At 45.1% G+C, this 106,058-nt stretch overlaps 1 protein-coding gene, 1 long non-coding RNA gene and 1 other non-coding gene across 5 annotated transcripts; 2 read left to right on the top strand and 1 right to left on the bottom strand.

Annotated features, from left to right (window-relative positions):
• The first annotated feature begins 46,324 nt into the window (after nt 1–46,324).
• Nucleotides 46,325–62,418, top strand: LOC108593716 (uncharacterized). 3 transcript variants are annotated; one of them, XR_008474968.2, is made up of 5 exons: nt 46,325–48,739; nt 49,257–49,530; nt 58,379–58,462; nt 60,889–61,161; nt 62,239–62,418. It is a non-coding gene; the product is annotated as an uncharacterized LOC108593716 (long non-coding RNA). The 3 variants fall into 3 exon arrangements; XR_013522802.1 differs by having other exon boundaries at nt 49,374–58,462; XR_013522801.1 differs by having other exon boundaries at nt 49,257–58,462.
• Nucleotides 62,419–64,470: 2,052 nt separating this feature from the next.
• Nucleotides 64,471–64,658, bottom strand: LOC118145839 (U2 spliceosomal RNA). Its single transcript, XR_004731344.1, has one exon. It is a non-coding gene; the product is annotated as a U2 spliceosomal RNA (small nuclear RNA).
• Nucleotides 64,659–69,191: 4,533 nt separating this feature from the next.
• Nucleotides 69,192–95,541, top strand: POU2AF1 (POU class 2 homeobox associating factor 1). The gene is made up of 5 exons (XM_035264486.3): nt 69,192–69,305; nt 89,361–89,491; nt 90,294–90,336; nt 90,420–90,685; nt 93,474–95,541. Exons 1-5 carry the CDS (start codon nt 69,290–69,292, stop codon nt 93,786–93,788), a joined length of 771 nt encoding a protein of 256 aa, XP_035120377.1. The 5' UTR covers nt 69,192–69,289; the 3' UTR covers nt 93,789–95,541.
• Nucleotides 95,542–106,058: the final 10,517 nt, after the last annotated feature.

The raw sequence follows: 106,058 nt of genomic DNA, 5'->3' as shown, positions 1-106,058 counted from the left end.
CGTGTTGGAGATTATTTAGTTCTCTTCTCCCAATTTATAGAGGAGAAGACTGGGGCCCAGAAAAACTGAAAATTCATGCCAACAGTCAACTGCTCTTAAAGAATATGCATACCCAGAAAAACTGGAAACTGTAAAACTGCCAGTGAATTTTGGATAACCACCATGTGATGTGTCGGATAAAGTGTTCAGCGGGTAGCGGCGAGAAAGGCTCCAGTCCTGGCCCTGCCATTAATTACTTTTCGAAATGGAATGATCAGTTGACTTCTCGTTTGTAAATGAGTGGTAATAAATAATACTATCTAGCTCTCTTTATAGCCCCTGTGAAAATCAATCAGGGAAACAGGCAAGAAACTGCTTGGAAAGCCGTTATGTGGTGGCATAAAGAAAGTGCTGATGGGGGGAGGTGTGGCCACAAGGAAGAGACCTGAGGCTCTGAGACCTTCAAGGCCACCCAGCTTATAGGTCAAACTTACAGCATGTAAATGGGACTGGTGTGGGAGAACCTTAAGAAAACATACTGTATTACTTTGTAATCAGGCCTCGATTTTGAAAATAAGAAATGGTGTATCTGGTTTGATTGGCCCCACGTGACTCACCAACCTTCCTTCTGAGTGACCTTTGACTTGGTTGCTTCTGAAAAGATACCCACCCACCAAGTATGAGGTGTCCTCCTACTGAGGGCACTTCATTCGCTGACTCATTTATTCATTCATTCTGCAGGTATTTACCATGCACTTGCTATGTACCAGGCTCTCTTCTGGAGCTGGCGATACCTGAAAGAATCGTGCTGCAGGCTTGGCAGGATTGTCGGATGCTGTTTGTAAAGCTGGACTGGAAGGAGAGTCCCTGGGCTGCAAAAGTAAAGCCTTCTCATAGAGGCATATGTTGGGGGGAAGAAATGAAGATCCCTGGGAACCCATATTCTGAAAAAACATAGCTTACTTTGGTGCTGTCCAGTTGAAATGGACAGTGTGAGCCACACATGTAATTTAAAATGTTCTAGTAGCCAGGTTGAACAAGCAAAAAGAAACAGGTGAAATTAATTTTAATAACCTATTTAACACAATGCGTTTAAATATTACTTTAACATATAATCAATATAAAAGCTAATAATGTGATATTCTTTTTTGTGCTAAGTCTTTTAAATCCAGAGTGCATTTGGATACGCAGCATGTCTCAACTTGTACTAGTCCCATTTCAAGTGCTCAGTAGCCATAGGTGGCTGGCGGTTACCGTAATGCTCAGCACTGGCTGGCGTCCTCCCACAAAGCCACATCTCTGCCGGGTCTTCTAGGCCCCTGAGTATTCCCTGCACGTCTCACTCATCTGCGTTTCCCTTGTTTGTCCAGGAGGTGGCACTGTGAGCTTGCAGGAAGTGGCGAGCAGGGCGCGGAGGAGTCCAAAGGAAAGAGGAGAGGAAATGCGGTTGCAGGGGGAGGGTGTGTGTGTGTGTGTGTGTGTGTGTGTGTGTGTGTGTGTGTGTGTGTGTGTGTGTGTGTGTGTGTGTGTGTGTGTGTGTGTGTGTGTGTGTGTGTGTGTGTGTGTGTGTGTGTGTATTGGTATGATCTTAATTATTTTTATAGGAAGTAAGATTAGCATCGGTGTAATGTTTTGCAACAATTCCAAAACGTTCCTGTCCCTGACAATCACCTGAGGATCTTTTAAAGACAGAGATTCTGATTCAACAGTATAGGTGATCTGGGGCCCGAGATTCTGCATTTCTGACAAGCTCTCAGTGAAGTCCACCTCAATGGACCATGTCTTCAGTAGCGAAGTGTTGTGAGGAACTTTGATACACACCGCACTTCTTGGTACTCACAGCTACCTTGGGAGATTGACATTGTCATGAACCCCATTTTATCGTGTTAAGACATGGAGGAGCAAAGGGATTAAATCACTTGCCTAAGATCCTACCTGGAGGCCAGGCCAGGGTAGAGCGCAGGTATTCTTGCTCCCAAGCCTGTTCTCTCCGTATCCGTCATTATATTTCCCAGCTAGTTGGAAGTAGGTTCATCTTGTCAACCTTCCTTCTGCTGTGAGTAGGTGGGTGGGAAAGCTTCCCACTTCTCTGAGGTCTTCTGTAACCTTGTGGTCTCTCCGTCCTGTTTCTATCATGGCCATTAGCTCTCTGCACTTCACCTCCCTTCTGTGAAATTGATCTCAAAGGTAGCTTCTGACTTGGTTGAGTGGGACAAGGACGTTGTGCTTGGGTGGTGTAAAGGTCCTGGGGTCCTAAATAGGTTCAGATTACTCCAGCCGAGTAGTAGAGCTGGCAGTAGTAGAGCTGGAAGGGACACTAGGAGCTATGTCCTTCAGCTCTTCTATTTTGTGGATGAAAAAACTCAGACCCAGAGGGAGGAAGAGTCTTGTCCTGAGTCAACACAAGACAAGATGGAAAATTCCCACAAGGTCAGGTCACTGGACAGGATTTCTAGGAATAGCAAGCCGGAAAAGGTTAAAATAGAATTCAGGTTGCTCTTCATGTTGAAGTTTAAGTTAAGACTCAGATCCTAATTGTTCTCCGCTTTGAAATGTGTGGCCTCAGAGTCTTTAGCTACTGGGGATATGTTGGGCCTAGAAGGTGGCAAACTATTTAAGGAACCTCTTTCCTAGGCTCAGTTCTGTGAAAATACAGAGGACGCCCAAGCCATGAATGGGCTGCCCTCATAAGGCCACATGTATAAGAAAGGAGGGCATGATGAAAGATGTGGAACTGAGCGTGTGACAGTCCACACAAGCTGAAAGGGCTCAGACGATCCCCGGACCCTGTTGGCTCGATACACCACGGGAGACGGGGTGGAGATACTGGATCCTCTGCTGTGAAACCAGCCTCAGGCAGGTAATGTGCCAGTCTTCCTTCCTTGGTGAACTCCCAGATGGCATTAACCGCTGGATTAGGGAAGGGAGCGTTTTCGGTTCCAAACTCTCATTTTAAAGATGAGGAAACCGAGGCTCAGAGAGGTTTAGGGATTTTCACAAGGTCACATAACTGGTTGATGGCAGAATGAGGGAAAGTCCCCAATACCTGTTAGTGCCTCCCTCACAGCACCGTACCAGGAGGAGACCTTAATCTCAGTGCTGTATTGCGAGGGTAACCGTTGTGCTTCCTCTCCCTTCTTTATCACTGCTTCCTCTATCCCCTCGCCGATATCTATTGTTGCTCTCCTCTAAGGCTTATGTCCTATTTGTCCTGTTTGGCAAGGAAGGTTATGGCTTTCAAAAACAAAATTTCTTGGTTGACAGTTCCCTTGGAGAGAGCCTGACCACTCCCCTGCCGCTCACAGAGGAATCCCCACTCCAGCTTTTCACTGCTGCTCTCTTCCCGCCATTCCCTTCTCTGTTGCCTTTCATCCAGTTCTGAGAAAAATCTCATCTGATTCTCTTACCTCTTCTATTTTTTAATTTTTGTGGGTACATAGTAGGTATTATATTTATGGGGTACATGAGATGTTTTGATATTTCTCATGTGTCAAAAAAAGTATCCTTTGGGTTACAAAGAATCCGAGAACACATTTTAAGTTAGTTTAAAATGTGCAATGAAGTTATTATTGACTATGGTCACTCTCTTGGGCTTTCAAATAGTAGGTCTTATTTATTTTCTCTGTTTGTTTGTTTTGGTACCCATTAACCATCCCCACCTTCCCTCCCAGCCTTTTACTACCCTTCCCAGCCTCTGGTCACCATCCTCCTACTCTCTATGTCAATGAATTCAATTGTTTTGGTTTTTAGATCCCCGAATAAGTGAGACATTGCCTCTTCGAACTCTCCTATTTCTTTTTCCTTTCTTTCCCCTCCCCATCTCCTCCCCTCCCCATCCTTCCCCTGCTTTCCCTCTCCTCTCCCCTCCCCTCTCACTTCCCTCCCCTCCCCTCCTCTTCTACCCTCTCCCTCTCTGTCTCTTTCTCAGTCACAAACACAAACTGTCTCTGCATGCATGCGCGCGCGCACACACACACACACACACACACACACACTCCTAAGGGTAGTGGTTTGAATTAATGACACTCGGTTCATGCAACATTGTCATTGCTGGTGTGGTGTGGGCAGGAAACTTCTTCTATTTTTTCCACTTATTCTTATTTCCATCTCCCCATAGACAATAATTCTATTAAACCAAATGTGTGTCTGTGAGTTCCTGCAAAGTGGGCATTGCTTAGGCACATGTCCGTTTTAAATGCTTGCGGAGGTGGCTGTGCTGTCTCACCCTGTTTCTTACTCCCCGCTCTGCACTGTTTTAAATACTCACCTGTATTGCTAAGGTTCCTCCAGTTGGAGGCTTCCAAGTGAGGCGTCCGCTTCATCTATGCCCGAACCTCAATACCACACTTTCAGATTGTGGCTCTACACTTGTTGCACCCCGGTCCTCATCCTGTTGCCCCCAGCTCTCTGACTCTCACATCCACTGTTTCCCCGAACTGCCTCACTCAGGACCCTGGCAGTGCCCCTGGGATGTCACTTTCAGTTCTGATTTTACCTGACCTAACTTCCATGATCCCCAAATCCCCTTGTTTTCTTAATTTTTTACCCCTCTGTTTTTAATAGTTATGTACGTTTTTCCTAGAACATGCTGATGTATTTTTTGATAAACTTCATTTTTTAAGAAGAGTTGTAGATTTACAGAACAATTTCAAAAGATAGTCCAGTGTTCTCATAGACCTCACATCCAGCTTCTATTATTAACTGCTCACATTAATATGGCACATTTGTTGTAATTAGTGAACCAATGCATTATTATTAACTAAAGCCCATACTTTGTTCTGATTTCCTTAGTTTTACGGTTGCCTTTTTCGGTTCCAGGATCACACACGACATCCAGTCATCATGTCTCCTTTGCCTACAGTTGAGAGAATTTCTCAAACCTTCCTCGCTTCTGATGACCTTGACAGTTTTGAGGAATGCCGGTCAGGTATTTTATAGACTGTTCCTCAGTTAGGATTTATCTGATGTTTTCCTAATGCTTGGACTGGAGGTGTGGGTTTTTGAGAGGAGGACCACAGAGGCAAGATGCCATTTCCATCAGGTCGTATGAAGGGTGCCTGCAGTCAACATGATGGATCACTGTTGGTGTTGACCTCGATCAGCTGGCTGACGTAGCGTTTGCCAGGTGTCCTCCACTCTAGAGGTTACTCGTTTTCCCTTTCCATAGTGTGCTCATTGGAAGAGAATCACTATGTACAGCCCACACTTAAGGAGGGGGCAATTGCATTACCCCTCCCCGAGGGTGCAATTAAGTTATTTGAAATTAACGTAAGTTAACTGAATGCAAGTTATTTGAGATTCTTCTGCATGTGAACTTTGTCTCTTCTTCATCTTTATTTATGCACTTGAACATTTATTTATACCAATTTGGGCTTATGGGCCAGGCATGGTGGCTCACACCTGTAATCCCAGCACTTTGGGAGGCCAAGGTGGGTGGATCACGAGGTCAGGAGATTGAGACCATCCTGGCTAACACGGCAAAACCCCATATCTGTTAAAAATACAAAAAATTAGCCGGGAGTGGTGGTGTGCACCTGTAGTCCCAGCTACTTGGAAAGCTGAGGCAGGAGAATCGCTTGAACCCGGGAGGCAGAGGTTGCAGTGAGCCAAGATAGTGCCATTGCACTCCAGCCTGGGGGACAGAGCAAGACTCTGTCTAAAAAAAATGGGCTGACTGATATTCATTTCATATTTTGATTTAGATAGAAAGTTGTTTTTTTTTCTCTGTCTCAAAATGACCCAGTGCTGGTCGTTGGGAGCTCTTCCAGTTGACTACTGCCTTTTGACATAGCTCATGATTGTGGTTTTTTTTTTTGAGTACTTCCTTATTTTTTTTGGCACTACAAGATGCCCCAGGCTCATCTTGTGTGTGTGTGTGTTCTTTTTTTTTTGAAACGGAATCTTACTCTGTTGCCCAGGCTGGAGTGCAGTGACTCAATCTCAGCTCACTGCAACCTCCACCTCCCTGGCTCAAGCGATTCTCTTGCCTCAGCCTCCTGAGTACCTGGGACTACAGCCTGGCTAACTTTTGTATTTTTAGTAGAGATGGGATTTCACCATGTTGGCCAGGCTGGTCTCAAACTCCTGACCTCAAGTGATCTGCCTGCGTCAGCCTCCCAAAGTGTTGAGATTACAGGCGTGGGCCACCGCACCTGGCCCAACTCACTTTTCTTTTCCCTTTCTGTTAATGCTTCTGTCCCCTGCGTGTTAATCATGGGGGTTTCCCAGGAATTAATCGCACTTGCAAGTCAATAACAAGGAGTTCTTACCCTGTACAAGAACTTCGTAAGATCAAAAGCGAGACAGAGTCATGGAGTTTACAGTCAGGCATGGGAGAGGGATGGATACAAACAGCACAAGAGCAGAGAGGGGACAGAGAAGCCAATCCGTGAGGCATCTCTGAGGAACTCACGACTAGTTCAAACGGTGGGATCTGTGAAGTCTCTGAGCTGAGAGTTGAAAGAAGAAGGGTGGCGCTTTCTCTGTGGTCTGTTTCCAAGCCTATAAAACCTTCCTTGACTGCGGTGCCCAAGCAGCCATCTCTCTCTTGGAGGAGTCAGTGCTGGTCCTGCCGTTTGCATCCCTCCTCCTCCTCAGTGCTCCTTCCTTTCTGTGCGAACATGAGCAGTCCCTGTTCTCTCCCCTACTCCCTGGAGCCCTGAGATATTACATTACGGGATATTTTGTGCTAATATTTATTTCTTAAGTTAGGTGTGGGTGCACGGGAGTTTATCACTGTATTCTTCATTCCTTTGTATATGGCTTGCATATTTCATAATAACATTTGAAAGGTGTTTATGAAAAAAACAAAAAAAAAAAAAAAGAAAAGAGACCTGTCTGTGGCCCTGGTCTGTGTGGCCTTGTGCCCTCACTCTGGGAACCACGGCTCTGCCAGATGACTGCCACTCCCAGCCTGCAGCCAGGGAAAGTGCGGCTGGTCTGGGCCAGATGGGTCTGCGGGCGCCTGTCTGACCAGGTGTTGCATGGATGTTGATATGACTCAGTACCTAAATGGTGTGGCAGAGAGATACCTATCCCCTCCCCACTCTCCTTGTCCCCCTCATCTCCATGACCCACCTCTGACTTCTGTAGAGCCTCAGAGCTGTGACATAGTGACCACCCTTCCCTACAGCAGGTGCTTGTTGCTAGTGCCATCCTGCAAGGACCGGGCCAGGACAAGTCTGAGGCATTAACCCCCTGTCTTGTGGCAGCATCTCTGCCTCTGTACTGACCTGACTCGAGCTTCCTTATCTCCCATCTAAAGCTATTTGTGAACGAAAACCTGAAAAGGGCAGATCTAGGTCTGGCAGCAATCGAGGAAAACCAAAGGTCCTGCCAGCAGCCAAGGTAGGTAAGAGGCCAAACGGCATCAACTGATGATGCTGCCCAGGGATAAGATAGAATGAGAAGGACGTCAGCCTCTAGTGCATGCACGCTGGTAACTGTCATGTTATATTTGCAAGGATAGGTTATTCAGCCACTGGTGCCGGGAAATTCTGTCTCTGAACTAGTTACAGGGGCTGGTGGCTCCTGAAAAGACCTCTTTAGATAGAGTGAGAGATTAAAGATGTCTATGGTTTCTTTTCTTTTGAATTGCTTGGCTGGTAGAACATAGCAGAAGTGAGATTCTGGGATTTCAGGTGAAGGCTTGAAGCTTCTGCACAGTTCTTTTGGTATACTCTCTCTGGGGGCCTTGATCTGCTATGCTGGGATTCTCACTATCCTGAGACTGCCATGCTGGAGAGGCTACATGCAGGCCCTTTGCTCATCAGGAGCAGCTAAGTCAAGCCTTTTAGCCACACCCACTGAGACACCAGCCATGAAAATGAAACCACCTTGGATCCCAGATCACAGAGCAACCCCAGCCAATGCCGACAGAGCAGAAGCCTTGCTCAGCTGAGCCGACAACACAGTGAGATAAAATAAAGCAACGGCTGTCTTAGGCTGCTAAGTTTTGAGATCGTTTGTTACACAAAAACAGATAACCAAGATGGCCAGGGCACCTCTATTCAGGCCACCAGCTCGACAACCAACTTCTAATTCCTGCATCAATACGAGAGATGGGGGATCACAGCTCATTCTCAAAACTACTGGACAGAGGGGCTGGAGCCACAATGGGAAGTGCTGAGCATGTCTTTGAAAGGGTGTTCCAGAGGCTTTTTTGCTTGGGATGGTTCTATGAGTCCTATCGGTGAAGTGCTTAAGTAAATAGGAAAACTGACCTAGGAATGGCCTCCAGATGACGAGGCAAAGTGTGCAGAAACTGAGAAGGGGTGTGAGTCTGGGAGGGGCAGTGCCAGGGGGCTGGACAGCGCCTGGAAGAGGAAGGTCCTTAGAGACACATAGGAGGGAGCTAGGTTTTGGGAGGAGGACATGGGGTGAATGCTGCCTTAAGGGAAGCAGAGGGCCGTGGGAGGCACGGAAAGGACAGGCAGCCTTGAGCTGGTGTCTGGCCAAGGGTTGTAGCAGTCTTTGGGCGGGCGTCTTCCCCCGCTCCACCCGCGGCTATGCTGGGCTCTTTAAAGAACTCTGCCGGGTATCCAGATGAGCTCACACAAACAGTGCAGGTGCAGGCCTGGCCCGTAAACCACAATGACTGGGGCCTGTGCTGCCACAATGCACCGGGCAAAGCCTCCAGAGGGGGAGAAAGGGCGATTATTTGTTAAGCATCATCAGCAAGAGTTCCAGAACCTGTCAAAAGCAAAGCAGAAACTTTTGTATTAAGGAGATTAAACTTTAAACTCAGCTGAGAAGGCTCTGCTGTTTGAGTGGCTTTGTTGTGCCCGGCATTGTGTGATTATATGCAAATCACCAGGAGGCCTCCCTGGGGTCCCGACCACAGAGGCTTAGCTGCCCATGGGTGGGTGTGAGGGACAGGGGGCAGCCCATGTGCCGGTCAGGTGGTACCCAGTAACCCCAGTCTGGGGCAGCCTGCTTTCCCTTAAGTTCAAGGAATTGGGGATTTGGAAATATGTTTAGTGTGTTGGCCAGAGGTTTCTGGTGGATGGGTAGGAGAGCGGGGACAGAGGTGCAGCTAGGAGGGTATTAGTGGAAATCGAAGGCAGTGTCCAGTTCGGACAGGGAGGTTCTCATATCCAGGGACCCTCTGACCACAGCAAGCCTTTTTCAGCATTCTCTTTTGGAGCTTAGGGTAATGTATGTGGTCACCAATGTATGATGGGGGCACATGTTGGTTTTTCTGTGGCCATTCAGAATAAGGACTTGTGGGGATTATCCTGGGTTTATTGATCCAGAAAATGTTTGATGTTTACTCTTGGCAAGGTGCAGTGCTAGGTGCTGGGGTGCTGGGGGTAGTGGGTGAGAACAGAGATGAACAGAATGTCTCTGTTGTTGAGGAGTTTACAGATAAGATATTTACCTGGATAACTAAAATACCTGGCAACATCTGGTAAACGCTGTGGGAAATGGCCCATGGGAGTGCCTGGCTTCAGATAGATGCTAATTGAAGGGGTCGAGGAAGGTTTCACAGAGGAAGAACAGAGCCAGGCCAGGGGCAGAGGCTGCATGAGCCAAGGAGTTCCTGCTGAGAGGGGCAGGGTACAGGCTGGCCGCGTGCCCTGGCTCACATGGTATCTCAGGGGCTGGGGAAGGCAGACTGAATCTTGAGGCCCGAGTTCTAGGCTAGAATTTGGCTCGCACAAATTGGAGTCAGACGTCTAACCCACAAAGTTAGGTCTAGGGACTCCAGGACCCCGTGTCAGCACCTGCAGAACTGCTATCAGGGTGACACTAGACACCTCTGTGTCCCGTCTGCTGATGCTGCTATGGCTGCCCTGGCATCCCCCTTCGCCTCTTCCTTTAAGCGGCGTCTGCAGCTGCTTCTCAGCCATTAATAAGAGGGTCAGCTTGGACATGTCCAAGGCCCTACTTCCTGGTGGATGTACAATGTTGTCTAATACAGGCAGAGTCATAGCTGCCAACTTCCCTCTGCTGGGGGGCTATGGGCCTGGCTGGCGTCCCATAGATCTGAGTCAAGCATGAGAGTGGAACGAGCTTGGTCCGTGGGCTAAGAGACATGTTGCGGATGCAGATCATCAAAGATATGACTAGGGCTGAAAAGAAAACCCAGGAAGGCTGAGTAGCTAAGCTATCATGAGAAACTGGACAAGTAAGAGACCCCAGGATGGAAACTGCAGAGTGTTGCCTGGGAGTGGAGGGAGGAGCCTGCTCCTGAGCTGCTGGGTAGTGGTGGGGATGTGATGGGATGCAGGTGGGGGGTCTAGGCACTCACTGCTGTAGCTCTAGCCTCGGGCAAGGTGGTGAGGACGCTCGGAGGCTCTCTGGCCCCTCAAGCCTGAAGTGTCTGGTTTACTGGCATCGGCCTAGCCTTCTTCCAGAGGGAGAGAAACCAACCCTCAAGCTGAGCACAGCTCTTGGGCCCAGACTGGAGCATGGGGGTTTGGGAATGAGAAACGATAGAAATGGAGAAACTCCATCCCCTTCCAGCCCCTCTACTCCAGTTCCTGGCAGGAGTCCCTGGACTCATCTGGGGCTTTCTGAAAGGTGGTAAAAGCTGAGGGTCATTTCTGCTGAGGAGGAGTTCTGAGCACTGGAGGAGGAGAATCATCTCCTACATTCCCCAGATCAATATGCTCCCCCGCTTTTGCAGGAAGTTTCTGGGAGGAGGGCGTCTCTGGGTGCTGAGGGGGCGTAGTGGACGGAAGCCAAAGAAAAAATTGCTCTTTGGAACACCGTGTCCTGTGCCCCGTCAGAGGAGCAGATGTTCTTCTGAGGGTGGGGGCGGCTGGGGGCTGCAGCAGGATGGAAGCCAGGCAGGAAGAGTTCCAGATGATGAGGGAGTTGAAAGAATTTTGTAAAGATATTGTCTGCGACTTGGGTTGGATAAAAGACTCTGCAGACAGGGCTGTTCACCTGCTAGGTTTTTGTTCTGCCCTGCAGCGTCTGCCTGCCACACAGCCCCAGGGCGGGGTGATGGTGGGGCGGGGTGATGGTGGGGAGGGCATGCTGTCTGCCATCTGCCGGAGAAATACAACAAACACCCACACGCGAGCCAACGGAAACTCTCAGCAAAACAAACAGCGTTCGAGGGCAACCTGCCTGGGTGTGTGGACTGGAGGGCGGGCGAGGGAAGGTGAAGGGGCACCTGCTGGGGGAGGGGTTGGGCCGGTCGCTTGCCCCTGGGCCAGCAAGTTCAGGTAAAGTCTGTATCCATGTTTGCCTGGACCTCTCAGGCCTGTTAGGTGAAAGCGCCTCATTTTTTTTGAGATGATGTTTTGAAGTTTTGTTCTTGTTTCCCAGGCTAGAGTGCAATGGCGTGATCTCGGCTCACTGCAACCTCTACCTCCAGGGTTCAAGAGATTTTCCTGCTTCAGTCTCTTGAGTAGCTGGGATTACAGGCACTGACCACCACACCTGGCTGATTTTTTGTATTTTTAGTAGAGACGAGGTTTCACCATGTTGGCCAGGCTGGTCTCAAACTCCTGACCTCAGGTTATCCTGGTCTCAAACTCCTGACCTCGGCCTCCCAAAGTGTTAGGCGCGAGCCACTGTGCCTGGCCGAAACCCCTCATTTATCCAGCTGCCAGGTCTGAAAAGCCGGGAGTTACAAAGCTAGAGGTGGTCATCACTGATTCTACTGGTCACCACATTCAGATGATCAGGGCGCTGAGTTTGCAGCTGCTGATCGAGGGCGAGATGAAGAGTGAGACAGCTTGGGCTCCAGACCTCACTTTGCCGTTTCTGTGGACACTTCTGCAAACCTCTTGCTTCCTTATGCTTAAAATGAGGTGATAATAATGGCTAACCTAGAAGGTTGTCATGGGGATGGAAATAATATCTTTCAAAAGCACTTTGCAAATTGCAAAAAAAAATAAAAAGCTTTGGTGGTTATTAACATTTTCTTTGCGGCTGGCCATTTGGGTCGCAGCAGTGGGGTCCGAGTATTGGCTTCCGGCTTTGTGACATGGAGAACACGTATATTCATGGGGGAGGTCCTCAGCTTGGGCGAATAGCATTTGGGAAGTCCTGCAGCTTGCGGGGCTTGGGAGGAAGAAATGTTGGACTCACAGCTGGGTCAGTGAGAAAAGTGGAAACTGAAATGGCTTAGGGCAGGCGGGGCAAAGTTGTGTCTGATTGCATGGCAGCACTAAATATCTGGCTCTGGCCTCACTTGGGGGGCTGAAGGCTGGGCTGTAGATCTTCTATAACATCTCTGCTCCCCTTGGGGACCGACATTTCCCCCTTCCCCAGCATCCACAGTGAGTGGCAGTGAATGGCAGCGGGCACGAGTGTCCACAAACCTGTTGGGACAGGACGGGCAGCTTGTTTGCTCTTCCCATGGCCAAGCTTGGTGGGCTGCACCCAGAAGTATTGTGTTTCGCAGCCAAAGAATTCCTTTCCTTGCCTGCCTCCATTTATAAAGGGGAAACAAAACCCTGAGCGATATGCTCTCTTGGCACCAAGCCAGGTCCTCAAGTGTCATCTCTGGGGAGCTGCTTCCTCCCCAGGGCAGGGTGCAGCCTCCTGGGGAAACAAGAGCCCTTCTTTCTCCTTCCCATCCGTGGTGGTGTTGGTGGTGCTGTCCCCACTTACCCTCAAGAGACTTTGGATTCTCTGTCACTACCCCTGAGTGCTTTCCTTATTCCAGGTCCAAGCCCTTGAGAATGGAGCAGGGCTTGTGGCTTCTCTTGGCCCGGTGGAGAACGGGACAGGGTTGCTGGGTGTCTGTCTCAGCCCCGGCTGGTGCTGGTGCACTCTGGCCAACAGAACCACCAAACACGTCTTCTGTTTGCTTTGAGAACTTGAGATAGACTTTAGATCCTCTAGGGCAGGAACTGCTACACTTCAGAGTTCTGGCCAGAACCGGGCAGCCCCGGGGAAGCCTGTCCAGTGCTGGGCCGGCCCTTCTGAGTAGTGTCTTGCTGGAAAGTCCCAGGGCCAGCTGAGGTCTGAATTTTAGAGACGTGTCAGGTGAGATCTTATTCTGCAGCCAGTGTTGGGATGGCTGATGGAATGAGGGTAGGGCAGGGTGACAGGTGAGAGGGGTCAGTGAAGGAAGGCACTGCTCAGGGCTTGGGCTGGGAGGGACCACAGAGATTCCCTGCCCTGCTCACTTCTTCCTGGATGGGTGGTCCTCTTTCTATCTATAGGAAGAGGGATTGCCAGGAAACTTGGATTTGAGTCTGCCAGTGCTACTAATTCACTATGAATAAACCATTTCATGCCCCCACACCTCAGCTGCTTCATTTATAAAATAAGAAAACCAGACTGGAGGATCTTCAAGGTCTCTTCCATCTTTGTTGTACATTTTATGACTGTTGTTTAATATATTCTATATTGTGCTCATTGCAAACAATAGATGCTGGTTTACTAATGAATTCCAAGACAAGAAGGCCATTATCTCCTTCTTATCTTACCTCCAAAGCAGAATCTGCCTGGCTTGGCCCCGCTAAGATGGCAAGGGCTTCCACAGCTACTTCTAGACAGATATGTTACTTGAGGCCAGGCATGGTGGCTCTTGCCTGTAATACCAGCACTTTGGGAGGCTGAGGTGGAAGGATTGCTTGAGCTCAGGAGTTTGAGACCAGCCTGGGCAACATAGTGAGACGTCTCTACAAAAAAGAAAAAAAAAATGATATATTACTTGAGGAGTAGAAGTGGTAAAATCTGGCTTCTGAAGAAGACAAAGGTTTAATTTTTTCACACAGTATAAAGCAATCTAAAAAATTTTGTTAGCACTCTTCTGTGCCACCCCTTCTGTTTGTTTCTCTTCTATCTGGCAGAACAGAACACAACTCTGAATCAAATGTCCAAGGAGTGAATAGTAGAGAGAACATGAGAGAAATATGCTAGCTTCTCTCATGTTTGTTATTTAATTAATTTATGTATTTGAGATGGAGTTTTGCTCTGTCGCCCAGGCTGGAGAGCAATGGCGTGGTCTCAGCTCACTGCAACCTCTGCCGCCCAGCTTCTAGCAATTCTCCTGTCTCAGCCTCCCAAGTAGCTGGGATTACAGGTGCCTGCCACCATGCCCAGCTATTTGTTGTGTTTTTAGTACATGAGGTTTCACTATGTTTGCCAGGCTGGTCTTGAACTCCTGACCTCAGGTGATCCACCTGCATCGACTTCCCAAAGTGCTGGGATTACAGGCATGAGTCACTGTGCCTGGCCTATTATTTTCTTTAAATATTACTTAACTATTGGGTTGCAATTCAGCTTGCTGTGTGTTTGTTTGGTACCCACAGCCCAGGTTTAAGTGATCTGGGAGGCAGGGAGCAGGATCCAACTCCTTCACGTGGCTCCACAATGCAATGCCCTGCTTATCGGCATTCTCCCAGAGTGTCAGCTCCCTGAGGCCAGGGCTCTACCTGTGCTTTCACCTCTCTCTCTAGCTCCAGGAACACACCTTAAGACTCAGTAAATATTTGTTGAACGAGTCAAATGTCAAAGGAATGAACAGTACTCCTAAGTGCTTACTGATTTGCGCTGACGTGCTGGTGCACTCTATCTTTTTGTAATTCTGCTTCCCACCTTCCTGAGAGTCTCCTTGGCTCTAGCTCCGTTTCCTTGTATTTAGTTCTCTGGCTTCTACTCTGATCCATGTCTGTATCCTCTGCTAGGAATCCCAACCATGTTTTGTGGCAGCATCTACTACTTTCATTTTGGAGGCTGTCAGGTATTTGTCCCCAGCTGTGCATGTGGCTAGAGTTCAGTTCTTACATCTCTGATTGGGTGTTGGAAGAAAATGTGAAGGTCATCTAATGAGATCCCTTACCTAAGATCCCCATGCTTGTCCTCCACTCTGATCATTTCCCACACAGGGATAGCCCATTTCACTGTGGCCCAGCCCCCCGGGTTGTCCTCCATCCCTTCTCTAGTCTACATGCTAAGCCTCTTGACGGCAGGGGCTGTATCTTATGCGAATCAGTTAACTTCTGTTGATTATACAGTGAATATTTGAGAATATGGAAAGCTTGAAAATTGAACTTAGGTGGGAGGTATTATTCCCTAAGTAGATTTTGGAGGGCCCTTCTGGTTGGAATCAGAATGCTCTGTGTTCAATTCTAGCATTTACCAGCTCTGCCGCTTTAGGAAAGTTACTTCTCTGAGTTTCGACTCCCTCACCCATGAAGCAGTGATAATGGCAGTGCCTACATCATAGGCTTGTTATGAGGACTCATGAGATACTCTAAATTCAGTGCTTACCACAGTGCCTAACACACCAGGGGTTCCAAAAATGGGAGTTTTTGTTATATTTATTAGGCTGACATTAATACTGAGCCTGGGATTCTAGACCCGCTACATAGCAATGTATTGACCTGAACTCCCCATCCTTCAATTCACCTCTCAATACAATACTGAAAAACATAGCCCTCCTTTACTGCCTGGGCCAAGATATGCTAATGTGTTCTGCCTTCAGATAAATCCATTAATTTCTGCTTCTGAATATCAAACCCATTTGTCAGTAACTTAGGCACTATGGGGGCCTAGAAGAGAATGAAACTGATCACTCTATGTGAGACTATGCTGAGCTGCTTTTGCATACATGGTGACTGCCTTCTTGTAATCTGGTAAAAGGAAAAGGCTGCTATGTCTAAATAAATTAGAAAGCAATATTAGCTCCATATGATGAAGGGCTACATTGTGATGTGAAAATTCTATTGAGAGGCACTTTAGTCTGGGGTTAAGAGGTTCTGGCCTCAAAACAACCAAGATCCTAACCTCAATTCTGCCACTTAGTGGCTGTGTGACTTTGAGGAAGTTATTCAACCTCTCTGGGTCTCAGTTTCCTCATCTGAAATGATCTGGGTTCTTTTGGTGAAGACAAAATGAAGTCAGGCTTTAAAATTGTTTGACACAGGAAAATAACAGGACCCCCCAAATCACTAAGCCAAGGGGAAAGTCAAGATGGGAACCATGTCGGCAAAACTGCTTCCCATTTCATTCCTAAATAAGATGGCTACAAAGATAAGAAGCCACTTACCTCCCTTACAGTTTGCCAGCTGAACGGTATAGGGATACCCATGACTAAAGATTTCCATGCAGGGCGAGGTGCAATGAGCAGTCAGCAATGCATTCCCTGAGCAGAAGACCATGAACCACCACTTGGTTATAACTACTAAGAGGTTGTGAAGGTCTTCAGGTATAAACAAAGAATCCCTTAATAAATTGGAGACTTAATAAAAAAAAAAAACAATTTGCCCACCAGGAAATAACTTATGGATAAAGGAGAGACAGAATTCAGTCATCCTTCCGAGGCTCACCTGAGACAACTGCATATCTGATTGCTTCCTCTGCCCTGGTGTTTATGTAACAATGCAGATTCACCAGCCAAACTGAATTGTGTATTCAGTGGAAGGCTAATCCAGGACTCAAAAGAATGCAACCTTTTGTCTTTTGTCTGCTTCTAACCAGGTAGCCCCCACTTTGAGTTGTCCCACCTTACTGGACAGAACCGACGTACAGCTTACACATATCGACTGATGTCTCATGTCTCCCTAAAATGTGTAAAAGCAAGCTGTGCCCTGACCACCTTGGGCACATCAGGACTTCCTGAGGCTGTGTCATGGATGTGTCCTTAACTTTGGCGAAACAAACTTTCTGAATTGACTGAGACCTGTCTCAGATATTCTGGGCTAACAACACATGCTGAGGGCACCGTAAGCGTTTACTACTGTGATGTGCTTGCTGTGTCCCGCAGAAAGAGCTCATTGAGGCCTGTGCTAATCAGAAGGGATGGGATTTAGGTAAACCAAGACAAGGGAAAAACAAAACAAAACAGCAACAATAACGCAGACTCAAGAAAGCCTGTGGAGTGTTAAGGATGTTGGGATATACATCAGGACTTGAAGAACGTGAATAACCTTGGGAGACATGAGAAAGTAGGCGGGATCAGTAGCAGAAGAATTGAAATTGGAGGGTTGCTCCTTATTGTTCTCCCTTGTGTCTAGGAGGGTGCGTTGCTCAATAAGTGCTTAGCAGTTGCTACAGAACTTCTTGGCCTAATTGTGTGGCTGCGTGTCTCTTATAGCTAATGAGGTTTTGGAGGTTTACTACTTTTGAATCCGTTTTAGCAAAATCAGTGAAAGAATTTCCTAAAACTGATTCAAAGCTCCAGAAATGTCCCTGTTCCTATAAGCTTTAGATCTGGTCAACAAGTCCAGGGACACCTCGTCTATTTCCCAATTATAAACCCATGTTTATGCCTGAGAAGACTCAAAGCATCTTTCTTCTTGGCCTTTACCTTTACCTTCTAGATACAAATATCTGCCTCATTTTGGAATCAGCCTGATTTCATCAGTTGCTACGTGACCGTGAGCAGATTGCATAACCTCTCGGGTTCCATTTCCTCATGTGTCAAATTTGAGTAACGTGCCAGTTATTGCCTCTCACTTCCAAGTTCATCTTCGGGACCTGCCCTGCAATACCGACTCTCAAGCGGTCTCCTTTCCAACGAGCGTGATGTTAAGCTTTGTCAGTAGGGGGCGCCTCTCTCAAAAGTAGGTTTTAGTGAGTGACTGCTTCATGGCTACTGGGTTTCAGTTTTGAGGGCGATAGAAATGTCCTAGAATTAGATAGTGGTGATGGTTGCACAACGCTGGGACTGTCTTGGAAACCACTCAAATTGTACACTTTAAAAATGGTTAAAATGGCAAATTTTAAGTTATATGGATTTTACCTCAATTTAAGAAAAGTAGGCAGGGAACGATGGCTCACGCCCGTAATCCTGGCACTTTGGGAGGACGAGGCGGGTGGATTACTTGAGGTCGGCAGTTCGATACCAGCCTGACCACCATGGAGACATGGAGGAATCCTGTCTCTACGAAAAATATAGAATTAGCCTGGTGTGGTGGTGCATGCCTGTAATCCCAGCTATTTGGGAGGCTGAGGCAGGAGAAACACTTGAACCTGGGAGGCAGAGCTTGCAGTGAGCTGAGACCGCGCCATTGCACTCCAGCCTGGGCAACAAGAGCGAAACTCTGTCTCAAAAAAAAATGTTAAGTTGTGAGGATGGGACAAATTTGTGAAGGGGGAGAGCTCAAATTCGTGAATGGGTAGAGCTCAGAATGATTCTTGAAGCACAGCGAGTGGTCTGTAAATGCTGCTGGTGATTGCGTGTTCCCTTACTCATTTAGCGGCCTGTCACTGGCCTTCCTCTTCCTTGAGCTAATAAGACTCCCACGCTGTATTTCTGCTTACCACGAACCTGAAGCAGCCACGAAGCTGAAGAGCCTTATAGCAATGCCTGCCTCTCACACTGGTGGACCCTGGTAGCCTGTTCCAGGAGTGGGAGTGGAATGAATGCCTGCACTCCCACTTCCCCTGAATGGCTCCAAACAGCAGATAGTCAGAGGCTGAGTAACTCACATAGAGAAGTTCAGAGAGGACCTAACATTGGGCTTTGTGTCCTAGGGCTCTGGGCCTCTGGACTAGGATCTAATTTGGATGATGAAGAGAGAGCCTGATGATACCTGACTGTTTTTCTCCCCAGGTTCCCTGCCAGTCTGCTCTCCTGGAAGGATGACCGTGTGGCCCAATGCCACAGTCCCCAGGCATTGGTAGAGGTCCCTGACGGGTGGCTCTGCACAACTCTGAAGGTCAGCAGGGGCTGCCGAGGCTTGTAGGGCAGAGATGCAGGAAAAGCAGCAGACACAATATGGTGGGGTTTGAAGAAACCTGGAGGGACTGGGTTGAGGGACTTTTCTTTGTGATGTCATCTTAGGTATGATGGAGACAGGTGTAGAGGTCTTAAAAAGGAGCTCAGTTCCTTCATCTTCTTCCTCTCCCCTTCCATCTTTGTGACAATCCTCGTCACCTCGGACTAGACGACCAGTGTTTCCATTCTATACTCTATCAAATCCCAGATACTTCAGGACAGGCCTGACTCAGAAATTTTCTGTCCTGACATCTCCACACTCACCTATGCACTTTATGGAGCATTTGTCCTAGCCCTTGGCGAGGAAAATATGCCCACTGGTCAAATCCTTCTCCCTTTAACTTTATCCTGCTTTGCCACAGCTGCTTGGTGGGGGCTTGTCAGCGAGTAGGAGGGGAGAATGCCACCACCTTGGGGTGCCTCCCCGCAGAGCTGTAAGTGTCCTCAGCCTAATGTTCTGGGTGGGGGACACCTCTGTCACTCTATTGCCATATTCTATGAAGTCAACCCAGGAAGGCTTAGGTAGCAAATGCCTGTGCGAAAAGTCAGGGGAACCAGCTGCCTGCTTTCAGGACCCACATCTGACTGACTGACCCCTCCCCTTAGGGTAGCCGCAGCTTCTGGGTGGCATTGGTCTCGGGGGTCCCCGAGCTGCCAGACTATTCTTCTGAGGACTCCCCTGAGACCTCCCCTCAGACACAGTTACCAAACATATTTTTCATCTTTATTAATCTGCTCCTCTTCTCACATTTCTCAGCTCACAGCTGCACTGTTATCTGATGGGCTCGCTGCCAGCCTCATGAAGCCTGACAGTTATAAAGGGTGGATTAGCTGCAGAAGAATATTTATTAGGAAAACAATCTCTTTTCATTCTTTTGTTGTTTTATATGGAGTTGGCCACATATTGCCTGGGTGAGATCAGAGCGGTCCATTGAGAGCTGTGAGCAGAGGTTCTGTATCTGGGTGAGCGGCCATGATTATTCTTGACCGCCATGGGCCCCTCTCTCTAGGCCTCTCCCAAAGGGTCCTGCTGAATTTCACAGGTCAGAGGGGTCTGTGATATGGGTGTCTTTTTCCAGAAAGAAGAGCATCTTATTTGAAGGGATCACACCCTTCCTCCAGTCTCTAGAGTTGAGATGAGTAGAGAACTGACCCTTTCTTAATGATTTCGGTTTAGTATCTCCACTTGGCTGGGGTGTATTTAATGGCATTATGAGAGAAAAGAGATGCTCCAATAGGAAATGGAGGGAGGTAGGGGCTTTTTCTTACCCACGTATGAAGAGTTACGAAGAAACGTGGGTAAGAGTTTTTAGTACAGATGGCGTATCACTATGTTATCCAGGCTAGTCTCAATCTCCTGAGCTTAATTGGTTTTTCCACCTTGGCATCCCAAGGATCTGGGATTATAGGTGTGAGCCACTGCGCCCGGCCTCAGGTCCATTTCGATGCCTTTCTTGCCCTTGCTACTTCCCAGATTGAGTGCAGTCTGCTTGGTTAGTACTGAGATAATTCTAGGTCTCTTCAAGGAGAGTTGATTTTCATTGCCTTTGTGGGGAGTTGATTTTCATTGCCTTTGTGACTTTGGTGGTGGGATTGCAAATCAATTGTGTTTGCCAAGGCTGGGAAATGTTCTGATGGCATCGGCGAGCTCCCAGTGAAGCCCAGAAAACATGCCCTGTTAAGGCACACACTTTGAGTAAACTCTGGGGCAATGTCAACTTTCCCACACCAACCTGGGAGCTGGCTGTGCCAAACCTGCCCGGGCCTGCCTGCCTCTGATGCAGCGTGACACAGGGGAATGGTGGGGAGAGCGTGGGCGAAGAGGGTAACTTCTGATCTGGTCTTTCTGACCCAGCGGTGGTCATCATCTGGAATTCAGGCCGGTCTGGGCTCTGGTAGTAATGGGAAAACTGAAGAGTCAGGGTCTCTGGAGCATGAAGGGAGAGTCACTGTGAGCAGAGAACCCAAGATGTATTCGAGCTACAAGGGAACTGAGACCCTGTCTGCCCTAGAATTCAAACCCCTTTCCCTACCCCTGCCACATTTGCCATGCCTGTTTCTACAGTATATTCTCTCTATTGTGTGTTCTCCTGGAGGAGAAGCTCTGGCTTTTGCAAAAGGAAGTGTCTTTCCAAAGACCTTTGGACACATGGAGAGAGAACAATGGGTTCTAGGGTCTTCTGCCAGGAGGATCTATACAATGTGTAGACACAACCCCTCTCAATCCAGCCCCGCTTTCCATTTTTTTCATTTCCTTTCCCCTCCCCCCATCACTGCTTTCGTGGTTTCTTGGTGATTCTCACCTCTCTGGCTGGGCCACCTGCTGCCTTGTCGTGGGAAGACATTAGGCATACCCCAGGTGACCTCATCACCCCCTTCCTTGTCGCTGTGCTCCTCTTGACACCCCGGTTTTTGGATAATGACACCAACGTTCTGTAAGTCACCTAGTCACTAGAGCTCAGGGCAATTTCTCCTTTTTTTCTTTTCTTTTTTTGAGACAAGTTCTGGCTCTGTCATCTAGATTGCAGTTCAGTAGCACGATCTCAGCTCACTGCAGCCTCAACTTCCAGGGCTCACGTGATCCTCCCACCTCAGCCTCCTGAGTAGCTGGGACTGCAGGTGTGTGCCACCACGCCCAGCTATTTTTAAATTTTTTGTAGATATGGGATTTCACTATGTTATCCAGGCTAGTCTCTATCTCCTGAGCTCAAGCGATATTCCCACCTTGGCCTCCCAAAGATCTGGGATTTTAGGTGTGAGCCACTGCGCCCGGCCTCAGGTCCATTTCGATGCCTTTTGTGCCCTCGCTGGTTCCCAGACTGAGTGCAGGCTGCTTGGTTAGGACCTCCTGCATTCACACCCCATTTTTCGTCCTACCTACTGCTCTGATTTTGGTAATTTTCTCTCATCTGGGTTAATACCATACTTTCCTAACTGAACTTTCAATATTTTTCCTCTTTCTTTTTAAGTTTTTCTTCTACCGTGGGGCCAGATTAATCTCCTAAAAGGCTCTAATCATAACCTTGCAGTATTAAAAACTGTCGCCAACTCTCCATTGCCAACCCCCAAGTCCCCAGGCCACTTACATGGACAGCACTGGGGGCTCTCCAGTCTTCTTTTCAACCGCATCCTCGGAGGGACTATGACGTCCCTGAGGCCAGAGCTCTTGTGCGTTTTGTGTGTGCACTTATAGTCGTGATTGGCACAGAGCCTGCCTGCAACAGAGTGCCTGGCAATGAGCCCCCTACCCAGAAATGCTGCTCCTGTCTTCCGGGAATCCTGACTGCTTCTAAAAAATACCCTCCATTTTTCCTACCTCCTCCTTTGCACACGTTCTGCCTGGAACGCATGCCCTACCGTAAGTGTCTGTTCCACGCCTACCCATTTTCCCAGGCCCAGCCCAAATGGCCCCTTCCTTCACATAGCCCTCTGTGATTCCACAGAAGGACCCGCTCACCCCCTTTCTAAAGTGCCACGGTGGTTTTTACCCTCTCATGGCCCTTGACATCGCTTGCACTTATTTGGGTACTTCTCATCTCTTGTCCAGTACGGTTTGAGCTACTTGGGGACCGGGCTCGTTTTTATTAATCTTTTAAAGCACCTAATACAGTGTCTTCCTCTGGAAGGTATTTGTTCAGTTTTATTGAATTGATAAACACACGCTTGAGTCACCAGGAAATCTTTTATCTGCAGACTGAGTTTATCCATAACCATGGCATCTTACCGCTTAATGATGATGAATGACTTTGAGGTCAGTTAGCATTCAGTGTACTGGCCTCACATAAATGAATTATGTGGGTGGATCGACCAACTCTAATAAATGTGAACAAATTAGCACTCGTCGTCTTACAGCAAAAATTATATTGAGGTGAATTCTGTGCCAAGTTGTGGGGCAAGACGCTGGGTGTACCCCCATCAGCACATCATGTCCTTTCTCACTCCACTGCGTTCCTCTTGACTTCTTGGTTTTTAGACGACGGCATTTTGTAAGTCATCCGGGCTCTAGAGCCCAGGCCCGTTTCCTTGCTTTCCTTGCTGCTTTCCAAATTGAGCACAGTCTATCTGTGCTGCTCTCAGTATCCTGAGGCACAGGATTGTTTGAACTTGGGCTGTGGGTGGGAGATGCCATAAAGATGGGCCCACGAGGGCCTTTAGCGTTTCTCTAGCTAAGAGCTCTCCTGGATCCTTCTGAGGAACCGGTTTCCTGTGATGGTCACGATGGGAGAGGCTGGTCAAGCCTCTGAGCCTGTGCTCATTCCCTTCTCCTATTTTGCGCCTCCGTGAAACTTCTGGAGCCACTGGTGGAGGTGGTTCTAAGGCTGTGGGGAGGGTCTCTGTGGTGACTCAGCACGGCAGAGGGAGAGGTCTGGCTTTCTCGGCTTCCTCTTCCGGCAGGGCCCTGAGAGGAGCTCAGGCCTCAGAGATTTCCCAGTTCCAATGTCCTGTCTTCTTAACAGCCCTCAGCTCACAGCTCCCCCAGAAAGTGGCCTTTATGTGTAAGGAGCTGAGTTTTCATCCCGGCACGTCATTCATCTTTCAATGCCTTAATTTCCTCATCTAATGGTGACATCTATTTTTGGGGGTGGTGGCATTGTTTTTGTGGATTAAATGAATGTCATACACTTTGAGAACCAAGTGTGTTGCTGCCTGTGTTGTAAGGGTGGGCGAGGTGTCTAAGAATTCCTTTGGGGAGGGTTAGGCCAGCTCTCTCAATTAAGTCAGTGGCAACACTTAATTGAATGGTTTGGTGCACATGATGCTTTGAGCTCCGTGCAGTGGGGATCCTGGAACACATGTCATTAGTCTGGCCCAGGCTGGGCTGAGGGCCTATCCTGGGTGTTATTTCAAGTTCAGTGTTGTCCATGGAGCTGTGGCACTGATGTAAAATGATTTGATTCTTAAGATCTTCCAGATAATGCTGCCCTTCCTTGGGAGCAGTGGATTGAGGGAGAGTTGGAAGGTATTCCCGGAATCTAACATCTAGGGCAGAGAGTGCCTCATTTCCTGTCTCCCGGGCCCTTCACCACAGCGAGCTGTCAGTAGGGGGAGCTCTGTTGCTGCTGTGCTGTGGCAGAGCTTCTTGCTGACTTGGGGTGGAGGGGCTATCTAGGGGCCTGAGGAGGGCTTAGGAGTGGCCAACAGGGGTCTCTTCTGCAGGAGGAACCTGAGGTGTCTGCTGAAGAGCAGCCAGGTCAGGAGTCAAGGGCTACAGGGTCCCCAGCTGGATAAGAAATGAAAACGTTGTGCCCAGTGCACCCATGTCTGACATAGGGAGTCTCACTAAGGTGGGGAAAAGAGAGAGGCGTGCAGCCTCACTAAGACCAGAGCTGCCGCAGCACCTGCTTGCTAGCTGATAGAATCCAAAATTGCCCTCCCTCTCCACCCAGGGCTGCTTTTGGGGACTGGCTGCCGGTTGGGGATGGGGGAGGCCAAGACAGAACTTGGAGTTCCTGCGTGTGTCCCATGGATGTCTCGTGCCCATTCTTATTGGCAGGGGAGGCACCCTGTCTTGAGTCTGGCCTTGGGAGGCGTCCTGTCCTGTCCCTGGCTGATCTGCTGCACCTGAGGCACAAAGGTTCTAAATGGGAGTGTCTCCATGTGGTGATTCAGGTTAACTGTCTTCTTGTGCACTTCATGCCCTGGCTCAGACTGGGAAGAGAGGACAAAATGGTCAAGGGACATATCCTTGTATTCTAGCCTGTGCTTGGTGGCCATGCGAGCGTTAGGGCGATAGATGCCTGTGTGTGCATGCATTTCTTAGACTCTTGGGGTGGCAGGGTGGGGTGAGCACTACGGATGTCCATCTTGAATATTCAGCAGGAGAGCACCTGGGTGGTCTCAGAAATGGCCCAGCAGTCATTTCTCATGAGCACGAGAGGAAGTCCAGCAGAAGTGGGTCGGTGTGGTCTTGTTCAGAACCTCTCTGCCCTTACTGGGGACCTCCAAGTTCAGTTTTTGTGCCCTGAATATTTAGGTTGAGATTGAGCTTGGTGCAGGTTGGCTCAGAGATGGAGGAAGGATTTGCTGGGACTCTCTTATGAAGGTCTCTGAGACCAGAAGACCATCCCCTGCATCCTTCGGTTTTGGGATAAAACAACAGGCTGACTTGAAGCAGTTTAGGAGAATCCTGCTGGGATGATGATAGATTAGAGATTCTCTCTGGGTGCATAGAGAAGGGACTGTTTTCCTGTTTGTAGTGGAATTTGCACCAAACATCTGAGTTTCAGAGATGGAGAGAGGCCGACTTGCTTTTCAGCAGCATCTGGGTTCTTTTAATTCCCATGAGCTTGGTCTCAATAGTATCATGAAAAATTGCTGTGACCTGCTATGCCTACTACCTTTTGTAAGCCTTAGTTTATAGTGTTGCTGGGGAAGTTAGCCCCATTTTCTCTTTCCTGCAAGCTGGGTGGGTCTACACCTCTAAGGTGCAGACATCAGTTAATTGGTAGCCAGATGGGAGCCCACAGAGACATCCTGCCCTTCTGGAAACACACGTGCAAACCTAAATTTTGTCTTTGCAAATCGGTTGACTAACTCTGCTTGCTAGAAGCAAAGTAGCTCTCACGGATTCTCCAGTGTGGAGATTTTCAGATCATGATGAATCAGACACAAGGCCAGGCCTCCTCCTCTGTATGGAGGCAACATTAGGTAAAGGGGAAGGCTGAGTGCTCAGGTCAGCATACCTAACAATGCCATCTTCTCCTCCCCCAAGCCCTTCTATGGCTCTGGCTGCTATTAGGTAGAGAGAAAAACCCTTTGGAAAGTCTACAAGGCCCTGCATGAGGTGCCTTCTCTGAGAGCCAGGCTCTTTAGACCCATCCCACACCCATCTCTGGACTCCAGCCACTTGGGACCTTGGTTCATTGATTCTTTCCAGACTTAAGGCCTTTGCATAAGTTGCTCCTTTTTTTTTGGCATGTTCTTTTCTATCCCCATCCCATCCTTTTTTCTAGGTGATTCCCAGTCATTCTTTAGGGCCTAGCCTAGGTGGCGCTTTCCCAAGGAAGCCTTCTGGGACCTCCAAGATTGCATTCCATCATGTACTCTCAAAGGCCTTGGTAGCACTTATTACAATTATTAGTGTCTTGAATTGTATAATTGTTTCTTTTCTCTTTTCTCTGCTAGAATGTAAGCTTCAAGAGGGAAAGGCCTGTTAGTTTAGTTTTTATCCTGTTAGTCTCTCAGCCCAATGCTTGGCACAATTTAGGTGCTCAGTAAAAATGTGTTGAATGAATGAATGAATGAATGGGGTCACCAGGTTGCCACTGTAATCCCTCTGGTCTTCTAGTAGACAAACTCCTGTCCCAAATTGTGTCAATGCTGTTACTTGTTCTCACTCAGTATGGGGGAGAACCACAGGTGGGCAAACTAGCTCTACATACAGCTCCTATGACTTTCGATGCTTAACTCTTGTGAGGTGATTATAGTCTCATCTCCCCCTGTTTTATCCCCCCCCAGAGTCTCTGCTGAGGCAGAGTCCACACCCTACTATGACCACTGATTTCTTCCTTCTGATCCTTAGATTTTTGGTTTTTGTGTGAAAATGTGGCTTTCTCCAGGCAAAGCCCAGAATGCCACCTGGTCCAAGGATGATTGTTGGCTATGATCTCCTCAGTTACACTTCCCGAGTTGGCTTCTCAGGCTGGTCTACCCTGCTGGATGCAATTTCAGGATGAGACTGAGGAGCAGGTCGTCTAGACTGCTGGGTTGATTTTAAAGGAAACTTTAATATCTCCTGGATAAGCCAGCAATTGGTTTCTGCAAGTCCTCCAGGACTTTGCCCTTGAGACTTGGGTTCAGAGACAGCTGAGAAGACAGACTGTGAACTTCCCTTTGCCTGGAGAACTGGACTACAGCTTAATGGCTGGGCCCTAAGCAACTCTAGAACACCACAGTTGTCAGTTGTAGATATCCTTTACTCGAAGCCACTTCTGGACCTGCCTGTCCTTGGGGTCCTGGTGCTGAGTCAGCAGCACCTCCCTGCTGTCTTGGCACTGTGTGGCCAAACTAAGCCAAGTCTGACTATAATGAGTCGGTTCATCTAGAAGCTCACATCCTGTACCGTTTTCCAATAAGACACTCAGCCAACTGGCACCCAATAGTGAAGAGCGACTCTGAGAACCGAGGCTGCTTAGGACTCATGACCCTGCAGGAGCCAACAGCAAAATCTCTGTGGAGGGGGAAGCCATCCCACTGCCAGGCCTCTCTCTCTGCTCCATGTCAGTTCCTGTCTGGCAGTGCCATGGCCCTGGTTGGCAGTCAGAGATCCACTGCCGGTGCTTGCTGGTGGCTTGGCTCTCTTCCATCTAGCCAGGGCATTTGGACCTTTTTTCTATGTTCTGCTAACGGGCTTGGGAAGTGAGCCAGTGGTTCTCCTTGGAAGTTGCCTCCATCCATGTCATTTCCCATCCTAGTCTCAAGGGAGACATGTTTCTTTATCTCTTTCGAATTGACACCTTCTCTTGCCTTTGGATCAAATACAGATACCTCCAGCGGTACCAGTGCTGTGGGGAGGCCAAGGGGCAATGGGGTATGTAAAGGAAGTAGTAGTAGCAACATAGAGTTAAATTCAGTTGCCAGTGTTGGATGAAGCTTTGACTCTCTGGGGCTGTAAGTTAGCTAAGATAGAAGGCGGTTACAGGCCTCGTTCTTGCCTCCTGAACTGATTGGCTGTGGCTTTTATCAGGAATTCACTGGCACTTCTCTGAGCATCAGTGTTAACTTCTATCATGGGCTGAATTGTGCGCCCTCCTCCTCCTCTTCTAAGTTTACAGGTTGACTTCCTAATCCCCAGTATCTCAGGATGTGACTCTATTCGGAGGTAGGGTCTCTAAGGAGATTATTTAGGTAAAATGAGGTCATATGAGTAGGGCCTAATCCAATATGACTGGTGTCCTTATAAGAAGAGATTAGGATACGGATAGGTATAGAGAGAAGACCATGTGAAGACAAAGAGAGAGAGCGGCCATCTGGAAACCAAGGAGAGGGGGTCTCAGAAGAAACAACCCCGCCGACACCTTGATCTTGGATTTCCAGTCTCCACAATGGTGAGGAAGCAAATTTCTGTTATTTAAGCCACCCAGTCGGTATTTTGTTTTGGCAGCCCTAACAAACTAAAACACTCTTCCAGATGTGGCAGAGAGAATGTGCAGAGGGGCCAAGAGAACAGTGTCTTAGATGCTTCCAGTTTTCCCAGCTTCTTCATGAACTCTCAAGGTTGGTGGTATCCCTTTGGCATCTCTAGTTCTTTTTGCTTCAGGTAGCTACCAACCTCATCTGCTTTTGGTGGTTAGCCTGAGTAGCTAGTAAATAGAGTGTTTCTACTCTTTTTTTTTTTTTTTTTTTTGAGACGGAGTTTCACTCGTTACCCAGGCTGGAGTGCAATGGCACAATCTCGGCTCACAGCAACCTCCACCTCCTGGGTTCAGGCAATTCTCCTGCCTCAGCCTCCCCAGTAGCTGGGATTACAGGCACGCGCCACCACGCCCAGCTAATTTTTTGTATTTTTAGTAGAGATGGGGTTTCACCATGTTGACCAGGATGGTCTCGATCTCTTGACCTCGTGATCCACCCACCTCGGCCTCCCGAGTGTTTCTACTCTTAATCTTATTCCCCCCTTTATGAAAACCTCATGATAGAGCTGCAGAATCTTGCCATCACCCAGTGTGGCTGATCCCACCCTCTGGAAGCTCACATTCTATATGGAAGAAAGACACACGGACCACCTCACTGCAGCATGGTGGGTGCTGTGATAGTGGTCAGCAGGGGGCATGAACTAAGGAGGACACCCTAAGCCCACCTGAAAAAGAAAGTCACAGAAGGCTTTGTGGAGATGATGGCCAAGCCTAAAGTCTGTTGGTTCTTTGAGGGTAGAGGCTGGGTCTTGTTCACCTTTCTTCACCCGTGGAAACTAGCACAGCACTTTGCATAAAGCAAGTGCTCATCTAGTGTGTTGGGCGAATGAGTCTTTGAAAATCCCTTCCAGCTTTATGATGCCATAATTCTGTGTCCTCAGAGGTCCCATAGCACTCAGATGGCTGAAGGTGCTGAGTGCTGACGTGAAGGTGGACAGACATGGGGTTTTATGAAATGCAAAATCATTTATTAACAATTAAACTGGAAACCAGGGAGGAGAGCATAATGAGCTTCCCTCCTTAGCCCAGATTTCTGGGAAAATCCTCAGGTGTAACAGCAAGAACACAGCCAGTGCAGCTGCCCCAAGTGGATGACCAGAGGCGACATCTTACTCTCCACAAAACCAGGGTTGGTCAGGCTCCTTGCAGCTGTTTCCCACAGAGAGGAAATCCCCTAAGTTCCCAGGTAGTGTAAACTGACCGTGTGTTTATAAAATACACGCCATGGCCCAAGAACATGAAAACAGTTCAGATGCATGAACCTGCAATGCAGCAGGGATTCAAGACACTTGGGAGTAGGGAGGAGAACGTGGGTGAGAGAACGCTTCAGCGCCAAGGCAGAGAGGCTGTCCTCTGCAGAACACCCACATGGATCTAAAGCTGAAGTTCAAAAAAGAACAAACATGCAAACCTTTCGAAAAGAAATTGTGCCTAGAATTTGAAAGCTGAGTGGTCAACCCTCAGACAGTGCTATGAGGGAGTGATTGCAGACCACCCCGCACCCAAGGAAATCAGGGGCAGCTCATGCTCCCGTGTGTCCAAGGGCTCTGAGAGCTCAGATTAAAATTCTTTCTGCCTGGGTTTTGCAAGATGGAGCCCAAAGAGCCCACCTGTGAGAAGGCAGGGGATTGAGGTAGGATCCCCTCCTCCCAGTACAGACTGTGTGGTGCCTTCAGATGAGCTGTTTTGTTTCACACTGAGCTGAGCTCACCTAGGCGATGACAAGAATACCAGGCTTAGTCCAGATCAGCAGAGGGGACAGGAAGAGGAAGAGGAAGCAAGTGTAGCCATGCGAAGCTGTGACTGACCGAAGCCTCGTCAGAACTGCTGGTTAGCATCATTTTTAATCCTTCATTCGGGTTGGTAAAACGTTGACAAGGGAGAATCCTTGTAGTGAATCTCTCAGTGTGTTAAGAAAGCTGTTTCAGACCTGGGGACATAAGGCAGGAGTGTTGGAGTCATCAGACTGTCTGCAAAATATTAGTCATCAGACTCTGCAAAGACCCTTAGGCTGCACTGGGTGTGAGTCCCTCCAGGTTGAACTAAACACGGCAAACTGGGTGCACACAGACATCCTTAATATCTTCTGGGGACTCTGGAAAATGCTCGGTACCGGCTCCCTCAAAAATTGACTCTAAGAGAATTCACTGCAGGCTGCTGACCTGGAGGCTAACAGTGATTATGGCAGTGCTGATAAAAATAAGAATGACTGTGAGTTGTTGAGTTACGGAGTTTCTGATCTGCTCAGGCACCGTGCTGGGCCTACATAGTATCTCATTCAGTCTTACTAAAGACCGTTATTGTCCCTTTCCCACCTAGGGGAAAAGGAGACTTAGAGCAGTCAAACTGCTTTCTCACGGTGACAGGTAGGTGGTGGAGCCAGAATACAAATGCAGAGGCTCCAGCCCCAAAGCCCGTGCTCTCTGCTCACACTGGCCCGCCCAGGGCAGGCACTGTCGGAACTTCCTGGGGGTTTCAGGCTGTTCCGGGAGGGAGCCCAGATACCGAATAGGAGCCAAGGCGTGCTCAGGATCTATCTGAAGCACCCAACTCACTCCATTCCGTGGTGTGACTAACGGCATTTCAGATCTGTTCGTCTTCTGACCTGACCTCAGGAAGCCAAAGTCCCCTGAGGTCTAGGGTGTGTATGCTTGGGGACCTGAAATTAGAGGCACACCTACCTAGGATTGAATGTAACAATCCAACCAAGAAAAGGTGTGTGTGTGTGAGAGTGAGAAAAGCGGGAGAGAGAGGGAGGAAGAGGAGAAAGAGAGGGAGACGGAGAAAGAGAGGCCTGGTTTGTTATCCAGGGGCCAGGAAAGGAGCTGAGAAGTCCCTGAAGATGCAGTCCAGGCCACCTCATCCCCCACCAGGCTCAACCCTCAGTACTTCAGCTTTCCCTGCTCCACATCCTCCCCTCTTTCCCCTTAACAGCTAGAGACACCCTAGACTGCCCAGAATGAAAAATATCCTGGAACTTACAGCAAAGAAGCTGCCATGTTCCACTGTATTCCTTTCTTTCTTTTTTTTCAGACAAGGTCTCCCTGTGTTGCCCAGGCTAGTGTGAAGTGGTGTGATCTTGGCTCCCTGCAGCCTCGACCTCCCAAGCTCAAGTGATCCTCCTGCCTCAGCCTTCTGAGTACTTGCCTCAGACTCCCAAGTACCTGGGACTCAGCTATTGTTTTTCCTTGAGTTTTAGTAGAGACAGAGGCTTGCTCTATTGCCCAGGCCAATGTCAAACTCTTGAGCTCAAAGGATCCTTCCGTCTCCACCTTGTAAAGTGCTGGGATTACAGGCGTGAGCCACCTCCGCTGTATTTCTCAACAACTGTGGGCCTGGCCCCTCCACTGTATTTCTCAACTGTGGGCCTCTGCCTCCTCTATTTTTCCCCCACCCTGTAGCCCCAGCTCCCAGGGCTGCCACATCTTCCCCTCCCAGCTCTGCTCTGGAGGCCGGATTCTCTGACTGGAAGGCTGTTAGGCTCACCGTTGGGAAAGGCCGTCCTTAGGTCACGTGGAGCCATAAGCAATTAGCATCCTCCTTCTGCCATTTTGCACATCGGGAACCTCAGTGTCTCTCTTTCTCTCTCTAGCCTGGTCTTTGGGACCTAGGTCAGGAGAGCACGATGCTTTTAAATAGAAGAAGAAATCTCCAGTTCTTTACCTTCTATCTTTGCAAGCCCTGTCTTTTTTTTTTTTTTTTTTTTGAGATGGAGTTTCACTCTTGTTACCCAGGCTGGAGTGCAATGGGGCGATCTCGGCTCACCGAAACCTCCGCCTCCTGGGTTCAGGCAATTCGCCTGCCTCAGCCTCCCAAGTAGCTGGGATTACAGGCACGCGCCACCATGCCCAGCTAATTTTTTATATTTTTAGTAGAGACGGGGTTTCACCATGTTGACCAGGATGGTCTCGATCTCTTGACCTCGTGATCCACCCGCCTCAGCCTCCCAAAGTGCTCGGATTACAGGCTTGAGCCATCCTGCCCGGCCAAGTCCTTTTATAGGCACTTCCTCTGACCTCTCAGTAAACATCGGTTTGAAAGTGAATGGTATTATCAGCGGCCAGTTTACAATATAAGGGGGTCTGAAGAGGAATGAAGGAGAAGCAGCTTTGAAGGAAGGAAGAGTGATCAAAATTAGGTTTCCGTCCTTCTGGGTTGCAGGGGAGGGAGGGTCACTGGTGGTAGCAAGCCAGTCACAGGGCTTTGCCGCGCAGGACTAATTCTGTGTTCGGCACTGGGTGAGGCAGGTGCAGTTGCCATCTGGGCTACAGTCTGGGTCCCAGAGGAGTTAGTTCATATCTTGGGGCCATCGTGCAATTGCAATCCCATTTTGAAGCCAGGTAGCAGAGTTTGTGCTCATAACCATTTATTCTTTTTAGCTGTTTCTGTCTTTTATTCTCCTCCTTTGTTTTCTGGAGCAGTCTTCTCCCCTCTCCCCAGCTCCCCAAAGACCTGCCAAGTTTGTTTTTTGTTAAATGCTCATCTCTCCAACCCCCCTGCCGCTGGGGAAGGTGTTGGTGTCTCCAGCGACCTCAGGCTTCAAGTCTCCATCTGGGAGGTACCGGTTAGCTGCCCATGCAAATCAGTTTTGCCTAGAGATCTTGTGAGAAGAAAGGGAAGCTCAGAGGAGGCACTGATCTTGCCCTGTGTTTTAGGGAAGCCGCTTTCGCTGCTGCTTTCAAGTGACCTGGATCTCATTAAAGATACTGATGTGGGGTGTGCTTCTGTGAAAGTGCCTGAGAAATGAACGTGACTTGCTTGTTGCCTTTGAGGGTCCGTGGGAGAGAATCACAATCCGGTCCAGATCTTATCTTCTCAGGAAGGGGCACAAAACAACACAGCAAAACAGCTGCCCGGACGAGAATACCACCTAGCGTCTTCACACCACACACCCACATGCGGTGAAGTTTCTGTTTCCCATGAAGATGAAAGAGGAGGGGTGAGGCGTGTCAGGAATTCCCTGAGCCCTGATAGGAGGGCTCAACTGGGAGAAGCAGGGATTATCAGGCCAACCCACGTAGACGGACCCACTCAGCTCTCAGGACTCGTCTCCCCCACCTGGACTGCTCTCCCTGGTGCGGCACTGAGGGACTGAGGGCTCTGATTTTGTTTTCCAGAAGAGGCGATCCACAGATAAAAACCTATGAAACATGTGCTCTGCATCCACCTTGTATTCTGGGGAATCCAGTTAGATACAAGACCACCCGGGCCCATGTGCAGCTTCATGAAACCAATCACCAATAAAGGAAATGTTAAGTAACAGATAACGCACGTGCTCAAATCACACATGTGAGTGGTTAAGTGGTACATGACTCATTGGCAAATGAAAGACACATTCACTCTCAGTTTGCTCCTATACTGACATTTCGCTGAACGAACGGAACAGTCAGAAGGGTAACACATCACTGCAGCTAGCTGAGGTGGGGGCGGGAAGGGGAGGGTCTTAGGGCAGCATGGCATGGCTGCCGCTACCTCTACATGTCCCCAGTTGTAATATGAAGGACTTGTTTTCTGGATGGATTCAGGGCCAGTTTTGCCATGCTCCCGGAAGGCTCTGTTTGTACCTTCCTGCAAGACATCAGTCCTACCTGCTTACATCTGTTCCCTTCTCTTCAATCGGAACCTACTGCTGAGCCTTCCTCCATTGTTTGCTGTAACACACTGATATAGGCCCCTGCTTCTACCCTTCAGAATGATGCCAGCAGCAGCTTCTCTGCTATTGCCTTGGCCAGGATAAATTCTCACTGAAATGCTAGTAGAAGTGAATTGAATGGAATGGAAGGTAATTGGTTTGGGCAAGTCCCAGCTCTGTTTCTCACTAGGTATGTGACTGTGAGCCTCAATTTCCTCATCTGTAAAATGAGTACAAAAAGGATATCTTTATTATTATTATTATTACTGTTAATTACTATTAATATTTTTATTAATTTTTTTTGAGATGGAGTTTCACTCTTGTTGCCCAGGCTGGAGTGCAACAGCACGATCTAGGCTCACTGCAACCTCTGCCTCCTGGGTTCAAGCGATTCTCCTGCCTCAGCCTCCTGAGTAGCTGGGATTACAGGTGCCCACCACCACACCTGGTGAATTTTTTGGTAAAGATGAGGTTTCACCATGTTGGTCAGGCTGGTCGCAAACTCCAGACCTCAGTGATCAACCTGCCTCCACCTCCCAAAGTGCTGGGATTACAGGCCATCACGCCCAGCCAAAAACGGATATCTTTATTGTATGATTGTTATGAGGATCCCAGGAGATAATGAATGTGAGGGCACCTATCACAGTGCCCGGTGTGTGTTCAGAGTCTACTGCCGTGTGGGCATCACCAAAGCCCACACCAAAGCAGTGCTTCTCAAACCGCCCTGTGCACCCCGATCACCTGAGGGGCTTGTGAAACATGGATTCTGATTCTGTGGAACGGGATGGGGCCTGAAATTCTATATTTCTAGTAAGTTCCTGAGCTGGTTCAAGGGCCACACTTTAAGTAACAAGGTATAAAAGGACTTTGTGATTGGAACTCTGCATTTCCATGATTCGCTCGGGTGCTGACCCTCCCCTGCGTTCATGGTTTACACTGACTCTTGCCTTCTCTGTGTTTGGAGCCTTTTCCGCCTCCTCTAGTCTTTATTTCCCTCTGCCTCTGTTGCTGGCCTTTTTAGTACCTCAGTGTACTTTCCCCAGTGGCCTCTGACTCCACACTTCTCTCCAGCTCTGCCTTCTAGAGTGGCCGTGCTCACACTGACTACCCGTTTTTAATACTTCTGGTTTAGTGTCACAAGACTCTCTTAAAATTTGCCCAAGGTAACCTTTGGATAAAGCCCAATCCATTTTTCTTCTCTCCTGGGCTGCCAGGAAACTGACAATGAAGTTTTGTTCTGAGTTATAACATTCTCTCCCCAAGTTTTAGGATAAAACTAGTTTCTTCCCACTTGCCCTTCTTTTATGACTTGGTTCTTAACAGATTTTATTTTTTATTGTATTGTAGGTGTTGCCATTTGCCAGCTGAGTGAGCCTGGGCAAGTCAGTTAACCTCTTTGGGATTCTGTTTTCTTTCCTATAAAGTGGAGATAGTGAAGGTACTTACCTTGTAAGACTGTTGGAAAGATTAAATGAGCGAATATCTGTAAAGTCCTTAGAACAGTGTTTGGCACGAGGTAAGCACCACGTGAATGTTACTCATTGTTGTCGTTACTATTTTATAAACAGCCTCAAACCCTTTGGAAAGTGAAAATGGGTATCGTCATCATCAGAAAAACCGTGTCAGCATCAAAGTGGAATATAATACACCATGAAATTATTATATTACTCTGAAATGCATAAGTTATGGGACATCTTTCAAGCTATTAAGAAAGAGATTTAGGACAAATTAAATCAAATACAGTAGATAGTAAACTTTAAGAAATTCGTTTCTTGTATCCTAAAATCAAGTAGTTCCAAGATGGATTGAAATAAAATAGAATTTGTCCTGTCTGACTGTGTGCCTTGAACCACAGCAGTCTACTGAGAGGCCATATCATCTCCACGCCACGAAGTGGGCTTTGAGCATTGTAGTCTTGACTCAAACAATTCTTTTGAAGCTGCTTCTTTTGAACTTCTTTTCTGCCCTGTTCTGGCTTTTGGATCTCTTCTAGCCCCTGACACGTGGGCCTTGTCTCTCATTTCTGGTCCAACTAATTTCTTAAACCTAATCATTGGATTCAGCTGACTGGATTTGACACTGTTGCCTTCTCTGTCTTGTCACATTTCTGTTTGTTTCAGGACACAATCTCACTGGATTTTGCTGTAGCTCCTAGGACTTTACTAGATAACCTGGGGTTCTCATGTATCTGTCTCACACCTTCATGATTCCCTCAGTGAAATTTATTTTATGTCTGTTCTGTGTCAAACACTGATATAAATGCTAAGGAATATAGAAGTTAAAAAAAAAACCAACAAAAAACAAAGTTTTGGCTACCATAGAGGTTACATTTTTGCTGGAGGAGACAGACATAAACAAATCAACAAATGCTATATACTCTACATTCTTAAAGTGTGATCCGTGGGTCAGCAGCAATGGGATCATCTGAAAGCTTGTTACCAGTGCAGAACAACCCAGCAGAGTCATGTGCAGTTAACAAGATCCACAGTTGATCTGTGTGCACATTACAATTCGAGACATGCTGCTCGTCCATGCTATGAAGGAAAAGAAAGCAGGTTCAGGGATTAGAAAGTGCAGGTGGGTGGAGTGTGCATGAGTGTTGTTTTCTATGGGATGGCCAGGGAAGGCTGCCTTGGTAAGACAGCACCTGCTCAGCAACCTGAAGAAGGGAGGAGCATGCCTGGTAAATCCTTTCCCAGCAGAGGAAACGGCGAGTGCAAAGTTCCCTAAACAGGAACGTGGTGGACCTCTTCAAGGAGCAGCAAGGGGGTCAGTGTGCCTGGAGCAGAGTGAACAGGAGGAGAGTAGAAGGAGACAGGGGCAGGAGGGTGCCAGATCATTAGAGCGTGGGTCAGATTGAGAACCCTCTGCCCAAGTGGGATGGGAAGCCTTTGGAGGGTGTTAGAGAAAGTGGAGACATAGTTATGCCTTAAAAGGATCACTGGCTGCTGTGACTGTGGAAGAACAAAGTTAGAGGCAGTGAGACCAGCTAGAGAAGGGTCATATTAATCTAGGGGAGAAATGGCAATAGCTTAGGCTAGTGTGGTAATGTTGGTGGAGGTGCTGAGTAGTGGTATATGAGACATATTCTGAAGGTAAAATTAATAGGATTTTCTGATGGGCTGGGCGCAGAGGATGAAGAAAGGAGGGAAGCCAAGGACGACCCCAACGTTTTTGTTCGAGAAACTTAGATAGGATTGCCATTGGCAAGAGGAGCTGATTTGATGGGGAAAATTGTGGATTTTGTTTTAGACATGTTAAGTTAGAAATGGTTACTGGAAAATCAGGTAGACAGGTTGAGGATGCGTTTGCTTACGCGAGTTAAGGTTTGTGGGAGACATTTAAAGTAGGATGGATTTTAAGGACCTTCTACTTACGTCACAGCTGAATACACTGAGCCTGAATGAGGTGAGGTGGCCTTGACCAAGGGCATACAGTGAGTTGGTCACTGTGCTCACTTTTGGCCTTTTGTACTCATTGCATACATTCTGATTATTTCTTCTCCTTTGGATGGTTGTGGCATATGAAATGCTACGTGCTTTAGTAGGAAACAAAGCAATTCCCTGAAACATTCTCTGTAAGTTATCTCATTTGATTAACTCTGCTTTACAAATGAATAAGCTAATGTATTGGAGTGATAAGTAACTTGCACAGTATCACATACTTAAAGCAAAAACCCAGAGAAGGCGAGAGACTCGTTCTTCCTGCTTTAGGCTCGTGGAAACGATGGAAGTTGAAGGCCTTTTGCTTTCCTTGCATGGAGAGATGGCAACAAATCAGGTCAACATATTACTAAAGTAAATTTGTTTATTGGAATTCCCTAACTTTATAGAGTTGTGGAAATGAAAGAAAACCCATCTTTGATATTTCCTGCCAAAGCCTCATTCCTAGGCTAAAAGGCTCATGGGTTGGATTCTAGGTGGCCACTCTTGAATCTCTAGCTACATCAGGAGTGTCACTTGAGCCCAGGAGTTTGAAACCAGCATAGGCAACATTGCCAGAGCCCTGTCTCTACAAAAAAGTTAAAAAATTAGCCGGTGTTCTGCCATGCACCTATAGTCCCAGCTACTTGGGAGTCTGAGGTGGCAGGGCCAAAACCTTGTCTAAAAAAAAAGTTTCAAAGAGACTCACAGATTCATTTTACAAATGAGGAAGTTGAGGCTTAGAGCAGCTAAATGAATAATTCAAGATCCTATTGAAGGTTAGTAACGGACCTGAGACCAGAACTATCTTCTGACTCACAGTGCAAAACGTAGGACTTCGAAGATTTGTCTTCAACTTCCATCGTTTCCATGAGCCTAAAGCAGGAAGAATGAGTCTCTCGCCTTCTTTGGGTTTTTGCTTTAAGTATGTGATACTGTGCAAGTTACTTATCACTCCAATACATTAGCTTATTCATTTGTAAAGCAGAGTTAATCGAATGAGATAACTTACAGAAAATGTTTCAGGAAATTGCTTTGTTTCCTACTAAAGCACGTAGCATTTCATATGCCACAACCATCCAAAGGAGAGGAAATAATGAGAATCCCAAATAAATCCTTCCTTAGGAAGAGGATACTGACATGGGAGAGTCCTGTGCACGACTTACATCCCCAGTATCTTAGTTCATTTGTGTTGCTATAAAGGAATACCTTGAGATTAGGTAGTTTATAAAGAAAAGAATTGTATTTGGCTCATGGCTCTTCAGGCTGTAAAAGAAGCATGGTGCTGGCATCGGCTTGGCTTCTGGTGTGGGCTTCAGTGCAGCATCACAATAGGCAGAGAATGTCAAAGAGGAAGTGGGCACGTGGGAAGACAGACCAAATCTCAGGGACATCTGGCTTTATACGAGTCCGCTCTCATGGGAACTAATCCATTTTCCCAAGAACCAATCCACTTTCTCAAGAGCAAAAACTCACCCATTGCCTTGAGAATGGCACCAAGCCATCCCACCACAAGGGATCCCCCCATGACTCACCACCTCCCATTAGGCCCTGCCTTCAACACCACCACACTAGTGATCAAATATCAACATGCTAGCCAGCTCCTTTTCCAGCTCCCCTCATCTCCTGAAGGGGCGATTTTTCAATTTTCTCTCCTCTACCACCTCTTCTATCCCTCTCAGGGGAAATATAGGCACTCAGATGGGAGCTCCTTTGATTTTCTGTAACTACAAACATCTGCATAAATCCATTCCCATCTCTTCCTCCTTCTGAAATGGTGTTATCCAGCTTTCCCCCTTGGCTAACTACAATTCCCACTTCTTATTCCCAACTCAATTCAGAGGCCACTGCATCCCACCCACATCCAGCCTCCATTAGTGAATTGGCTGCTGGTCTTTCCTCCCACAGCACCTCGTGTCCCTCGATCATAGCATGAATCCCATTGTCTTATAATATTTGCTTACTCAAAAGCCTCCCTCATTAGAAGATAGGGATTCTATTTGTCACCATACCTACCTGGTGCCTGGCATGGAGTATGTTCTCAGCAAGTGCCTTTGTATAGGTGAATAGGTGCATGATGCTCATTTGGGTTGCCCTGAAGATGACTTCTTAGCTTGTGTTGCCATCTCTCCTGGGTCTGAATTTCCTGTTGAGAGAAGAGTCTTCAGGTCATCCAGACTCCCTGTGCACCTCTTGGCTCCAGGTAGAAATGAATGAAAGCAAAGGTGCTCTGTTTTGACTACTTTGCTCCAGCTGTATACCTGGTCCCCTGTTTGTCTGAAACCCTTTCTTGGATGGTAGAGGTGAAGACACTGATGTTAGGGATGGCTGCTGGAGGAGGCATGTGGTCCTGGGCCAATAGCTATAGAGCTATAAGCTCTTGATTTTCCCCACAGTGAGTCTGCTCCTCCACCCATTCCCAAGCAGCCTTACCTGCTGTTGGGAACTTTCTTGAGGAAGACCTCAGGGCCAGTAAGTCAGGCTGAGGAGGCTCTAAGCAGGTTGTGGTAATGGGGATCTCACCAACCAGGACACAAAAGGAAGTGGGAGGACATAAGAGAAAGAAATGAGAAGGAGGGGGATGGCTTTCTGCTTCTCCCACCCCATCAAGTGTGGCCTCAGCACAACCATTTCCACCTGTCCTCTGGGACTTGCATCGTTCTAAGACATGGGCTTGGAGGCTTAGGACAGGGAAGGCTATGTGTCCCATGGGCCTGGCATCAACCAAAGTAAGCCTGTGCAGAGTGGAGGGGCCTTAGCATTCTTTCACTTGTTCTGATGACAACCCTTTGCCCTGGCACTTGGCTCCAGCTGTGGAAGCCTCTGTGCCCCTCTCCATCCTAACCCTGACACTCCACACTTTTCCTGCCTTTCTGATTCTCACGGAAAGTCACATATCCTGAAGAATAAGGTAGAGAGTTTAGGAACTTGGACTCTGGAGACAGTCACATGTGGGTGCAAATGGGCTCCACCATGGAGCTGCTCTGCAAGCTACTTACGCTCTATGGGGATAAGCTTTCATAGTCAAAAGGTGGTGAGTATCTGCTTGTGGGATTTTGGGAGGACTGCATTAGATAATGCTTATGAGCTGGCTTCGGAGCTTTTGACAAATAGTGACTACTATGCTCTTTTTCTGGAGTGCAATGGTGTGATGTTGGCTCACTGCAACCTCCACTTTCTGGGTTCTAGTGATTCTCCTGCCTCAGCCTCCTGAGTAGCTGGAATTATAGGCGCCTGCCACTACACTTGGCTAATTTTTTGTATTTTTAGTACAGATGGGTTTCTCTATGTTGATCAGGCTGGTCTTGAACTCCTGACCTTAGGTGACCCACACGCCTCAGCCTCCTGAAGTGCTGGAATTACAGGTGTGAGCCACTGCACCAGGCCCATTATGCTGTTTTTATAACTGTATCTTTTTCTAGCCTACCTTGTCAGAAATAATTCCCTTTCCATGGTGTTACTACAGAACATTGTGATAATATCGAATCATTTTCATAATAGTATGTAAAATATGTGTTAGATATAAGCTATATGCTACATATGTAGTATATATTATATATGCACGGTATACTTATATGGTATAACTAGATACAGTATATATACTAGAGTGTTTACGGTATATACTATAGATTTAATAGTATAAGTAGTGTATGATAATAGTCCTAATAATAATAACTTTTATTAAATGCTTACCATGTGCCAGACACTTATGAGCTTCATATGTATTAATTCACTTAATCCTCCCAAGGTGTGATCGTTATCCAAGTTTTTCAGATAAATAACTGAGGCACAGAGAAGGTAGGTAACTTGCCTAGTGATCTTCAGTAACAGCAAGAGCAGGATGTGAAACAAGGCGGGTGGGCTCCAGCATTAGAGATTGTCGAACATGGGCTTTAGTACCCATCCCTGGGCTGTGAGTTTTACAACATGCACTGCCTGGGTCTGATTTATCCGTGTAATCTCCCCAATGCCTTGCTCCAGGTCTGCAGTTATTTGTGGGATGCCTGTATGAAGGAGATGCCATCAGCAGAGTGTACTAGCTCTTCAGTAGCTAATAGCCCCAGGAAGGAGGATGCCAGCTTCCTGGTGCCCACTTCCCAAAGCCTTGGCCTCTTGCTCATTTCTGGTCCAAGTAAATGGGCAATATCTGAACCTGGCAGCAGTAGATGTTTCCCCCCCAGGGAATAGTGCTTCTAGTGTATGAGGCATACTGTGGTGGGAAAAAATGATGACTAAGGCAATTAAAATAAGAAAAATGGGGTCTCATTTTCCATCTAGGGATTCTTCTTGAAAAGTGAGCAGAGGTAAGACATTGGGCACAAGCATGGACTCAACTATGTGATGGTCTGCCAGCAAAGAGAGATGGCGCTTAGCATCCCATTCAGTGGGTCAGCAGGGCTCTGCTGAGCCATCCACCCATCCCCCACTGGAGGCATGCTGAAGCTGACAGTCACCTGAAGGTCATCATCAGCAAAAGACATGAGTATGTAGCCAGGCACAATGGTATGTGCCTGTAGTCTCAGCTACTCAGGAGGCTGACAGGGGAGAATGATTACTTGAGCCCAGCGTAGAGACCCTGTGTCTAAAACAAAATCAGAAACAAAAACAAAAGACAGTAGTGTGTAGTGATACAGGCATGTGATTGTTGATTGTTAGGATGTCATTTATGCCTTCTAATCTTAAATTGCCTCATCCGTGAAGTAAGGGTACTAATAAAACCTGTTTCACAAGTTTGGTGGGAGAAAGTAAAGCATCATACATTGCAAAGGGTGGTAAAGATATGTTGTATCTGCAGAATGCTATAATAATAATTACTAAGTAAAGTTGCTAGGAATAATAATACCTAATCTCTATGCAGCACTTGCTATATGCCAGAAACTCTTTTAAGTGTTTTATACATATTTAATCCTCACAACACAATCTTTTTTTATTATTCCTCAACTATAACACCTTTATAATTTAACTGCTTTGGTAAAGTACAAGAGCTTTATGTATTTATTTATATATATATTTTATTGCACTTTAGGTTCTGGGGTACATGAGCAGAACATGCAGGATTGTTGGTTGCATAGGTACCTACATGGCAATGTGGTTTGCTGCCTCCATCCCCCCGTCACCTATATCTGGCATTTCTCCCCATGTTATCCCTCCCCAAACTCCCTGCTGTCCCTCCCCTATTCCCCCCCAACAGACCTCGGTGTGTGATGCTCCCCTCCCTGTGTCTATGTGTTCTCATTGCTCAACACCTGCCTATGAGTGAGAACAGGCGGTGTTTAATTTTCTGTTCTTGTGTCAGTTGCTGAGAATGATGGTTTCCAGATTCATCCACGTCCCTACAAAGGACACAAACTCATTGTTTTTTATGGCTGCATAGTATTCTGTGGACAACACGATATTATAGGATAAGTACTATTATATTTACTTTACAAGTGGAGAAACTAAAGCACAGAGAGGTTCAGTAGATTGTCCAAAGTTACACAGCTAGCAAGTAGCACAGTTGACATTTGAACTCAGGCTTTGAGTCTGTGCTAACTGCCCTGCTATCCTTCCTTTTTATGAGGCATCTGGGCATGTACATTTTATAAAGCATAATTTCAGGTAGCCCTCCCTCCTCACTCCCTGAACCCTCTGGCAGTGGCAACATTCGGTCATTTTTCATACTGAGATCAATGCACCTCCTGAAAAATTATCTGGAGTCTGCTATGATTCCAAATCTTATCAAAGCTTGCCTGGTGTCCCAGAAAACTATAAAGAGGGTCAGTTTTGTTCTTGTTGAGAGGCCAGGTAACCTCTGCAAATTCTCTGGGTTCTCATGGTTCTGACATCTCAATGTCCAGCAGAGTCCTCAGTAGCTGAACCTGACTGCAGTGGACGTGACTCTAGAAATTAGACTACAAATATACATTAGGCACCCACACTAGTGCTGGGATGTGGGGGATGATGTGTAAGAAGCAGGATAATGGTCTCTATCTACAAAGAGTTAGTAATACAGTTGGAAAGATCCAACAGATGAAACCACAGATTAAGATAGCAAGATAGCATGAAGTGACAATATGATACTTGAAACTGTTCAATATTGACAATGAGACCAGGAGAGATAAAGGGAATATGCTTCAGCTCCTGGTCTTTATGTCAAAGCTCCGAGTTTTCATGTCTCCCAGAGTGAATGATCTGTCCTTTCTTCCTAGAGAAACAATTCCAAGTAAAAGGACATTCTTCACCCAGCAGCTCCTGCCACACTCACTGAGATGTGTCTTTGCGTTTTCCTATGTATTTTTTCACCAGAGATGGTAGATAAGCGAATCTGAGGTCTGTTACCCTTTAAGTAATACCTGAAAAAGTGAGGAGAGCAGAGGGCACTTGGGTCAAGTTGTGATGTCAGATGATTCCCTGCACCCTGTCTCGTGGTGTGCTCTTACCTCTGCAGGGACCTAGAAACTGTGTTCTAACCACAGATGCTTAGGTTGCTTCAGATAAGGCATCATCTTAATTTTTGTTGGGCTGCAGCCCTTTCTCCTCTAGCTGGGTGACAAGTTGCTTACTCTCTTTCGAGTTTTAGTTTTCCTCATCTATAAAATGGATGTATTAGTCCACTTTCATGCTGCTGGTAAAGGCATACACGAGGCTGGGCGATTTATAAAAGAAAGAGGTTTAATGGACTCACAGTTCCATGTGGCTGAGGAGGCCTCACAATCATGGCAGAAGGTGAAAGGCATGTCTCATATGGTGGCAGACAAGAAAAGAGCTTGTGCAGGGAAACTCCCCTTTATAAAACCATCAGATCTCATGAGACTTATTCACTATCACGATAACAGCATGGGAAAGACCTCCCCCCATGATCCAATTACCTCCCACTTGGTCCCTCCCACAACATGTGGGATTTCAAGATGAGATTTGGGTGCGGGCCCAGCCAAACCATATCAAAGGATATATAAAAATGGTTGTGAAGACAAGCTGAAATAATCAGTACAGAGTACTTACCATGCTGACTGACTGGTGCATAATACATTTTTCTAAAATGGCATTTTTGTTATTAGTTCTACTTCCAATATCCTGACGTTGCTACGACCATTATTACCACCGGCATCTCCAGCATCATCAATACCATCATCACCATCATCACCTAACCGGTACATCCCATGTCCTATTTCCTTAGGACCTATTCAAATGACTTACTGGTTAACCTGACAAATACTAAACTCTCTCTGAGTGGCTTAATTTGCCACTCCACTCCGGCAACATCTTCATTCAAGTTTGCAGGGGGCAAGGGAGTGGCTTGCTCAAAATTAATGCTGACAATAATAGGCCCCATGGTGGGAGAGAAAGGAAGTTAGTTTGCTGGATGGGTGTTCAAATGCTTCCCAGATCCCTTCTTCTGCAGCTGTCAGGTCTGGCTCAGAGATAAACTGCTTCACTGGGTTTTCTCCATTGTCCTGCAAGGCAAGTAAAGGAGACCTTAGCCCACAAACATCATTTCCCCTTTATCTATTACAGCGTCATGGTGAAGGGAGGACTTCATTTTAATTTTAGTCCTGCATAACTCAGTGCCTGGAGGAGAACAACAGAGTGTTCGAGGTTGGGATTCTGAAGCATAAAAAGCACAGGTTAATTACCTTTGGCTTCACAGGCAGATTTCTGTGTACACAATTGTGTTTCATCTTTGTAACCTGAGGCTCTACTTTGAGGGTTTCTCAAGTAGAGAAATTACCCATGCTCTGTCCAGAGTCATTCTCGAGTTAAGAGCTCACAGGATGATGGGCATAAATACCACTGGAGCAGCCCTGTACCTCTTGGCTCCCCCATAAGAGAAGCGTCTCTCTGGAGAGAAATGGATTTGGTCATTCAGAAGACGAACGGGACTCATTCTGAGTTTTTTTCTTGGGGGATGTCATTCAATGTTCCACTCTGGAAAGTGGTATTCAGTTCCACTGAATTTTTTCACCAAGTCAACACAAATTGCAATGTGGAAATGAGTGTGTGGAGACATTTCCAATGTATTATTATCATTGTTATTATTATTTTGCCCTTGGCAAAAAACACAGTCAGACCTTTGTGCAGAATGAGGATTCTGAAAGGCCATCGAAGGCCGGTTGGGAGAATCTTTGAGGCATCTCAGTAGAACATTGAGCACAAATACAACACATGCCAACTTGCCTTGAGGCTGGGAAGGCTGAAGCTTTCTCTGTAGCACCCCCACTCTTCCTACACACAAACCCTGAGAGGATCTGGAAGGCATATCCCCTTGGCTGGTACGGGAGGCTTGTTCCATTCATCCATCGAACAAATATTTGTTGAGTGTCCGCTAGTGCCAAACCCATTCTAGGTGCCAAGGATACAGCAGTGAACAAAAATAGGCAACAATCCCCCTTGACAGAGAATTCACTTTTCCTCAGGCTGGTTGAATATTGGTATTTTGTTCTCTCTGATTGTATGTGTGTGTGCATTATGTAAATGTATCTTAGATTTTATATATAGATCTTAGATTTCTTAGATTGATATAAAGTAACACGTAATAAAAGATAACTATGTTGCCATATTGAATTAGTCTGTAATCACACTGCTAATAAAGACATACCCGAGACTGGGTGACTTATAAAGGAAAGCTGTTTAATTGATTCACAGTTCCACATGACTGGGGAAGCCTCACACTCATGAGAGAAGGTGAATGAGGAGCAAAATCACATCTCACATGACATCAGGCAAGGGGACCTGTGCAAGGGAACTCCCCTTTATAAGCCCATCAGATCTCAAGAGACTCACTCACTGCAACAAGAACAGCGTGGGGAAAACCTGCCTCCCTTTATTCCATTACCTCCCACCAGGTCCCTCCCATGATATGGGGATTATTACAGTTCAAGGTGAGTTTTGGGTGGAGACGCAGAGTCAAACCGTATCACATATAAATAATATATGAATAAAAATATATAATTATATATTCTTAGATTGTGTGTTCCAAGAAAGCAGGGATTGAATTCATCCCCTGCCTTCTTTGTACAACCTCAGAATAATACCATTCATTCATTTATTCATACCTTCTGAGTGCCTACTCTGAGTTAGGTGATGGGGATACAGTGATAGGCAGAAACCCCCTTACAAGAGATTGTAGTCTAACTGAGTGACTATGAAAACAAAGACAGTGAGGCCATGGTATTTGTTGACATTTAATTTAGTTTATGATGTACAAATCTTCAATCTTGCACCCAAACAGTGATGCTATATTCATTGCTAGTTGACACATTTTTTCGCATGAATGATTTTGCCGAGCCTATGTATAATCTGGTTTTTAAAAACCTTTTTATTTTGAAATAGTTTTAGCTTTGCAGAAGGGTTGCGACGATAAGGCACAGAGGATTTCTATGCTCCCTTCTCCGAGCGTTTTTTAATGTTACCGACTTATGCAACTATGGTACATTGATCAAAACTAAGAAATTGGCATTTGTGTAATACCACGAACTAAATTACAAACTTTATTTGGAGTTCACCAATTTTTCTATTATTATTTTATGTTCCAGGTTCGAGTCAGGAGCAGCCTGTGATCTCATCCACTGTGTCTCTTTAGTGTCCTCTGCTCTGTGAGTTTTCTCAGTCTTGTTTTTATGACCCTGACAGTTTTGAAGAGTACTGGTAAGATATTTTACAGAATGTCCCTCAGTTTGGGTTTGTCTGGTGTTTTCTTATGGTTATTCTGGGGTTATGGGTTTTTAGGAAGAATACTACAGAGGTGACGCGCGCTTCCCACTATGTCCGGTCAAGGCTGTGTGATCGGACCATGACTGGTCACAGGAGATGTTAACATTGCTCGTTCGGTTAAGGTGGTGTCTGTTAGGTCTCTCCACGGTGAAGTTATTTTTTCCCCTTTATATACTCTTTGTTAGGAGCTAGTCATTACCCAGCACACATGGGATCGGGAGAGATTAACCTCTATCCCCTGGAGGAAGTCTTCCTTTCTTCTAGAGTTTTCCTCACTTCCATGTCTTCTTGGGAATAAGGGCTTTAAGAATCATAAGATTATTTTCCTTTGAAGCGATGTTAAAGTTATGCTGTTAAAGTTCAGAAATTAAATCTGTCCTGCACTTTGTTTAGAACATTCTCCATCTTTTAACATGAGCTTGTATGATAGAGAGAGAGAGGGAGGGAGGAAGAGAGAGATGGATTTTCATTTGGAGGGTTCTAAAGTTCTTGCTATTTATATTAACTCCAGTACTACAGATGCAATACCCTTTCCTGAGCCGAAAGCAGTTTTAGCAACTGCCTATTGTATCTTAAGACAAGAGACCCAATAGTAGTTTAATTCACTTAACTGTAGAATCATAGACCACTAGGGCTAGGCACAATCATCTGCTCTGGTCTTCTCCCTTTACAGATGGGGAAACTGAGGCACAGAGAGGCAGCATGACTTTCCTGAGGTTGCTCAGCCAGTCATTGGGAACCTGGGCCTCCTGCTTCTCAGGGTTCTTTTGCTGTAAATCCCTCTCTGACCTCCCTAGTAACAGAGGGAATTTACACTGTCTCCCCTCACCCCACCCTCACCCATCCAGGCTCTCTCCAGGGCCTCCCATTTCTCTCTGTAGATCAGGAATAAGACTTCTATCCAGGCCATACTTAGGATAATGCAGGACTGCAAACACCCTCACACCTCAGTCCCACTCAGCTCACACCCACCACCCTGAGGGCAGAAGGACCTCTCAGGCTTTAGCCACTTGCTTGCATCCCATCCCACTAACCTCAGCTGTGGCCTGCAATTCCCATAACTCTTGTATCCAGGCTCTGCTAAGGGATGGAGATGCTGTGGTTTTAAAGTGGAAGCTCTCTAGTAAATTTGGAGTTCATTATCAGAGACTGCTGTCCCGGCAAAAAGGAGGTCAATTCCCAAAGACGACCAAGCCCTCTTAAAGCCATAGAGGGACTAAGCAAGTAGGTCTTATCTTCTCAAGAGGTGGTATGACTCAGAAGTTGCATTTGGGAGAGGAAACAGGAAAAACATTGACCCCTTCCTCTTACCACCCACTTCCCCTGGGGTTAGAAAGTGAAGGGGAGAACATCTGACTGAATTTGCCCTGCTCATGAGACATGTCATTTCTCCAGGGAAGTTAAAGTGAAGCTTAAAGTCCCATTGGGCTCCTGTGTTCAAAGGCAGTCCAATGATCAAATTCATATGGGGATGCTTTCTAGTGACTCCCTGGACAGTGAGGTTTACAGGAGGTCAGGGGAAGAGCTTTCTCATGCCAGAGGCTAAGTGGTATCCAGGGCTTCAGTCACAATATCTGGCTGGCTGGATTTTTCACATTGCCCATTTGGACAGTCTTGGCTGCAGCTGGGGAGGCTACAGGAAGCAGAGCCGAAGGCAGTAAAAGCCTCCATGGAAGCAGCTGCAACTGTGGCTTCAAGGGCACCTCCTGCATGAGGCTTCTACAGATTGGGCACGTGATGACATGAGTAAAGGTGGGGTTTGGCTGCCTCCGTTTCTCTCTGGGGTTGTGCCTCATCCACATATCTCTCTTGGTCTGGGATCTTCAGTATTCATGCCCTTTCCCGCCATTAAAATCTCTCAGGGAAGCTCAAGAACTCATTTATGTTAGCTTGTAAATCACTGGCTCTGCACCAAAATATTAGACCTTTACAAGGATCATTGCTTTTTAATAGGGATAACGTGGTTCTCAACTTTGGCCATGCATCAATATCACTTATCATACATTTATAAAATACAAAAGACTGGGCCCCACTCAAACTCTATAAAAAACAAAAACAAATAAACAAACAAACAAAAACCCCTCCATAGGTGAATCCCACTCACCACCAGGCCTGAAAGCCATTCCTAGCTTAAGTGGAAAGGTGTCACTGTGTGAGTCCCAGACCAGCAGCATCACCATCACCTGGAACATAGAAATGCGAATGTTCAGCCTGAATGAGACCTCCTGAATCAGAAACTCTGGAGGTGAGTCCTAGCAATCTGATGCATGTGAGAGTTTGAAATCCACTGCTTTAGGCTAAAGCACAGAGGTCTTACTGGGGCATTTTAGTTCAGAGTTGGAGTAATGTGGTTGGCAGGTAGGGGTGCCCTCTGAAACCGTATTTGGTCAATGGTTGGCTGGTCTGCAAACTCACGAGCTATCTCTGGTTGCTTGTCAATCTACGGAAGCCGTCTCAGCCTTGCAGACAATCAGCAGTGTTGGAGCCTTTTCTTCCGGGATAGACAGTGATGATTTACCTAAAAAGGCAGCAACACAGTGGCTCACTAGTGGTGGTAATGGTGGTCATAACTGCCCTCTTCCTTCCACACACGCCCCACAAGCCAAAGACTACAAGTGAGGGTGGTGGACAGGACCGAAGCAGAGGATAAGGTTGTGGTAGGGGAAGTTAATGATTTTATTTAAGAGAAACTATACTGAATTAGAGATTACGGAACTCTTGCACACAGTGCTTCTTTAATTGTACTTTTATCTTAAAAACAGCGATCCCAAAGCATCACTTGAAGCATAGTGCCTTAATGGCCTGAAAGCACTGTATATAAGAAAGATTTCCCAAACATTTGGCTGAAATGTGGTGACATTTCAATTCTATTCGGTAAGCACTATTAGCATTGGGATACACCATGAACAAGAGACACCGTCTAAAGCCTCAGGATGTAGGAGAAAAAACAAACCAGTGAGAAGACCCCGCCTTAAAGAGGAGACAGATGCCCTGTGAACACCTATCAGTCAGCTTGATCTGACTTCGGGGGCTCAGGTAAGTCCTCTCTGGGTAAGTGATGCTTAATCCGAAAACTGAAAATTGAACAGAAATCAGTCAGGCAAAGGGATGGAGGAAAGGAAAGAAAAAGGTGGGGAGAAGAACATTCTAGACAGAGAGAAGCGCTCCTGTGAAGGCCTGGAATAGAGAGAGACCCTGGTGTGGAAAATTTAAGAACTGCAAGTTGAATATGCCCGATCCTAGAAAGTATGGGGGAATATGACAGGAAATGAGGTTAGAATGGCAGCCATCCCAGATGGATTTAGACTGGGGCCTCAGGGAAACTGGAAGGGCAATTGAAGGATTTAAAGCCGTGGAAGAAGATGAGAGGTTTGCATAAAAAATGAACCTCTTGGCTGCATTTGGGAAGTGGATTGGGGGAGAAATTGTGGGTGTTGGGAGACAGTCTGGAGATGGGTGTCATACACATTAAGTTTACAAATGTTTGCTTAAGGGAAATATGAAATGAACTAAGAAATTAGGAGATTAAAATGTGTGCCTCATCTCATGTTCTTTTTCAGCCCTAGTTTCGTTTCTTTGAATGAAATGGCTTTATGAGAGCTCTCTTCAGAGTTTGTATGTTCTCAACACTGTTCCTAGCCAGTGGCATGAATAAATCTACCTATACTAATTGAAAACTAGATGTGGCAAACCACAGTATAAAACACTGCTGGGCACCGTGGGAGATGGGAAGGCTTGGTCCTTGCCTGTAAGAAACTAACAATTGAGTAATGAAAATAAACAAAAACTCTTAACTCTTAAGTGTTCTTTGAAGATTCAAGCAACATGTGATTAATTATCAAAAAGTGAGGAATTGAATCATAAACGCTCTAAAAGAAGGGTTAGAAATGATTTCAGGGAAGTGTACGTCTTGGGCAAGGCTTTGAAGGATGCTGGGAGGTGGGTGGACCCACATGCATGGGAACACACTGAGGGCGGGAGTAGCGTGAGTTTTGGGCCTTGTGGTTGCATCCACATTTGTGGTTACATTTGTCTTGATTTTCAGGAAGGTCGACTGAACCTCAGACATAATGGAAAAGCATATTAGCTTTTGCTAAAAAACAAGGGGGTAGAGAATGTTCCTGTCTTAATTAGCAGGCACTTTTCTGGTGCACCTGCTGGAACTGCAGCAGGATGGGGACATGCGGGTAGACTTGACTGGGATGGGAAATGGGGCTGACTTGGGACAGGCCTGGGAAGGGCAGAGGGAACAGGGAGTGCTGTGGACCTTCCATAACCCTGGCTGGTCACTCTGGAAATCAAGGTGACTGGTTTTCAGAATGTTACCTAATGCCAAGGCAGTTTAGAAGTTACATATAACAGGAGGGACCATTCTAAAAGCTCTATCCCCAAAGCCCCAAGTCTTTGCCCCTTAGCACAGAGACAGCCTGCATTTATGTAGGAGTTCAGCTGCTCTGAAGGGGGCATTGGCTCTGAACTGCTCTCAAGTCTCAAGTATAATTTGCTACTTGATGGCCACCTGTCATCATCCTGGGCAGGGGCTGAGGAGGAGGTTGAAGGGCACAGGGGCTGAAACTGTGCTGCAACAGCAGCGTCACGTCTGGGCTGGGCCCAGAGAAGACAGGCATGTCTCTGGGGTGGCTTCTGCGAGATGCCTGTACCCGCTGGTGGACCAGGTTGAGGAGCTGTGCAAAGCGATCAAGGTGATGCAGGAGGCGTGCCTCCAAGTTTGGCTGGAAGACGTTTGTCTGCAGGGTGAGTTCAAAGGGGGCATTGCCTAGGGCAGAGCATCTCCAACTCTGTGTGTTTTCTGGAGATGCTTGTGGGGCTGCCTGGACTGAGGGCAAGGGAAGACAAAGGAGTGGGAAGACCCCAAAGACAGCCTGTGGGCCCCACCTGCTCCCTTTTCACTGGAGCTGGAGCTTTTCTATCTGCTTTAAGTTTTGGAGAACTGCTTAGTAATTTATTTGAAAAAGAAAAGAACATTGCTGATAGAAACCAGTTGAAAATCTTTGTCATTTGAACAGCCTTTTCACGATATGCTCTTTTGATCCCTGCTACCAGGCTTCGAGGCATGTCCCTAAAATAGGGAAGGTCCCTGACTCTCTGACACACACAGGGGTGACAGTGCTGAGCCCAGGACCTGCTCAGTGTGTACCTACTCTGCTGGAGTGCTGGGATGCGAGGCTCTGCTGGGGTCTCTGGGAGCAGGGATGGGAGCAGGAGCCAGTGAACTGCCAGCAGGAGGAAGAACAATGGGCTAGTGTGAGTGCTGCCTGAGGGGCCTGCGGAGGTGACAGTCCACCGGGGCTGCAGAGGCGTGTTTGTCCAGGCAGGAAGCCATGTGGGACCTCAGGCCAGTCTCCCCTGGCACAGCTCCTGACCGCACCTGCAGCAGAGCCCCTGGGTGCCTTGAGGATGGAGGAGCTGTTGCTGGATGCCGAAGCCCAGCTGGCCTGGGCCAATTTCTTCCTTACTTCCTGGTTGTGGTTCAGGACTGCCCTCTCTGCTCCAGGAAAAATTCTCCATTTTCAGGCCATTTGGACTTCTTCCTTAGTCACTCCATGAACTTACTATCTGGGAGCCAGATTTCCTGAGCTGGGGGCACTAAGTTCTAATGAAATGGCTTCTGAGGGGGAGAGGACTCATGGACAGGGTCTCCATTTATATATGTGGAGTGAATGATTTTATGAGCATCTCAGGCTTTTCCACTCTACTGAGATTATTAGGCCAACAAAGATAAGACCATATCTTGGTAAGTGGCAGTCGTTTTATCACCAGGTGATGCCTTCCTGGTGTCAGTTACTTGGGGACGAGGTCTGCCTCTCAGACCAGGTACAGGGCTGGGCACAAGTGTCTGAAGAGGATGCTGAGGTGGGCCCATATGGAAATAAACAGTAGAAATGAAGAGGCCATGGAGGTGGGCCAGACATTGATTTTCACACTAGGTATGTGTTTCATGCTGCTGTTAAAGCTATACCCAAGACTGGGTATTTTATAAAGAAAAAGAGGTTTAATGGACTCACAGTTCCACCTGGCTGGGGAGGCCTCACGATCATGACTGAAGGCAAAAGGCATGCCTTACATGGCAGCAGACAATAGAATGAGAACCAAGCTAAAGGGGTTCCCCCTTATAAAACTAAACAGATCTTGTAAGACTTATTCACTGCCACGAGAACAGTATGGGGGAAACTGCCCCTATGATTCCATTGTCTGGTCTCTCCTACAACATGTAGGAATTATGAGAGCTACAATTCAAGATGAGATTTGGGTGGGGACACAGCCAAACCATATCAGTATGGAAAGGGCAGGAATTTTGAGCCACAGGAATGGGCTGGCTACAGCAAGTTTAGAAAGCTGGACTTGTCAGCTTGACTTCTTCCCCGTGTCTGGTGTTCCCTGGGTCATTCTAGTATGCTCACTCTTGCTCGGTGCTTAGTAATACAATGGCCATTTCCTGGTCCTCTACGATTGTGGGGCTTCATGGTATGCCTTTTCATGCAGTATCTGAGTTGATCCTTGTAACAGCCTGGTGAGGAACTATTGCATCTGTATCTTACAGGTGATGAAATCAAGACACAGAGCATTAGGTGATTTTGCTCAAGGTTACAGTTTTAAGAGGTAGACCTGAGATTTGAACGCAGATCTATTTAATTCCAGAGATCGACTTCTTCATTGCTTTTTGCTATGGAGTTTTTTAGACAGTACCAGTTTGTCTTGACTGTGCTGAGTATTTCTAAGAGCAGAGTTCAAGTTCACATTTGCACGGAGCTTTTCAAAGGGTAGTGGAGCTCCCAGAGTTCAATCAGTATGAAGTGGAGCTTGGGGACAGGTCATGTCACTTGGTAAGTAATCCGTCCCTCCTAGAGCATCTCCCTCTCCTTCTCATGCTAGACCTTCGGCAGTCTGGTTGTGCTTTAGTAACTGGGGAGTTTTTCCTCCTGGCTTCTCTCTGCAACCTCTTTCCAGATGTCCCCAAAGCTGAGTGGCTAAAGAGGAAATCGTGATGGTGTATCCTATGTTTGGGACTAGAGTAGTAGATTTCCAAATATACAGTTCTTTGGGTAACCGGCATCCTGGAGACCTGTACTCAGCTACTGCTTGGCTTCAGCATGTACTTCTCAGGCACCCAGGGGTTCTGGGCACCACAATCCGTTGCTGCTGCTGCTGCTGCCCGAGTGTGTGGAGGGCTGAAAGGAACAGGTGTTCCAATGCTGCCCTTTGCTTCGGTTGCTTTAATCAGTCCAAGCTGATATCACACTCTCTGATAGATGAGTGCATATGACAATCTAGATTAGATAAAGTGACTCATAATTTATAAACTGTGATTTAGCAATCTGGTTCCTTGACTCAGAGTGATAAGAGATCTAGTGGATTTGGAGGAAGCTTGCGGGGAGATCCAGATAGCATCATCCCACAGTGGTGTCCCTCCTAGGAATCTTTGCACTCATTGTTGATGTATATGTTTATGGATCTAGGCGACTATACGGTATAGTCTGTCACCACTCTGTGGCGTATTCTCATACGTCTCTGTAGTAAAGGCAGTACCATCAGACTCCCCTCAGGGCACAGGCTCAAGCCTATCCATGGGATTGTAAGAATGGCTGTCCCTTTCGTGTGTTTACTATTTGCCAGGCACTGTTGTACTGTTTTATGCACATTCAGTAACCTAACCCTTATAAGAATTCTATAATGTACATACTCAGAGGAGATAAGATTGGCTTGACTTTCAGGTCTGGGCTCTTAACTACCAAACTGTCACCACTGTTCAGGCTGGAATGGAATGTCTATTCTCCCAAAAGCTCAGAGCCAAGCAGTGAGGGATGAAGGAGCCAGGCGAGGCCCTGCTTTCTGAACAAGATAGCTAGGTGTTATAGAGGAGAACCAGATGGTTCTCATGTGTGATCCCTGGACCAGCAGTCTCAGCATCACTTCAGAATTTGTTAGAAATGCAAATCCTCCAGCCCTGTCCTGGACCTGCCAAATCAGAAACTCTGGAAATGGTAATTTGGATGCATAATAAAGTTTGAAACTCACTGGAAAAGGGAAGCTGGAGGCTAGGTTCTAGGTCTATCTCTGCCCTTGCCTAGCCAGGTAACCATAGGCAGGTAATTTCATCTCTCTGGTCCTATTTCCTCATTTTAACAATGAAGGGCGCACACTAGATTTATTCAGTTCTCATTAACCCAGCAAACATTTATTGAGTGCTTACTATGTGACTGATTCCAAGAATGCAGAGACACGACACTTTCAGAATAGAATACAGTGAGAGCCAGGCGGCTCGGGATCATCTGTGATTACCACTCCAGGTTCAACCCTACTTAATTCTTGCTGAAACAATTGTTAGCAAGACTCTCTCTCTAACCTCCCACCCTTTCTTCTAACTCTAATTTATCTTCATACTCTTGCCAAAGCCACTTTTAAAAGAAGTGCAACTCTGACCCTATCACTCCTCAGTGAAAAACCTTCCATGACTCCCTAGTCTCCAAATGGAACACAAACAGAACACAACGGGAAACACATTTCCAAGGATCACAGGCAGCTTGGAACACAATTCCAAGGCCCAGAGAGATGGAACACAATTCCAAGCTGCTTGTGATCTTGGAAATGTGAGCTGCCTCAGACATAACTCTGCCTGTGCCACCCAGGCCTGTAGGATGGTGAGGAGGAAGAAGTCCTGGCCAGCAGAGTTCTAGTTCTGCAGACCCTGAGTCCAGTGACTGAAAAAATGAAAGAATAGGATTCTCATGCGACATTTGACAAAATTCTGCACTTCCTTGGGCTTCATGTGACATTTCTCCTAGATAAACCTGGTTAAATTCCTGTCTGTATTTCAAAACCTACAAAAATTTTGGAGTGACAGAAAATGGGCATGTTGGCTCAAGACTCAAGACTCTCAACAGCATGAGTTTGCAGTCTACTGCAGCAACTGGGGCCACTGTCTTCAACAACCAGCATCCTGAATAGGGTCCCTGGGGCTTGGTTACTGCAGTTAACCTAGGTGGGCTGGAGGGAGAACTTGTTCCCCAACTTCAGGTGCAGCCACTGATGTCTATATGGTTGTCTACCCCTGAAAAAGAGTGAAGGAGCTGTTATCAGTGAATCAATGAGACTTTATTGAGCATATTCTCTACTACTCTTTTTATGCCAAATTTGCTGGTTACGAAAGAAACCCAAGATGCTTCCTTGCACCAGAAGTCTGCCAAATTTTCTGCATTCCAGGGCTTGGCATCATTTTATAAATTGGCCAGTCCAAACTCCAGCTGAGGTGGGTCTGAGTCAGCTTAGCATTCTGTCTGGAACTCTGTTTTGTAGTCTGTGCATCCGTCTGTGAAGCCTGCCTCAACTGGTGCAAAATGGTTGCCTTGTTTTGGGGAGGTAGGTGGTCTGAGTTTCGTTATAAGATGTTCAAGTGGGACAGGAAGCCTTCAAAACAAGAGGGAGATCCAAGATGTTCAGAGTCTGTTAGCCTCTTAAAAAACCTTCTGTCTCTGTCACAGAGCGGAAAGGCCACCAGAGCCTAGTACGCACTTCCTATGGTGTGACTGAGCTTAGGAACTCCCTGAGCCAGTTTCTACCTTGTTATTGTGAGGACAGTGGCTAGTGCTCAACTGATATTTCTTGAATTTGTTGCATGTAGAATATCTGGATTGGACTCCATTGATGGTTTTTATCTGTATCCCTTTGCTGGGTTTTTAGAAACTCTTTTCTGAATGTGCCCAAAGTGTTTATTTTGAAAGATACTTTCTGACTCACTGCTTTCCTTGTTCTGATGGGAAGATATTTGTTCTGGTTGCCTCTCCTCTACCTCTCCTCACAACCACTGGAATGTCAACTCTAAGAAGTCAGGGCCTTACTTTCCTTGATGACTGTTCCACCATCAATGCCAAATACAGACTAGATGACGGTGGGATAACATTCAGCGAAAATATTTGCTGAATGAATGAATGCATGAAAGAATGAATGAATGGATGGATGAATGATCAACTGTCTGGGACTTACCTCTCTTGTGTGTGTGTGTGTGTGTGTGTGTGTGTGTCGTGGGAGTAATGTGATGTGATGATTAGAAGCTATGGAGTCAGATTGCCCAGATTAGATCCCTGGCTCTTTTCCTTATAAACTGTGTGTTTTAGCCAAGTTTCTTAACCTCACTCTGTCTGTTTCCTCATATGTAAAATGAGGCTAATGCTTCAACCATTGTTATGAGGATTAAGTGAACTGATATGTGTAAAGTATTTAGAATAGTTCCTCACACATAGTCAACGCTCCAGAAGTCTTAGCTATGCTTGGTGTTGTGAGCTGGGACTCCTGGAGTTGTTTTATCTCCACCCACCTCTCTCCACTTCTGTTTTTTTATGACGTGATTGTGTGTATTTGTGGAACACAGTAATTAAGGGAGTTTTTTTTTAAAGAAAAAAGTACTCATGCCAATCATTTTATATTTATTGTGTGCCTGTTACATTTATTACCTTTTTCTTAAAAAAATGTAGTATTTTCTCCCATAGAGAGTGATAGCAACACTGGGCTCAAGTCAAAATCGTTCATATTTGTTATTAATGAAAAAATAGTAATAATACTAGCTATCATTTTTAGAGTCTTTTCTATATTCTGGGCGTTGTACACTTTGGTGGACCAGGGGTCATGGATACCCAGGTATTGACTGAATGTCAGACTTTGGGTTCACCGAGGCCAGGCTTAGCTTACTCTGTTCATTGGTCTCACTCTAGTGTTACTGTGGCCGACAAATGCCTCATGTCGATTTTATGCTTACTTGAATTGACTGCTCTATCTTTGGAAGCAGATTTCTATTTTTTCTTTTGGACCTTCAAGATGTCTAAAATTTTGAGTTGTCATTATCTCTTTCTCACCCTTTCCTTTTTTTTCTTTCTACTGACATTTCTATTTTCATCTCCTTTTCATTTTCTTTGTCTCTTCATTCATTCATTTATTCGAGTTGCCTTCCCACCAAATTATAGAAGTGGTGGTTGAAAAACAGCAGTACAGCTGCCAGCCCTACAGCTCCACCTGTGACCGAGAGTTGCCCGGGAGCATGGCATATATGCAAATAGACTTGTCTTCACATGTTAGAGCCTTTTTCTTTTTATAGTAAACTGTACCTTTGATTCATAAGGAAATGGACTTTGGCTTTATTGTAATTCCTATTTCCATGGTGTTTGGTCACAAATCATGCATTACACCTGGCGAAACTCCTGAGTCACTGGAGGGCTTGAAGTTTCAGGAAGAGGAAGAGGAGGAGGTCCCTGTGTGGCATCTTCAGAAGGGAGGATGGTTGACAAGTATTATTACCTCGATCACTGGACAAACTCCCTTCACTTTACTCCTTTGGGCCTTTAGTTCAAGGGGAACAGGGCATTGGTCAGCTGTTGATCAAATCAACAGCATCCCTGATGTATATTTTTTGGGGGGCTCTGGCCCCTTGGGGGTTTTAAATGCTGCACGGAGAAGAAATGAGGCTGAGAGCTTTGAGTCCTGGACAGGCAGAGTGTGTGCCAGGTCACAGGGTCACTGGATCACTATTTCTTGGGAGAACCATAGGAATGAGATTGTTTCTGGGTGTGGAGTGTTCATGAAGCCAAGCTCCCTCATCTGTGTGGGAAATGATGGTTATGTGTTTTGCTAGACAAAGGATGTTCCACGCTACACTTAAGCTGGAGGCTTTTGTTTTTCTTGGTAATCAGGGTATTCTAGGGGCATTCCAATGAAGAAAACTTGGAAGGGGATAGGTAAAAAAGGAGATCTTGAGATAAAGGAAGGACTAGTTTTCAGTTGTCTAGGGTTGTGTTTCCTAAATCTCAAAGCATTGTCACCTGAAATGTTGGTTACTATGCAGCCATAAAAAATGATGAGTTAGTGTCTTTTGTAGGGACATGGATGAACCTGGAAACCATCATTCTCAGCAAACTGACACAAGAACAGAAAATCAAAAACTGCATGTTCTCACTCACAGGTGGGTGTTGAACAATGAGAACACATGGACACAGGGAGAGGAGCATCACACACTGGGGTCTGTCAGGGGGAAATAGGGGAGGGACAGCATGGGGTGGGGAGTTGGGGAGAGATAGCATGGGGAGAAATGCCAGATATAGGTGAAGGGGAGGAAGGCAGCAAATCACACTGCCATGTATGTACCTATGCAACAATCTTGCATGTTCTTCACATGTACCCCAAAACCTAAAATGCAATAAAAAAACACCTCCAAACCAACCAACCAACCAACCAACCAACCAACCAACCAACCAACTGACAGAGTCATGGCTGCTCCAGACTAAGTCAGGTTCTCTAGAAGTGGGGCCCAATGGACATCTCTCTATAGTAAGTATCCCATGTACTTTAGATGGAAACTGTTCTCTAGGAATTCTTATGGGACTTTCAGTTGTAAGAAAAATATATCAGGTTTTTCATACCAGCAATAACTTGCTTGAGCCTAGGGACTTCCTTATCTCATTATCTTTAACATTATTCCCAGCACAAAGTTTGCGCTCAATAAGCATTTGTAGAAGTATCATGGAAAATATTTCTTAACGGTGTCCACTGATTATGCTGGAAGTGGGGAAAAATAATGTTGGTAACAAGGAGGCAAAACTATTAAATAAAGTCCGTTGTTCAGTGTGTGGTGCTAAGTAATGGTAAAAAAAAAAAATCTCTCTGCCTTGGAGAGACCACACAGTGAGTAGAATAGCCCACAAACACTTTCTTTTGGCAAAGATTATTTCCCCCCCAGACTCCATGGCATAATAGCACCAAAAGTAATAACTATTAGGCTTTCTTGACTATATTACAAGGTCATTTATGGCAGTCTCAGGCCATATATAGTAATTAAAGCCACCTGTCCTTGGTTTTCTCATCTGCAAAATGATGGACACTTGTCAGCTGCCTGTGTTAATGCAAGGTTGTCAGAGTGGCTAGAGGCCATCTGTCTAGTACCAGAGGGAGTTCAGGAATGGCCATAAAAAGAGTTGGGCACCTTCCAGCCTGCCGTGGAGTCCAGGCTGTCACACACAATAAAGCCCTGGCTTCTGAACATTGGCACTCATCCAGGCGCCACTTGGGTTGATGCAATCTCTATTTGATCAGATGAATATGATTTCCTTTTCATTGTGCCTAGTCATAATGTCTAATGATTGAAGGCAAAATAAAACTATAAATTCCAATGATTAGGCCTATGCCTAGCTAGGAACCTGCCGTCCAGCTGTCAGCCATATTTGCAGGTGATGCCTGGGCACTCGAGAAGATGAGATGTTTGAATCTTATCTCTCCTTTGGATAAGGTAGCAGGACCCGACCTTTTCTTGGAAAACTAGAAATTGGTAAAGTTTGAAGGGGCTCCCTAGTGTGTGTGAATTTTGAGAACAAAGATATGAAAGGGAAGTTGGTGATATATTCTTTTGATCCGAATAATACAGTACAATTAGTGTATGTAGAAAACTCTATACTAGGCTATCAGTGCAACAATTATTATCATTATTTCAATCTGGAAGAGGAGGAAATTAAAACTAGGAGAGTTTGAACAACTTGACCAAGTCCACAGTGCCAGCACTGCAGCCAGATTCCAAACCAGGCTTTCTGACTCTAAATTAAATAATCCCTTCACTATATCCTGCGGCCTCCCCCATAATTAAGGTAAATTATGCATAAGAATGAAATGATATATATTTGCCAGAGAAATGTGAAATGGGTTTAGCTGACTCAGTATGTAAAGAATATGTGGGAAATTGCCTGAAGGCTGCAATGGACTTCGATATGTTATCGGTTACTCATTTTACCTTGGAGCCCATTACTGTCCTAGCTGGACCTACAGCAACTTATCTTTTATATATTTAAATATCTGAAATCACAGTATTTCTTTATAATAAACAGTGGTTTTTAACCTTGAGGCTCTCATGAACTCTCTGAACTGTCTTTCAAGGAAAACATGTATATGCACACAGGATTCATGCCCTTCCCCTTTAAAATCAACCTGGTCCTCCATTCTACTCCCATCTCCAAGGTTAAGAAATCCTCTATAGGTCTGAATTTATAAACTGCCCTGAATTTCTGGGCCATGGAAAAATCTTCATAGTTTAGAGGTGGTTGAGCCTCTTAGGTCGTCAATTTTTTTTTATCACTAGTCCATGTCTGAGTTGATGACGGATCATTTATTACAAGGTCATATGAATTTTCTTTCTACCCAACACCAGTTATCTAGCTATAGGATGCTAAAAATTTATGTTTTTTCACTGCTGTATCCTCAAAGCCTGAAATAGAACTTGGCACAATTACATGGTATATTTTATATGTTTTATTTTTTGCACTATAGATACAAAACAGTATGTGTGTAAAAACTGTTTGGAAATTAATCATGGAAATGCAATAGGACTTGTTCTTTGTTGCTCAGGCTGGAATGTGGGTAGCATGATCACAGCACACCTTGACCTACTGGGCTCCAGCAATCCTCCAGTCTCCACCTTCAAGTAGCAGAGACTACAGGCACATGCCACCGCATCTGGCTAATTTTAATATTTTTTTTTTTTGTGGAAATGAGATCTCACTATGTTGCCTAGGCTGGTCTTGAACTTTTGGGCTCAAGTGTTCCTCCCACCTTGGCCTCCCAAAGTGCTGGGATTGCAGGTGTGAGCCACCATGCCTGGACAGCAACTTGTTTTTAAAGGTAATTTGTCTATAATTTCTCTTTTATGTGTAACATCACTGTAGATTTCTGGTATATAAACTTTATCAAGTTAAGGAAATATCCTTCTAGTCCTAAGTTTCTAAGAGTTGTTTTACTTAAAATAAAAATGGATATTGGACTTTATCAAATGTTTAGATTTGATTGACTAATTTAATAATTTTTCTCCTAAAGTTTATCAATGTGGGGAATTACATTGATAGGTTTTCTAAGAATAAACCATCCTTGCATTCCTGGGATAAACCTTACCTATTATGATGTATTATTATTATGTCATGTTGTGTTAGTCCTTAATATACTATTGAATTCAGCAAGCTAATATTTTGTTTAGGATTTTTGAATTGATGTTCACAGTTTAGATGGCCTATAACTTTCTTTTCTTACATTAACCTTATTTAGCTTTAGAATCAAGATTACATGATTGGATTTTTAAAATAAATTAAATGCAGAACTCTGTCTTTTAGTTGGTGGGTTTAATATTCTTAAATTCATTATAATTACTGTGCTAGTAGAACCTACCCTGCCAACTTATTCCTGTTTTCCAATCATTTTTAAATATATCCTTCCTGTTTTTCATAGAAAGATCAAGTTTCTGTCAGAATGCTCAAAAGTTAAATGTTTAAAATTTAGAAGTTAAACTTTTAAACATTAAAAGTTAAACAGAATGTTTAAATTTTATTTATAAAAAAGTTAAACATTCAGAATGTTTAAAAGTTTAACTTTTTTGTTTTGTTATAATGTTATTATAAAACATTTTTTGTTTCTATAATGTTATTTATATTATATTATAAAATTATGTTATAAAAATGTTTTTTTAATAAGAACAAACTGGCGGTTGCCTCTTACTTAAGATCTACTTATATGTTTATTTGTCCCTATTGATTTCTTAAATTTATTGATAGCTATATTTTCTCCTAAGAAAACAAAAGCATTAGTGCATTTCAATTTCTCTTTGATCTCTTCAAGGGCCACATTTTGCAAAATTAAATATAATATAATATCAGTGGTGTTCTCTGGACTTGTGTATATTGTTACATATGAATTCTCTCTTTTTTCTAGCTTTAAGAAAACTCCTGTAATAAACTTTACCCAGTTGTTGATGACCTTTTGCTCTCATATGCCTTGCAACATCCTCCTGGGTCACTCTTCATTTGAATGCTTCCACCAAGAGCAATTTTAATGGGAGTCTTGAAGGTCTGAAGACATCTTTGTTATTCTACAGTATTAAAATAACTATTTGGCTAGCTTTAAAATTATAGGTTCAGTGTTTGTTTTCTTAAGTACTTTTTTTTTCTTTATTGCATTTTAGGTTTTGGGATACATGTGCAGAACATGCAAGATAGTTGCATAGGTATACACATGGCAGTGTGTTTTGCTGCCTTCCTCCCCTTCACCCACATTTGGCATTTCTCCCCAGGCTATCCCTCCCCAGCTCCCCCCTCTGCTGTCCCTCCCCTATTCCCCCCAATAGACCCCAATGTGTAGTACTCCCTTCCCTGTGTCCATGTGTTCTCATTGTTCATCACCTGCCTATGAGTGAGAATATGCAGTATTTCACTTTCTGTTCTTGTGTCAGTTTGCTGAGAATGATGTTCTGCAGGTTCATCCATGTTCCTACAAAGGACATGAGCTCATCATTTTTGATTGCTGCATAATATTCCATGGTGCATATGTGCCACATTTTCCCAATCCAGTTTATCATCGATGGGCATTTGGGTTAGTTCCAGGTCTTTGCTATTGTAAACAGTGCTGCAATGAACATTTGTGTGCATGTGTCCTTATAGTAGAATGATTTATAGTCCTTTGGATATATACCCAGTAATGGGATTGCTGGGTCAAATGGAATTTCTATTTCTAAGGCCTCGAGGAATCGCCACACTGTCTTCCACAATGGTTGGACTAATTTACACTCCCACCAACAGTGTAAAAGTGTTCTTTTTTCTCCACATCCTCTCCAGCATCTGTTGTCTCCAGATTTTTTAATGAGCACCATTCTAACTGGCGTGAGATGGTATCTCAATGTAAAAGTATTTCTTCATTATCCGCTCGCATCTAGTTTTGCTGTGGAGAACTATACTGTCATTTTGATTCTTATTCCTTAGCTATGGATATATTCTCTTTCTCAGTAAGCTTTTAGAATGTCCTTTTTGTATTAATTGTTTTAAAATTTTATTATAATATATCCAAATGTTTGTTTTACCTTAACTCTCTTGTTGCCCATGAGCCCTTTCAATCAAAGATTTTTCATCTTAAAAAAAAAATTTAGGAATTTGTCATTTCTGTAACACAAGGACAAGGCAAGAATGACCATTATTACCATTGCTACTTGTCATAGTACTGGCCAACACTGTAGGAAAGGAAAGAAATAAGAGATGGAAGAATTGGGAGGCAAAAAGTAAAACTTCCATTACTTTCAGAAGAGATCACCTTCTACCTAGAAAGACTATGATAACCAATAAACTGTTAGAATAAGTTTAGATAACCAATAAACAATAAAAATAAGATAAACTCAAATATTCGAATTTTTCTGTAGTATCAATAACCAACTAGAAAATTATATAAAAAACAAGACGCCATTCAGAATATCAACAGAAACTATAACATAATTGAGAATTAGTTTATTTAAGAATACGCTATGCTTCTGTGGAGAAAATCTAAAAACTCTAATAATAAAAAACATGGAATATGATCTGAGGAGATTGACAGCTGTCCCATGCTTAGCTGGGCCAAATTAATTTTATAATGATATCAATCTTCCCCAAAGTAATCTATAAATTCAATGAAAACTAATCAAAATTTTAGTTTTTTTTTTTTTTTTTGGCAGAGTCTTTTTGTGTCGCCCAGTCTGGAGTGCAGTGGCACGATCTCGGATCACTGCAACCTCCATCTCCTGGGTTCAAGCTATTCTCTTGCCTCAGCCTCCTGAGCAGCTGGGATTACAGGGGCCTGCCACCATGTCCGGCTGATTTTTGTATTTTTAGTGGAGACGGGCTTTCATCATGTTGGCCAGGCTGGTCTCAAACACCTGACTTCAGGTGACCGATGCATCTGCCTCAGCCTCCCAAAGTGCTAGGATTACAGGCATGAGCCGCTACGCCTGGCCAGGATGTTTTGAGGAACCTGATTAACTTATATGAAACCTTTAAGCTATACCATAATAAATAACAATGAAAACTGTGAAGTACAAGATCAATGAGACCAATAAAACAAAATAGGTTTATGTACATAAAGTATGTATTTCTATTCAAGAAAAGCATGTTACGGATAAAGTTAGCAGATGATAAGAGTGAAGAAAGTTGTGTTGAGTAAAACTGGAAATATCTAGAATTGTACATCTAGAAGACAGATGTACAAAGAACTGCTGATCAACAAGAAAAAGGGCAACCCCAGCAGAGAAACTGGCAAAGGAATGAACACGCATTTTAACCTGGCAAGAACAGATACTACACTTGATCTTAGCCAAAAGGCCAAGAAGTGATGGAACAGGCATTTTGGAGAAGAGAAGCTCCATAGGGTTAACATGCATATGAAGACATGCTTCCATGTATTAGTATCAGAAATGTCAAACAAACCGCTACACTAGCGCTGCACTACTACACTAAAACCACTGCACTGTTGCTACCACTGCATCCACTACACTATCAACATTGAGACCGTGGATGATGCCAGGTTTGGTGGTAAAGTAGAAATACGAGAAGCTGGGGAAAGAATGAACTGCTGGTGGAAGTCTTGGACAGCAATCTGTTTGTATTTAGTCAAATTAAATATATACCTATTATTTGACCCAGTAATTCCACCTCTGGGCATATAACCTCCAGGAAATTTTCACACGCCTTTGAAAAAAGATGCACATAAGAATGTTCATCGATGCTTTGTTTGTGGAAGAGGGAGTTGGAGACAATCTGCTTAGGTGAAATGCAGTGCTTGCACACCATGGAATACTTTGCAGGTGTTAGAAGTGAGGCACAGAATGTCTACATCAATATGGATAGTGCTTACAACACCATGCTGAATTAAAAAATAAGAAACAGTGTGAAATGTATAACATCACATCATCTATATGAATTAAACATCTATACATGCCAAAAAAACCCTGTCTTATAAGAACAGGTACGAATGTTTACAAATAAAAGGCTCAACATCAACCACTGAAAAGAGTTGTCCTGATTGGAATGGTGGGTGGGTGATGGGGGTGTGAGGGGACAGGAAAAAGAATAGACCTGGAAAATGAGGGGGAAAGTGGAAGAACGAATAAATAGATTACTGAGCAAATGAATGAATGAGTGAATCAGATAGGGGCTTTTCATAAATCAAAAATGATGCAGTGTCATGAATGAAGATAATTAAAGGCCAAATGAAAAGATTAAGACTTGGCAACAGATGCTGGAGAGGATGTGGAGAAAAAGGAACACTTTTACACTGTTGGTGGGAGTGTAAATTAGTCCAACCATTGTGGAAGACAGTGTGGCGATTCCTCAAGGCCTTAGAAATAGAAATTCCATTTGACCCAGCAATCCCATTACTGGGTATATACCCAAAGGACTATAAATCATTCTACTATAAGGACACATGCACACGAATGTTTATTGCAGCACTGTTTACAATAGCAAAGACCTGGAATCAACCCAAATGCCCATTGATGATAGACTGGATTGGGAAAATGTGGCACATATACACCATGGAATATTATGCAGCAATCAGAAATGATGAGTTCGTGTTGTTTGTAGGGACATGGATGAATCTGGAGACCATCATTCTCAGCAAACTGACACAAGAACAGAAAATGAAACACCGCATATTCTCACTCATAGGCGGGTGAGGAAACATGAGAACACATGGACACAGGGAAGGGAGTACTAAACACTGGGCTCTATAGCTGGGAAAAGGGGAGGGCCAGTGGGAGGGGGAGGAGGGGAGGGATAGCCTGGGGAGAAACGCCAAATGTGGGTGAAGGGGTGAAAGCAAACAGAACACACTGCCATGTGCGTACCTATGCAACTGTATTGCATGCTCTGCACATGTACCCCAAAACCTAAAATGCAATAAAAAAATAAGAAAAAAAAAGAAAGAAAGAAAGAAAAAGACTTGGCAGAGGTAATGACACATAATAAGCACTCTAAATCTAGTAAATGTTGGAAGAAATGAGGTCGATGGTTAATCTTTTTGCAAAGCTAAAATTTCTTTTACAATATGAATCAGTGCTCTTTAAGAAATTATTTTAGAAGTTTTGATCTTGGTATATCAAATTCTTTAAAAATGGGAGCACACCTGGAGACATCCAGACCATGTTCACAGTTTTGTTTTGTCTTTTCTTCCACTTCTTGAGACATTGTATAAACATAGTTACCTCTTTTGAACTATGCCATGAAGTTTGACTTTTGATTCTAAGTTACAGAAAACATTTTTCTGGAAAATATGTGCTATTTTGATCAAGTCTTGATTCCAAAGCACCTGCTTATATGTGGTCACTGATATGCAGGGTATTTGCTGGAAAAATGAGCTGGAATCTGCCTCATGAGCTTTGAGGCTGTAAGAGGTGGTGAGTTTATTGCTGGCTATGATGATGGGCTTGCCTATTGACAGTTTTTTTCCTGCCACTGTACGAGATCTGATTTGTCAGAGTATCTCTGGGTTTCACCGTTTCTTTCCCTCTTTCCAAAGGACAGAAATTTATCCCAGGGGATATAGCTTCTATTGATCTGCTTCAGTCTGAATAATAATGATCCTATATTACTACTGACAAACATGGCTGACACTTGGCTTTCCCTACTTCCAACCTAATAAATAGCTTTTAGTTTAATTATTTAGAGTTCTGGCTCTAGTCAGATGGATTTGGGTCTGGCACCACCCTATATCCTGATAGCCTGGTGACATTCGGCAAACGACATTCCCTAAGTGTTTGTTTGTTGCTCTGAACAGTACAGATAGAAGATTCCTTACAGAGTTTTTGTGGTGACTTGATTAGTTCATGTATTTAAGGCTTAACATGGAGCCTCTTGCACAGTGAGTGGTTATTATTGCTGCTTTGTGGAAATGATCATGCTAGACCTATGGGGAGACACTGAGATGAATAAGAAAAAGCTCTCAATTTCACAGACTTGGAGAGAATGAGACATAATGAAAATAGACAAAAGACAGACCCATGGGAGAGAGGACCAGTGAGGTCACATAGCCTCCTAAGAATCTGTAAGACATTCACAGAACTGGTTCTTCATTTTATAAATGAGGAAACTGAGGCTAGAAGAGTTATGTGACTTGTTGAAGGGGACACAGCAAGTGAGTGTCAGAGCCTTCATGGAAACCCACGTCTCCTGTGACTAAGCCAGGCCTGAGGGATGTGACTCTGTTTCTCACAAAAACTCCTCGGTGGAGTCCAAGGCCTTGCCATGCTGCCACCTGCCAGGCCACGGTGTGGGCTGTCAGCTGCTGCAGCATGGGGGCTTCCACTTTCCCGAACTGCAGAGGCTTTGTGGGGAGGGCTTATCCCCAGCCAGGAGACAGCCTCCCTGGCTTTTGAGTGAGTCATTTATGAAATGTGGATATCAGTTCTCTCCAAGACTTGGCCTCACATCAACAACCCATTAGAGACAGTAATTCATAACTTCATCAGATGAATTTTTTGGGGGGTCAGTATGCTCCAAGTCTTGTGTGGGGCACCAGAGAGGCAAAGATGAAACCTCCTTGAGAAACTTACAGAGTCATATGACAATTCACCATCACATAATGAATTGACAAAGTGCTCTAAGAGCTGAAAAGAGGGACAAGTATTTTCTGGGCTAAGGGGTTTGTCCTCCCAGCAAGAGAGACGACAAGGTCGAAGGAGGGAATTGCATGGGTGTTCGGTGGTGCTCAGAGGGCACTGGGACCAGTGTTTGGAGGGCAGTGGGTGGTGAGGCTGGAAAGGAAGGCAAGGGCTCGATAGTGGGAGTCCTTCGAGGCCCCAGCTCTGTGGCTGAAGGGAGGTGAATGCTTTGTAGGCTGGAGGATAGCATGATCAGGTCTAGGTGGTGCAAGATGGCTCTGAGACACTATGGACTGCAGAACAGCAAGGCCTCACACCTGCTCGAGGGGTGGTAACCAAGGGGTCTTGACCCCAAACTGGCTGAGTCCCTGGAGCCTGAGCATGTGGACCTCAGGTATGCAGTGGCAGAAGACTTCCGAACTGGGAAGGAGCTGGTCACCAACACCCTCTACACTTCCAGGGGGTGAACTCATGACTTTTACTTCAAGAAGCTTCCTGTTACCAGTGGGTGGGCACCCGCAGAGAGGCCCTGTTCATCCTGTGACTACAAGCCCAGCTCCAGTCAAAAAGCACGGGCACAGTCTCCTTTCTTCCCTGAGAGGGTTGGCCGCTTTCTTCGTGGGCATAGCCGCCATCAAAACCAGCGCCCCCATATTTCAGCATGATTAAGCTTTGCCATTTTGGGGGTGGCTGGGGGCGAGGGGAGGGGCTATTGTGTTTCAAAATGGAATAAACAGAAAAGCAATATTAAAAGAATGAGAAGGTTGTTTACTGAGGCTTGAAGAGATGAGATGACAGGTGTTTCCTCCGTGTCGAGAACCAGTGACCCCTGGGAATCGCATTTCCCGCACAGCAGGCACCCATGGCGGGCTGAGTCCTACCCCATGCCCTGGTGGCTTGGAAGCCTGCACGGGCGCTATGCAAAGCCCAACGTTTTCCAGAGGGGCTTTTGGGCTCATCACTGGCCTGGGGAGGGCTAGACGTGGGGTCCCCACAGCTCGCCCCACACCACGTTCACACCCACACCCAGCAGGTCCCCGTGGGGCCGGGGCAGGCTGTGGCCGCCCGCGCTGCGCTGTTGCTCTGTCCCAGCTGGCTGGCTCCTGGTGGGGAGCACTCTGGGCCCGGGCGGCTGGGGCGCGCGCAGTGGGGTGACCCGAGGCCTGGTTGCAGAAACGTTGCACCCGTGCCTGAGGTGGGAGGACGTGATGACGCGCCCCACGCAGCGGGAACCCAGGCCTTTAAAAAGCCCAGGAAACAGCCTCAGCACAAGCGGTGGCTCCACTGGAGGAAAGCACACCCCGGTCTCACGTTCAAGAAGCCAGACTGTCGGCTTCAAAGAGAAAAGGCAACATCCTGTCACAGGCCATGCTCTGGCAAAAACGTAAGTGGTTCGGCGGTGGCTGTCAGAGCCAAGCGAGGGCCACGGGGCCGGGTGATCACAGCTCGGCCTGGAACTGGGGAGCTGCTGGTGGAGGGGATGGGACCCCCGGGCCTGGGTTCCAAGGCCGGGAGTGAGATGCGGGGGAGGTGGGCGGCATGGAGCCTGGTGGAGAAACCAGCCTGTCAGAGGTGATGCTGATTTTCCAGGCTGGAGGGGAACGAACTAGTGTTCCAAGGTGGGACGGGCCCGGGGTACCTCGCTCCTGTGCATGAATCACTGCGGTGAAGACAGGGCGGTTTGTGATTCACACAACAAAAGCCAGATGTGGGGTGGGCTTGGGGCTGGGAGGAAAAGCCATGCAGTTCTTCACAGGAGGGGCTTTATTTCCAGAAGCCGCGGCTCTTCAGCCTGCTGTGGAATCCCCTGGGCCTGTTTCCAGCCGAGTGACTTGGCTTTCTGCCAGGGCATGACTTGTTCGTGTGGATACCCGTGGAGGAGTGGAGACCTTTTTTTTTTTTCACTCGCTCCACTGTCTTGCCTTTTGCCACTCCTTTTCCCCTTCTGTGGCAAGGCCTGTCTATCCCACTGCAAAGGGAGCAGTGGGTTTATCTTTGGCCTTGATTTTTCTCCCTGGAGTTGCACGGGACAACTGTGATCTTTATTTTCCTTTATGTGGACCAAAAAGCAACTTGCCTTACTCATAACTGAAATCATACAGATTAGTTACAACATTCTTTTCATGAGGTAAACAAAGTCAACATTAGCCTCTGAGAGTCAAACCTTATTGGGGCTTAGATCTATATTTCCTCAAGCAAGAAGAATGACCAAAAATTGCTCTTTTTCTTAAAGATTCTTAGTTCATTAAAACGCCTTTTAATTAATTTAAGTACGCTCTGTGTCAAGCAAGCTTAATATAAAAGAATCTAGATTTACAGAAAAAGATAAGTTAGGGAGTGTTTCTTTTTATGGAGAGATACTCGATTAGATCCATTAAAGTTCTGAAAATATAACTTCACTGTTTAAAATGTGACACTGTCACCTTATCACCAATTTATCGTTTGGTTTATGCCTTATGTACATTCTCTGGAATTCAGCTGGTTAACAAGTAATACAGAAGAGTGATTTCAAAATTTCTCAGCTTGTGAAGCCCCACCATTATTTGATATCAGTAAGATGCATTTTTTTTTTAAAATAAAGAGAAATGAACTTTAATTTGGGTTTGAGAGTTATGAGCTCCTCCCAAGATAACTAGGAATATTCCAGAATGGTTGGCATGCAACTCCTGCCAGCAAGCGATGGAGCAGCGACAGCCTATCCTTCCCGGGACAGTGGCAGCTGACCCTGCTGTGAGTGCTCTGTGGATGAGGGCAGGTGGGCCTTCATCTCTTTGCTAGGGGCTTCTAAGCATCTGTGTGCTTTTTCGCTGAGGGCTGAATTGTTTGATGTTTGTGTGAGCCCCTGGAGGGAGTTTTGCCTTGGTGCCTACCTTCTATAAGCAAGTCACTTTCCTTTTTCTCAATCCTTAGGTTTTTCCTATGTAAAGTGGGGGTAAAAAATCATACCCATTCTGAGGATGTACCCTTAGTAAGTGAGGTGCCACTGAAGTCACATTCAGTGGCACCTCACACTCTGTCTGTGTCAGCCTCTGAGATGTGAGTTGCTTCCCTGCATATACAATCTGCCATATTTTCCCCCCTTGGTTCCGTACTCAATTTTTTCATTTCTAATTCCTTCTAAGAGATGAACAGATTTTTTTTTGAGACAGACGCTTGCTCTGTTGCTGAGACTGGAGTGCAGTGGCGTGATCTCGGCTCACTGCAACCTCTGCCTCCCAGGTTCAAGTGATTCTTTCACCTCAGCCTCCCAAGTAGCTGGAACTATAGGTGCCTGCCACCACACCCAGCTAATTTTTTTTTTGGTATTTTTAGTAGACATAGTGTTTGCTATGTTGTCTAGGCTGGTCTCGAACTCCTGGACTCAAGTGATACACCAGCTTCTGCCTCCCAAAGTGCTGGGATTACATGTATGAGTCACTGCACCCGGCCCCAGGTTTTTTTTAAAGGGGATGCTGGAGGGCATGCTTCCTGCTCACACCCTGGAGACCAGTCAGGTAGAGAAAAACTCCATTGTAAGGGAGACCACATTGTAAGCTCATCAGTGGAATAATTGGGGTGAATGTTTCCACATGTTCAGATGAACACAAATCAAAGTTACCTTGAATTGTCCTTTAAGCCTTAAAGGAAAGTAGTGTAGAGGCCCTGGGCTCTAGACCCATCCCCTTAACCCGAACCCAAGTATGTGGTATAGAGAGCACCTGGGTGACTAAACCCTGTGGGAAAATCAGTAAAAACAGGGCAGCATTGTCAGCCCACTTACAAACACCCGATGGAAGGGCAGGGTTTGAAATCAGACACCAAGAGTGCTGAAAGGGCACTTTCTTTTTTCAGAAAACATCCTCGAGGCATGAGCTGAAATGACTGTACTATGGGGTTCTGGAAAGGGTTAAGAAAACATTCACTTTGTGAAGGTTGCCTCCTCCCTACCTAGCCCATGACCCTCGTTTGTGGACTAAATGTGAACATGAGCTTTTGGTTAAGATGAGAGAATGACACGACAAAGCCCAGAACTGCTGGCACGGAGAAGTGGAAATCTTCAAGCCTCAACCAATGGATTTGAAATTTGCCTGAGGGGCCAATTGGATGCAGTCACTCCATCTGTAGATTCCTTCCCTGGGTTCTGCACTTGGTCTGCTGGTCAGGTGTAGATGTGAAGAATTACCATCCCTCCCCAGCTAGTAACAGTGTAGCGGAAACAGCAGGAGCCTTGGAGGGAGACAGGTCTGGGTTTGGAAGCTGACTGTGCTTTTTAGTTATTCCTTCTCGCACTCCGAAACATCTGGGAAGTGGGGATTCTAATGTCTGCTTCCCAAGGTTTTTGCGATAACTAAAGTAGGGAGTGTAGGTAAAATGATAGCAAGTTTCCTGATAAGTAGTGATAGTGGTGAGTTAGTACCTTCCATCCTGGAAATCTCCCGTGGGCCCATCTTGAGTGATCAGTGTTATGTTAAATTTGTAGATCCTTTCCCACACTTTGATTAGAATACTTAAAAAGCCATAGTCTAAATGTTCTTGGATGATAGGATATTGCAAAGTTTTCCAAGGGTCTAAAATAGGGGTCTGCAAACTATGGCCTCTGTGCTAAATCAGGCCTGCCACCCCACTTGTAAATAAAGTTTTATTGGAACACAGCCATGTCTATTATTTGAGTACTGTCTAGGACTGCTTTTGCTACAAGGCAGAGTCAAGTAGTTGTGACAGAGACTGTACAGCATACAAAGCCTAAAATATTTACTCTCTGGCTTCTTATAGAAAAAAATTGCCAACCTCTGGTCTGAGATGATTTGGTTGGTTCTTCAGGCATTCATTTCCTTAAGATACTCAGTATCCTGGGATTGTACAATGCCAACACCAATGGGAAATAAAACTTGCAGCCAATTCATTAAATAATTTGTACAATGCCCCAAGTTGATTTGATTGAATTTCTTCCTTATAATCAACTGAACTCCATTTGGTAGAAAGTGAACACATCGGACAGTTGCTTTTTATTGTTGTTGTTTGTATTAGGGAATGATCTATGATACTAATGAAAGGCATGCTTGACTGATTTGCTTTAGATTGGCTTATTGTCTCGGTGTCCTGTAGACCTGGCCTTGGAACAGGAAATAATTTATCAAATTATTATGTCATGGATGTGCCTTTGCTTTCAGACAACTTGAACGGAGCAGAGATTTAGCAAACAGAAAAATCAGGGCCTTAAAATTCTCCTCAACATAGAACTCTGCTCTTCAGGTTCACTCTAGGGTTCCATTAAAGAGCCAATATTTTTGGGGGGCAGTTAAAGATGAGTAAAATGTGTACTATGCATACAATTTTTGGAAGCCTATCTCCTACATAAATTTAAGCACAACCTTAACGAGAAGTAATTTCGGTTTCTGAACAACCTCTAATATTTCTATTCTATGTTACAACCTTTGCTTATTTAATAGCCAAGTGAGCACCTTTACTTCTTACCAAGTTAATTCCATCGATTCAGCAGTTCTTTTTCTGAGACGGAGTCTTGGTCTGTTGCCCAGGCTGGAGCTCAGTGGTGCAGTCTCAGCTCACTGCAACCTCTGCCTCTGAGTTCAAGCGATTCTCCTGCCTCAGCCTCTGGTGTAGCTGGGATTACAGACACAAGCCATAACACCCGGCTATTTTTTTTTGCATTTTTACTGGAGATGGTGTTTCACCATGTTAGCCAGGCTGGTCTTGAACTCCTGACCTCCAGTGATCCAACTGCCTTGGCCTCCCAAAGTGCTGAGATTATTGGAGTGAACCACCATGCCTGGCCAATTAAGCAGTTCTTGCTGTTAAGGGCAAGTAGAATCCAAAAGAGAGACATGAATTTACATGAGCCTTCTGGAGGTGAAATAAGGGACACACATCAACCAAACACACAGATTTAATTGGTAAAAGAGCAGCTGATGTTCTTGGTGAATACTTTACTTCCTGTCTCTTATATTTACTTACTAAAGAAAAATGCCAAATGTGTCCCCAAAGTTTTGAAAACTCTCTTCCAATTCACACTTGAGATTCTGTTCTTTCATGAGGAATCAAAAAAAAAAAAAAAAAAATCAAGTTTGCCTACACTCGTTGATTAAATGTGTGGACATTTAATTCATAAAGAAGCCTTGTAAATGATTGCTTTTAACTTTTCCATTACAAATTAAGTGTTTTCCCCCTTTGACATCTAAAGTAGTTGATTCTCCCACTTAATGAAGATGTCTACCAGTTTCTTATTCTGAGCCAACCAAACCAATGTTGACTAATTGATTATGGACATTAACATACTTCTCACCTTTATGAAATGCTTAGTAACATTCTAGTTTTCTCATTTTTGTAGAACTGCTTGACAAAAGTGGGCCTATGTGGGATGGGGAGGCCTTCTCTGAAACCCTCTTGTGTAATGCTGGGGACAAAGCATTGCTCTTTAAATCAGGGATTCTACTTTCCAGTCTACAGATAATTAGGTGAAGGACCTGAGGCAAGCCACCTAACCTCTTTGGGTCTCAAATGTTCCAGTGTTGAAATGGAACTTGACTTTTCCTGGCTGATGTTCCTAGAGATTGAACTTGGTTGGGGTTTTTTTCCAGCTGTAACTGAGTTTTCCCGAGTGTTTATGTAAAAAATAAATACATGTTTTAAATCACAAGTCCTTAATTTAATAGATGGGATTCTGTTTTTTTTTTTTTTTTTTTTTGAGATAGAGTTTTGCTCTTGTTATGCAGGCTGGAATGCAATAGTGCCATCTCTGCTCACCGCAACCTCCACCTCCCAGGTTCAAGTGATTCTCCTGCCTCAGCCTCCCTAGTTCTGGGATTACAGGCATGTGCCACCACGCCTGGCTAATTTTGTATTTTTAGTAGAGATGGAGTTTCTTCATGTTGATCAGACTGGTCTCTAACTCCTGACTGCAGATATCTGCCCACCTTGGCCTCCCAAAGTGCTGGCATTACAGGCATGAGCCACTGCGCCTGGGCCAGGATTCTCATATCTGCTTAGGGTAGTGTTTTTCCACCTTGGCTACACACTGGAATGCTCTGGGGAGATTTAAGAAACACAGATGCCTGGATCTCAACCTAGAGCTTCTGATTAAATTATCCTGGACGTTGGAGGGGAGTAGCAAATGCCTCCCAGGTGATTCTGATGTTCAGTTAAGGCTGAAAACTGCTCATCTGGAGGTTGAAATTGATGGCTTCTAATAAACCTTTGGGCATTACCAGGAGCAGAAGAATGCTCAATCCTTTTAACAGTGATAAATAAACAGCTCTGGGGGATGGAGAACTTATTTGGTGCCATGCAGTATCCAAAATGTTCTGTTGGATAAGTTTGGATTACAGCTGATTGCTGGTGAAGAGACCTGAAATAACAGAGATTTAAGTAAGACAGTGGTGTCCTTTCTGTCACATAAAAGAAATCCACAGTAGGCAGGTCAGAATCGTATGAAGTCTCACAGTGCCAACATCATCCCAGGGCCTTTCCGTCTTTCTGATCTGTCCCTGGCATGTGGCTCCTGTCCTCAAGGTTCTTTCACAGTTGCCACCGTAACTTCAGCCATCACATCTGTGATCATCACGTCTTTGGACAAGGAAGAAGAAGAAAAAGGAACGATGAAAGATTATGACTCCCGATCGCTGCCTCTTCTCCCTCCCCAGCACACAACTTCTGCTGAGATCTGATGGTCATTTCTAACTACAAGGGAGAACAGCATAATTGTTTAGCTGGGCACATTGCCACTCTCCATAATGCAGAGGTCGTTAGAAAGAAAGAGAAGGCAGATATTCAGTGTCATAACTTCCAGTCTTCGCTATGCTTTGAGTGCATTGTCTCATTTAATCCTCATAAAAGCTCCACGAAGTAGATTCTGTTATAAGGTCCATTTTATAGATGAGGAAACTGAACCATGAAGATTAAGTTAGTAACTCTCCTAAGCAGCAAAATTCATCTGAACAGACTTCAAGTGTTGGCCTGCTAAGCTGTCCTGTTTCCCTGCCACAGTGCCTGTCTCTGTCACAGTGCTTAGGGGGTGCTCTTAGTAAAAGCACAGCCCTTCCATGTCAGATAAGAGACTGATGGCAGAATGAAGTCTGCAGATGGTAGTTCTTACCATGAGAACCCATTTTTGACTGTTTAACATCTACTTCAGCTTACTTATTGAAGAAAGCAAGGTCTCTGCTTGCTGCTGTGCCTCCTTTGTGGGGCACTTTGAAGACATTTTAGCTACAATAAAAGGCTCAGAGAAGGACCTAGAGCTTGCCCCCAAATAACCCAGCCCTACTGTTTATTGGGCATTTTTAGTGGAGAGCCTGGTGTGGCAGGCAGCCTTTGCTGGGAGCCAAGGCTTCTGCCTCCTTGGCACTTCTTTATTTCTCTCTCTCTCTGTGTGTGTGTGTGTGTGTTTGGGTGGGGTGTGGAGAGTAAAATGTAGAGAGTAGGTTTTAACTTTGAGTTAGAGCATGACAGTTCTGCTCTTTCTTTGCCTTTAGTAGTTAAAGCTTAGCTTCTGGGGCAGGAGAATCTGAGTCCTAGGTTTATGCCTTACTGGTTGTGTGATGCTGACAAGTCCTTTTGCCTCCTTCTGCTGCCATTTCTTTATAGGTACATACCACGGGTGTGGCTCCTACTTTACGGGATTGTGGTGGGGGTTTTCTGCTGTGCTTGGCATTAAGTAAACACTTGATAAATATTAGTTGCCATTATTATTTTCCCATTCTGTCACACTCTACCTCTGAAGACAAAGGTTATGCAGGCTAATTTTAGATTACAATTTGTGTGTCCTCTGAGTTCTGCATTTCTTGCGAAATGGCAGGGTGCATATCTCCAGTCTTGTAACTTGTGGTGGCTTAGCGATTGGGGTTACTTCTGATGATTAATCTGACTATTCTATGATCAAACTTGGAACTCGGGTCACAATTTTCCTGCTGACCTTGTAATGTAGGCTGGCAGTAAGGCTTGTATTGACTGGAAAACTTGGGTTTGTTTTTTTAATTCACAAGATTGGACTGAGTGTTTATAATCTAGTTGTGAGCAGAATGACACTTGAAATATGCAAGAAATAGATACCGAAAACTGAAACAATGATGAGTGCCCTCCTTTTCTTAGTAATAGTTTCATTAGTACCACTTTCTGGGAAGAGCTGGTCACCAGAAAATTATAAACCAGAATAATTCTCAGACCAGGTGCTGGGACAAAAAAGAATTTGACCAATCTTAAACTGAATTACTTTTTAATCCACTAGAAAGAGCCACATATTTCACTGGAAGAGAACAAGCATATAGGACATTGTTAAAACTTTCCAGGACTAGGAAATACTGAGGTGACAGAAAAGAAGGGAGAGGAGAGAAGCAAGAGAGTTGACAATAGGAGCACATCTTAATGTTGGATGAAAGCCACATCAGTTCAGGAAGGAAAGGAATAAGGAAAATCAACAATCTATTCATCATCCATGCAGGCATCCATCCAATCATGGAATTATTTCCAGCTAGAGAAACTAACCAATGAAATGAATTATCTTCAGCAGAAGCTGGGCACCATGGAATCAGGGAAGGTGTCATGGAACACATACATTGGGTTTGAACCCTGAAATAGTTGGTAATCAGACTTCTTGCTTAGGTCCGGGGGTGTGCAGATGCATCTTAGGACAAAAAATATTAGCACTGGGAAGAAAACCTAAGGATATGTAGGCTGATATCTACAACATTTTTGTTAGAAACTCCCTTATTCAAACCGAATCTACTGTAGAACTTCAGTATAAGAATATAAATGGCACAGTTTTTGGAGGATATCTGGAGCTCTAATTGCTTATGTTCCCCCACATTTTCCTGCCATTCTTACTCTGTTGGAACCTGCAGGCACCGTAAGTATATTCCAGGGTTCTTCAGATCACAGCTGGATCTCCTGACCTGGCCAATCTACTCCTTTTTTAAGCAAGATCCCTGCTAGCTGGTCACAGAGAGTGGCAGTGAGTGGCCGTGCAACATGTTGCATTGGTCTTCATTAAGCTTTGAAGTTGTGAAGACTATGTTTTCAGTCTTTGTGGGTCTCTTGTGAATAAGGAGGGGGTAAATTCCTAAAAAATTGACCAAGTGACTTCTTGGTTTTTAAGCACTTCCTTACTTTCTAGCACTAGGAGATGCTCCACGTCCATCTCTGTATTTCCTGCCCTGTACTAAAATCAGCCATTTCTCCGAGGGGCCCTGGCTCCTTTATCATGGAGAGGGAGCTGAACTTCAGCAGTTAAAAGGCCGGAGAGAGCCCGCGGGTCTCGAACCACGCAGAGTGGTTATGTTTCCACCATAGGAAGCATTGTCGAAGTAACCGCTGAGCTAAAGCCGGCCCGACCAAGTGACTTCTTTCTCAGGCCTGATACTAACAACCACTCCCATTTTCCAATGTCCTCCATAAAGGAATCCCTTGCATCATAAAGGCCACTGATTAGCAAAGCTGAGAATTATCCAGAAAGCTCCTCTTGACTGGCAGTGATGTCTCTCATGAATCCATGGTTAGGGCTACTTTCACTCACATAGGCTGCACCCCAGGCCACCATGAGCGTTGGGACTTGGGCAGTTGGGTCTGACCCCAAATATAAAACTAATGCTGGGGTCTGAAGAGCCCATCCTCCAAGAAAGTGGTCCCTACAACACGATGGTCTTAGGAAAAGTTAATTATTTTCAATAAAGCTCTCTCTGGTCTTGAAAAGCCTAAGTTAGATGTTGCTTAAATCAAGGGACAAACAACTGGATATCCAGCTACCTCCTTCAGCTGCCTAACCACAGGTTATTCCCGTCCTAGCTCAAATGGGCAATTCTGCATTCACACCTTGATCTAATAAGGGTAGCTACATCCGTTTCCTCTGCTTCATCACTCACTGTGGTATTGCCTTGCTATAGAATTGGGGTGGTCACTGGGGTAGGTGGACTCTTCTCATTCACCTGATCTGGGACAGTAGGTCTGGAGCTCTGTTTAGGTACTTTCTCTCTCCTTCTGATGTCCCACTCTCAGTAAAGCTGAGGCAATGCCAAATATGTAATCCAGGAACCTGCCTTGCTCTACAAGGTGATAAAACTCCCACCTATGGTCACTAAAGAGCCCTCCCTTGCCCATTGCCACGTTTCTATTCCATATGCAATATGTGCTCCTAGGTTTCTATTCCACTCAGTGTAGTATCTACAACACAGCCTCAGCCATGGCTGTGCTCCTGGCCTTTAGGAGACAAGTATAGGTTCCTTAAGGGGCTGCATCTGAGGTCAGGACAAGGGGCTGCCATCATACTCTGTCTGCAACCTAATTGCTGCCATTCAAAAATATCCAAGGTTTTCATTTCTAGAGTAATCCTTTAAAAACTCAAATCTGCTGCAAACCTGACCCTTTGGTGACTTCTGAAGAAAGAAGTCTTTGGCTCAGCTCGTGGTATCTTTATAAAAGGCCATTCCTGGGGGTTGGTGTCTCCGTCTAGGATTGCTATATGAAAGCGAGGTCTTTGACCAGTCTCTCTGTGGCATCATTGACTTCCCTGTCTCTTAAGTGGGGCTGTCTTGATGCTTGTGGATTCCAGGTACCCGAGTGATAAATTCCAAGAGCATAATGAAGGCAGGCAGAGACAGGCCTTGCAGGCAGCAGAAGGCCCTGGGTGTGCTGAAGACAGAGGCATTCAGTGTCAGGATGTAGTTGAATGGGGGCAGGTTAGGGTCGCTGTACCAAGGCTACTTCCAATGACAGGTGGGCCATGGATGGTTGGCTGGGATCAAAGGAGAAACGGCTATTTGCTGGGAACCCATCATGCACCAGGTTTCTTGTGTTACTCTCATACAGTTCTCATGATAACCCTTTGAGATGGATATTATTATTTTCATTTTGCAGATGGGAAACTGCGACACACACTAGTTAAGTGACTCAAGAGTCACACAGGTGATAAGCAACACAGCCGGCTTTCTAAACTAGGTCTAGTCCCAAAGTATACCACACTGCTTCTCAATGACAAGGATTTTAGTGTTGCGCTGGATCCTTCTTCCCCTCCCAGACGAACAGGGCCCATGCATAGATGGAGCAGGTTATGACTTCATCAAGGGTAGTTCTAGCCTGGCGCAAAAGCCTCTGAAAATTTGATTCTTAGCAAGTCATGCTTGGGCCTCAGTATGGAAACTCTGAAAACTGCTGATTTCCACCCTAGAATCTGAGTTCCCTGGACTCCTCTTTATTTGGTAGACCAATCAGCCAAGATAGGATAGGACCAGCTAGTGACAGACCCTTAGGATTCATTCAGGACCTGCCACTTAGAAGGTGTGGGACAAAGGCCTGCTCATGGTGTGGCCTCAGCCTCTGGCCCTAGTACAGCTCCTCTGCATTGGAGACAGAACAGTCATGTCACTTGCACTCTCCTCTATACAGTCTCTGTAGACTGGGAAACCCGGTTTGCTGCTTGTTCAAGCCTTGCTAAACCGGGTAGAGGTGGAAACCATCCACACAAGCCAGAACCACTTCATTTCTGAGGCAGGTGCAGCTCTGTCATGGTTTGCAATTATAAATTTGCTTGTGCAATTATTTGATTAAAGTTTGTGTACCCCACTAGACTAGACTGTAAGCTCCAAGAGAGCAGGAACCTCATCTGTTCTCGGCAAGTACTTGTTCAATTAATGCTCTGCCAGGGGTCTCCTGGTCTTGTCCCCTACCCTGGGACACCATGTAGCTGAGATGGGAACGCTTTCTGCTCCGCTGACTCCAGTTTCTGTAAGAAGCGGGCAGATGCAGCTGGTTTCTCAGGTGGACCTGTCCGCTGTCATTTCAGTCGAAAAACACCAAAAATAAAACCTTGCGGGGAATTGTTTGGGTCTCTCAGTTCTCGTCACTCCTCATGTGAGAAGGCTGCTGACAAGGTTCTCGTGGACTGATCTCTCCTCTCTCAACTGGGTAACGCCATTTCTTGGGGAAATTGGCAATTGAGGGAAACTGGATCAGGGTGGTCCAAGCCCAGACTTTAACTGGAGCAAGGAAGGTTAGGACCAGGCCAAGAATCATTTGATGATTAACCTTTAGTGTCACTCAGAGAAATAAACAGGACTTGCCCGGGAAGGGAGGAGGCAGGCAGTGAGGCCGAAGTGGACTGTGCTTGGAATCACGGGTCCTGTGCTTGGTTGAGGACACTGTTACTTACAAGCGGAGTCCTTGGTCAAGTCAGTGAACATCTCTGAGCATCACTTTCATACTCAGTAAGGGAAGGGAGGGGAAGAGGAATTCATTGTAGTGAGGATCCACCTGTAATCGTTAGTGTCAAAGTCTCTACGGAGCATCATGCAGATGGGAGTATGGTGATCTCAGAGTTCTGGAGAGTTAAGAATGTTACCGGGAAACAACACATGGACCTTTGCCACCATTCATTCAACAGACCTGAGTCTAGATAAAAAGAGGCTTAACGTTGAAGCTGTCCCTGGGAGAAGAGAATGGGTACAAACAGCCTTTTGGGCTTGATCTGTTGTGCAGGAGGCTCCAAAGGAGGGAGGTGTGGTGTGGAAGGTGCGGAGAGCACTGGGGAGAGGAAGCCTGGGCAGTCGTGCCTGTGAGGGAAGGGTTGGAGGGCTGCTGCCATGCCGAAACCTCTCGCACTCAAGGCCTTCTGCTGCCTCGGGGGCGGACATCCAGAACCTTAGGGATAATCTAGGTAATCCTGAGGCCTCAGGGTGTAAGTGCTCAGGTCTGAGCTTGGTGGATAAGGGTGGTCTGTGGGTCAGTGAGCTCTTTACTTCAGAGGAATCCCTGTGTGATTGCCCTGGGCATCCATTCCCTGCTGGCTATGGCCTTCGTTAAACAGGAATCACTTGGCTCCTAGACCACTTGGGTCTGGGGCTCTATGGCTCTAAGACTGAACAATCCTCTGTCGTCACCCCCAGCATACCTTAAGAGTGTCCCCTGGCTCCCGTTGTCAGGGCTGTTCTCTCTAGGTCCTTGTGGCTTGCCTAGATCTGAGGAAAATCTCAGTACTGTGGCCCCTGCTTCAGCCTTTCCCAGGGGACCTGCCTATGGTTGGTGAGTGAGCTCTGCAGGGCTACTGGGAAGGAATACTCTTTTAGAATGGGACCACAGGGAGGGCAAATGTCACTCTGTTCCTTTCCTTTCTTCACCCAGACCAGAGAATCTGAGGTTAGCCACCATCTTTGTGATCTGATAGAGACACCCCAGCCTATCAAGCAGGATATTACAACTTACTCCTCAGCTATCCAGCAGTCTTGCAGGCAACATCAAATTGAATTTCAGTCGTGGTTCCCCTTTCTCTCATGTCTTCCCATCATCTTTAAAGCTCCCTTTCGCCCCTGCTGTCTTTTTCTCCTCTGTCCGGGGTATCATCCAGATTGTAGGATATATGAGTGATGTGTTTATATTTCCTGGCTACAGGATCCTCTCAGTTTAAATGTCAGGGAACAGAAAGTCTACGTTTACATGCATATGGGATTTCTTTGTGGGCCTACATTAAAAAAAAAGGTAAAACTACAGTATGGTGTAAATGGGCAGGAAACCTTTTGTAGCGTGTCAAGTCCAACCTTTGGCCAAAACCCAACTTCTTTCTTCCTGTTTGGAAAAAAACCAGCCATTGTCCATGAGTGGAAAGAACAAATTTGAAAACTCTGACTCAGACTGTCACTGTAAGAAAAGCACCCACATTAGTGTTTCAGTTAAGCATGTGAATAATGCTCCAGCCAACTGGCGTTAACATTCTCTAGAAGTCCTTGGGCCACAAGCACAAACAAAATTCTTTATGTGAATTTTTTTTTTTTGAGATGGAGATTTTTTTTTTTTTTTTTTTTTTTTTGTGAGATGGAGATTTGCTCCTGTTGCCCAGGCTGGAGTGCAATGGTGCGATCTTGGCTCACTGCAACCTCTGCCTCCTGGGTTCAAGTGATTCTCCTGCCTCAGTCTCCTGAATAGCTGGGATTACAGGTGCCTGCCACCATGCCCAGCTAATTCTTGTATGAAAATATAAAGAATTCATTATAGGAAAGCGACAGGTGCCCCCAACTTTTGTGACTTGATTTTCAGTTAGAAGCCAGGGCAAGATTGTTGGTTTTGCTACAAATAAAGAGAAAATTGTATTTCTTCTCACTGGGTCTTAAAGAAAACCCTAAAGAGTCAGAAGCAAAAGATATTTATAGTGGTTACTTAGAGTGATCAACAGTATGTCACCATTAACAATGTGTCATATGTCCTTCTGGGCTACGAGCTTTTATCTTTCAAAATGGCCTTGTGTGGCTTATAAGGTTTACTTGTTTTTTAGGTAAGTTCCCCCAAAATTAACCAAGCGACTTCTTTCCCAGGCTTCATACTGACAACCACTCCCCTTCTCCAATGTCCTCCATAAAGGAATCCCTTGCATCATAAAGGCCACTGATTAGCAAAGCTGAGAATTATCCAGAAAGCTCCTCTTGACTGACAGTGATGTCTCTCATGAACCCATTGTTAGGGCTACTCTCACTCACATAGGCTGCACCCCAGGCCACCATGAGTGTCGGGACTTGGGCAGTTGGGTCTGACCCCAAATATAAAACTAATGCTGGGGTCTGAAGAGTCTGTCCTCCAAGGAGGTGGTCCTTACATGATGGTTGCAGGAAAAGTTAATTTTTTTCACAAGGCTCTCTTTGGTCTTGAAAAGCCAAAATTAGATGTTGCTTAAATCAAGGGACAAACAACCAGATATTCAGTTGCCTAACCACAGGTTATCCCTATGTTATTGTATCCTAGATCCATTGGGCAATTTCAGATTCAAGCCTTGATCTAACAAGGAAAGATACATCCCTCTCCTCTGCTCTATCCCTCACTGCGGTGCTGCCTTGCCAATTCAACATTCAACCAGTCAGTTGTGAATGGAGAGTGCTCTCAGTGGGTGAGACGGTTGGACAGAAATGCATGTTTACCCTGCAGCCCACCTAGCCATTAGAGCAACCCTCTTACTTGTTGTCCACCCTGGCGCCTGGCCCTGGCAGCCCATGGGACTTCACAAGAGAAAAATGGCTGGGAGAAGGGTCTCCTCTCAAGGGTGACTTGGAGGCTGTTTTACTGAATGAATGCCTTCTGACATGCGCTATCTTCACAGAAGAGAAGATACCAGTGACCAGGCCCTAGGTGTTTGCTCTGCTCAGAGCCGTCAGGACGGGCTTACTTACCTCCTTACCTGAGTAGCTCCTGCACTGTGGTGTGAGTGCGGTTGGCAAGGTGTCATTAAATAAACAAGTGGTGACTATTTTGCATATTTCCTGGGTGATATTTTATTATACTTTCATCAAGGAACTGGAGCGCCATGTTCATTTAAATCAGGACACTCCATATGTTCCCTAGCTTGGTGCAAAGCAGAGACAAATGTCCACATGCAGCCGGAGCATGGGCTGAGGTGACCAGCTGGCTTGAGGCTTCATGCTCTGCACCCCACAGTGGAACAGCAGCTGCAGGGCTCTTATTTTTGTGATGTGGAGCATGTCTGGGTGTGTGGTAGGGGGAACTGAAATAGTCTCTGCTGACTTTTTATACCTACAGGTTTTGTTTCGTTGCTCATTTTGGAAAAGGGAAGCTTTTATTGGGGGACAAGTTAATGGTTTCTCCGTAAATGATTTTTTTTCCCTCTCAAACTCCATTGGCCTGACTTCCAGTGGCATGGAAAGGCAATATGGTGAACCTCTCAGCCTGAAAAAGGAGATTTCCAATCAGGGCCAAGAGGCTCATGCTAAGGTGGAAAGATTTTCCTCAGTGATAGACTCTTGGATACTCATGGGAGATTTAAAAGGCTCTCAGACCACAGGATTAATGGTGAGAAAGCTTCAGGCTTTGGGGGTGTCGTGCCTGGAGCCGCAAGTTGATCGGGGGGAACTCCACTTTGGGAAATTGGGCTTCTATCTTCTCTGCTGATATCTTATTATTTCAATCTCCTGGTTTATTTTCTTTGGATTTTTAAATTATTAGTTTAGAAAATTATTTAAAAGGTTAAAAGCATTTATTTTACATATTCCAGTATAGTTGTTTTGAAGTTAATTCAGGGATACAGGAGCCCCAAGGTGAGGCAATCGTGATTTTAGACAAGCTTCTTTTCCTCTCCCAAATTTGTATCGTGGGCTCAGTTCTCATGATGGTGACGGTAGGAAGCTCAGTGTTTACTGTGAAATTAGAGATGGTTATTGTTGCTGCACATAGGTTGGTGTGAAAGGTACAAACTGCAAGTTTCAACTTGCAGTAACACTTGCCTGGTGGGCTCCTTTGGAATCGTCTTGAGGCTGCAGATTCTGATATTTCATGAGCACTTTGCAAAGCCACTAGGAAAAGCTCCCTCCCTCTTACCTGCTCAGTTGGAGTCAGTTAGAGGATTGCTCAGCAGCTGGCTGTGGACACATGGCGGGCAGTCAGGAGACCCTTGGGAGCTGTGGGAATCCTGCAACGGCAATAGGAAGAGGTGGGGACTTGGAGATAGCACCACATATGGTCTGTTGTGCCAGGGCACACCTGTTGACACTGTGCTTTCCAAGGAAGTCCAGACATTAGAGGGTGATACTCTCTGCCCATGGCACCTCCACCAAGCCCTCTTTGTTCATTGATTTAGAAACAGCAGGAGGCAGAAAGCTGTCTCTTGACAAGATCCTGAAAGTGCCCAGCTAGTCCCTTTCCAGCCAAGTGTGTGGTGTATCCACTTCCTGGGAGGAACTGGGACCAGGAGGCCTCTGAGCCCTTCCTCAGAGGTGTATATGCAAACGAGAGGGGGTGAGCCATACACCTGTCTCTGAGCTCGTCTGATATATGTTCATATGGGATTGAGCCCTTTTTGTTCCTCAGCTGAATTAAGAGGGTGACCACAGTGCTCAGACCCCCAAATAGCCCCTTTCCCAAATTTCTCTTAAGTGCACAATGCTCAGATTGTACTTCATGCCTAAGGAATAGCTGGGAACCCAGCTGGAGACAAGTGTGAATTGCAGGATATGGCTGTGAACAAAACTGATGTGTGCAACGGCATGGATGGAACTGGAGGACAGTCTGTTAAGGGAATAAGCCAGGCACAGAAAGACACATTTCTCAAGCTCTCACTCATTTGTGGAAACTAAAAAGGCACACACTGCTGGTAGAATTATGGCTACCAGAAGCTGGGAAGGGCAGCAGGGGGAGGGAGTGGGGACAATTAATGAGTATAAAAATATAGTGAGAGAGAATGAATGAGATCTAGTATGTGATAGCGACACAGGGTGAGTCTAGTCAACAATAATTTATGGTACACTGAAAAATAACTAAAAAAGTATAATTGAATCGTTTGTGACATGAAGAAGTGATAAATGCTTGAGGGGATGGGTACTCCATTTACCCTAATTTGATGATTATGCATTGTATGCCCGTATCCAAATAGCTCCTGTACCCCATAAATATATACACGGCCTATGTACTCATAAAAATTAAAAATGCCGACACGCCCATGGGGTAACCCTGAGAAAGAGTGAGCAGAGTCTGGGAGGGCAGGTGCCCTGCTCGCTGACATGTCAGGTCGTACCTGGGGTCTGTGGTCATCGCTGGGCACTACCCAGCAGTAGGGAAAGTGGCAGATGGAACTTGTGCAAGAGTGACTCACCCAGAAGGATGGCAGGGGGACCGAAACCATGTCATTAAGAGATAAGTCCCTTCAGACCTAGGGGGGCACCTAGTGTCTCTCGGATGTGGAAAAGGAATATTACTACTAACACACATGATAATAAGAGCTCACATGTATTAAATGCTCTGTGCCAAACTCTAGTCCGAGCGCTTCACATGTAATCCTTAAATTACCCTGCAACATACATACCATTATGATCCTCACTTTACAGATGAGACAGCTGTAAATGGATAAGAATCATGAGTTTCTTTAGAAGGTAACAGAGGGAAATACAACGTGTGTTACCATAAGGCAGCTTCAGTAAGAAGAAGTATGATATCCCCCTGAAAGGAAGGCGGAAATGGCCTGAGGGAAGAGAAGAAAGACGATGTGCATTGAGCATCTACCCTATGCCAGATGTGGCCTTTGGAGCTCCCCATGTATTATTTCAGTTAATCCTCACAACCACTGTGTGAGAGAAGAATTATTGTTCCCATTTTACAAATGTGGAAATTGAAGCCCAGAGACATTAAATAAATCTAAGAACTTTCTACCAGTAAGTGACAGCCCAGATTTGAATACAGGTATGTGTGTTCTCAAGTCCACTGTCATTGGTGTTCAGAACTAAGGTGAAGGTGCACAGATGGCCCTGAGGCACAGACACCAGGCTGATTCCCCCTGCTAGACACTCCTATGGCAGAATTTCACAAGTTGTGAGGTTCATCTGCTGCTGGTAACTTCTGTTGCTTGTCTTCCCCGTTAGACTGCAAGATCCACGTGGGCAGGGGCTGCATGGGTCCTGCTCAGTGCTGTACTCCTGGGCACTAGAAATATTTGAAAGAATGAATGAAGACCAGCAGATCTCCTGTTCAGACGGGGGAAGTTAAAATAAGCATAATGACTCTCCTGTTGGGATGTTGTAGGGAGATTCTTATGTTAAATTAGGAATGAATTATCCGTGGTTGTAGTCCCAATGTTTTCAGAATTACCTGAGGAATTTTTATACATACAGATTCCTAGGCCCATATCAGTCCCCTAGAATCACACTGTCCCAAGCAGGACCTGTACCTGTATATTGTATCACTTCCTGGTTGATTTGCTACCTGGCCAGCTGAGGGACCTTGGAGATTGGGTCTGAAGTCCACTTGAGATACTGGGATTCCTCACCACACATCATCTGCCCGTGGGGCTCACTTTCCGCTTCCTGTTGCCTCTGCCCAAGCTTCTCTCTGCCTTGTGGGCTTCAAGTCCAGGCCTTGCTCATGGCTAAAACCTGGAGGGAGTTCTGGTGCCGAATCAGGCATGGGACCTTATCAGCTGGATGTTTACTGAGCAAAGTTCAACCAGGTTAGCGCTGCAGATCCGGTTTTAACAGATACCCAGGCTTCCAGGACTTTGATTCAGAGCCCACATCCCTGGGGCCCTTATCAGTGGACGATAATGGGCTCCCTGTGGAAGTCCTAAGGGCTAGGGTTTCTTGGTTGACCCAGGCCTGCTCTCCGCCCGTAGGCCACAGGCCTTCTGGGTGGGCAGCTTGTCAATTCCCAGCCATGGCTGCTTTCCAATTGCTCTCCCAGGCCAGGAGGGCCCCTATGCACTGACTCTTATTTGGGTCAATGCTTTGGTTTCTTTGCTTTGATGACAAGAGGGGAAGGAAACCTTTTCTCAGCAGCAGGTGGATGCTCTCTGGCCCCAGGGCACATGGATCACCCTTGGGTATTTGCTCCATGCCCTGGAAGTCATTGAGAACCTGGGAGCCACTTGCCTCCATTCTAAAGGTGTAGGAGAGGTGAAGGGAAGACAAATGGCAGCATAGCTTAAAGAATCACCCAATCGATTAATCAGCTGACCTTAAGACAGATAAGTATCAACTGAGCTTAAGACAGATGGGTATGCTACTGGGAACACATAGAGAAATAAGGTACAAGAACTCACCTTCGGAAGTTTATAATCTAGTTGTGGGCATAAGACACATCAGAAAGAATAACTATTACATAACAGACTGAGTTGTTTTGAATGCCTACCGGGTACCTGAGTTTATTTGAAGCACATACTGTTCTACCCATCTGCCACATCAGGTGACTTCTCTCAACATTCCTTTGATAAAGAAACTGAGGATTAAGAGGCACAGAGAGGTTTGGTAACTTGCCCAGGATCACACAGCAAGGTGGTGGCAGGGGCAGGATTTGAGGCCTGCGCCATCTGGCTCAGAGTCCCTGCTCTTATGGCTGTCCTCTACTGCCACCTATGATGAGTACTAATCAGATCTGGAAAAGTTTGAGAGGCTGTAGGATGTGGAAATTCCTCAGGCTGCAGGGGTCAGGCAGGAGTGTTGCACTTGTCTTGGGTCAGCAAGAACCAACAGGTTGAAAGAAGTGAGAGAGAATTCTGACCACAGAAAACCTCAACCACAGATGAGGAGGTAAGACATGCAGGGAACACGTAGAGAAATATAGACAGACCTTCTGGTTGGAGTCAGGGATTGTGTAGTAGGGAGTGTGCAGAGTGGTGAGGACAATGGATTCGGATCTCATTCTGAAGGCGTATCCAGCCATCACCACCTACACTTGAGAGATCTGTGTTTCCATTTAGCAGGAAGTCTGTGCACTACCAAATGGAAACTGTGGGTCCGCTGCACCCAGACAACTAAGTTGTAGGATAAGGAGCTGGGCCTTAGTTGTCTGGGTGCAGGGGACCCACAGAAGGTTTGGAAGCAGGAGGAGTGACAATCCTGGAGAAGTATTCTAGCACGTGCCACGTGGTTTTCTGTGTTCAAGCATGAATTAGGGAGCAGGCAGATTCATGAGCAAATGAGCACTTTGGGGTTGGGGCTCGTCTGAGAAGGACCACGGGCTCCAGGGACATTGCTTTTCACAGCCACAGCTCCGGAACAAGCCCCGGCCCCGGCCCGGCCATACCAGGGCGTCCGCGTGAAGGAGCCAGTGAAGGAACTGCTGAGGAGGAAGCGAGGCCACGCCAGCAGCGGGGCAGCACCTGCACCTACGGCGGTGAGTGTGCGTGTGTGTGTGAGTGTGTGTGCAAGAGTATGTGTGTAGAGTGTGTGAATGTGGGAGAGTATGTGTGAGTGTGTGAGAATGTGTATTTGTGTGTGAGAATTGTGCACATGGGTGTCAGTGTGTGTATGTGTATGTATGTGAGTGTGTATGTGTATGCGTGTATGAGATTGTGTGTGTGTGAATGTGTGTATATGTCTGTGTGTGTCTATGTGTGTGTACGTGTGTGTGTGTATATGTGTGTGAGTGTGTGTATATATGAGTGTGTGTGTGTGAGTGAGAGATTGTGTGTGTGTGTGTGTGCGTGCGTGCGCGTGCAGGTGAACGGGTTGGGAGGTGACCAAAGGGATTAGGCAGGAAGGAATGTAGGTCCTCACTGCGTGGGATAGTCACTGGGGGCGGAAGGCAGCAGGCTGCATGGTGGAGGCTACCACAAATAGAGCGAGGGTGGAGTAACCGGGATGAGGGATCGGGGCTGGCTAAGTTGGCCCACTGAACACAGCTACTCTCAAGGTCTGAGTGAGCAAATGACCCACATGCCCTGGTGTGAGTTGGGGGCTCTCCCTAAGAAGAGGAAGATGCCATCTCCCTGAATGCACAGACTTCCTGCTAAATGGAAACACAAATTCCTCAAGTGTAGGTGGTGATGGTTGGGGTACCGGGTGGGGTGTTTTGTTCTAACCAGAGAGATTCCTACCTTCTACTCTCCTGCCTGAGGCCCTCTGGGCAAGTCCCCTGCACACAGTGAGTTGGGGATGGCCGAACACTGACCCTGGTCTTTTCCTCTCCCCTCTAGGTGGTGCTGCCCCATCAGCCCCTGGCGACCTACACCACAGTGGGTAAGAGTGCCCCGTAGCCGTGGTCTCTTCAGGCCTCTCATCTGGGTGGCATCTGCAGTTCTATAATGTCCTTCTTCCCACAGGTCCTTCCTGCCTGGACATGGAGGTCTCTGCATCTACGGTGGCGGAGGAGGGTGCCCTGTGTGCTGGCTGGCTCTCCCAGCCCACCCCGGCCACCCTCCAGCCCCTGTCCCCATGGACACCTTACACCGAGTATGTGCCCCATGAAGCTGTCAGCTGTCCCTACTCAGCTGACATGTATGTGCAGCCCGTGTGCCCCAGCTACACGGTGGTGGGGCCCTCCTCAGTGCTGACCTATGCCTCTCCGCCACTCATCACCAATGTCACGGTATGTCACACAAAGGTAGAACTGCACCTGTCCATGCTGAGTGCACCTTTTAGAATCAGAACTGACTTCCTGACCCTGATCTTCCTTGCTATTGATTCTTAGGATAATCAGGTCATCAAAGCTCGCCTTGTCCTCCATGGAGGCCTGCCCTGATTGTCATTTCCTGAAATACCTTCCACAAAGATGTCTTGTAGCCTCTCTTGTCATACTTTCTGCCCCTCAGGACTGGGAAGGTCTTCTCTGATTCTCTGTTCTAAATCTCCCCAGCTTCCCTGAAAGCAGTGAGGCCTGCTTCCAAGTTGAGGTTTTTAGGGAATAGGGTACCAGGTGAGATCTAATTGGGGATTTGTGTTGGAACCAGCCTTTCATTTCTATTCAGATAACTTAAGGAGCGATTGTTCACTTAATAATGGGATTTAACAGAAGATTTCTAGGCTGAGCCACAGGTGATATTTTCGATGGCATCAGACTCACATGTAAAGTTCGGTCTCTATTGTCAGATTGCCCGTGTTCAAATCCCTGCCCCTTCACTTACTAGCTATGTGACTTTGGGCTTAGTGACTTAAACTCTCTGAGCCTCAGTGTCCTCATCTATAAAATGGGAATACCAAGAAAAGGGTTGTTGTCAGGATCAAGTGGGAGGGCTTAGCACATCACTGTATCAAAATCTACTAATATTAACCAAGGGCCCGATGGGGAAGGAAGGGCCTCTTCTTCCCCCAGGAATGAAGGAAAGAAGAGAAATAGATTTATGTTAATAATGCCTGTTTGATTAAAGGAATGGGAGTGTTGCAAGTGTTCAAGGGCAAAAAGACCTGTGGTTACAGCTGTATCCAGCTCCAGTTCAGGGAAACCATGGGAAGTAGAGCTGGGCCTTGAGCAGTCCCGGAGCCCACCTTCGATGGTGGAGCTTGCTTTGGTCCACCCTGTCTCCTCCATTTCCCTCCAGGGTCCAGTGTAATCCTGATGCACCTGTCCTTCCTCCAAACACCTTTTATGCAAGGCCTGCAGGAGCCCTTCCATCCCAGGCCCAGCTGGCTATCCAGCAAACCAATTTTGGAGCCTGGATGATGATAGATAAGAAGGAGTTAATCCAACACCTCTCCCAGGCAACTCATTTCCATGTCAGGGGGCATGGGGTGGGTCTGGGTGGGGGGTGGAGGACTCATGGTTCCCAGCCACTTTATTACCAAGGATTCCTTTCATTATTTAATCCCCTTTCATCATCCCCCCCTTCTGCTTTGAAAGGTTCTGTGTATCAAACAATGAATATTTATTAAGAAATAATTTATTTGTTTTGCCATTTTGTAAATTAACTCATCAAAGCTGGCTACAGCTACAAGTCCACACTCCTGATCAGCAGAGATAAGATCTGCTGTGGTGCTGGGAGGGTGTAATTCTATTCCTGAGCAAAGAAGCCTATAGTTGTAATGGACTTGTGCAGGTTTATGACTGGAAAATGTAGGATTTCCATTTGGGCTTTTGAAAAGTTGGAAATAATGAGGCTTTCCTGGATCCCGTCTGGTTTCAGGACAGTGGGATGGGGACCACTGGCTTCAGCCAAAGGAGATGAAGTGGGTGTGCTATGGTGGAGGGTACACCTCAGCCTGGATTTTGGGAGGCTGGAAGACCTCTGAGACCCTTTCCATCTCTATCATTCTATGCAAAACACCCTAAAACCTTGCTACTCAAACTCTGGTCCCTGGACTGGCCACATGGGTGTCCCCTGAACATGCAAAATCCCAGGGCCCCCTCCAGACTTCCTGTGGCAGAAGCTGCATTGTAACAAGATCCCCAGGAAGTTGAGAAAAGCCCTGACCTAAATCATTCTAGCAGTTTGCTCTCAAGACACAGTGATAATAGGAGGGAGATATGACCGGGGAGACAGGGATAGTAGGGGGAGATTTTGGCCTCTCTCACATGAATCCACGCAGAGAGAATCCTCTTCTATCTGCTTTCCTCAACTATGAAAGAAAACTAAGAATCCAGGCCCACCTCTTGCTGAGGTTTGTGAGGGCAGTCACTGTGCAGGGGAGAGGTATGACTCATAGAGCAGGCAAGCTGACCCTTGGAGGGTCATGGGGGGTGCCCATGAGTGGGGTAGTCATGGAGATCAGCTCGGAGACAGAGGAGGATGAGGATGTGGAAGGCACCAGGCAGCAGCAGGAAGGCAGGCCACTTTGCTGACAAAGCAGTGTTTCCCCCACCTGGGGTTGGCTGGACCTCCCCATGCTGGCCACCACTAGAGGGGTGGGAGGTGACTGAGCTGTGTTGGCTCATGGTGACCCCCAAAGCTGTTGTGTGGAGCCTGGACTGTCTTTGTGTTTGGGCAGGACAGTGGCCACCTTCCGGATACAGCTGCCAGGCTATGGCTTAATGTGTTGTATTTTCATAGATCTTAAGATGCATATTTTTTCATGCTTTAAGATCTCTGAAATATAAATGCATTTTGTATTCAATGAAACCTGGAAAATCCTCCCTAATTGGCTTAACCCACTGAGTTCATTACTATTTGTATTCTATTTCATAGATGAGAAAAATGAGCCTTCTGAGTAGGAAGTGGCCTGAGCAAGGACATATAGCTAGGGAGGGACAGGGAAGGGGCTGTGGCTGAAGTCCACATGGCTTCTCCTTTGGGGAAGACTTTGAGTAGAAGTGGAGCCCCATGAAGTGAGAAACCAGGAAAAGGCAGAGTTGAAGGGGGAGATGGAGACCCCTCTAAGGGCAAGGACAGGTGGGCTGGTCTCCCGGGGCTGCTAACCCTCTGTCCTGTGTTTCCCCGTCACAGACAAGAAGCTCCGCCACGCCCACAGTGGGCCCCCCGCTGGAGGGCCCAGAGCACCAGGCACCCCTCACCTATTTCCCGTGGCCTCAGCCCCTTTCCACGCTACCCACCTCCACCCTGCAGTACCAGCCTCCGGCCCCAGCCCTGCCCGGGCCCCAGTTTGTCCAGCTCCCCATCTCTATCCCAGAGCCAGTCCTTCAGGAGATGGAAGACCCCAGGAGAGCCGCCAGCTCACTGACCATCGACAAGCTGATTTTGGAGGAAGAGGATAGCGACGCCTACGCGCTCAACCACACTCTCTCTGTGGAAGGCTTTTAGGGGTGGCTCCCACCTGAGTCCTGTTCCCTGAAACTGGGATTTTAAAATGAGCCTGGAATTGAGCCCCAGGTTCATGCCTGTTTGGAGTAGCCATGTTATAACTACACTTTCTACCCACAGCTAGAATTGTAGACCTGTAAACCTTCCTTCCCTTCTTCCTTCCCCTCCCTCCCTCACTTCCTCCCTCTCCCCCCTCCTTCCCTTCTTCCCCTCCCTCCCTCCCTCCCTTCCTTTTCCTCCCTCTCTTCCCTTCTCCCTTTCCTTTTTCCTTTCCCTGCCTCCCTCGCTGCTTCTCTCTTTCTTATTTCTTTTTCGATTCTGTTCTATTTTGGGAGGTAATCATAGGGATTTTAGTGATAATATTTTATGTCAAATGTTGCCAAGTCTGTGGTCCAGGGGCTTTCATTTTTGTCACATTTCATTTCTTGGAAAAGGCCCCCCTTCTCCAGTGCCTGCCGACTCATCTTAGAGCCACTCACAGCCTCTGTCATTTTGAGCTGTATGCAGTGGCCGGTGGGAAGACCAGCCCGGGCAGCACCTCCTGAGAAAGGCAGCCAAGGGCCCACCCTCATGCCCGTCCTTGAGCTGTCAGTTCCCACAGTTGCTCCTTTGTTTGCTCTTCTCAGCACTGGCCAGATTTATAGTCTGGGTAGCAAAATCTCAAGGCCTGGGGTTCAGTGTAGTGAGGGGTGGGGAGTGGGTGGGAACAGGCCAGTGACAGAGAGAGGGGCAGAGGAGGGATGGGAACAGGCTGTGCCTTTTAGTTGGCGAGAGGGGTGTGGGAGGAAGCTTGAGTTTGATGTGGGGAGGAGGAAGGCTGAGGCATGACTTGGCTTCTGATTACTTGGTTATTAAGAAGAACAATAAACTGAAGGCAAGCATTGCTTGAAGAGGTGGTTTTACTGCTCTCCTTGAGGATACGTGCAAGGGAAGCTGGGCTGTGGCAAACATGGTGGAGGGTGTTTGGCCATTTCTTTCTCAACTCTAGGCCCTCTGATGGTACTGAGGAGGCCAAGACCCCGTGAAGCCTAAAGGTGATAGGTCCTTGCTTAGGTTTAGGGCTACCATGTGGGTTTCTTTTTCTTTTGAGATGGAGTCTCACTCTGTTACCCAGGCTGGAGTGCAATGGCATAATCTTGGCTCATTGCAACCTCTGCCTCCCAGGTTCAAGTGATTCTCCTGCCTCCCGAGTAGCTGGGATTACAGGTGCCCACCACCGCACCCAGCTGAGTTTTGTATTTTTAGTAGAGAGACAGGGTTTCACCATGTTGGCCGGGCTGATCTCAAACTCCTGACCTCGTGATCTGCAGGCTTCAGCCTCCCAAAGTGCTGGGATTACAGGCATGAGTCACCGTGCCCAGCCTTTTACCATGTGGGTAAAAGGCTTCAGTGTCTTCAAAGATTCCATAAGCCTCCATTCTGCAGAGCCAAGGCCTCCTCCATCCAAACACCCTCCCTCCTGCGGACTTCTAGAGCCTCAGCCAGAAGTACTGTTAGGGTTAATTTTAATTTAGTTTTATTTTTTTTGCTGAAGAAACATCAGGTTTGTAAGAGACTGAGTTGTTAGCAGAGGTACTTAGCCCCTGACGGTGAACCTCTGCCTTGGGAACCGGCACGTCCACCTGCTAATAGCACCGTTGTCACTATTAAGCAGACACTTCAGTTGGTAGAATTCACGCAGAAATCATGACCTTTTCTGGGAAATGACAGTTTCTTTGACACATTTTCTTTGCCCATTTTAAATAAAAGTTCTGGAGAAAGTTGCCTGTTTTGGATTTTTTTTCTTCTGCTTAGGGTTAATTCTGACCCAGATTTCTCTGTATCTGCCTAAAATCCTAGTACACAAATCTTGAATTGTTTTTATTCAGATTTTTTTTTTTTAGATTTAAAAGCTCAAGACAGCATTTGAAATGATACATCTTTGTTGGTAGTGATGCTGACTAGGTGGGTGGGGGGTCTCAGTCCTATTGGATTAAAAGCCCTGGTTTTCCATAAAAAACCACTGTGCAAGGTTTTTCAGTGACTATTTGAACGGGTGCAAAAGCAACCTCCATAAAGGAGTTAACGTTGGAAAAAACTAGGAAAGAAATAAAATACTTTACCTGTTTGCTAAGATAAATGATCTATTTTTTTCTCTTATCTTGAGGTCAAATGTCTTGGTAGTAGTCCATCTAGGTTTCTTCCTGGGTTACTCTGCTAAGATGGAAACACTTTCACAAAGATTTGTAGAGACTTTTCCATGCCAAAGCGTTTCATTTCTTATCAAGTTAATCCCCCTTAGCTTTTAGTCCCATGTTAGACAATGCGATTAGAGGAAGGAACTTACACTAGTCTTGTTGACTTTGCAAATTGATCTGTTGCAGAAGAAGATAAAACCAGTCCCCACTGTGCCTGCAGTCCCGTTCTCCCAAGCAGACCATGTGCTTGGCTAGTGGGCTTGTTGTCCAGGAGAGCGGGGAGCTGAGGAGAGGAAGGAAGTCTTTTTAACTGGGTTGCTCTTCCTGTTATTCATGACATCATGAGTAACTTCTCATGATGCTAAGTGTCCAGAGATAAGTTCTACCCTGGGCATTTCCACAGCAGGCTCTAAAAATCCATCAGTTAGGATCCAGGAGCATGTGACATCATGCTGGAACCATGACCTAAGGAAGCCATCTCATAGGGCCAGACATCACCCTGGAATGGAAATTCCAGAATCCAATTAGTCCCCTCCAAGATCAGTCCATGGAGTGAATTATGGTTTGGAAGGGGTCTGTGGTTACAGGTGTAGTTCGGAAGGGGTCTCCTTTTCCTGAGTTTCTAAAGGCCTCTGAGCTCTCTGCCTTCATTGTTAATCTTCGTTGGAGTAACTATTTTAAAATTAATATACTATTCTGCTATTCGTCTTATTTCCAGATTTTGGAGGATGACAACACATCCATTTATTTAGCCCTCTTTAGATTACCAGCACCATTGTCTTTTTGGCTTATTTTCCCTGAAAACCAGAATCTAGAAAAATGACATGGAAGGAAAGGGATTTGAGATTTTATCTTCAGCTTTAGTGAGGCTCAAGTGACAAGGAAGATCTATTAAAAATGCCTTTGTCTTACCTACTCTCTTTTGAAGTAGAGGCATGAACAACTTGATCTGCAGCTTGAAAAAGAGCATGGCCAGTGTGATGTAGATTAGTGCTTTACAAGATGCTGATCCATGAGGCTGTCCAATTCCAGCATGAAACAGGGAGCAAGGAGACAAATATGTGGCGAGATGAAGAAGGTAGACATCCGGAAAAGAATAAAATCACATGACCAAGTGGCTCAAATTCTCTGAACATCAAGCCGCACTCATCTCTAAGTAGAAATTTGAAGACATGTTCTAAAGCTAAACATAAATTTTTTGACATCAGAAACCATAGATAACTTATTTTGTATTAACTTACTTCATTTGAATGTCAAATATGAGACTGTCTTAAAAATTTCTTGATGAGTTGAATTAACTGGGGGGATTCTCTATCCACTATTTCTAAATATTGATATAGATGATTGCAAGGTGATTATAATGGAGTCTCCTTTATTGGATGGACAGAGATATGATGCTTGAAAGATGTTTTTTCTGAAAGCTTCAGTAGAAACATCCAGAAGCTGATGCTTTTAATCTGTCAGTTCTTCTACAGCTGTGGCTGCTGTGGAAGGTGTTTCATTCATTCATTCATTCAACACAGATTTTTAAAAATTAGTTTATTGAAAATTGACCATTTATATATGTTTGTGGGGTATGAATATAATACAATATATGGAATATAATTTACAGATTGATGTTATAATTTATGAATGCAATGTGAAATACTTAAATCAAGCTAATTAACATATCCATTATCTCCAATACTTATTTTTTTGTGGTGAGAACATTTGCAATTTACTCTCTTAGAAATTTTGAAATGTATAATACGTTATTATTAATTATATTTACCATGCTAAGCAGTAGATCTCAAAAAAACTTATTCCTCTTTTCTAAGACTTTGTACCATTTGACCATCTCTCCATTTCCCCATCCCCCCGCCTCTGTAACTACCATTCTACAATCTGCTTCTATGTGTTCGATTGTTTTAGATTCCACATATAAGGGAAAACATGCAGTATCTGTCTTTCTGTGTCTGGCTTATTTCACTCAGCATAATGTTCTCCATTCATACATGTTGCTGCCAATGATAGAATTCCCTTCTTTTTAAAGGCAGAATAGTATTCCATTATGTATATATGCCACATTTTCTCAATCCATTCATCACTTGAGGGGCACTTAGGTGGATTTCATAACTTGGTTATTGCGAATAGTATTGTAATGAACATTGGAGTACAGATGTCTTTTTGACAAACTGATTTAAAATTTTTTGGGGAAGTCCCCAGAAGTGGGATTGCTGGATCATATGGTAATTCTATTTTAAGCTTTTTGAGGAACCTCCCTACAGTTTTCCATAATGGCTGTACTAATTCACATTCCCACCAACAGTGTGCAAGGGTTTTCTTTTCTCCATATCCTTGCCAACACTTGCTATCTTTTGTCTTTTTGATAATAATAGCCATTCTGACAGGTGTGAGATGATATCTCATTGCGGTTTTAATTTGCATTTCTCTAATGATTTGTGATGTTGAATGTTTTTTCATAAATATATTAACCATCAAAACATACTTATTGAGTGTCAACTATGGGGTAGGCAGGCATAGTGGATTATTACAGATGTCTGCTTTGAAATAGTTTTCTAGTTCAGTGATGTCTTTTCAGTTTGAGTGTTCATTCTTATATATGTATATTCCATTATTTATAAATAGTATTCTTGAGCTATTTGTATCCCACAAACATATAGCTAATTGTATGTATTATTAAACATTCACAGTAATAGGAATTTTAAAAGATGAGTTACAAATAAAAATAAATATTTTGGCTGGGCGCGGTGGCTCACGCCTATAATCCCAGCACTTTGGGAGGCCGAAGCAGGTGGATCACGAGGTCAAGAGATCGAGACCATCCTGGTCAACATGGTGAAACCCCGTCTCTACTAAAAAATACAAAAAATTAGCTGGGCATGGTGGCGTGTGCCTGTAATCCCAGCTACTGAGGGGGCTGAGGCAGGAGAATTGCCTGATCCCAGGAGGTGGAGGTTATGGTGAGCCAAGATCACGCCATTGCACTCCAGCCTGGGCAACAAGAGCGAAACTCTGTCTCGAGAAAAAAAAGAAAAATAAATAAATAAATATTTTAACTATTTTATTTATTAACTACAAAATTCATATGACCTCATTAACTATAAATAATATCTAGAAGGAGCATCTTTGTGATATACTGATTTGAAGACCTGGGTTTAACGTCAATTGATTTCAGTGTTCTGTCATAGTTGAAAAAGATACCACACAAAGATATTTAGATCCAAATAAAAAAAGTATATCATTGGCTGTGCTCAATAAATTATAAAAATTATTTAAAAATTCCTTCCATCCAAACACAGTGCCATGTGTGTACCTATGCAACTGTCTTGCATGCTCTGCACATGTACCCCAAAACCTAAAATGCAGTAAAAAAAAAAATTACTTCCATCAATCATGCAAAGGAGTTATTTTAAAATCTGGTCTGCAAAATTCCATTTTAGCTGATGTCAACTGGTCTTACACACTTATTAAAGGAGTTGCCTTTTCATTGAGTTAAAACCACTCAAACTCTTTATTTGAAAAAATTTTAAGCCATCTAAATAATTCCACTTCTACATCTTTTTTAAAAAGACCGAAGTTATGAAGTTTTATGGGTGGCACACACCTAAATTGTTGTTAGCAACAGTATCACATGATGAAAACGTTCCTAAACATCTACTGAAATTTCACTTGCTAAATCTTCCCCTCATTGCATGAATTTCAAAAAGCATCAAGGTTATCTTGATATTGATGGGCTGGATTAAGTACAAATTGTGTTTATTACTTAAAAAAGTACTGCAGTAATGTATTTTGGAAAATCAACTTGTCAACCAAAAAAGATCAGCAATTTAGTATGCTTTTATTTGTATTATATGCACAAATATGTAATATATATTGTACATGTATATGTACAATATATATGTGTATATATTGTATACATATTTATGTGTATATATAGTATATGTACTATAGATACCTATATGATATATAGGTATCTATAGTATATGTATTATAGATGCATACATAATATATATGTATATATAGTATAGGTGTTATATATACATATATAATATATATATTATATATATGTGTATATATATAAATTCATTTTTTAGTTTCACAATTCTTTGGGTGTCTTTAGTCATGAGATAAATGGGTGTCTTTATGGCACAGAAGGGTCTCATATCATTATAAAGATTGTATATTTAGCAATGTTGGGTCTATAAAATCAACCACACTGATGTCTCCTTAAATCTCAATATGTTGCAGTATGATGGGAATAATTAACTGAGGGCATCACCATTAACCCCCACTTTCATGCATAACTTCCTCTTGTCCCTGAGGACATTCTCAGAACCATGTGTCACACATAACTAAAGTGTGGAGAGCACCAGCATTACAGTGACCAACTGTCCAGGTTTATTATTTATATTTATTATTTAAACATAAATAAATCTCAATTTCCTTTTCTTTTCCTTCTTTTTTCTTTTTCTTTCTTTAACTAACAAAAGATAAATTAGTACTTTCTTTTTGCATTCCAGTGAATTGTCTCATGTGGTCCCTAACACACACGCATCCATCCCACTTTGGTCACTTGGGAGCTTGTAAAAGTAACTGGTAGATGAGAATGAAGACCCTTGCTTCTTTTACAATGGGCTATAGCATTCCTGCTTGCTATATTTCTTGCTCACACCCCTCTGGAGGCCACACGAGGGAAGTTGGCTCTGGCCTGAGGAATCCTGACATTATTTGCTCTAAGATGGGACTAGGTCCAGTAGCATCAGCGATTCTGCCAGGGGTGATGCTGGTGTTTGTCAGGAGTGGCAGTAGCATGGGATACACAGTCTTTATATGCTCTCCTACAACTAATATCCACGTCTCATTAAAAGTTTTCTTTATCCAACCTATCCTTAAGTGACACTCATATTAACATGATAATGTTAACTCATCTGGTAAAATCTTAAGAGGAAGAAAATACACTTTTCATAAGATCAGGATGCTGTTTTCTCTCCACCCAAGCCAATTAGGTGGAAATCTGTAACAGCAGTTCTCAACCTTGGCTGCACATTAGAATCATTTGGGACTTTGAAAAATCCCTGTGTCCAGACTGTACCTTTGGCTGATTAAAATGGACTTGCTGGGGTGGATGCAGGCATCAGGAATTTTTTTTTTTTTTGAGACAGAGTCTCTCTCTGTCACTAGGTGCCAGGCTGGAGTGCAGTGGTACAATCTTGGCTCACTGCAACCTCCACCTCCTGGGTTCAAGCTATTCTCTTGCCTCAGACTCCTGAGTAGCTGGGACTACAGGTGTGCGCCACCATGCCCAGCTAATTTTTGTATTTTAATAAAGACAGGGGTTTCACTATGTTGGCCAGGATGGTCTCGATCTCTTCACCTCATGATCCACCCGCCTTGGCCTCCCAAAGTGCTGGGATTACAGGCATGAGCCACTGCTTCCGGCTGGCATCAGGAATTTTTAAAGCTCTTCCAGGTGATTCCAATGTGCGGTGAAAGCTGAGAACCACCAGGCGTCTACCTTTCCCCTCCAGTGGGGGTGGGACTGTGTTCGAGTCTGAATGTGGAGAAAGAGATCTCAGAGGCAACTTGTATATGGCATTGTAGCATGGATGCTGTCTTATTCAATTAGAGGTTTTTTTTTCCCCCTTACTAAACCAGGCAGGGTTATGGTAATGCATACTCTCTTGACCAGAAAGTGAAAGCCCAGTGGTCTTAGCAGTCACTGTAGGAGGCCTTTCGAGTAGCCTGACTCACAAGGAGGTATAGCTAAAGTGCTTTTAAATGTCTTTTATCTCTTAGCATGATGATTTCCTTTTAATGTGTGTAGACCCATAAACAAATTCAAGAATGAAACATAAAGAAAACAGCAGGATGTCGGAGAATCTGCCCGTTGTCTCACCTGTGTACTTTTAAACCTCAGTAGTGGATTGATGTATTCAAATATGCAGCCAATAGGGTCAAGTGAAAAGATAATGGAGAGGGCAACTGTGGTAGAACCCCACATTTAAGCCTTTACTTGAAGTCCACTCAGGGTCTCCCTGGGAAAAGGGCTTTATGACGTTGAAGCCAAACAAAAATTTAAAGAATGAACCTTATAGGACTGATGAATTTGCTTTTCCTAATGATAGGGTATAACTAAGCCATAACTAGTGTCCTTATTTCCTACTTTCGATTCTACCTATTTCACTGCAGAGAGATTTTGTTCTTTCTGCAGTAGCTGAAAGAACTGGAGGACTTGGGGCTCAGGAGCCTAAAGACTGTCACCAACTTCTGGTAGATGAGAATGGAGACCCTTGCTTCCTTTACAATGTGCTATAGCATTTATGTGCTGGATACTGTGCTACCTGCTAAGAAATTCAAAGAAAAGTCAGGTGCACCCTTGATCAGAAGAAACTCAGAGTTACTGGGGCAAATTCAGGTGATCTGCCCACTTTGGCCTTCCAAAGTGCTGGGATTACAGATGTGAGCCACTGTGCCCGGCCCACTCTTTTTTTTTTATTCCTTAGGTTTTTATATGTAAATATTTTATATCTGAGCTGAGATTTTCCTTCTTTTTTTCATCCTTCGAATTGGTATTCTTTTATTTTTTTTTTCTTTGAGACGGAGTCTCTGTCACCTAGGCTGGAGTGCAATGGCACGATCTGGGCTCACTGCAACCTCCGCCTCCCGGGTTCAAGTGATTCTCTTGCCTCAGCCTCCTGAGTAGCTGGGATTACAGGTGCATGCCACCGTGTTTGGCTAATTTTTGTATTTTTAGTAGAGATGGGCTTTCGGCCAGGCTGGTCTTGAACTCCTGACCTTGTGAGCCATCTGCCTCGGCCTCCCAAAGTGCTGGGATTACAGGCAGGAGCCACTGCACCTGACCTCGGTATTCTTTTTCAAAACTTTTTATTGCATTGGCTATGATCTCTAGTACAATGATAAATAGAAGCAGTGAGAAACAGCATTCTTGTCTTGTTCCTAATCTTAGAGAGAAAGCACTCAAGATTTCACCATTATGTGTGATATTAGTTGTAGATTTTTTATGGGTACCCTTCATCAACTTGAAAAAGTACCCTTTTATTTCCAATTTTGCAGAAAAGAAAATCACAAGTGGCATTGAATTTGTCATATAACTTTTTTGATTCATTGGGATGATCATGGTGATTTTCTCCCTCATTCACCATTAATATGGTGATTTACACTGATAGATTATGAAAGTTAAATTAACCTTGTATTCGGGGATATATTTGACTTAGCCACAGTATAGTATTTCTCTGGTAAAGATTTTTTGTCTATGCTCATGAAGGCTATTGGTCTGTAATTATTTTTAATCATAATGTCTTTATCAGATTTTGGTATCAGGTTACGATAGCCACATCAACAGAATTGAGAAGCACTCTTTTTCTATTTTCTGCAATAGTGCATATAAGATTGGTGTTACGTTTTCCCTGAAATGTTTGATATAATTCACCGGGAAATTATCTGGGCCCAGAGTTTTCATTGTGGAAATGTTTTTGATGATAAGTTCAATTTCTTTAATAAATAAATGATTACTTAGATTTCTAAAAAGCCTATATTGTTTGTGCTAAGTTTTATTTTTCAAGGACTCCATTCATTTGATCAAAGTTATCAAATTTATTGGCACCAAGTTGTTCATGTTATTGTTGTTCTTTTAATGACTGTAGAATCTGTAGTGATGTCTCCTCTTTCATTCTTGATATTAGGAACTTGAGCTCCCTCTTTTTTCCCTCAACTTATCTAGCTGGGGTTTATTAATTTTCTTAATCTTTTTTCATTTTTCCAAAGAGTTAGCTTGGGCTTTGTAAACATTGTCTTTGTAAATGTTGTCTATTGTTTTTCAATGTTGTATTTCATTAATTTCTCACTCTTATTATTTGCTTCCTTCTACTTAATTTGGTTTTACTTAACTCTTTAACTAGATCAGTGTTTCTCAACTTGGCACTATTGACATTTTTGACTGTACAATTCTTTGTTGTGAGAAGCTAGCCTATGTATCAGATGGTGTTTAGCATCAACCCTGGCCTCTACCCATTGACTGTACAATTCTTTGTTGTGAGAAGCTAGCCTATGTATCATATGGTGTTTAGCATCAACCCTGGCCTCTACCCATTGATTGTACAATTCTTTGTTGTGAGAAGCTAGCCTATGTATCACATGGTGTTTAGCATCAACCCTGGCCTCTACCCATTAGATGCCAATAGCTCTTCACCCAGTTGTGAGAACAAAATTGTCTCTAGATATTGGGAAACAAAGTAACTTTTGGTTGAGAATTATTGATCTATATTTAAATGCATAGCCTAAGGTTATTTTTCTTTCAGTATCTTTTTCTTTCCTAATATACATATTTAAATCTATGTTTCCTTTAACATTACCTTAGCTGCATTTAAGTTTTAATATTTTTAAAATTTTCATTATTATTCAATTAGAAATATTTTCTAATTTTCTTTATGATTTCTTCTATGGCCCATTATTTATTTAGATATATTCTGTTTAATTTCAAAGTATTTTGGCATTTTTCTAGATATATTATTACTTCTTTGCAATTTAATTCCATTGTGAGAGAATATACTCTGCAAGATTTCTGTCTTTTTAAATGTATTGAGACTCGTTTTACGAGCAAACGTTTAGTGTTTCTGGGGGAATATTCCATGTCCTTTTGAAAAAAATGTAAATTCTGGAATGGTGGAATGTAGTGTGTGTAATAACAACTAACTAATAAACATTAATTTAGTTGATGATAGTGTTGTTCAGGTCTTCTAAGTATTTATTGATTATTTTGCCTAGTTTTTCTATCAATTAATGAAAGTGTTAAAATCTCTAATTATGATTGTAAATTTATTTCTCCATTTAATTCTGTTGACTTTTGATTCATACATTTTGAATCTTTGTTATTTGAGATATACACATTTATGATTGTTATGTGTTTCTCAAGAATAGGCTGTCTTATAAAATAGCCCTTTGTATCTCTGCTGATGCTGCTTGTTTTGAAATCTATTTGATATAAATACAGATACTTTATTCTCCTTTCTTGGTGTTTGCTTAGTGACACTTGTATTACTTTTGTAAGTAGAAATAATACTGTAATATTTTATATTTATGTGGTACATTATTTATGAAGAGATTGGCTTCTTCTCTCCTTTGGTATTCCCAGCAATCTTACAGAGAAATATTATTGTTATCTTAATTTTACAGAGATAAAACTGAGTCCACAGGATAAGTGACTTTTCCAAGATCGCAGTGATTGCCCTGATGCCTGGACTCTTGATCATTATGCTACACTATTCTCCATAGATTAAGTGGAAGGAGAGGTGAGGTTGCTACAGATACAAATTCATAATGGCTATTTGCATAACTGAGCTCCTGGGTCTGGCTCGAACAGCCAATCCAGGGGTGGGGTACCCACAGGATAGATTCTGTGTGGCAAATCACAGGATTGGTCAGGGCGAAGGTAGGAAGTGAATGTGAAGAAGGTGGTACACTTTGTCTTCTAAAGACATGGTGTTCATAGTTCCACTCCAGGGCTCAAGATCGGCTGTAAAGGCCGGGCGCAGTGGCTCAGCACTTTGGGAGACAGAGGTGGGCAGATCGCTTGCCAATACTCTGTCTCTACAAAACATAAAAAAATTAACCAGGTGTGATGGGGGCATGCACCTGTTGTCCCAGCTACTTGGTGAGCTGAGGTGGGAGCATCGCTTGAGCCTGGGAAGTTGAGGCTGCAATGAGCCGTGTTCATCCCATTGCACTTCAGCCTTATTGACAATGAGAGATCCTTTTTTGCAAGAAAAAAAGACTGGTTGTAAAGAAAAATCTTTTGGTTATAAAGTTGGTGAGGCATTGTCAGGAGTACTAGGGTGAATGGAATCAGCAAGATTTGTCAGTGTAAGAGGAGGGCTGGGCTGTGAATCTCACTGTCACAACACACTCATAATGGCCATCAGCCAATTGTCTTCATTATGTTGTATGTATTACAGTTTGGCCTAGAGGCAGAGGGCAGGATAAGATGATCTCTGCTGGGCTACCTGCCCTAAGATTTCATGACTCCTTGTAGGGGCCCACAAGAGAAGCTGTTGTCTCGAGATGGCACTCAGAT

This window comes from Callithrix jacchus, chromosome 10, assembly GCF_049354715.1.
Source record: "Callithrix jacchus isolate 240 chromosome 10, calJac240_pri, whole genome shotgun sequence".
Taxonomy (NCBI): domain Eukaryota; kingdom Metazoa; phylum Chordata; class Mammalia; order Primates; family Cebidae; genus Callithrix; species Callithrix jacchus.
Note: the sequence above shows the minus strand (reverse complement) of the source record. Positions and strands in the feature narration are given on the sequence as shown.

What these genes read in the sequence shown, in the direction of transcription:
- POU2AF1 (XM_035264486.3), top strand. An exon ending in CAGCACCTGCACCTACGGCG is followed by an intron (nt 89,492 to 90,293) that starts GTGAGTGTGCGT and finishes TCTCCCCTCTAG; the next exon opens with GTGGTGCTGCCCCATCAGCC. An exon ending in CACTCATCACCAATGTCACG is followed by an intron (nt 90,686 to 93,473) that starts GTATGTCACACA and finishes TCCCCGTCACAG; the next exon opens with ACAAGAAGCTCCGCCACGCC.